Source organism: Dipodomys merriami, unplaced genomic scaffold, assembly GCF_024711535.1.
Source record: "Dipodomys merriami isolate MVZ:Mamm:240054 unplaced genomic scaffold, mDipMer1.0.p SCAF_19, whole genome shotgun sequence".
NCBI lineage: Eukaryota > Metazoa > Chordata > Mammalia > Rodentia > Heteromyidae > Dipodomys > Dipodomys merriami.
In genome coordinates this window covers 26,628,621-26,767,411 of record NW_027203270.1, presented here as the reverse complement: position 1 = coordinate 26,767,411, position 138,791 = coordinate 26,628,621, and the positions used below count along the sequence as shown (strand labels likewise).

At 50.0% G+C, this 138,791-nt stretch overlaps 4 protein-coding genes across 10 annotated transcripts; 2 read left to right on the top strand and 2 right to left on the bottom strand.

The window, feature by feature from the left end:
- Nucleotides 1-43,811: 43,811 nt before the first annotated feature.
- Nucleotides 43,812-46,082, top strand: Eif1 (eukaryotic translation initiation factor 1). The gene is made up of 4 exons (XM_070028059.1): nucleotides 43,812-44,018; nucleotides 44,769-44,932; nucleotides 45,047-45,148; nucleotides 45,342-46,082. The coding sequence occupies exons 1-4, from the start codon at nucleotides 43,988-43,990 to the stop codon at nucleotides 45,384-45,386; spliced, it is 342 nt and encodes a 113-aa protein (XP_069884160.1). The 5' UTR covers nucleotides 43,812-43,987; the 3' UTR covers nucleotides 45,387-46,082.
- Nucleotides 46,083-62,973: 16,891 nt separating this feature from the next.
- Nucleotides 62,974-63,407, top strand: Gast (gastrin). The gene is made up of 2 exons (XM_070026812.1): nucleotides 62,974-63,184; nucleotides 63,304-63,407. Exons 1-2 carry the CDS (start codon nucleotides 62,974-62,976, stop codon nucleotides 63,405-63,407), a joined length of 315 nt encoding a protein of 104 aa, XP_069882913.1.
- Nucleotides 63,408-66,850: 3,443 nt separating this feature from the next.
- On the bottom strand, nucleotides 66,851-75,642 carry Hap1 (huntingtin associated protein 1). 2 transcript variants are annotated; one of them, XM_070028058.1, is made up of 12 exons: nucleotides 75,182-75,642; nucleotides 74,101-74,177; nucleotides 73,668-73,784; nucleotides 73,354-73,559; nucleotides 73,060-73,159; nucleotides 72,916-72,982; nucleotides 71,387-71,517; nucleotides 70,933-71,007; nucleotides 70,278-70,433; nucleotides 70,051-70,142; nucleotides 68,951-69,330; nucleotides 66,851-68,562 (listed from the first exon to the last, which is right to left on the bottom strand). In XM_070028058.1, exons 1-12 carry the CDS (start codon nucleotides 75,636-75,638, stop codon nucleotides 68,393-68,395), a joined length of 2,028 nt encoding a protein of 675 aa, XP_069884159.1. In that variant the 5' UTR covers nucleotides 75,639-75,642; the 3' UTR covers nucleotides 66,851-68,392. The 2 variants fall into 2 exon arrangements, with proteins under 2 accessions (XP_069884159.1, XP_069884158.1); XM_070028057.1 differs by lacking the exons at nucleotides 66,851-68,562; nucleotides 70,933-71,007 and having other exon boundaries at nucleotides 68,797-69,330.
- A 20,540-nt stretch (nucleotides 75,643-96,182) lies between these two features.
- Nucleotides 96,183-126,147, bottom strand: Jup (junction plakoglobin). Of its 6 annotated transcripts, none has more exons than XM_070028052.1 (15): nucleotides 125,994-126,147; nucleotides 113,351-113,566; nucleotides 110,787-111,046; nucleotides 109,472-109,710; nucleotides 108,461-108,662; nucleotides 106,789-106,933; nucleotides 106,597-106,700; nucleotides 105,249-105,587; nucleotides 103,139-103,294; nucleotides 102,929-103,048; nucleotides 100,515-100,665; nucleotides 100,299-100,420; nucleotides 98,685-98,724; nucleotides 98,382-98,546; nucleotides 96,183-96,971 (listed from the first exon to the last, which is right to left on the bottom strand). In XM_070028052.1, the coding sequence occupies exons 2-14, from the start codon at nucleotides 113,556-113,558 to the stop codon at nucleotides 98,395-98,397; spliced, it is 2,238 nt and encodes a 745-aa protein (XP_069884153.1). In that variant the 5' UTR covers nucleotides 113,559-113,566; nucleotides 125,994-126,147; the 3' UTR covers nucleotides 96,183-96,971; nucleotides 98,382-98,394. The 6 variants fall into 6 exon arrangements, with proteins under 6 accessions (XP_069884153.1, XP_069884152.1, XP_069884155.1 ...); XM_070028051.1 differs by having other exon boundaries at nucleotides 126,015-126,147; XM_070028054.1 differs by having other exon boundaries at nucleotides 113,351-113,563; nucleotides 126,015-126,147.
- Nucleotides 126,148-138,791: the final 12,644 nt, after the last annotated feature.

Below are 138,791 nucleotides of genomic sequence, written 5' to 3'. Positions count from 1 at the left end.
AGAACTGGGAACCAAAGCGAACCCAGGCTCAGGGAGTCATGGGGAAATCTAGAGATTTCCCACAGAGCACAAATTCCATCAGACCACTTCTGCCCTCTGCTCTTCCTCCCTCTGCCCCCTTACACACACACACACACACACACACACACACACACACACACACACACACACACACACACACACACACACACACACACACACCTTTGTCCTGCAGTCTGGCTGAGGAGATCCTGGGACCTCCAGGGGTTCAGGCTCCATCCCACATCCAGCCCCCATCCTCACAGCCTCCTAGGGTCCCCTCCTGCCCAGTCTGCCTTTGCCTCTCCCCTCTGGCCACAGATGCTCACGGAGTTGTTAATTCGGTCAGTGGTTTGTACCTGTGCATTAGCGCTGTGAGTCCTCCAGGGCACTCATGTCCAGGCTCCCCTAAAAGGAGCAGTCTCTCCCCGTTGGATTGGACCCTTCCTCACCATAGCAAATGGGCCCCCCTTAGACTGGGAGCTCCCTTAGCATGAGGACTGCTTCTGCTTCTCCCCCTGTGCTAGCTTTGGGGTGCTCTGGGCATGGCATGCCTTCTCCTTCAGCTAACCCAGCCTGCAGGAAGTGGGGTATCCTGGCTCCTTCTGGAGCTGGGTGGGCTGACCACCCAGCCCACCATGCTATGAAACCACCACCGAACCAGGGCAGAGAGGACCAAGGGATCGCCCAGAGGACCTAGGAGGAGGGCTAGGGGGAAATCTGAGGAAGTGAACCAGCAAGTGGGGTGGGGGAGTCAGGGAAAGGGGAGTCAGGAGGTGAAGGAGGGGGAGCATGAGAGAGAGAGCAAGGGATGAGCAGGTGAGGAGGAGTGATAATGAGGGGTAATGAGGCAGGAGGACCAGAGGAGAATCAGCAATAACGGTCCATCCTTTTTCTTTCTTCTTCTTCTTCTTTTTTTTTTTTTTTGGTGCCAGTCTTAAGTCCTTGAACTCAGAACTTGAGAACTGTCCCTGTATTTATTCTATTTATTTTTGCTCAAGGCTGGTGCTCTACCACTCTAGCCACAGCTCTACTTCTGGCTTGGGCTGCCTTCAAACCTCAGATGTCAGCCTCCTAAGCAGTTTAGGATTACAGGCATGAGCCACCAGTGCCTGGCTTGTCCATCTTTTTAGAAGACAGAACAAGAGGCATTGGTGGGAGGATTCTTCTGCAGGAACTGGGCTCTGTGGGAGCATTGTGCGCCATACTTCCTCCTCTACCCCAGCTCTGTCCCTCCATCTTTGGAGCCATGCCTTCCCAGCCAGTCAGAAACTGGCTCCCTTGCACAAAACTCCCCTGCTGTCCCTGTTGCCTCTGCCTCAGAGCGCTAGGACCCAGGGAGCCTGATCAGCAGCATGCCAAGCCCATGGATGTCTTCTTTAACTAGGATGCTGCCACAGGCCTGACCTTCACAAACCCAAGGTCAGACCTCACTCTAGTTAATGACCACCACCACCCTAAGTTATGAAAAGAGCTCTGAACCCCAAGTCCAAGAACATGGATGCTTCAGGGCCATAGCCAAATTACTACCCTTAGCCTTGGCCCTCTTACCCCGCAAAATGAGAGCACTAGGCTTGCATGATTAACTCTACGTGAGGATTTAACGAAGGAACATGGAAATGTATGATGAAGCTCCCCTCAATGAGGGGGAACCTTCTACACCTGTGAATCCCAAGTATGTCCCTATCCTCATCCCCTGGGAGTGCACATCTTAAAAGGCAAAAGGGACTTGGCAGACACATTCTGGTGCAATCGCAAGGTTCTTAAGAGGAAGAAAACAAAGGGCTGGGAGTTGCAGCTCATGCCTGTAACCCAGAAGCAAGACATTAGGCAAATCTAGCTACTCTGGAGGCAGAGACAGGAAAATCTCAGAAGCTAGCCCAGACAGAAGCACAAGACCTTATCTAAATAACGAACTGAAAGCAAAAGCATTAGGGTCATGGCTCAGGTGGTAGCACCTTTGCCTGGCCAGTGGGAAGGATCCTGAGTTCAATCCCCAGGACTATATCTGAAGTAAGGAGGCTGAGCCTAAATAATTTCTTGCAGCCATCCTGGTGCTTAGGCAGGAGACAGGGTCCTGTCCACCCCATCTCCAAGGCCTAGAGGTGAGAAGCCATTCACTGAATGCAGGTACCTAGCTCAAGGTGAGCTAGGAAAAATGCAGAGGTTATCTTGTTTTCCTGGTAGGGGAGGGTGACACCCCCACCCCTACCCCCCTCAGGTGATGGACATATCTGGATCCCTGAAGACAGGGGTGGGCAGTTGGCTGATAGGTTGCTGGACCTATCAGTCTAACGTGTGGGATTAGGAATTTCCTGTGACCCTGCCAGCTGTCCGGCCCCTATTTAGGCCTGGACCAGCATAGGTGCCTGGACACCATGCCACAGGTGTCTCTGTGATCGTGTCCTGTGTCCTGGCTCCCGGCTCGTCTCCAGTCATCATGCCATCCCAATTCAGCTCTCCATCGGAACTGAATTGGTTTGTTGGTGTTCTTTTTGTTCTTCCTTTCCTCTCTGGCCTGTTTTCTAGCTGTGTTAAGTGTATTTGTGGGCCTTTGTTACAGTGGGCAGCCTGCAGACTGCTAGTGCTGTAATAAAAACTCCAAGATTCCATCCTTCAAAATGTGGCTTCTCTGATCATTTACCTTACAACACACCAATAAAAAAAATAAGAAGAGGGAGCTGGGAAGGTGGCTCAGTGGTAGAGCGCTTGCCTTGCATGCCTGAGGCCCTGGTTCGATTCCTCAGCACCACATAAGCAAAAAGAAAAAAGCCGGAAGTGGCGCTGTGGCTCAAGTGGTAGAGCGCTAGCCTTGAGCTGAAGAGCTGAGGGACAGCGCCCAGGCCCAGAGTTCAGGCCCCATGACCGGACCCCAAAAAGAATAATTAAATAAGAAGAGCTTGGGCTTGTGGCTTAGTGGTAGAGCGCTTGCCTCACATGCATGAAGCCCTGGGTTTGATTCCTCAGCACCACATATACAGTAAAGGCCAGAAGTGGTGCTGTGCCTCAAGTGGTAGAGTGCTAGCCTTGAGCATAAAAAAGCTCAAGGACAGTGCACAGGCCCTGAGTTCAAGCCCCAGGACTGACAAAAAGAAATAGGAAGGAGATCTAGTCAGGTGATGTGACCACAGGAGCAGAGGTCATAGTAGTTTGGGCCTTACCTCAAGGCCTGCAGCAGCCTTTGGATACTGCAGAAAGCAGAGAACAGATTCTCTCTAGAGCCCCCAGAAGCAACTCCACCCTACCAACACCTTGATTGAGGCCCTTGGAAGATACAATTCAGATATGTGACTTCCAGAACTGTATTGAATAACTAAACGCCCATCCAGCTTTAAACCCCAAAGTTTGTGGTTGTGACAGCACTGAGTAGGAAACAAATACCACACACCTAGCCCATTCTACTCCTAGACTGGCTAGATGCTAGCCAGTCTTATTTGTGTTAAAATATACCGAGTGGCAGATCTGCTCTTCTTCTAAGAGTGTGTTCCTTAGCAACCAAAAGAGAGCTTTCCATTCATATGTAGACCCACCAGGAAGTCTAACTCAGTGCTGTGTGCACAGTCAGTGTCCCATCGGTGCCTGTTCTAAGAGCTGGATGACGTTGGGCTTCCTTCAGCACTCATTCATTGCATTCATGGGCCGAGTCCCAGGGCTGAGTGCTTAGAATGCAGAACTGAGTCATCCCAGCCCTGCCCTTAATGAGAGCAGTGAGCTCGAGACAGACAGACGCAAGCTTCATCCCCAGCACAATGGGATTGTGTGGGTCATGAGGAATGTGTGTACAGCACCTGGGGAGGAGCAAGGGAAGAGAACCCATTCAGATCCAGCTGCCAAGAACAGTTTCTGAGGGAGGGACAACAAAGCTGGGTTTCAAAGCCAGGGCAGGGCTTGGTCAGACTGGGAAGACCAGGCAGGCAGGGGTCCAGGTAGAGGTGAGGACATGCCTGGTGCGTGTGGAGCACACGGGAAAGCTGCAGCTGGCTTGGCACCTGTAGAATCATTAAAGAGTACTTCTTTGAGGAATAGATCTTGAGCACCTACTATGTGCTGGACACCAAACCTGATCTGAGAACACCACAGATACAACAGACATTATCACTGCTCTTAGGAAGCAGTTGAACCATTGGGTAATCAACCACCCTGAGAATTAGGCGTCTCCAAGGAAACACAAAGCGATCCATGAATGGTTTGAGAAACCAGGGAAGGTCTCTTCTAGCAGGAGCCGAGGGCCAAATTGAATGAAAGAGCCAGCCATGCAGGAAAAGGCATTCCAGGCCAAGGAAGCAGTAAGCACCAAGGCCCTGAGGCTGTAGCAAGGTACTGCTCTTTAGGAAAAGAGGAAGGAAGGCGTCTGTGGTTTGGGGAAGAGGCTGTAAAACATCAGGACTGAAGACAGAGGCCAGAGGCCGGTGGCTCGAGCCTGTAATCCTAGCTGCTCAGGAGACGAAGATCTGAGGATTGTGGTTTGAAGCCAGTCCCCAGTAGAAAAGTTTATGAGACTCATCTCCAATTAACTGCAAAAAGTCAGAAGTGGAGCTGTGATTCAAATGGTAGTGTGCCAGCCTTAAGCAGAAAAGTCCAAGGAAGAATGTAAATCCCTAAGTTCAAGCCCCAGTATTGACACAACAGAAAAAGGAAGTAGGTAATTTTTTTTTTTTAAGTTGGCGTCTTACTGTATTGCCCATATGCTGGCCTTGAGTTCCTGGGCCCACCAATCATCCCACATCAGCTTCTTAAGCAGCAGGGACTACAAGTACACACCACTGTACCCCGCCAGCAAATCCATTGTTTACTTTGATTGTCACTGCTAAATTTTCTTCCAGAGTAAAATGAAGGGAGGTCTGGGACTTGCTGTTAAAACATTCTAAAATCCGGGCACTGGTGGCTCACACCTGTGATCCTAGCTACTCAGCAAGCTGAGATGTGAGGATCATGGTTGAAAGCCAGCCCTGGCAGGAAAGTCTGTGAGACTCTTCCCCACTACCACTGGGGGGAGGGGGGGTTGGAACTCTGGGCTTGGGCACTGTCCCTCAGCTCTTCAGCTCAAGGTGAGCACTCTACCACTTAAGCCACAGCACCACTTCCAGTTTTCTAGTGGTTTATTGGCGATAAGAGTCTCACGGACTTTCGTTCCCCGGGCTAGCTTTGAACCACAATCCTCAGATCTCAGCCTCCTAAGTAGCTAGGATTACAGGCGTGAGCCACAGGTGCCTGGCCCATGAGATTCTTATCTCCAATTAACCACTGGAAAACTGGAAATGGCGCTGTGGCTCAAGTGGTAGAGAGCTTGCCTTGAGCTGAAGAGCACAGAGACAGCGCCCAGGCCCAGAGTTCAAGCCCCAAGACCAACAAAAAAAAAAAAAATTCTAAATCCCCACCATAAAAGATGGATTGGAGGGCTGGGAAGGTGGCTCAGTGGTAGAGCGCTTGCCTTGCATGCCTGAGGCCCTGGGTTCAATTCCTGAGCACCACATAAAAAAAAAAGAAAAAAGCCGGAAGTGGCGCTGTGGCTCAAGTGGTAGAGCACTAGCCTTGAGCTGAAGAGCTGAGGGACAGCGCCCAGGCCCAGAGTTCAGGCCCCACGACCCGACCCAAAACAAAAAAAAGATGGATTGGAGAGGCAGAGACAGAAAGAGCAAACCAGAAGGACAGCAGGTTTAGACCATCCTCAAAAGATGGCAGGTGCGTGAGGGTTTGTTTTTCCTCTTCTCTCTACTTTCTGTTTGAAATTTTCCACAGTAAAAACATGTGCCTGAAAAGTCTTACAGAGACAGGCGTGATGCCATGCTTTGTCATCTCCCAGCACTGAGGAGGTTGAGGCAGTGGGTCACAAGTTCAAGAAGGAAGGGAGAAGGCGGTAAGGGGAGGGCAAATGGGCAGGAGAGAAAGAGAAAAGAAAAAAAGGGAGGGTGGGGAGGGGAGTCAAGTCCTATAGATTGGGATATATGCGATTGGGCATATATCCAAGGAAAAGTAAATCAACATAAGAAAGAGACCACCACTTTCGTATTTAGGGCAATGCTATTCACAGTAGCCAAGTTCTGGAACCAGCCTATGTGCCCAACAACCAATGAGTCGATAAAGAGAATGTCAAGCTGAGCCGGGCACCAGTGGCTCACACCTGTAATCCTAGCTACTCAGGAGGCTGAGATCTGAGGATCGCGGTTCAAAACCAGCCTGGGCAGGAAAGTTGGGGAGACTACTATCTCCAATAAACCACTCAGAAAACTGGAAGTGGCACTGTGGCTCAAGTGGTAGAGTGCTTGCCTTGAGCTAAAGAGCTGAGGGACAGCGCCCAAGCCCAGAGTTCAAGCCCTACAACCAACAAAGAGAATGTCAGACTGGAGGTGTGGCTCAGCAGTAGATCACCTGCCTAGCAATGCAATGCCCTGAGTTTAAACTCCAAATAAATAAAGTCTAAATTGTTTCTTTAATTTTTGTTCAAATGTGATACCATGGAGATCTACTCAGCCATAAAAAAAAATGTGAAAATGCATCCTACATCATGAGAAAGGATGGAAACGGGAGAGCATCCTGTGAAAAAGCCAGTCAAGCTCATAGAGACAAATATCACACACCTTTACTTGTATGCCAAACTTAGACTAAATTTTAAAAACTAGTAATAATATGATATGATTGTAAAAGAGGGCTGTTTGGAAGGGAAACCAGCGGGTGGAATAGATGGCAGGAGATGAATTTTGTAGAAATTATATATGTGTACACATATATGTGTGTACATGTATCCTTTTCTCCCACATGTATATATGTATGTACATGCATACACACATATATACAAAATAGAATAATGAAATCCATCAAAAATTGTTTAACAGAGGCAGAGAATGTGGCTTAGTGGTAGAGTGTTTGCCTAACATGTATGAAGCCCTGAGTTCAATTCCTTAGTACCACATAAACCGAAAAAACCAGAAGTGGTGCTATGGCTCAAGTGGCAGAGTACTAGCCTTGAGCAAAAAGCAGCTTAGGGACAGTGCCCCAGGCCCTGAGTTCAAGCCCCAGGATTGGCACTAAAAATAAAAGTGTTTAACAGAAGTGGGGAGAAGGGAGAAGGGTTAAAAAAGAGTAATAGATAGCCAGGCGCCGGTGGTCCACACCTGATATCTTAGCTATTCAGGAGGCTGAGATCTGAGGATCACCGTTCAAAGCCAGCTTGGGGAAAAAAGTCTGTGAGACTCTTATCTTCAATAAACCACTAGAAAACCGGAAGTGGAGCTGTGGCTCAAGCAGTAGAGCACTCGCCTTGAGCTGAAGAGGGCAGAGACAGCGCCCAAGCCCAGAGTTCAAGCCCCACTACCGACCAAAAAATAAAAGAGTAATAGAGATTAGAGTTCATTTGATCAAACTATCTTACATATGAGTTGTAAATATCACAATGAAACTCATTTGTACAATGTTTATGCTAATAATAATAATTAAAAAAACAGAACCAGATGCTGGTAGTTTATGCTTGCAATCCTACTTTCCCAGGAGTCTGAAATCTGAGGATCAGGGATAAAAGCCATCCCAGGCCGGAAAGCCCATGACATTTTTTTTTTTTTTTTTGTCGGTTGTGGGGCCTGAACTCTGGGCCTGGGCACTGTCCCTCAGCTCTTCAGCTCAAGGCTAGCACTCTACCACTTGAGCCACAGCGCCACTTCTGGCTTTTTTCTGCTTATGTGGTGCTGAGGAATCAAACCCAGGGCCTCATTCATGCAAGGCAAGCACTCTAGCACTGAGCCACCTTCCCAGCCCTGCCCATGACATTCTTAACTCTAATCATCAAAAAGCCAGAAGTGGAGCTGTGGCTCAAAGTGGTAAATAGCTAGCGCCTTGAGCAAAAGAGCTCAGGGACAGTGCCCAGGACCTGAGTTCAAGCCTCATGACCGAGCAGGAGGAGCAAATGTCCACTCGCACTAACCTCCTCAAACTTTCACTAACCACTGAAGCCTGGCTGCTATCGCTATTGCTATTCTCCATTATTTATGTTTGCTGATGGCTGAAAAGGCCTTTCTCTTGCCTCCATTTCCATTCTTTTTGTTCCAGGATTTAAAATCAGGGCCTTGTGCTCTTGCTCAGCTGTTGTTGTTTTATACTTATGGCTGGCTCTCTGCCATTGAGCCATGCCTCCCGTCCAGCTTTTAAGCTGGTTTCTTTATAGATAAGAGCCTTCTGGGCTTCTCTGCCCAAGCTGGCTTCAAACCAGGACCCTCAGACCTCAGCCTCTTTAGTAGCTGGCTCCCCTTTGCCTGATTTTTTTCTTTTTCTTTGTTTTTTACCATGGGGTTTTTCTTGGCGCTGAGAATAGGTTTTTTCCTTGGTGCTATTTGGTTTCCTGACTTCACTTATGGGACTTTTCCATGGGTTGCATCCCCTCTGGTTGTGTTACATCTTTCTTTCCTGTCCAGCCTCCTGAAAGGGACCCCCTTGGCTGGGAACATGAACCAGAGCAGCTGGGAGGGAGGGAAGGAGCTGAAGTGACAGCCTGGGAGGGAGGTTGGAGGGTCCGTTCAGGACTGGGCGGCCAGCAGGGAAGGGGGAGAGGCAGTACTGTGACTGTACTCTCTGGACTGAGTAGGCTGATGGCTACTGATGCCAGCCAGGTAGGAGACAGCGAAGCCAGAAGGAGTTCAGAGCACACAGACAGTGCACCTTTCCCAGCACATTACCCAGCATCATCGCAGCCGGGTTAGCATGGGGAAGGGGCCCTGCCACCGCCTCCTCTATCTCCAGAATTGGAACTTCCAAAAGAGCAACTCAACAACTATAGAATAAAAGGATGGAAACTGGCCGGACAGGTGTCTGAGGAAGGAGGAGGAAGGGAGAGGAGCCCCGCCACGCTTCACAAGGTCAGAAGCCACCACATATGCTTCTACTGGGTCCAGGCCCCATCTACCTCCTGACAATGAGCAGGCAGCCAGCTAGAGCCCAGGCAGCCGGTCCCAACTCTGTGACCATGGCTCCCTCTGCTGGCCACCCTGGGTCCTGCACCCCTGTGCACCAGCTGGGGCTGGTGGAGGGATGCAGGGGTGCTGGGTGCTTCTCCTTCAACTGTGCTCTTCAAGCCCCTTCTTCTCCAAGGACTTGGCTCTGCTCATCCTTCTCAGCTCCTCCTTATCCCTGTGACCACACACACACACACACACACACACACACACACACACACACACACACACACACAGCACTAGGCCAACCTGGGCCATCTTGTCCCATTCTCCTGCCTCTGGGCCTGAAACTGGCTGTGCATGAAGTCATGCCTCCCCCATGTGAATCCTCCCTGAATCTGAGGGCTCCTGGGGCAGGACTCTCCTCCTCCACATAGGGACCACCCTCTACCTACCATGAAATCCTCAGGAAGAGCAGCTGATGCAGGAAGCACCCACACAAGAGGTATGGCACCCCCACCCCCTGGGGACCAGATACAAACCAGCAACAGAGGTATCTACATGCACACTTCTGCATGTGCCCTGGTTGCAAATCCATGTCCAGGTGGGTCCCGCACCTGTATGTGAAGAACAGAGAGTGGTGGCATCCAACTCGGGGTGTGTTAACCACCAGAGATGAGCTGGGCAAATTCTTTACCTAGCCTGAGGAATGAGCAGGAGGAAGCCTAGGTTCTCAACCACCAGAGGGCAGCACAGAGCTGCTTTAGGCGGCATACACAGAGGTAAGGGCCTTTGTTTCCCATGAGCCTTCAGTTCCCGGAAGAAAAGCCAGGGGAAAGGCAAGTCCAAATCTAGGCCAACAATGATCCCATGGACTGAGGGGTCTAAAACTGAGTAATGGACTCACAGATTGTCTTATACCTTTATTCTTACATCCTACACATATTTTGTCAATGTTGCTTGACTCTGTCCCATATTTGCCTTTTAAAAATAAAGCATGGTGGCTCATACTTGTGGTCCCAGCTACTTGGGAAATAGAAGGTCCATTCAAGGCCAGCAAGACCCTATTTCCAAAGTAGCCAGTTGTGGTGGTGCACACTCATTGTCCCAGATACTCAGATGGCAAAAGTAGGAGGGGCTGGAGTCCAAGGGCAAAAGTGTGAGGCCCCAACAAACAAAAGCAAAATGAGCCCTCTCCCAGGGTATAACCCCTGTTTTCACTGTATTTGATGTTGGTATAATTTGTGGAGGGGAAGGGAAAAAAACAAATTGTTTAAGTAGGGATACAGGTGGACCCCTTGCAACAATGAGATGTACAAGACATTATGTGGAAAAGTGAACTTTACAACTTTGGCAGGTAGTGGGGGTTGGGCGGGGGGAGATGGGAGGGCAGGGATAGTAAGGGGAAACGGAGGAGGCAACAATGCTTGATAAGAAATGTACTCATTACCTTGCTCATGTAATTGTAACCCCTCTGTACGGTATTTTCACAATAAAAAAACTTATTAATATTTTTAAAAGTCTATGATAAAAAAAAAAGCAAAAAAGACTAAGGGGATGTAATTCAAGTGTTAGAGTGCTCACCCCACAGAGCATAGTTTCTGAGTTCAATCCCCAGTGCTGCCAGAAAGATAGAGAGGCCCTGAGGCCAACACCCAGTCTCACCAAAGGGAGGCAGAGAGATGGAAGGAGGGAGGAAGGCAAAAGGAGGCATCGTGGAGGGCTGAGTGAGCACTTTGGGAGAACTCCAGAGAGGCCTGCTAGAAGGACATGATGATACACACCTGTAATCCCAGCGCTGGGAAGGCTAGGAGACAGGAGAAGCATCCATTTGAGACCAGCCCAACCTACAGAGTGAGACTTTGTGTCAGACAAAAATAGGCTAGCATGGCCTGAGAGGCAAGACATCTGGGGAGGGAGTCTACAGAGGGTCCCCTGCACACCGGAGTCACAGGCAGGACACCTGGCACCCATAAAGGCTGGTGGTACACAAGGGCCGGGCCCCCAGACACACACAACACACTGGATGAACGGAGATGGCTAAGAGGCAGACAGGAACGGAGCATGGAAAGGCAGCAGAACCAACCTGTGAGAAGCCCTAAACCCCAGGCTAAGGAGAGCAGCTTTGGGCCTAAAGATCATGTGTCAGGACAGGACAGGATGAAGCCACTGGCAGATATGAGCCACATAGACCCAGAATCTTCAGAAATGGTGCACTGCCTTCAGCTCCTAACCCCGGAACAGAGCCAGTCTACAAAGTCACTCACGGAGCTTGGCACCAGCGGCTCACGCCTATAATCCTAGCTACTCAGGAGACTGAGGATCTCAATTCAAAGACAGCTGGGCCAGGAAACTCCATGAGGCTCTTACAAATGACCAAAAAGCCCAAAGTGGAACTCTGGTTCAAGTGAGTAGAATGCCAGCCTCGAGTTAAAAAAAAAAGGGGCATGGGGCTAGGAAGGTGGCTCAGTGGTAGAGTGCTTGTCTTGCATGCATGAGGCCCTGGGTTCGATTACTGTACACCACATAAGCAGAAAAAGCCGGAAGTGGCACTGTGGCTCAAGTGGTAGAGTGCACGCCTTGAGCTGAAGAGCTGAGGGACAGTGCCCAGGCCCAGCATTCAGGCCCCATGACTGGCAAAAAAAAAAAAAAAAAAAAAAAGCTAAGATACAGAGCTCAGGGCCTGAGTTCAAGCCCCAGTACCAGCACACACACACCAAAAATGTCACCCTGGTTCAGACAAATCTTCCCACGGGTACACCCATGTCTTTCCTCAACCAAGCAGAAGTAAGTGATGGAGGGCCAGAGCACACCGCACCAAAAATCTAGGTGCCTAGATAGGGCAGCTGGCTCAGGCCCAGCAAAAAAAAATAGTCACAGAGAGAGAGAGAGACAGAGACAGAGACAGAGAGACAGAGAGAGACAGACAGACAGAGACAGAGACAGAGACAGAGAGACAGAGAGAGACAGAGAGAGAGAGAGAGAGAGAGAGAGAGAGAGAAAGAGAGAGAGAGGAGGAGGAGGAGGAGGAGGAGAAGAAGGAGGAGGAAGTAGGGATTGGGATATCCGGCAGCCTAACCCTGGGAACATGCAGAGGAGTGCACAGGTGCAGGCTCCCAGGCTAGGACCCATTCCTGAAGGAGGAGGGGTGGGCCCCAAAGGCCCACACATTCCAGCTGCTGCCACTCCCAGCCTGATCTCACCGTTCTCATAGGTTCCAGACTGCTCTGGGCCTGCAGCTGTCAGGGCTAGTTCCCAGAATCCTTCAGGGTTCAGAAACTCAACACAGGGCCCACAGTCCAAATATGCAGCAAGCCTGCCTGCCCTACAGACACAAGCCCCAGGGTGCATGCGCATGCTCACACCCCAGCCTGGACCTCAGGATTGCCTGTGTGCTCAGGGTGCTCACGCACGCACAGCTCAGCATTTCCCTCCCTGCCAGAGGTACCACCACGATAGAGTGACGGCAGCTGAAGTCCCTGGTAACCGGCACAGTTGTTGTGACATTCTGGGTCACCACCACAGTGCCAGCCCTAGGGCTCAGCCAAAGGAAAGGTGAAGAGGGGATGCTGGAAGGAGGAACTCGGGGGACCAGGAGCTGCACCTTCACTGCCCCCCCTTCCTACCCAGGCTCAGAGGGACAGCCTGTAATCTAGCGCAGCGCTAGACACCAGTGTCCCCACGTCCCGAGGCCTCTCCTCCCATTGTCCCACTGTCGCCATTCCTGACCTCCTGCGCAGGACAGAATTCCCACGCCCACCCTGGGCCCTGGGCCAGCGCGCCATCGTTTCCCACCAAGGCCTGGGAAGTACTAGCTGTAGCCCTAGCCACCCTGGGCCCTCCCTGGGCCCCACAGAGTTCCCAGAAAACAGCCCGGCCCTGTCTGCATAAGGACATGACATGACACAGAAGCACCCAGCCCTAGATCCCATGGGCTGTGCCCAAAACTGCTGAGGCTCTGGAAGAGAGATCAGGGCTGCAGGAGGGAATGCCCATGGCTGAGGGCAGGGAGATTGCAGTGCAAGCGCCCACAGAAGCCCTCAAGGAAACGCTGGGAGATCAACAGGGTCCCCCAAAATCCACACTTGAAGTTCGCCCACTCAGGAGCCCAGCCTGAGCACAGAGGGTGTGAGGGAGCTGCGGAGGAGCAGTTTGGTGGGAGAAGGGGGACACAGCCCCGCACATGCCAGGTGCTTCTTCGAAGATTGCGTTCGATCCGATCATATAAAATAATGTCTATCCAACTGAACTCCAGGAGATGGAAACAAGAGGGGGTTTTTTTCTTCCCTTTGTTGCTGTTTTCTTTTCTTTTTGTCTTGTTTGTTCCTTTCTCTGCCTTTGGGAGCGTAAGGAGGGGCACCGAAATGGAGGGACAAAGGGTGAACAAATGCAACAATGGTACTCACTGGACACTGCAGGGAACATGAACTATACAACTTGTGGGTGAGGACAGGAGGGGGAAACTGGAAGAGAGCAGCAGGGAAGGGGTGACATTGTCCTCAAAGAAATGTACTCTTCACCTGACTTACATAACTCCTCTGTACCTCACCTTTATAATTGCAATAAAAAATTTGAAATCTTAAAACAGATTACATGGGAACTGAGTGCTGGTGGCTCATATCTGTCACCCTACCTACTCCGAAGGCTGAGATCTGAGGAACCCGGTTCCAAGTCAGCCTGGGCAGGACTTTTTTGGGTCCGGCTGTGGGGCCTGAACTCTGGGCCTGGGCGCTGTCCCTCAGCTCTTCAGCTCAAGGCTAGTGCTCTACCACTTGAGCCACAGCGCTACTTCTGACTTTTTTCTTTTTCTGCTTATGTGGTGCTGAGGAATCCAACCCAGGGCCTCATGCATGCAAGGCAAGTGCTCTACCACTGAGCCACCTTCCCAGCCCCAAGTCTGAGACTTTTAGCTCTAGTTAACCAGCAAAAAGCAGAAAGTGGCACTGTGGCTCAAGCAGTACAGTGCCAGCCTTGTGTGCAGCCACATTCTGGGCTGGCTAAGGACGTGTCTTGGTGGCAGGAGGCTGGACTAGCTCTGGCTTGGCACCATCGACTAGAATTGGCTCCCCACTAGCCATGCTGTCAGGATAAGAATAAGGGGGCTCCTGTGCCCATTTTGCAGGAGAGGAAACTGAGGTCAAGAAAGAGGAAGTCGATCATAGGGAGAATTCACCACAAATGAGTGGTAAAGATGGATGTTGGCTGATACCAATGCAGATGGCCCAGCTGGAGCATGGGGGAAGCAGGGACATCTTTTCCACACTCCAGATGTGCATGGCAGGCAGCTCCCTCCACCCCCAGACGTGGAGCTTCACATGGACGCAGGCTTCTGCTTAGAACCTCTGTCCCAGGACTCCACTTGGCACTCAGAACTGCCAGCTTGGTTGACACAAAGGCCTGCCAGAGAGAGGGGACAAGGAAATGTCCCCCCACCTCTGCAGACCCCACCCCCCTGGCTCTCAGACCCCTGCCTTCTGCCATCAGTATTTTCTTGAACAAGGCCAAGGGCCCTCACCAACTCGGGGAAAGGATGGGATGTGAACAGGGGCTAAGGGTGGTCACCCCCATTTTCTGGGTCACTGTGGGAGCTGGGGGGGGAGAGGAGGGGGTCCAGCAAGGCTTTCTCCTTCTGCATCTCCAACCTGCCTCCCACCCAGCAAGGACATGCAAGGCAAGCAGTTCCCACACCCAGTTTCAGCAGCTGTCAGCCGCGTCTTCCTCCCTCCCCAGGCCCTGAGCCGCCTCAGCCAGGCCGGCAGGCGGGCGGGGAGCCTGGGCAGCGCCCCACACACCTGGCTCAGCCAAGCCCAGACGCTTGCTCGCTTGGGAGGAATGCAGACCGCCGCCCAGGCTGGCCCTGGGAAAGCTGCCACCCCACCACCCCCCACTCTTGCCTGCCAGCCTGCCAGGGTGCTGACTCAGCCCGGGTGGGCCCCAGAAGCTGCAGCTTCAGCAAGAAGAATCTCCACTGCACCCTCCCCGCCTGCCCATCTACAGCCTACTGGGGCCAGGGCCTGGGGAAAGGGACTGAGAAGCTGGCAGACCCTACAGACCCCAGGACCCTGATGCAGGGATGTCCTGGTGTGTGTGTGTGTGTGTGTGTGTGTGTGTGTGTGTGTGTGTGTGTGTGTGTGTGTGTGTGTGTGTGTGTGTGTGTGTGTGTGTGTGTGTGTGTGTGCCATCTCCTTCTCTATCATAGAGGGTCATAACAGCTGGGAATCAAGCAGAACACATACCTCGCTTGCTCTAGACCACAAAATAATAATAACCACAGTATTCCACTCCAGAAGATACTATCCATATCAGTAGGACAGGAATTCCCCTCCCTGTGTGGCAGAAGAGGAAACTGAGCCTGAGAGAGAGGAAGTGAAAGGCTGGAAATTTTGATGAATGCCTGGTACAAAACCATCCTTGACCAACGGGTCCCACATGCCAGTGCCCACCGTGCAGGGCTGAGTTGTTTGGGAAGATGGGTCTCGACCAGGAAGCATTTGACTGGCTGCAGCAAGCTACCATCAGGCCATCCCCAGACCAGGTCCCTTGGGGGAAGAGGCCACCACCAGCTCAGGGACAGTGGAGCTCCCTCCTTAGACCCTGCCTGAGATCCATTTGTGAGGTCTCTCTTTCTCCCACCCACCGGGGACAACGCGCTGGTGGCTCCCCCTTGGGCCAGGTGCTTCCTGAAGGCCAGGGCCATGGTTCTGCCCCCGTTAAGGACATCCCAAAGACAGAGACTCTGACAGCCTGTCTCCGTCACTCTACAACTCTGAGCAAGTCCTGGCTCATGGAAACAACAGACCAGGCAAAGCCAGAACCACTGTCCTTCCTTACCCGTGTCTCCTCAGCCAGCCTCCAACATGGTGCTAGTATAGCCAAGAACAAGCCCTGGGAGTCAGGAAGCAAAGGCCTGCAACGGGGGCGGTTTTGTGTTTCTCCCCCTCGCAGCCCCATACTAGGGAGATCTCCACCCTTCTCTACCCTCTACTTCTCTACTGAAGTTTGACTCCAGACCCACTCACCCTAGGCCTGATTCTTCCAGGGCCCTATCAAGGGCAGGAAGCAGCGACTGAGGCCACCTCCCTGTCTATCTAAGCTTCTGGAGAGCTAGGATGGGAGAGGAAGGGTCTCCAAGAGGGTCCAGGGCCCTGGGCACCACTGCCTCACACTCACACACACACACACACACACACACACACACACACACACACACACACACACACACACCATCCAGGTTTCACCCTCTCCCCCCCCCCCAGCCCAGCAAGGTGCAGGCCCCAGGCCGTGGGGTGCGGTATGTTGGCAGGACAAACAGTCTCCAGTATTGGGTGTTGTTCGCTGGTTACCAAGGCCAGAGGGTGAGGGCCCAGCTCCCAGGCTCCCTGGCTCCCTGCCATGTTTGGGCCCCTGGCAAAATGTGTGGGTGGGGAGAGAAGGTGGAGGATTTGGGGTGTGGACTATACTTCCCGCTCCCAGGGCCCCAGGGCGGGCAGGGCCAGCCAGGACTCGCAGCGTCTAGGGCTGACTCAGACTTGCTCCTGACCTACCTTTCTGCTGGCTTGGGAAAGACAGTGGGGCCAGGTGGAACCCTGGGAGCAAGAGTGAGATCCCCTGCTGCTTAAGATGGGGGTGGGGAACCCAGTGGAGAAGCTGGAGAGGCTGGGGCCCAATAAGTTCCCCCATTATCATGCGGATGGACCATTGTGCAGGACTGACTTGGTGCCTCTCAGGGACTCAGTTTCCCCATTGTGGAAGTATCAAGAGCTGGCCCGGGTTGACCCTGAGGGGGCTCTTCCCTTGCTCTGCTCTGTTCTACCATGGGCCCATCGAGCTTCAGGTAAGGTCCGTGTTAAGAGTAAATTAGACTTTGCCAGAAAACCACGTGGACATCCAGGTACAAAGAACAAAGGAAAGGTTTACTGCCAGCAAAGGGACCTGCAAGACCCCTTCTCACAAGAGAGACGTGCTGGCTATTGTCTCAGGTGACCTTTATAATCCTCAAGGTTTTAGGAATCTTGCTGCCTGATGTGGTTATAGTTGCCCCAAAGGAGAGCCCTCTCAGGTGACCCATACAACCTGTGAGGTGTAGGGGATCTGCTGCCTTCTATGGTGGTAGCTATCCCAAAGGAAAGCTCTCTCAGGGAAAGGGGGTAGGGGCTGATCATGTACTGCCTTTACTGAATGGGCCAAGTGTTGCCTAGGGAAACAGTGTGCTAAGTTATGAGAGACGAGTCTTTTGGGCTAACAGTCAGGCTCATCCTGTCCAGCCTTGGAAGCCCACTGCCCAGCCTGAGCTCTGAGTGAGATGCCCACTGAGTGCAGGGTTCTGGGGCTGCCAGGCAGAGCCACGGGGGGGGGGGGCCTCCAGCAGCACTGGCCCTGAGGCCAGAGGCTCCCCTAACTGCCCTCACAGAGCTGGTGTCTCGGGCCACCAGGCCCTGTCAAAGCCCCAGCCTTGCTGACAAAGGCCAGCCACTACTTATTCCATGGTTCCTGAGCCCCAAGGGTTGCTAGTGATGAGCTGGAGGCTGGAGGTGGGGGTGTCAGGATGGACTAGGGTCCAACCCCAGGGAGCACTCCCCCGCCCCCCCTAGTGCAGGAAGTTAGCAGCCAGCTGACCGCACACAGCCGCCCCACCCTGATAGGGAGAGCTGGGACAGCTGTGGCTGGAAAGAGGGGAAGAGAAGGAGGGGACTTGTGGGCTGAGGGGCTGGGAATGAGGGGTCACTGCAAGGGGGAAGGTAAGCGAAAGAGATCTTCCCTCCCCCCACAGGTGTGTCCCTGGACCCCCACCCCCAGGAATGGCCAAGATCTACCCCTGAGCTCTGTGGGTAAGCATATGAGCTAATGCCAGTCCGATCCAGACCTGCCCCTCCAAAGCCTCGTGTTGGCAAAATAAGAAAGAAGGAAGCCTGCCAGGGCATGTGTGCCAGGGGTGGAGAGAGCTGGGCACAGCACAGGGCTGGCTGGGGGCCTGGGCTCCGGTGATGGAACAGAGGCTCGTGGACAGGGGCAACCCCAGGCCAGAGGAAGACCAGCAGGCAGCCACCAAATGCTTCCAGGGCCCGACTCCCCGACGGGGTATGGGCTGTGGGAAGGGGCCTGTGCCCAGCTGCAGGAAATGAAGTCCCTTCCTGGGCAGTTGGCATGGAATCCAGAGCACTGGGCGACCATTTACACTCAGAGAGCTGGAACTCATACCTAGCTACTCAGGAGGCTGAGATCTGAGGATTCAAAGCCAGCCTGGGCAAGAAAGTCTATGAGACTCTTATCTCCAATTAACTACCAAAACACCAGAAGTGCAGCTGTGGCAGAGAAGAAGAGAGGGAGATGGAGAGGGAGGGAGAGAAAGAGAAAAAGAACTCAACTTGCAGGAGAAGCCCAATGTCCAAAGTACAGAATCAATCCCAAAGCAACACCCTGTGCTGGCCAAACAAATGCAGCGTACACGGTAGACCAGCCTCAGAGTCAGGACGGTACAGGGGATATTTTAACCCAGCTTTCAGAAAGGGTAAACTGAGGCCAAAAGGAGCGACACATTGGCAGCTTGTTAAAACCAAGTTGTTCTGAGATCAGGCCTCCAACTCGCCCATGCTCTCCCCAGCACCCCAGCCAGAGGGAGCCCTGGGACAGAGACCTGGAAAACCATCCCCCCCCCTCCGCCAGCCCTGCCTCTTCCCCCACCCCCAACCCCACCCCCCCAGCTCATCCTGAGCAGACCCCAGCTGGTTGAAGAGACCTGCCTGGGCCTGGGCTAGCCAACCTCCCAGCAGCCTCTGCCCACACTTCTGGGTCCCAAGGTGTCTATCCATACACGCCAACTTGTCTGACCTCATAGCTGTCAGGATTGTTTTCCCACTTACAGAGAAAGGAAACTGAGGCCAGAAAACGAGCCATTAGACAGTCTCTGGAGATCTCTAGATGGCAAAGGGGGCTGTGTGCCTGTCCCTGGGGCAGTGAGCAGCCTCTGACTTGCAGGGTAGGGAAGTTCAGGGCCGAGGCAGGCACTAACAGGAAAGCCCAAAGCAGCCAGGATCTGCCTCCCCAAGATTAACTAGGGGGACCCCTAGGGAACCCAAGCAACCTCACCAGCAAGAGGAGGTATGGCCCAGGCTAGGCAGAGCAAGGCAAGGAGCCCCGGCACCAGCACAGGGAAGAGCCGCCTGCTAAGGACCCGGATGTCAGGATCCCCCACTCCATAGCCCTTGAACCCAACCCCATCTCTCTCCCTCTCGTGACTTCGGCTAGTCCAGCCTTGGATCACAAGGGAGGTATTTCCATCCTAACCTTCCAGAATCTGGGAGGTACACACCCCTCTAGGTGGCTGGGAACCCCAGGAGTGTTGAGGATTCTATGTGTTTTGCTCCTAGTCTGAGCCTGGTTCCCTGGAAGGGGACACAGGAATGGACAAGCCGGGCCTGCCTTTGGGGATCCACAATGCAGCAGGAGAGCAGAGCAAACACACAGCCCAGCCCCTAACTGTATAGCCTGCCAAATAACACAAAAGGCGAGCAGCCTCCCAGAGCCCCCCTTGACCTCCCTTGTGTCCCCCAAAGGTGATTTCTACTTCTAATAGCATAATCCGTGCCTCTTGCTTTTGCACTTGACATCACCAGACTGGGGGCTGGGAAGGTGACTCAGTGGTAGAGTGCTTGCCTTGCATGCATGAGGCCCTGGGTTCGATTCCTTAGTACCACATAAGCAGAAAAAGCCAGAAGTGGCTCTGTGGCTCAAGTGGTAGAGTGCTCACCTTGAGCTGAAGAGCTAAGGGACAGCGCCCAGGCCCAGAGTTCAGGCCCCACGACTGACAAAAAAAAAAAAAAAAAGGCATCACCAGACTGGCATAATGGTTGTTGAGTCATAAAGAAACAAGCCTGGTGGTTCTGACTGGGAGAAGTCTGAATATACACCTGGCAGACAGTAAGTGCCTAATTAGTGGTGGAGCCACGGGGACACAGGGATCCTTGAATCCATTCCCCAGTGTCTCCTGCAGTGGCTAGGATGCCATCTTCCCAACCTTGACCCCTGCTGTCTGTGCTCTGTGCTCCGGGTCACAGGTCAAGGTCACTGGGTCATGGGTCAGAGTCAGTGGCCTTGGCTGCTGCCTCCCTAGTCCTCAGGCCCAGTCCTTTTCAGTTCCCCCTGCTAGGAAGCCGCTTTCTTTTTTATCTTCCCAGGTTCACTTGTAATCATTTGAAATGTGTATATATATATATGTATATACTCAAATTAACTGCTCACCAGTGGCTCACACCTGTAATCCTAGCTACTCAAGAGGTTGAGATCTGAGGATTAGGGCTCGAGGCCAGCCCAGGCCGAAAAGCCCATGAGACTCTTTTTTGTTGTTGTTGTTGTTGTTCCGGTCGCGGGGCCTGAACTCTGGGCCTGGGCGCTGTCCCTCAGCTCTTCAGCTCAAGGCTAGCACTCTGCCATGTGAGCCACAGCGCCACTTCTGGCTTTTTGCTGGCTAATTGGAAATAAGAGTCTCATGGGGGCTGGGAAGGTGGCTCAGTGGTAGAGCTACCACTGAGACTCTTATTTCCAATTAGCCAGCAGAAAGCCAGAAGTGGGCGCTGTGGCTCAAGTGGTAGAGTCTGAGTCTTGAGCAAATAAGCTAAAAGACAGCACCCAGGCCGTGAGTTCAAGTCCCAGTACTGGCACCCACTCACAAAAAAATTCAAATTGGTCGAAGTGTTAAATTACATAAAATTAAAGGCACCCATTTTAAGCATAGAGTTCATGAGCTTTGAGCTTCCTTCTGTCCACCCTGCCTACCCACACCGGACTTGCAATGTGTCAGGTCCTTGGAAGGCCCCAGACAGCTCTGCCCGCATCATGAAGTCTGAGGCCCCTGCTGAAGTGGGAAGTTAGCCAGGACCCCAGGGGCAGGACAGGCAGTAAGGGATGGGAGGTATAGGTTGGGAGCACTCTGTGAGTCCAGCAGAGCTGAGCCTACAATCCTGGTCACTGGCTCCCAAGTGTACTGGTTCCCTGCCTGTCCCCAGCCCGTTTGTGTCCCACGGGCTGTTGTGTGTACCTGCTCCTCCCCTGGCCACTCCACCGCAGTGTCTGTGTCCCCTGATCACGGGCCAGAGAGAGACCCAGGCCCCACCCACCACTGCAAAGCCAGCACCTCAGCATGGAGGCTGACAAACTCTGTGCTAAGCTGGTGTCGTCTTCCATGCTGGACTGGGGGCTCCTGTTGGGTTGTGTGTCCACTTCAGGGTCCAGCTCCCTCAGTTCTTTTTTTTTTATTATTTGTGTTTTGTTTGTTTGTTTTTGAGATGGAGGTCTTCCCATTTTGCCCAAGCTGGGCTCAAACTCTTGGGCTCAAGCAACCCTCCCGGCTAAGATTCTCAAGTGCTAGGACTGTAAGTAAAATTGCCTCCGAATCCAGCAATAGGTAGCTCTGGTTGAATGTCAAAAGAACAATGTGTTTGTCATGTGAAAATGAAAATACAAAATAATTCAAATTTCACTGTCCAGAAATAAGGCTTTATTGAACCAGAGCCACACCCTTCACCCCTGGGTTAGCTCATACTGGAAAGGCCAAATAGTAGGCCTTAGAGCCGGCAAAGCCTAGAAGTTACCACCTGACCCTTCAATTTGCCTGTAAGGCCTCTTAAGTAGAGGTTAACCACTCATTGTACAATTGAGCAAAGTAAGTGGGGGGACCCACAGCCCTCCTCTCCCAAGCCCAGGTCCCAGGTGACGGGGTGGGGGTGAAGGAATAGCCTCCCTTAGGGAAGCAAGTAAAACTGGCCAGCCTCACCTAGTAGAGTAGAGCAGCAGTGCCCCCTGCTGGTGGACGGGGCTGGCTGGAATGTGCTCAACTCCAATTCCTGTTGTCTTCTGCCACCTGGTGCTCATTATGGACGGTGTCGTTTGCAGCCCAGAAATAAAATTCACCTGGGATGGGAGACCACACCAAAGGGTGTTATTGCCAGGTACTAAGGAGAGACCAAAGCTCCAAGTATTCTAGACAGAGTTTAAAACCTCCAAACTTAGTGTCCACTAAGACTCTTTCACGTCCTTCCAGTACTGGGGCTTGAACTCAGAGCCTAAAGCACTATACCAATACCTGAAAAAAAAAATGTTAGCTAGCAAAGCAGTAGGGAGAGAGGACAACATGTTCAAAAGCCCAGAGGAAGCCAGGCTCCAACGGCTCATGCCTATAATCCTAGCTACTCAGGAAGCTGAGATCTGAGGATCGTGGTTCCAAGTCATCCCAGGCAGGAAAGTCCATGAAACTCTTACCTCCAGATAACCACTCAAAAACCGGAAGTGGAGCTGTGGCTCAAAGAAGTAGAGCCCTAATTTTGAGTACAAAAGTTCAGGAGCAGTGCTCAGGCCTTGAGTTCAAATTCCACGCCTGACCAACCCTTTCCTGATTGGCTCCTCTCAGTCAGCATCCTGCCTCATGAAATGTGCCACCAAGAACTCGGGAAGCCAGCTGCTCTTCCTCCATGAGTGTCAGCTTCTCTATCCATAAGAGGATAGAACCAGAGATGTGACCCCAGATCTCCTGACACATAGGGCCACCTTCACCTCCCCAAGCAGGACACCCTCCTCTTCATCATGGCATCCCAATTCTGTGTGTCCATGTGTGTGCGTGCACAGGCATGCATGCATGTGTGTGATGTGCATGCATACACATGCATGTGTGTTGCAAGGGATAGAATCCATGGCCTTCTCCATGCTAGGCAAGTGCTTTACCACTGAGCCACATTCCCTGACTTAACAGGTTCAGAGACCCCATGCAGTCCTTGACACCTGCACTATTGACCCGCCTTGTACTCTGCTGCCAGCCCTTTCTCTGTCCCCTCTTTCCTTTCTCTGACCATTCCTGCATGCTGGAAGATGCCTACCAGCTGCCTTTTTGTAAACGGCCTTGAGACAGGGCTCTGCAGTCCTAGGTACAGCCACTGAATCCCAGAAATGGAGGAAATGTGGCTAGACCTCAGATTCCCCCATCATTGTCTTGGGGAAGAGCAGGTGGGGGCATGGGTCTCACCTCTGTGACAGGCCCTTCCCTGGTACACAGACATTTGCGGGGTGGGGGGGAGAGGGAGGAGAGGTGGGGGGAGCAGCAGGGGGCCACATTGTAGACACAGGACCCAAACCTGCCCTTGGAGCCAGCACCTCAACCCTAAGCTCCCTCCCAGAGACAGGACCCTAATGCACAACACCTTGTTGGGGAAGTGGTTTGCCATTATGTTTGGGGGAAGGCTGGGGTGCAGATGACATTTGTCCCCAAACCTGGTCTGTGCTGTCACCGTGTGGCCACTTCAGGAAGTGCACCATTCAGTCAGCTATGGCCTTGAAATTCTGATGCCCTGGAATTGAGCAAAACAGGTTTACTGGGCTGGGACTGAGGGTAGTGGGGGGAGGGAGGGGAGTTGAAGCACAGTCTGTGCCCCAAAAGAGATAACAGCTGGACAAGCTGGTCACGAAATGACACAATCCAGAATTGAACTCGGAGCCAGGTACCCTGAGAACACAAGGTCAAAAGATGGACAGAGCAAATCCTGGATGGGGAATCAGTAAGGCTCCCGGCAAGCAAAAGCTGAAACTGGGCCTTACAGGATAGGAAAAAAATATCTACGTAGCCAAGAAAAATAATAATAATAAGAGCCAGGGGTGATGATGCACACCTCTGCGGGCAAAGAAATTTACCAGCTCAAAGCCAATGTTGGCTTGGACACATAAGTTTGTTAGCACAGTAAGAAACTCAGAACAAGCTTGGGTACCGGTGGCTCACACCTGTGATCCTAGCTATTCAGGAAGCTGAGATCTGAGGACCGTGGTTCAAAGCCAGCCCTGGACTCATATCTCCAATAAACTACTAATGAAAAAGACAGCAGTGGCTCTGTGGCTCAAGTGGTAGAAAGCTAGTCTTAAGTAAAAAGGAGCTCAAGAACAGTGCCCAGGCCCTGAGTTCAAGCCCCACCACCAGCCAAAAGAAAAAAGAGCCAGGCACTGATGGCTCACGCCTGTAATCCTAGCTACTCAGAAGGCTGAAATCTGAGGGTCATGGTTCAAAGCCAGCCTGGACAGGAAAGTCATGAGACTCTTATCCCCAATTAACCAGAACACTGGAAGTGGCACTGTGGCTCAAGTGGTAGAGTGTTAGCCCTCAGCTAAAGACCTGAAGGACAGCGCCCAGGCCCAGAGTTAAAGCCCCAGGGCAGAAAGGAAGAAAGGAAGAAAGGAAGGAAGGAAGGAAGGAAGGAAGGAAGGAAGGAAGGAAGGAAGGAAGGAAGGAAGGAAGGAAGGAAGGAAGAAAGGAAGAAAGAAAGAAAGAAAGAAAGAAAGAGAGAAGGAAAGGGGAGGGAAGGAAGAAAGGAAGGAAGGAAGGAAGGAAGGAAGGAAGGAAGGAAGGAAGGAAGGAAGGAAGGAAGGAAGGAAGGGAGGGAGGGAGGGAGGAAGGGAGGGACAGAGGAAGGGAGGGACAGAGGAAGGGAGGGGAGGAAGGGAGGGGAGGAAGGGAGGAAGAAAAGAAAAGAAAAAAGAGCCGGGCGCTGGTGGCTCACGCCTGTAATCCTAGCTACTCAGGAGGCTGAGATCTGAGGATCGCGGTTCAAAGCCAGCCCGGGCAGGAGAGACCCTGAGACTCCTATCTCCAATAAACCACCAGAAAATCGGAAGTGGCGCTGTAGCTCAAGTGGTAGAGCGCTCGCCTTGAGCTGAAGAGCTGAGGGACAGCGCCCAGGCCCAGAGTTCAAGCCCCACGACCGACAAAAAAAAAAAAAAAAAAGAAAAAAAAAAGAAAAAAGAAACTACTAGTAATGATTTTTAGGGGTGACAGTGTGACATGTGGCTATATTAACAAGCATTTCTTATCTGCCAGTCACATATTGAAATATGTATGGATTCAGTGACAGACTGACTGCTTGGGACTTGTTTGACAAGGCATGGGAGAATTGAGGAGGTAGCAGGCCCGTCCCTGAGCCCTTTGTACTCAAGGCTGGCACTCTACCACTTTGAGGCACAACTCCACTTCCAGTTTTTGTGTGGTTAATTGGAGATAAAAGTCTCATGGGGACCCTTCTGCCCCAGTTGGTTTTGAACCACAATCCTTAGATCTCAGCCAGCCTCTTGAGAAGCTGGGATTACAGGTGGGAGCCACAAGCGCCCAGGTTATTAGTAGTTTCTTCCTACAATCAAACACCTAAACTGAATTTCTAACTCTGTCAAAGACAACAATTCTGGGTTTTGTCTTTATTCGGGATCTGAAATAAAGTCTATGCAAACCTCTTTGGCGTCATGAACCTGACTTTTTTTTTTTTTTTTTTTTTTTTGGTCGTGGGGCTTGAACTCTGGGCCTGAGCACTGTCCAGCTCTTCAGCTCAAGGCAAGGGCTCTACCACTTGAGCCACTGCACCACTTCCTGTTTTCTGGTCCTTAATTGGAGATAAGAGTCTCATGGACATTCCTGCCCCGGCTGGCTTTGAAGCGCGATCATCCGATCTCAGCCTCCTGAGAACTTGACATCTTTCAATCTTCAGGAGCTGACTTCCTTCATTGCTTTTCCTTCCTCCTTAGCATTCTCTTAGAGAAACCAGTCAAACTCTCTACTGTTTCCGAAGTCTGGAGCCTGCATTTGATACTCTTTTTTTCCTGAGCTCCTGATCCCCCATCCTACCCATAAATTGCTAGTGTCACCTGAAGGTTTTGTCAGATCCAGAATCTCCTCCTTTTGCTCCCTCTTGCTTGGAAGATTCAGATGTGGAGATAGAGGACCAATTTTTTTCTCTCAGGGACATCAGTCATTGCTGACAAAGCCTAGCTCCACTGATTCTTCAGATTGCAGAATGGTGATATTCTAGATTATGTCATCCCTTCATCATTTATTATCTGTGTTTAAATAATTTGCTAGGGGCGGGGTGGGGAACACTGAACGGAGACAGGCCCCCATGCCCTGGGTTCCTGTGGAAGCAAATCAAACTCCACTTCAGTAAATGATGTAAAGCAATCCGAAGCCACCAACTTCTTCTCCCTGGGGACTTTCTACTGGAGAAATCCAAGCATTCCCTCGGTCTGCTTCTTCATTCACTCCACAAAGGCTTTTCTCTCAAGCTCCTGCAGCAGAGCCTAGACCACTAGCTGGGAACTGCTTGACTCAGGAATGACTCATAGTCTACCCAGATACACCGTAACACCTGAGCCATGTTCCCAGTCCTTTGGCTTTTTCTTTTTCCAGATAGGGACTCTCACTTTTGCCCCAGCTGACTTCAAACAGGGATCCTACTGTCTCTACTCCCTGAGTATCTAGGATTACAGGTATGTTCCACCCAGCCTGGCCACACTACAACATTCTAATGTACAGTTTAATCTCTTAACAGTTGGAATGCTTCTATATAGAAAAATCACACCCCTCCCTCCCTGCACTTTAGGCATGTGATAGCTAGGAAGGAGTAACTGAGATAGAATGACCACCCCTGAATGTGACAGTACCAAGGTAGAGTGGATAAGACTGTAGATGCAGTACATACGACTGCTCGAATGCAAAGGGAAAAGGAGACACCAGCCAGGTGCTTCCTCTCTTTCTCTCTCTCTCTCTCTCTGCTCCCTGGCTGTCAGTAGATGAGCTGCTCTGCTTGACCACATCCTTCTGGCCAAGGCTATGTGCCAAAATAAGTCTTTCCTTTCTTCAGGTGTTTATAACTGCCCAGACATTTCACTAACACATACCATTAGACTTTTACAATAGCTCAGAGTTCTGAGCAAATCTAATTTACAGGTTCCTGTACTCCTGTTTTGTTTGAGAATCTGATTCTCTTTTTTTATTTTAAGTAGTTGTGCAAACGGACTTCAATTCCACGAGTCAGATTGTAACTGTAATGCATCTTTTTTGTTGTTGGTGGCGGTCATGGGGCTTGAAATCAAGACCTCGGTACTGTCCCTGAGCTCTTTTTGCTCAAGGCTAGTACTCTACTACTTTTAGCCACAGCTCCAATTCTGGGTTTCTAGTAGTTAATTGGAAATAAGAGTCTCATGGACTTTTCTGCCTGGGCTGGTTTTGAACCATGCTCCTCAGATCTCAGCTTCCTGAGCAGCTAGGATTATAGACGAGAGCCACCGGCGCCTAGCAGTAATATATCTTAATCAATGTCTCCTTCCACGGCTCTCCTTTATCTTTCCCAATTCCATGTTAGTAGGGGGGCTTGAACTCAAGGTCTGGGTGCTATCCCTTAGCTTATTCATTCAAGGCTAGCACTCTACCACTTCAGCCACACCTCCTCTGCCTGCTTTTTGCTTGTTTAAATTGGAGGATAGAAGTATTACACATAGACTTTCCCGGCTGGGTTAGCTTGTCACTATGATTCTCAGATCTCACCTCCTGAGTAGCCAGGATTACAGACATGAGCTACCAGTACCCAGCAAGGATCTGATTCTTAGAGGAAGTTGGTGTTGACAAGGTTCAGATGTGAAAGGTAAGAGATGAAAGAAGTGGGGGGGAGGGGGGAGGCTGGGAAGGGAGGTGAAGGGTAAACAAAGGAGAAGGCTGCAATGCTTGGTAAGAAATGTATGCATTATCCTGCCCATGTAATTGTAACCCCTCTGTACAGTATGTTCTCAAATAAAATAAAATAAAATTAAAAAAAAAAGAGATGAAAGAAGGCAGTAAGTTCAAATAATATTTATATTTATTAGCCTGGGACAAAGATTCCTCCAAAGAGGCCATTTTGTTATTTTAGTTTTTGTTTTTTTTTTTTGGGGGGGGGTGGGGTGGGGATTGGTACTGTACTCGTTGGAAGACCTTATCTATTAATCAACAAAAGTCTCTTGACCAAGCAATGGTGGCTCATGCCTGTAGTCCTAGCTACTCAGGAGGCTGAGAGCTGAGTATGGTGGTTTGAAGCCAGCCTGGGCCCCACCTGACCAATTCTGAGATAGCACAACTTTGACTACCACCAAGATTGTGTCATGATTTTACACACCTCTCTCCCTTTGCCCAAATTCCCCCTCTACTTAAACTTTTTTGTTGGTGGTGGTGGTTATGAGGCTTGAACTCTGGGCCTGGGTGCTGTCCCTGAGCTCTTCAGCAAAAGGCTAGTGCTCTACCATTTGAGCCACAGCACCACTTCCAGTTTTCTGATGGTTAATTGGAGATAAGAGTCTCATGGACTCTCCTGCCTGGGCGAGCTGTGAACCACAATCCTCAGATCTCAGCCTCCAGAGTAACAAGGATTACAGGGGTAAGCCACTGGCACCCAGCTTCTATTTAAACTTATTAAAAGTCATGTTTGTTCACTGAAGATGGGCTGAAATGTATTCCATGACTGGAGGCCAGTCTGGGCAGAAAAATTCACTGTACTCCATCTTCAAAATAACCAGTAAAAGGCAGAATTGGAAGCATAGCTCCAGAGGTAGAGCACCAGCCTAGCAATCCCATCTACCACCAAAAAGAAAAAAAAATAATAATTATTGCCTAGGGGGTAACTTCAACTCATGCTACAAGATGTTTATACATTGGTCTTGTCCCTCTAGAACAAGTATTTAGAAACCAACTCCTCGAAGGACATTGGCAGCTCATGCCTGAGCTAGCTATTCAAGAGGCTGAGTTCTGAGGATTCCAGTTCAAAGCCAGCCCTGGGCAGGAAGTTCTATGAGACTCTTATCTCCACGTAACAACCAAAAATCTAGAAGTGGAGCTGTGGCTCAAGTGGTAGAGTGAAATGGGCTTGGGATAGGGCCCAGTTCTTGGCACATAATCTGTAAAATAGTAACAATAAATACTTGATCCAGCCAGTTACTCAAAAAGCAAGGAGCAATGAAGTGAAAGGAACATCTTTTGTTATTGAGAACAAGCCCTTCAGGCCACACCCAACTTTATGTTAATGAGGTCACTTTTAGAAAGTCCTGAATGGGAGGTGCTGGTTGCCAGGGGAACCAAACAAATGATTTGAGAGTTGGATCTTTCATCCCCACTTTCTGAGCTCTGGGAGCCCAGAAAGGTTGAAGATGAAGCTTAATCACCAGTGACCAGTGACCAGCGATTTAATCAAGCATGCCTACAGGAGGGCTGGGATGGGGCTCAGTGGTAAAGCGCTTGCCAAGCATGCATGGTAGGTTCTGTTCATCCCCAATATGGCAAGAAGAAAAACTGAAGGATAATGAGCTAGGGAGATAATGCACTCTGAGTAAACACAGAAGCTCCCCAGAACCTCCGAAGCTTGCCATAATGTGTCTCTCCCATTCAGCTATCCCTCAAATTATATCCTTTTAGAAGAAACTAGAAATCTACTAAGCAAATGAGTCTCACTGCGTTCTTCCAGCCACTTGGGCAAATGATCAAACCCAGAGAGAGGGCTGTGAGGACTTCTAATTTGTAGCCAGTTGGCCAGAAATATGGAAGGCCTGTATTTACAATTGGCATGGGGAAAAAATGGTGGTCTTCTAGGCCTGAACCCTTAACCTGAGGAGTCTGAAGCTAAATATGAGCAGACGGTGATTAGGATTCAATATAGATCATGCAGCTGGTATCCAAACTGTTGGAAAATTGATTTAGGGTGTGGGGTGGGGGAAATTTTGATGTCAGAGTAAATTATTAACAGAGAAAACACTTTGGTTTGGGGTGGGTAAGGGGAGAAGGTGATACCTGACCATTATTTTAAACTAAAATAAGATGATGTGAAAAGATTTGTTTTTTAATCTGGGTTCAGGCAGGACCATTGCTCAATTTTGAAATGAAAGGTAAGACTAGTGACCCCACCACTCTGGTATGTGCTTCAGTGGCAATAAACCTGGCTGGGAAGAGGGTTGGCTTTAGCAGAGTGAGTCAGGAACTTCATCTTCTTGGTCCAAGCTGGGACACAGTTTGGAGATGGTGGTGAATATGCAGAATGCACTTAGAGAGAAAAGCTCCCTTCCACCTGATCCTCCCCCACCCCCACCCCCAGCCAGCTTCTGTGAAGGCATGACTGCCACATGACCATCCTGGAGCTAGCTGGCTTCTAAACTGGGAGTGAGGAACAATCAGCTACAAGGACTCTGTGTTTGCTATAGAGTCAAAGTGTTTGGAAGGAGAGAGGGTGGAGGAAGAAGCAGGAGGTAGGGACTGAGGCAAAGGGAGCTCATCTGTGCTCTGACTGTGGGATGGCCAGGGGACTGTCCAGTCTAGATCTTAAGCAAGACCAGTCAATAAAAGTCATAAAAAACAATGTTTGGGGGTTTGGGGAGTTTTGTTATTTTTCTTTGTCAGTTAGTTCTTTTCTTTTCTTTTTTTTTTTGGGTCCGGTCGTGGGGCCTGAACTCGGGGCCTGGGCTCTGTCCCTCAGCTCTTCAGCTCAAGGCTAGCGCTCTACCACTTGAGCCACAGCACCACTTCCGGCTTTTTTCTTTTTGCTTATGTGGTGCTGAGGAATCGAACCCAGGGCCTCAGGCATGCAAGGCAAGCGCTCCACCACTGAGCCACCTTCCCAGCCCTTTTCTTTTCTTTGTTGTTGTTTTATTTTGTTTTGCAATGCTGCACTTTAAAACCAGGGCCTCGGAGGCTGGGGAGGTGGCTCAAGTGGTAGAGCGCTAGCCTTGAGCTGAAGAGCTGAGGGACAGCACCCAGGCCCAGAGTTCAGGCCCCATGACCGGACCCAAAAAAATAAAATAAAATAAAACCAGGGCCTTGGGCTAGGAGTGTGGCTTAGTGGTAGAGTGCTTGCCTAGCATGCATGAAGCCCTGAGTTTGATTCCTCCATACCACATAAACAGAAAGTGGTGCTATAGATCAAGTAGTAGAGTGCTTGCCTTGAGCAAAAAGAAGCTCAGAGGATAGCACCCAGGCTCTGAATTCAATCCCCAAGACTGTGCAAGCTAGGTAGGCAGGTGGGATTTTTTTGTTTGTTTTGTTTTTCTTTTCTTTTCTTTTCTTTTTTTTGGGGGGGGTTCCAGTGGTGGGGCCTGAACTCTGGGCCTGGGCGCTGTCCCTCAGCTCTTCAGCTCAAGGCTAGCGCTCTACCACTTGAGCCACAATGCCACTTCCAGCTTTTTTTCTTTTTGCTTATGTGGTGCTGAGGAATCGAACCCAGGGCCTCAGGCATGCAAGGCAAGCGCTCCACCACTGAGCCACCTTCCCAGCCCTTGTTTTGTTTTTCTAGGCAGGTGTTTTACCATTGAGTTACATTCCCCAGCCCACAAATGTAACATCTAATTTCCTACTAACCACTTTTTTTTTTTTTTTTTGTCAGTCCTGGGGCTTGAACTCTGGACCTGGGCACTGTCCCTGAGCTATTCAGCTCAAGGTGAGAGCTCTGCCACTTTAAGCCAGAGCACCACTTCTGCTTTTCTGGTGGTTAATTGGAGATAAGAGTCTCACAGGGTCTGGGAAGGTGGCTCAGAGGTAGAGTGCTTGCCCCTCATGCATGAGGCTTTGGGTTCAATTCCTCAGCACCACATAAACAGAAAATGCCAGAAGTGGCACTGTGTCTCAAGTGGTAAAGTGCCAGCCTTGAGCTGAAGAGCTGAGCAACAGCACTCAGAGATCAAGCCCCACGACAGATTTAAAAAAAAAGTCTCACAGACTTTCTTGCCCAGACTGGCTCTGAACTGTGATCCTCAGATCTAAGCTAGGATTACAGGCATGAGGCACCAGTAACCAGCTCCATGTTTTTTTTAAGAAAAATGAAATGGCCAGGAGCTAGTGGCTCACATCTATAATCCTAACTACTCTGAAGGCTGAGATCTGAGGATCACGGTTCAAAGCCAGCCCAGGCAGGAACATCCCTGAAACTCTTATCTCCAAAAGTTGTGTTATGAAAGTGGTAGAGCACTAGCCTTGAGTGCAAAAGCTCAGGGACCTCAACCAGGCCCTGAGTTTAAGCCCTACAACTGACAAAAAATAAAAGTAAAATGAAATGTGTGAAATGAACTGTAGTAATATCTTTTCCTTAACTCAATATATCCAAATTAATATTTTTCAATAAGTAATAAATATACACCATTGAGATACTTTCTGGCTGGGAATGTGGCTTAGTGGTAGAGTGCTTGCCTAGCATACATGAAGCCTTGGATTCAATTCCTCAGTACCACATAAATAGAAAAAGCAAGAAGTAGCACTGTGGCTTAAGTGATAAAGTGCTAGCCTTGAACAAAAGAAGCTCAGGGACAGTCATCAGGCCCTGAGTTCAAACCCCAAGACTGGCAAAAATAAAATTAAAATTAAAATTATATATATATATATATATATGGGGGGGGGGGCTGTAGGTGGCTCAGTGGTAGAGTGCTTGCCTTGCATGCAGGAGGCCCTGGGTTCGATTCCTCAGCACCACATAAGCAGAAAAAGCTGGAAGTGGAACTGTGGATCAAGTGGTAGAGCGCTAGCCTTGAGCTGAAGAGCTGAGAGACAGTGCCCAGGCCCAGAGTTCAGGCCCCACCACCAACAAAAATAAATAAATAAATGTGTGTGTGTGTGTGTGTGTGTGTGTGTGTGTGTGTGTGTGTGTGTGTGTGTGTGTGTGTGTGTGTGTGTGTGTGTATGTGTATCAGGCAAAGGGAAGGAACTGAATCAACTCTCTGTTACTGTTGTGTAAACACAGTGCCCTTTACTAAAAAGGACAGCAGATGCTTCCCTAAAAAGAATCCTCTTTTAGCCATGCCCTAGTGGCTCAAGCCTGTAATCCCAGCTACTCAGAAGAAGGCTGAGATCTAAGGATCATGATTGCAACTCAGCCCGGGCAGGAAAATCTGTGAGACTCCTAACTCCATTAAACCAGCAAAAACCTAGAAGTAGAGCTATGGTTCTATGGTAGATCATCACTTTTGATTAAAAAAAAAAAAAACACCAAGCAAGAATATGAAGCCCTGGGGCTGGGAAGGGTGGCTCAGTGGTAGAGTGCTTGCCTTGCATGCATGAGGCCCTGGGTTCGATTCCTCAGCACCACATAAGCAGAAAAAGCTAGAAGTGGTGCTATGGCTCAAGTGGTAGAGCGCTAGCCTTGAGCTGAAGAGCTGAGGGACAGTGCCCAGGCCTAGAGTTCAGGCACCATGACTGGCAAAAAAAAAAAAAAAAGAATATGAAGCCCTGCGTTCAAGCCCACCACTACTGATACCAAAAACAATAGCTATTATTATCATTATTATTATTATAGTGGGGCCAGAGGCATTTTGGTCTCAGTGCCAGGCAGAATGCTGAGCCCATTTCTATTCAACGCGGCTGGTTCTCTTCCTTCCACCTGAAGGGTCTATCCACCCACAGCTGGGAGATTCCTCCTCCTCATCAGAATGCAGAATACAGGATCTTTCTATGCCCAGGGGCCTGGCACCTCTTCTCTGATCCTTATAGTAACATCTGAGCCTGTGCTACCCAATCTGTGAGCTTCCTGAGTCCAGATGGCCAGCCTAGCCCTCCTCCAATACCACAAGCCCCCACACAACCCAGGCTGCACTTTACGCCCACCCTTGCTCAGAACAATTGAACCTGTAGTTCAGCCACTCCAGTGACCCAGGGAAGAAGAGAAACCAGAGGCTCTGGCCTTTGTCTCTTTCTAAATGAGGCTTCTCCTTCACTCCCATCCCTGCCCCACTTCACCCCCACCATCTGATCCATAGGCTGGGAGAGGAGGACAAGGAGGCGTGGGTCCCAGGAGGGGGCAGGCAGCTGTCCTGGCAGCAAAGCAGGCACTGAGCTGAGTGCTCCAGTGAGGGGGTGGAAGTGAGCCTTGCACCAGGGCAGAGAAAGTAACAACAGGAGGTCTGGAGCGGAGGAGAAAGTAGGGGCAAAATATGACTGATATGCATGCACACATCCAGGGTACAGCATGATGAGAGGTTTCTTTGTTTTTTTTGTTTTTTCTGGTTTTTTGTCAGTCTTGGGACCTGAACTCTGGGCCTGAGCACTGTCCCTGAGCTCTTCAGCTCAAGGCTAGCACTCTACCATTTGAGCCACAGCGCCATTTCCAGCTTTTTCTGCTTATGTGATGCTGAGGAATCAAACCCCAGGCCTCATATATGCAAGGCAAACACTCTGCCACTGAACCACCTTCCCACTCCTGTTTTTTTGTTTGTTTGTTTGTTTGTTTGTTACTAGTCCTTGGCTTGCACTCAGGGCCTGAGTACTGTCCTTGAGCTTCTTTTGCTCAAGGCTAGTAGCACTCTACCACTTGAGCCACAGTGCCACTTCCTGCCTCTTCTGCTTATGTGGTACCCAGGGCTTCATGCATGCTAGGCAAGCACTCTACCACTAAGCCACATTCCCAGCCTGAGGATTTTTGTTGTTGCTGTTGGTTTTACTTTTTTTTTTTTCCACATGCCAAACCTGGGGCTTGAACTCAGGGCCTAGATGCTGTCCCTGAGCCTCTTGTGCACAAAGTTAGCACTCTACCTCTTGAGCCACAGCTCTATTTCTGGCTATTTTGGTGATTAATTAGAGCTTAAAAGTCTCACAGACTTTCCTGCCCAGGCTGGCTTTGAACCTCAACGATCCTCAGATGTCAGTTGGGCTGAGTAGCTAGGATTACAGGCGTGAGCCACCAGGACCCAGACATCACTCCAAGTGTTTCAATGAACGCCGGGATAAAGAGGGAAATTGTGTCTAACACCCCCTAAGGTTCCCTCTGTCCCTTTCTGGTAGCTGTTGGAAGCGGTGGTACACTGCCTGTAGATTCCCTGGGGATGTGCTCAACTGTCAGTAACCCTGCAGGTCTTCCAGATCTGGGTCAGCGCTGTCGTGAGCCCAGGTTCCCCCTCCCTTTCTAAGTAGTAAGAATAGCAGCATTCATTCCCAGGAACCTTCTAGGAGGGGGCTGGGAAGGGAACTATTCCAGTCATTTACATATGTGGGTGGTTAAGTCTCAAATAAGGAATGCAAGAAACAGAGCAATAATTGCATTTTCTTTCAATCCAGTGGCATTCTTACCAATTAACAACAGCCCCAAGGGCTGCTATGAAATCCAATCACAGTTATGACAGTCTCTAGAAGCCCCCCCCCCCCCCCCCCCCCCCCCCCCGCCTGCTCCACACACACACCCACGCACCTCTCCCTCCAGTCTCAAGAAGCTTTCTCAGTCACCTGGTTTTTGTAGCATATCAGCTCAGGGAGGTCCCAAAGACAAGATTATCCATCTGCCCTGGTTACCATGGAGACACTTATTTCCCTAGAGGATGCCATCCCTTCCTGGTGGGAGATTCTGCTGCTTTCCATGTCACATTAGGAGCCCTGGGGAATGTTCCACCCAGTTATGCCCTTGCCCCCAAGAGATCACCAAGGAGAGGTACCAACTTCTCCCCTCCCCCCCAACCTGCCCCACCCCGGCGCCCCACCCAATTTCTATTTGGGGAGAGGGAGGGTCTTCTCCTGTTCTCATGCTCTCTCGCTCTCTCTCCTCTGGAAACTTAGCAGAGTTCATTTAGTAAATTTCATAAGTTTTTATCTAGTATTTTTGGGGGGGAGGAAGTCAGTCGTGGGTCTTGAGCTCTGGGCCTGGGCACTGTCCCTCAGCTCTTCAGCTCAAGGCTAGTACTCTACCACTTGGGCCCACAGCACATTTCCACTTTTCTGGTGGTTAATTGGAGATGAGTCTCAAAGACTTTCCTGTCCAGGCTGGCTTTGAAGCACGATCCTCAGATCTCGTCTCCTGAGTAGCTAGCATGAGCCACTGGCACCTAGCTCATATAATTTTTTACCCAATGTACATATTCTTCCCTTTTTAAAGCCCCTCAATGGTCTGAGTGAGGAGGCACCACCATCCCTTCGCATAGAGGAGAAAACAAAGGCTGGTGGGGCTGTATCTCCGAGGCAGGAGGAGGAGGCAGAGTCAGTGCTCAGACTCTCTAAGTGCCCTTGCCCTTGGCTGCCCAGCTGATGGCACAACAAGCAATGCAGTCGTGAAGAAGCCAGCACTGACAGGGGATATTGGGTCACTTGTGGACCAGTCAGTCCTGGCGTGTGATGACACCACCATCTCCTAAATCTGGACAAGCTCTGACTCTGGGAGGCAGGATTTAGAGAGACCCTTCATGGAAACACTGCCAACCTCCACTCATGGCGCTTCAGACTTCACACATGGGGAAAACTCAGCCAGTCCTCCTTCTAGTGGGGGTAGAATTCAAGTCCTGGGGTGCGTACCATGATTCACACTTGTTATCTCAGCCTCTCAGGAAGCTGAGATCTGATAATCATGGTTCAAAGCCATACCAAACAGGAAAGTCCATGAGATTCTTTTGTTTTTATTTTGCCAGCTATGGGGCTTGAACTCAGGGCCTGGGTGCTGTCCCTGAGCTCTTTGTGCACAAGGCTAGTGTTCTGCTTTGAGCCATAGCACCTTTTGTGTTAATTGGAGATAAGAGTCCCATATACTTTCTTGCCCAGGCTGGCTTTGAACCACAATTCTCAGATTTTCAACCTCCTGATTAGCTAGGATTACTGTTGTCAGCCACCAGAGCCTGGCATCTGTGAGGCACTTACCTCCAGTAAACTACCAAAACACTAGAAGTGGAGCTGTGGCTCAAGTGGTATAGCACCAACCTTGAGCAGAAAAGCTAAGGGACAATACCAAGGTTCTGAGTTCAAGCCCTAGTACTAGCACGCGCACACAAACACACACACACACACACACACACACACACACACACACACACACACACACACACACACACACACACACACACACACACAGGAATGCTTATAGACATCTCAGTGATATATAGGAAAAAGAAACAAAGGCAAAGTTTTGGAGATATCCACAGTTCCGGGGCTCCCTAGTCTGGCCCTTTGTCCTTTGATCATGATTGGCCCATTAACTCAAGAAGTTTGATTATGAAGGAGGAGCAGTTTCAGTCATTCTTCTTAAGATGTCCACAAATGAGGCTCGTTGTTGCTAGGATCCGAGGTAAGCAAGAGAGAATGACTCAGACAAAAGGCTAGACAGAAATACAAGATGGAGTCAGTTAGGCCGCAGATTTAGGGCAATGCCTAGAAACTTCTAGGCACTGCTCAGAGCTCTGGAACAGAACATGGTAAAAAGCTGTCAGTTGACAATCTGTTGATTGTGATTTAGACAAATGCAGACTGAAGGCAGAGACGACAAATGTTTCGCTGACTTTTAGTTACCCATCAGCCATCTGCAAGCCCCAATAAAGAGTCGGTGCTTTTTAGCCAAAGCAGTCTCGGCATCCCAGGCCCCCTGTCCTCTCACCTACAGCCCAGCAGATGCAAAGTGTGTGTGTTTGTGGCACTGTTTACAAAGTGCTGAGGGCAGACCTGGCCGCATGCACCAGACACACATGCCAGCTCTGGCTGGCCAAGTGCCCACAGGAGGAGCTGGGCAAAGGGCTTAGCATGGGCCGCCGTCACTGCTCTGCACCAATGTGGTCAACTCAGAGGGTGACAGAGGTCACAGTCGGGAGGCAGGGATACCTCATTTCTAGACACTCAGCCCGACATGTCCATCAACTCTCTTGCATCTAGAGTACAGCAGACAAGCCTGGGCCTGTTCTTTAAGCAAACAGTCCAGCAGGAGAGACAAGGTAGAGAAAAGGCAGGAGCAGATGGGAGTGAATAATCACACAGCATCTCACACAGTAAGGGTACTTGCTTTAATGCTCCCCTTTTACCGTCTGGAAACTTCTAGCCATGTTTTCACTTTAATACTGTGTCTGGACAATTATGTAGCTATTCCAGCAGACAGCTGAGCAACAGACAGGCTGATAAATACTAAAATGAGTGATGTGTGGACATAAAGACTCAAATCAAGCTTCTCAGCAAAACGATAATCCCAGCTGAACCTGGGAGTTTGAGTGGGCAGGGCCAAATCAGAAGGGGAGGAAACTTTATTGTAAGCAAGAGCAAGTAAAAACCACCCAAGGACCAGAAAATTTGGGGTGATTTTAGATCTGGAGTATAAAGAATGTAAGGGAAAACAACCACTGATTGGTGGCTCAGGCCTGTAATCCTAGCTACTCAGGAGGCTGAGATCTGAGGATTAAAGTCTGAAACTAGCCCAGGCAAGAAAGTCCCTGAGACTATCTCAATTAAACATTAAAAGCCAGAAGTGGTGCCAGGTACGGGTGGCTCATACCTGTAATCCTAACTATTCAGAAGGCTGAGATTTGAGGATAGTGGTTCAAAGCCAGCCCAGGCAGGAAAGTCCATGAGACTCTTACCTCTACTTAACCACCAGAAAACTAGAAGTGGAGGTGAGGGTTAAAGTGGTAGATTGTTAGCCTGGAGCAAAAAGAGCTCAGGGCAGCACCCAGGCCTTGAGTTCAAGCCCCACAACTACCAATTTTTATTTTTATTTTTGCCAACCTTGGGGCTCGAACTCTGGGCCTGGGCATGTTCCTGAGCTTCTTTTCCTCAAGGCTAGCACTCTACAACTTGAGCCACAGCACCACTTCCAGTATTTTCTGTGTATGTGGTACTGAGGAACTGAACCCAGGGCTTCATGCATCCTAGACAAGCACACTAACCACTAGGCCACATTCCCAGCCCCACACCAAATTTTGTTTTTGTTTTTGTTTTTGTTTTTTGTAGGTTGAGGATCTTGAACTCTGGGCCTGGGCACTGTCCCTCAGTTCTTCAGCTCAAGGCGAGTGCTCTACAACTTGAGCCAAAGTGCCACTTCCAGTTTTCTGAGTGGTTTATTGGAGATAAGAGTCACAGACTCTCCTGCCCAGGCTGGCTTTGAAGTGTGATCCTCAGATCTCAGCCTCCTGAGTATCTAGAATTATAGGCAGAAGCCACCAGCACCTGGCTACCAAAATTTTTTAAAGCCAGAAATGGGGAGGCTGGGAAGGTGGCTCAGTGGTAGAGTGCTTGCCTTGCATGCATGAGGCCCTAGGTTCAATTCCTCAGCACCATATAAACAGAAAAAGCCAGAAGTGGCTCTGTGGCTTAAGGGGTAGAATGCTAGCCTTGAGCTGAAGAGCTGAGGGACAGTGCCCAGGCCCAGAGTTCAGGCCCCATGATAGACAAAAATAAAAGCCAGATAGCACTGTGACTCACGCAGCAAAACTCCAGCCTTGAATGAAAAAGCTGAGGGAGAACACGAGGCCCTGAGTTCAAGCCCCGGTACCCATATACCAAAAAAGTGTAGGGATATGTTATGTAACACTCAAAAGGAAACTAGGACCATCAATAGCCAAGAAAATTCTGAAAAACAAAACAGAGGAAGTCATTCTATTGGACATCAAAACTTTCCAGGGATGAACAGACAAGAACAGAACCTATACACATATGCAAACATGACTTGTAAAGACTTGGAAGACATAAGGAGTGCATGAGGAAAAGATACATTTTATTCACTAAATGATGCTGAGACAATTGACTGTCCATAGAAGGGGGAAAAAATTAGACCCTGTTCTCATACATCACATGAACACAAAATTCCAGGTAGCTTTTTCCCCTAAACCCTTTCCAACAGGGCCACATCTCTGAGTGCAGAAGTTCCCAGCTTGCAAGTTGGGGCCTTTAAGGGCTGGGAAGGTGGCTCAGTGGTAGAGCGCTTGCCTTGCATGCATAAGGCCCTGGGTTCGATTCCTCAGCACCACATAAGCAGAAAAAAAAGCCGGAAGTGGCATTGTGGCTCAAGTGGTAGAGCGCTAGCCTTGAGCTGAAGAGCTGAGGGACAGGGCTCAGGACCAGAGTTCAGGCCCCACGACCGGACCAAAAAAAAACAAAAAAGTTGGGGCCTTTAACTTTTCAAACTGAAATGAATATGTGACTGAGATGACATCCCTTATAGCCATGGCTCCCTTTCCTGATGTCAAAGAAGCCAAATTATTCATCTAAAGATTGTTTAGAGAACCGGTGCACTGGTGGCTCACACCTATAATCCTAGTTATTCAGGAGGCTGAGATCTGAGGATCATAGTTCAAAGGAAAGTCTGTGTTTTTTTTCTTTTCTTCTTTCTTTTCTCTCTTTTTCTTTCTTTCATTTTGACAGTCCTGGGGCTTGAACTCAGGGCCTTGGCACTGTCCCTGAGCTTCTTTTTGCTCAGGGCTAGCACTCTACCACTTGAGCCACAGGGCCACTTAAGGCTTTTTCTGTTTATGTGGTACTGAGGAATCAAACCCAGGGCTTCATGCAGGCTAGCAAGCACTCTACCACTAAGCCACATTCTCAACCCCATAAGACTCTTTTTTTTTTTTTTTTTTTTTGTCGGTCATGGGGCTTGAACTCTGGGCCTGGGCGCTGTCCCTCAGCTCTTCAGCTCAAGGCGAGCGCTCTACCACTTGAGCTACAGTGCCACTTCCGGTTTTCTGGTGGTTATTGGAGATAGGAGTCTCACAGTCTTTCCTGCCCGGGCTGTCTTTGAACTGTGATCCTCAGATCTCAGCCTCCTGAGTAGCTAGGATTACAGGCGTGAGCCACCAGCACCCGGCTCAACCCCATAAGACTCTTATCTCCAATTAATCACCAGAAAGTCAGACGTGGTGCTGTGGCTCAAAGTGGTAGAGCACTAGCCTTAAGCACAAAAGCTCAGGGATAACACCCCAGCCCTGATTTCAAGCCCCAGGACCAACCAGAAAAAAAAAAAAAAGAAAAGAAAAGAAAAAATTCTTTAGAGCCAGTGCTATGGCTCACACCTATAATGCCGCGGACCGGGTTCTGTTGGGACGACGGAGGATACCTAGGGGAGGAACCTGGAATAGGATGGGGAGATGGCAAACAGACAACTCACACACATTAGGAGTGGATGCTGAGTGCTGAGTGCGATTTAATGCAGAGGATAACAAACTTTTATAACAGAAGTCTCCATGAGAAAGGGCAAAAGGTTACACAATCTTGCTGCATGGCTTCTTTCTTGGGTGGTCACCAGCTGGGCACCTGATAGGCATTTGTCTCCGGCTTATCTCTAAGGAATACAATGGGTTTGGGTTTCGATGTTTGTCACCAATTAACCATTACCTATTTTTATAGAGGCCTTAACTTTCCCATAAGATCTTTCCTGTCTCTTCTTTAATAGTAAACTTTAAGGAGACCTAGCAATTCTCTTAGTAAATAGCAGGAAATTCTCTCTCCTAAATAATTATTTCAGCAATTGCCATACATTCTTTCTGTTTTAGCTGAGCCTACTGCTTCTTGTAAGTCCCTTACAAACAATTCCTTCTGCTGAAGTGACTTTGTGAAACCCCCAATACTTTTATATTTACTTATAACTTGTCTACTAGCCTCCATAAGAGGGGTTTCAGGTTAGCACTTAACTCTGGTGAGTTAGTCATATTTTTTAAGACACTCATCAGATATTGGAGTCGTCAACACTCTTAAGAAAGAGCTTTGAATAAGGGAACGTTGACAATGAGCAAGTACAAAGAGCAGTAGAAACAGTAAAAGATCAATAGGCAGTCTTATGAGGGAAAGAAAGACAGAAACACATCTTTCCCAGGGGTTTTTCCAGCCTTTTCCCAGGAGTAGGCCTCTTAGAAGCCCTATTCTCCGAGGTAGACTTCGGTGAAGTCCCAAAACTTGGAGATAGGTTTCTGTAAAGCCCCATTCTCTGAGGTAGACTTCAGTGAAGTCCCAAAACTCAGAGATAGGTCTGGAAGCCCCTATCATGGTCTGATAGATGGTTTCCCATGCTAAGCAGACTCTACTGGGGTCGGCGTGGCACTATAATCCTAACTATTTTGGAGGCTTAGGGTGTGAAGACTTGGGTTTGAGGCCAGTCAGGGCAGAAAGGTTTGAGAAATCCTGTCTAAAAGTTAAGGGCAGAAGGGCTGGGAATATGGCTTAATGGTAGAGTGCTTGCCTCGCATGCATGAAGCCCTGGGTTCACTATGGCTCAAGTGGTAGAGTGCTAGAGTGCTAGCCTTAAGCAAAAAAGAAACTTAAGGACAGTGCCCAGGCCCAGAGTTCAAGCTCTAGGACTGGAAAAAAAAAAAGTGCAACAAGATTAGAAGACTGCTGGGAGCTGGTGGTTTAAGCCTGTAATCCTAGCTACTCAAGAAGCTGAGATCTGAGGATCGCAGTTCAAAGCCAGCCAGGGCAGACTCTTATCTCCAATAAACTACTCAAAAAAAAAAAAAAAAAGTGGTGCTGTGGCCAAGAGCTAGAGTGCTAGCCTGGATCACAAGAAGACACAGGATGGGTGCTCAGGCCCTGAGTTCATGCCCCAGTACCAGCATAAATAAACAAACCAACCTGCTAGGTGCTGATGGTTCACACCTGTAATTATAGCTCTTCAGGAGATTGAGATCTGAGGATCAAGTTTCAAATGAGTTTGAACCTTTAAAAAAAAAAAACAAAAACCTCAAGGACAGCACCCAACATGAGTTTAAGCTCCAGAACCATCACCCAAAAAGGGGAGCATTCCTTAGTTCAAATCTCAGTACCGCAAAAAAAAAAAAAAAAAAAAAAAAAAAAGTTTAATACATTATCAAAACAGTCATGTACACCCAGTTTTTCCCCCCTCAGGTCTACCTCTGCTTCAGTGTTTTCCTTCCTACCCTCTAAGTGCAGGCTGGGGTGTGACCTCTTCAGAAACTTCACTGACTACCCCATCTGAAGGAGCCTGGCAGTCACTCTGTAATATCTGCTTATCTGCTTCTAAAAACCTCTCACAATCTCTCCTTATCTTCACGGTTTCATTTTTTTGTTTTGTTTTGGTTGTTTTTGCCCATACTTAAGGCCCATACTCAGGGCCTCACATTTACTTGGCTTACTTGTTCACAGCACTCTACCACTTGAGTTATGCCGCCAGTCAAAGACTTTTCTGCCTGGGCTGGCCTTGAATCTCAATCCTCCAGGTCTTAGCCTACTGAGTTACTAGGATTATAGGCATGAGCCACCAGTGCCAGACTCCTTATTTTTTTTTCTCTCTCTCTTCCACTAGCCTTCATCCCCAGAAGGGCAGTAACCTTAACTGTCAAGGGTAGAAATTGACAGTCCAAAGAGTTGGTTCTCATTTTTTTTTTTTTGGTCAAGATTGCACAGTGGGTGGTTGTTGTTTTCATAGTGCAATCTATCAACAATATTTTAAAATTTAAGATACACACCTGACTTTCCATGCACACTTAAAGATGTCCTAGCACAGTAGGGGCTAGGGTTCACCCCCCCATCCCACTGCACCCCATTACATCACACTTGCTTTCCTAAAACCCCTATCTCTTGCCATCATTCAAACCAGCAACTTTTATTTCAATAAACAAACTGCTAAATGAACTTAGTATACTTGCCTAGGGTGAGGCCCTGGGTTCAATTCCCCAGCACTCCAAAAAAAAAAAAAAAAAGCATAAATAAGCTGAGAAAGCAAGAAAGGTGGACTGTTTATTTGGTAAACATTTTCCCCCTAAGTTCTCGGGAAGGCTGAATTCCACACAAATCCTGTAACACAAAGGGCCACCTTTAGTACCTGAATTCTGGGAGGGGCTCCCCTAACTAGTCTCCCCTGAACTCATACGAATGACCTGGCACATTCCTTGGATGGGTTAATCTAATCTAACGAGAATGTTTAGGTTAAGTTAATCCATTTCCAGACTACCAGAAATGATTAACCCAACTATAAGGTTAAAGTTTTGGTTATTTTATGTTGGTTGAAGAGACGCCCTAAACCATTCATTCTGTGTAGACGGGTGGATTTTTCGTCTGTGGAAGGATAGGCATCTAAATCCCCTTCCCTGAAGAATGCCAACCGAACCCCACGAAAGGAACAAAACAAAACAAAAACCCTCATCAATCAGGTAGGACTGCAACAAGAGTCAACAGGGAGGACCACACCAGAGAACACAATGCGCAAGCGCGCCCCAAACCTCCACAGTGTCTCGAGACTTCGTCTCCCCCTCCCCCCCGCACTGCGCAGGCGCCTAAATGGATTAAGCGCTCCCTCCCCCTCCCTTCCCTCAGGGAGTCGGAAGAGTACGCATGCGCCGCCCTGCGTCCCTGTCCGCGGACCAATAGGAAGCGACGGCGCCCTGGGCGCTCGGGAGCACGACGCCGTAGGCGGGGCCGGGACGTGAGGGCAGCGCGCTGGCGTCACAGGGGCGGCTATATAAGTGAACACAGGCGCCGCCCCTCGGCCCCAGTCACTGAGCCGCCGCCGAGGACTCAGCTGCCTCCCCCTTGAGCCCCCTCGCTTCCCGACGCTCCGTCCCCCCCGCCCGCCTTCTCCCGCAGCCGCCTTCCGCAGGCCGTTTCCACCGAGGAAAAGGAATCGTATCGTATGTCCGCTATCCAGAACCTCCACTCTTTCGGTGAGCCAGGGCAAGGTCGCGAGCCCGGACGGGCCGGCGGGGCGTTTCGGGCCTGGAGATTTGTGTGTGGTGGGGGGGGGGGGCAGACAGTCGTCAGCTCGGGCTGGGGAGAGGTGTCCGGGTTCAGGAGGTGGGGGGGAGGGGTTCGAGCTGCGGGGCCCCGGGGACGGCGGCGGAGGGCGACCGGAAGAAGCGGGCGGGAGGTCAGCCCCGGGGCGGGCCCGCAGCGCGGGTGGCGCATTTTCTAAATGGCTCCCGGCCTTCGTCGGGCCACACCCGCCCCCCCCCCTCCGCCGCCCCGACGTCACATCCGGTGCGTCACCGCCGTTAGCCAGGAGGGGGAGGCGGTGCCAAGCCCAAGGGACGAATGCGTTCGCCAATGAGGGCTGGGAGGCTTGGCCACGCCTTGGGCGAGAGGGTTCCGGCAGGTTGCATCAGCCGATTGGGGCGCTGCCCTTCCAGCCCGGGCTCTCTGACACGTGATCGGCGGCTGCGGAGGGGCGGAGGGAGGACGGGCGGGCCGAGGGCGGAAGACGCTGGCTTTCTCTCCAGGCCTGGGGAATCCGGCCGTCCCAGACAGACCTGTTCGAGTACAGTAACAAAAGAACCAGTCCGTCCTGACCACCCTCACACCCCTCTCCTAAGCCCCTGACGACTTAGGGTCGCGCCGAAAAGATGCAGTGTGGAGTTTTTGCCCCTGATCACGACAGCACAGCTCTGAGCAAACCTTTTTAACGTTTCTCTTCTCAGACCCCTTTGCTGATGCAAGTAAGGGTGATGACCTGCTTCCTGCTGGCACTGAGGATTATATCCATATAAGAATTCAACAGAGAAACGGCAGGAAGACCCTTACTACTGTCCAAGGGATCGCTGATGATTACGATAAAAAGAAACTAGTGAAGGCGTTTAAGAAGGTAAGCCTAACACGACATCGCAGTGTCCACCAGGGGGCGCACACCCAAAGTGATTATTAGGTGCATTTATGCTGCTGTTGATCCTAACATGATTTTCCTACCCTGCGCTTACAGAAATTTGCCTGCAATGGTACTGTAATTGAGCATCCAGAATATGGAGAAGTAATTCAGCTACAGGGTGACCAGCGCAAGAACATATGCCAGTTCCTGGTAGAGGTGAGTTCAAGCCTGTCCTTGGGTTTTTTTTATGAGGTTTAGATTTCAGGGGCTGTTCCAGAGAGCAGTTGACTTGCGTGTTCTCCGTTGAGCTATAGTGCTTACAGGAATTGGCCTGTGTGCTCAAATTGTTGAAGAGGAGACTTTTACCTCTTGTTCTCTACTTAAAACTTTGCCCTTTTTCTCTTTGCAGATTGGACTGGCTAAGGACGATCAGCTGAAGGTTCATGGGTTTTAAGTGCTTGTGGCTCACTGAAGCTTAAGTGAGGATTTCCTTGCAATGAGTAGAATGTCCCTTCTGTCCCTTGTCACAAGTTTAAAAACCTCACAGCTTGTATAATGTAACCATTTGGGGTCCGCTTTTAACTTGGACTAGTGTAACTCCTTCATGCAATAAACTGAAAAGAGCCATGCTGTCTAGTCTTGAAGTCCCTCATTTAAACCGAGGTCAAGCAGTAGGCGCCTGGCAGTGTCCAGCCTGCAACAAAGCAATAATGTGAAGTTTCAGTTAAGCCCAGAGCCCCAGGATCACAGGTGGCTATGTCTGGCCAGAAGCTCCCTCTGCAGCTTACCCTGCCCTAAGAGAATGTCACTATTTGAACCACCCATGGTACTTCAGAGAAAATGGGGTAAGGCAGCAAGCAACAGCAGCTGTGCCACTAGGGGGAGCCTTGAGTTGGCCAGACATAGCCTAAGGGGGGGGGTGTCCAAAAAAAGAAAGGATATGAGACCAGCCTAATAACAGTTAAACTTTTGACAAGGGAACAAACATCAGACTGGAGTCATCTGTCATATAGCTAGCTGTAGAGTTTGCAACTTAAGTAACAGCTACCCAGTGCCATGTGAAGTAACGGACTGGTTTTTGGTTTTCTCCCAGTTTTAATGTTATGTAATGTATTTAAACCCTTATTTAAATAAAACTTGTTTTCAGAAATACCTGATTTGCAGATTCTACTTCATATATATACATACGTATAGTCAAGCAAATGTATATGAAGGAACCTCAAATGGTCAGTAAAGGATGTGTCTACAAGTTCAAACATTTGGCCTTTCGTGAACTTATCCCCTCTGGGTGGTAGTTCTGCAAGCATATGAGCCGGTTGTGTTGTCCCCATTAATCCATGTGATGAAGGACTTGCTCAGCAGCCTGAGGAGGGATAGTGGTCCTTGGCTGTCATTTATCAGCAACTGTGGAACTTCGTTTTACAAGATGTTAGAGTAAGGCTTGAGCACATCTAAATCTTTGCTTAAGGGCTGTATTAAAGGGAGCCTTAATCTTAAGATCTATAACCTCCCAGGTAGTCAAAAGTATATTAGACAGTAAGTGGGTTGGAAGGTACTTTGCGGAGCTTCAAGGTTGAGGGGCCACTCCAGATGGAAGATATATCATGATCTTATCCCTTGAAAACAGAATATTTTCCCTGCATATAAATCTAGTTAGTACATTTTATTTCTTGCCAGTGTGGTGAGGGTAAAGGTCAGTATCAAAGGAGGCAGCAGGGGCCTATGTTGGTGTGAGGGTTGCCTTGGACCAACCTCTAGGCAGGTACTATACCAGCAAGATTCTGCAAAAGAAGAGGCTCCAAGGAAGAAGAGCACTGTTGAGAATATTTGCTCCTTACAAAATTTGAACAAGTAGTTCACTGGTTGAACCATGTTCCTAACCCAATATGGCCATCAGCAACTTGAGGTCTCCCTAGTTTTTTGCGTAGACTGGCCTTCAACTAAAATCCTCATCTCTAGCTCCTGGAGTAGCTGGCTCATTAAAGGGATTCTTAGCTAAGCTACAGAAAACCACCACTTGGGCTCTGCAGTAGGGTGGTGAGAAGGCCTATTCTGAGCTAAGCTAGCAACATCAGATGCCTATGAGAGCTGTTAGTCAAAAGTTGAGAACACCTGACCCAGTGGAAATTAAGGATTGATAGCTGTCAGGACCTAGGACTTCATGTGTACTGTGCTTTCCAGAACATAGGAGTCCATTTTAGAAGTGACTTTAGAAAATGACAGTGCATGTGGCTCATGCCTGAAATCCTAACTATTCAGAAGCGCAGACAGGAAAGTCCATGAGACCCACCTCCAATAAACTCGGAAAAAGCCAAAATTGGTACTGTGGCTTAAGTGGTAGAGTGCTAGCCTTGAGCAAAAGGAGCTCAAGGACGGTGCCCAGGACCAAGAAAAAAAAATGGCTTGGTGTGGAGGGTACTGTGCTGGATGGAACAGGTCCACTGGGAAGCCTACATCTGGATAGGGCAGAAAAGGCCTGGCCATGGAGCCACTGAGCTCATGGATAAGAAAATCTTACTACTCCCATCCTTAGCCTGGAGAGCCAAAAAGGGAGGTGCTAGGGGAAACGGTGCTACTGGCAGAGGAAAAGATAGGGCAGCTGAGGAGGAGGAGCCTTAAGAGCTCTTCTGGGTGAGCAGAGGGACAGTATCTTAGTACAAGCCAGGCCTGCACTGAGCTGACTCAATCACGACTCAGTTGCCATAAACCACATTCTCTCTTTGGTAGATCAGATTCAGGGAGGTGATGTGACTTACAGGAGGAAGAGGCTGAGCTTAGAACAGATGTGTTAATTTGCAAGTGAGTGTATGCAACATTCAGTTACCCAGCCATCCTCCAGGTCCCCAGCCATCCTGGGCTCCAATACCTGCCCCGTACAATAAGGACAATCCAGTTTTTTGTTTTTTGGTTTTTTTTGTTGTTGTTGTTGGTCATGGGGCCTGAACTCTGGGCCTGGGCACTGTCGCTCAGCTCTTCAGCTCAAGGCTAGCACTCTACCACTTGAGCCACAGCACCACTTCCGGCTTTTTCTGCTTATGTGGTGCTGAGGAATCAAACCCAGGGCCTCATGCATGCTAGGCAAGCACTCTACCACTGAGCCACCTTCCCAGCCTCATCCTCCTTTCTTTCTTTTTTTTTTTTTGGCTGGCCATGGGACTTGAACGCTGGGCCTGGGCACTGTCCCTCAACTCTTTAGTTCAAGGCTAGTGCTCTACCACTTGAGCTGCAGCAACACTTCCTGGTTTTCTAGTGGTTTATTAGAGACAAGAGTCTCATTGACTTTCTTGGCCAGGCTGGCTTTGAGCCATGATCCTCAGAACTCAGCCTCCTGAGTAGCTAGGATTATAGGCTTGAGCCACTGGCACCTGGCTTCTTTCCTTTTTGAGCCAGTACTGGGGCTTGAACTCAGGTCCTTATACTCTCATTTGGCTTTTGTGATCAAGGCTGGCACTTGACTTCTAGAGCTAGAGCTCTTGCTTCAAACACTTGATTCTCAGATCTCAGCTTCCTGAGCAGCTTACAAGCGTGAGCTACCACCAACCACAAGTTTTGGCTTTTTGAGGGGACCTCTGCTATATAACTCATGCTAACCTTGAACTTAGTACATAATCCAAGCTGGCTGCAAACTTGATCCTCCTTCCTAAGCGCTGGAATTAAAAGCATACACCACCACATCCATCTCAACACTTCCTAAAACTGCTGTTATGAGAACAAGAGAAATTAGCTAAATGCACTGGGATGCACAAAAATGGCAAAACTTCAAATTGTTGTACACACTAATTGGACACCATACTAGAATCTTGGTTTACCTGGCATTGGTGCCAGACATTGGTGCCCCCTTGTGGCAGTAGTGAAAAGCATAGTTTCCTGTTGGCAAGTTTACTTTTTTTTTTTTGTCATAGGGCTTGAACTCTGGGTTTGGGCACAGTCCCTGCGTTCTTCAGCTCAAGGCGAGCCCTCCACCGCTTGAGCCACAGCATCACTTGCGGTTTTCTAGTGGTTTATTGGAGATAAGAGTCTCACGGACTTTCCTGCCCGGGCTGGTTTTGAACCTTGATCCTCAGATCTCAACCTCCTGAGTAGCTAGGATTACAGGCATGAGCCACGAGCACCTGGCACAAGTTTACTCTTAACAAGCATTTTCAGGGGCTGGGAAGGTGGCTCAGTGGTAGAGCACTTGCCTTGCATGCATGAGGCCCTGGGTTCGATTCCTCAGCACCACATCAGCAAAAAGAAAAAAGCCGGAAGTGGCACTGTGGCTCAAGTGGTAGAGCGCTAGCCTTGAGCTGAAGAGCTGAGGGACAGTGCCCAGGCCCAGAGTTCAGGCCCCATGACCGGAACTAAAAAAACAAACAAACAAACAAAACCAAGTATTTTCAGTTTTATTTACTAAGCAACCCCAAGTTCTTGGGCTCAAGTGATCTTCTTGCTTCAGTGAGTTGCTAGAACTACAGGTATACACCACCAAGCCCACCTTGATCAGTTTTCACTTCAAGAGATACAGAGTTACTTCAAAATTAGCACATAATATAAAGCTTTAACAATTTCTCCTTTGTGTTCTTGCTACTGCTTTAGATAATCATAAACACATGTTCTTAGTGATCTCATCAGACATCAAGGTTCTAGGCCCACTCAGAATAGTTTAGCTGCACTGGGTATTAGCCAAACCACTTTAAGTCCCCTGGTTTTTCAGTGGCTTACAAGAATATCTGAGGGGCTGGGAAGGTGGCTCAGTGGTAGAGCACTTGCCTTGCATGCATGAGGCCCTGGGTTCGATTCCTCAGCACCACATAAGCAGAAAAAGCTGGAAGTGGTGCTGTGGCTCAAGTGGTAGAGCACTAACCTTGAGCTGAAGAGCTCAGGGACAGTGCCCCGGCCCAGAGTTCAGGCACCATGACAAGCCAAAAAAAAAAAAAAAAGACTATTTGAGAGCAGGGCACCAGTGGCTAATCCTAGTTTGGAGGCCGATGATCTCAAAACCAACCCAAGTACTCTTCCTCCAATTAACCACCAAACAGCCAGAAATGTAGCTGTAGCTCAAAGTGGTAGATCACTACCCTTGAGTACAAAAGCTCAGGGACAGCACCCAGGCCCTGAGTTAAAGTCCCAGGAATGGAACAAAAAAAAGTCTGAGAACTCAGAAATTTCACCCCCAAACTAAAAAGAACCCCCCACAAAGAATGAATAAATATTTAATGCTATAGGTAACATTGGTTAGTATAACAAGTACAAATAGCTGTAAGTACAAAAGTTTTATTTTTGTCAGTTGTGGGTCTTGAACTCTGGGCCTGAGCACTGTCCCTCAGCTCTTCAGCTCAAGTCTCAAGTCTAGCACTCTACCACTTGAGCTACAGTGCCACTTCTGGTTTTCTGGTGGTTTATTGGAGATAAGAGTTTCACAGACTTGGGGCTGGGAAGGTGGCTCAGTGGTAGAGCGCTTGCCTTGCATTCCTGAGGCCATGGGTTCGATTCCTCAGCACCACATAAGCAAAAAGAAAAAAGCCAGAAGTGGCGCTGTGGCTCAAGTGGTAGAGCGCTAGCCTTGAGCTGAAGAGCTGAGGGACAGCACCCAGGCCGAGAGTTCAGGCCCCACGACTGGACCCAAAAAAAAAAAAAGAGTTTCACAGACTTTCCTGCCCGGGCTGGCTTTGAACTGCGATCCTCAGATCTCAGCCTCCTGAGTAGCTAGGATTACAGGCGTGAGCCACCGGCGCCCTGCAGTATAAAAGTTTTAGACTTCAGCCTTTTCTTGGGTGGAGGGGGAGGGTAGGCCTGGGCACTGTCCCTGAGCCTCTATACTCAAGGCTAGCGCTCTACCATTTGTGCCACAGTGCCACTTCTGGTTTTTGAATGGTTAATTGGAGATAAGAGTCTCACAGGAACTTTCCTGCCCAGGCTGGCTTCAAACTGCAATCTTCACATCTCAGCCTTCTGAGGATTACCCAGCATCATTGTTGTCTTATGTTTTTGGTTTTTGTCAGTTGTGGGTCTTGAACTTTAGGCCTGGCGCTGTCCCTGAGCTCTTCAGCTCAAGGCTAGTGCTCTATTACTTGAGCCACAGCACCACTTCCAGTTTTCTGGTGGTTAATTGGAGATAAGAGTCTCATGGACTTTCCTGCCCAGGCTGGCTTTGAACTGTGATCGTCAGATCTCAGCCTGGCCCAGCTTTTTCTGAATAGTTTATTGAAGGTAAGAGTCTCACAGACTTTTCTACATGGGCTGGCTTTGAACCTCAATCCTCAGATCTCAGCCTCCTGAGTAGCTAGGATTATAGGCATGAGCCACTGGTACCCAGCTGAGAAAATATTTTTAACAAAATTTTTTGCAAAAATTATAAACATCTTTTAGAAAAATGTATGCTTATTTGGCCTGTGAATTCATTTTATTCATTTGGAATGAGGCATGGCATGGTAGAGCTTTGCAGCTAACAGTAGCTAAGCTAAAAGATCAGCCAGGTGCTAGTGGCTCACGCCTATAATCCTAGCTACTAAGGAGGCTGAGATCTGCCAGCCAGCCAGGCAAGTCTGTGAGGCTCTTACCTCCAATTAACCACCAGAAAACCGGGTGTGAAACTGCAGCTCAAATAGAGCACTAGCCTTCAGCAAAAGAGCTCAGGGACAGAGCCTGGGCACCAAGTTCAAGCCCCAAAAGAAAAAGATCAGGAACTCCAGATATGTAGCTCAGCAGTAGAATGCTTGCTTACATTCATGAGGTTCTGAGTTTGATTCCCAGCACCACAAAAAAAAAAAGAAAGAAAGAAAGAAAGAAAGAAAGAAAGAAAGAAAGAAAGAAAGAAAGAAAGAAAGAAAGAACGAAAGAAAAAAAAGAAAGAAAGAAAAAAAGAAAGGAAGGAAGGAAGGAAGGAAAGAAGGAAAGAAGGGAGGAGGAAGGGAGGAGGGAGGGAGCAAAGGAGCCAGGGAGGAAAGGGAAGAAAGGAAGGAAAAGAACTGGGATTATAGCTCAAGTGGAAAAATGCTTGCCCAGCATGCTGTAGGCCCTGGGCTCCATCCCTAGAACCCCTGCCCCTACAGCTGTGGCTTGTCATTCAGAAGCTTGGGAGTGGAGTACAGGAACTGTAACCAGCATCAGCCAAATTCTACAGCGTGGCCTGGAGACCACACTTGGGGAAACTGCTTTGGCTAATGGGGAGCTATTGAAGATCCTGGAACAGGAGTGGAGGAAGAATCGGAGCTCAACTTGAGGAGAAGGAATCAGGGATGTTACACTTAAGGTGATTTGGATAAAGGGTAGCCCAGGATCAGAACTTAGGTATCAGTATTGGAAAAACTAAGCCGTGAAATCTACCTATAATGTACATGTGTTTGTGTGTGTGTGTGGTGTGTGGTATGTGGTATGTGGTATGTGTGTGTGTGCATGCACACGCATGCCATTACTGGAACTTCAACTCAGCCCTCTCCTTTGACTTTTGTGCTCAAGGCTAGAGCTCTACCACTTGAGCCACAGCTCCCCTTCTGGCTTCTTAGTGGTTCATTGGAGATGAGACATGGATTTTCACAGATTTTCCTGCTAGGTTGGCTTTGAACCATGATCCTCAGATTTCAGTCTCCTGAGTAGCTGAGGTTACAAGTGTGAATCCCCAGCCAGCACTGTCTGTACTTGTGCATTTTAGGGAAAATTATCTATAGCTTTTACTAGATTCCTCAGAGAGGCCAAAGATTTTCTATCCAGTGGTTTACCAAGTTCCTAGACAAACACAACTTTCCCAGGTGTATCATTATAAGCAGAAACAGCTCCTTCAGTACCTATTGTTAACACTTATAAATATTTTTAAACCTCTCCATTAAAGCAGAATGTGTGTTGGTCAGGAATACATGCAGAAGACCAGGGGCCCGTGTGCTAGCTACCACCCAACCACAGCAACATGCATTGTTACCCAGTTTAAATTGTCTTTAATCGCCATCCTTTATGGTTAATTTATACCTACAATGGATGGTTGCTTAAGTACAGGAAGCACGGAGCACAGAGGTTGAAAAAGAAGATTTTAATGCCAAGCATAAACATGAAAGTCTCCTGGTGTGTCAAATCATTGATTCTTAATCCGTTATCTGTGAAATCACAGGAAACGTGCACAAAGAGAGGCTAGGTGCCTAGAGATGTCAGCTGACGTCAGTGCCGTGATCTGTAAAAACCTGCACAATAGCATCTGGTAATTTGCAGAATTTCAATCCCCACCCAGCCCTACTACATCAATATTCAGTCTATCAACTTTCACTTAATAAAGTTTGAGACACAGCTATTTGGACCATACAACTGGCAGACCTCCTGTTGCAATCTGCAAATGGGTTTCTTGAAAAAAAAAAGGGGGGGAGGGGCTGGGAATGCGGCTTAGTGGTAGAGTGCTTGCCTAGCATGCATGAAGCCCTGGGTTGGATTCCTCAGTACTACATACACAGAAAAAGCCAGAAGTGGTGCTGTGGCTCAAGTGGTAGAGCACTTGCCTTAAGCAGAGAGGCTCAAGGACAGTGTTAGTCCCTGAATTCAAGCCCCAGGACCAGCAAAAAAAAAAAAAAAATTATTAAAAAAGTATTTAGAGGGTCGGGAAGGTGGCTCAGTGGTAGAGCGCTTGCCTTGCAGGCCGTAGGCCCTGGGTTCGATTCCTCAGCACCACATAAACAAAAAGAAAAAAGCCGGAAGTGGCGCTGTGGCTCAAGTGGTAAAGCACTAGCCTTGAGCTGAAGAGCTGAGGGACAGTGCCCAGGCCCAGAGTTCAGGCCCCACAACCGGACCCCCCCCCCAAAAAAAAAAAGTATTTAGACATGGTAATACACACCTGTAGACCCAGCTACTCAAAGGAGGCTAAGGCAGATTGCTTAGGCCCGGAGTTTGGGGCCTGCCTGGGAGACAGTGGGACCTCACACTCTTTCTTTGTTTTGTGTTGTTTGTTGCCAGTATTGGGTCTTGAACTTAGGGTCTTGTTCTCTTGCTCAGCTTTTTTGCTGAGACTCTGCCACCTGAGGCATACCTCCAGTCTAGCATTTTGCTGGTTAATTGGAGATGGAGTCTGTGGATTTTTCTGATCACTCTGTTTTCAAACTGTGATACTCAGGTGTCAGCCTCCTGAGTAGCTAGGATTATAAGCATGAGCCATCAGTGCCCGTTATTTAGGTTTGTTTTTTGGTTTGGTTGGTTTGGTTTTAGCTTGGGGTTTTTTTGTTTTGTTTTGTTTTGCCAGTCCCCAGGCTTGAACTCGCCGCCTGGGCACTGTCCCTCGTGCATGCAAGGCAAGCATTCTACCACTAAGCCACATTCCCAGACCCTTTTGGGTTGTTTTGTATTGGTTCTAGAGCTTGAACTCAGAGCCTGGGAGCTGTCAGTGAGATTCTTGGCTCAAGGCTGTTGCTCTACCACTTGAGCCACAGCTCCACTTTCAGCTTTTTGTTGGTTACTTGGAGATGAGTCTCACAAACACTAGGCATCTGTGGCTCAAGCCTATAATCCCAGCTACTAAGGAGCCTGAGATCTGAGGATCGTGGTTCAAAGCCAGCCGTGGCAGGACAGTCCTTGAGACGCTTATCTCTAATAAACCACCCAGAAAACCAGAAGTAGCAGCGCTGTCTCAAGTGGTAGAGCGCTCACCTTGAGCTGAAGAGCTGAGGGACAGCGCCTAGGCCCAGAGTTCAAGCCCCACAACCAAAAAAAAAAAAAAAAAAAGTCTCACAGACTTTCCTGCTCAGGCTGGCTTCGAACCACAATCCTCAGGTCTCACTCAGCCTTCTGAACTCCCTGCATTTTAGTCACCATGATTGCGGGAAGAGGAAGTGAGAGGTGGCTTCCACAGAAGAGAATTTAAGGTCTGTAAGTAAAGGGCGGCAGCTTGTCTGCTGGTCTGTCCACCATTTGTGACACCGGAAGTGCCTATCCCACCATCTCTCTGTCATCAGCAAGGGAGCCAGGTCCCCGAGAACAACAATGTATCCCCAGAGCCAGCACAGTGCCTCTTAGAAACTTTTGGGGACTAGATCAATGAATGAGTGCGCGAATGAATGAATCAGTGAAGACATAGGGTCTTCTGAGCCAGCAGAAGGGTCTGAGATGAAGGGTCATAGAAGAGTTGATCAAGCTGGGTGCCTATGGCTCACGTCTGTAATCTTCACTACTCAGGTGGCTGAGAGCTAAGGATCACAGTTCTCACAGCCAGCCCAGGCAGGAACCCCCATGAGACTCTTGTCTCCAATTAACCACTAAAAAGCCGGAGATGGCGCTATGGCTGAAGTGGAAGAGGTCTAGCTTTGAGCACAATTGCTCAGCAACAGCACCTAGGCCTTGAGTTTAAACCCCAGCACTGAAAAAAGGAAAAAAAAAAAAAGAGGAGCTGATCTTGAATGTGGGGGACAGACCCCCAGTGACAAGGAAAGGAGAAAAGGACAGAAGATGTAGCAGAAGACAGCATTCATAGCAAGGGGCTGGGGATGGGGTGCTGATGTCACCTGACCTTGGGAGGAGAAATTATTCACCAAGGTTGCCAGGCAACCAGCCAGCTGCAGAATATTAATTTGCTGTTGAATTCACTGGCTACTTTCGGGAAATTGCACTCTGTGTGTGTGTGTGTGTGTGTGTGTGTGTGTGTGTGTGTGTGTGTGTGTGTGTGTGTGTGTGTGTGTGTGTGTGTGTGTGTGTGTGTGTGTGTGTGTGTGTGTGTGTGTTTTACCAGGAGGGAGTTCAACTGAGAAAGAGGTTGATGGTGACCTCAACCAGAGACCAAGATGTGCTGGCAGGATCTGAGTAGGACAGGAGCAGTCATCTAGATGTATAACCCGACATAGGTGAATGGCCCACACAGGGGCTGGGGCTGGGGAGGGAGGATGACTCCCAGAGTAAGGACCCACACAGGGTGGCAGAGAGGGGAGCCTAGCTGGACCTGGGCTTCTGGAGAGAGGGTGGGACCCGAACCATGGGCCAGGAGAGGTTCTGCAGACCTACAGAGTCCAAGAAGACCCATAGGAGGTGAGGAGCACAGTTCAGCTCAGTGACCTCCCTGCCTGTGGGGAACTAACCCTGGCCCAGCTTGCTTCACTCGTCACTGAAATTCACCTGAGTAGAGACGCGACCCACACAGGTGTTTTAGACTTGTTTTCCACTTACAACCAGAATTTTAAATTACCAAACAAAATCTCTACCAATAAATTCAATAAATTATTGTTATTTTTGTTTGTTTTTTGCCGGTTGTAGGGCCTGAACTCTGGGCCTGGGCTCTGTCCCTCAGCTCTGCAGCTCAAGGCTAGCACTCTACCACTTGAGCCACAGCGCCACTTGCGGCTTTTTCTGCATATGTGGTGCTGAGGAATCGAACCCATGGCCTCATGCATGCAAGGCAAGCACTCTACCACTGAGCCACCTTCCCAGCCCTCTACCAATAAATTATTGTAAATATTCAAACACACAAGGGGAGTGTGGCTGCATGCTCCTATAATCCCAGCACTCAGGAAGCTGAGGCTAGAAAGGCACAAGCTGAGGCTGAGCTACATTGGGAGATGCTGCTTAAGGGAGAAAAAAATCAGAAGGTGGAAAGAATTTAAATGTGAACACTCAAATACTCTCCTAGATCCTGTCATCTTTTATATGTTCTTATTCTTTTTCTTCTTCTTGTTGGTCATGGGGCTTGAACTCAGGGTTTGGGCACGGTGCCTGAGCTCTTTAGCTCGAGGATAGCTCTCTACTATTTTGAGCCACAGTGCCATTTCCAGTTTTCTGGTGGTTAATTGGAGATAAGATCTCATAAACTGTGCTGGGAAGATGGCTCAGTGGGAGAGTACTTGCCTTGCATGCATTAGGCTCTGGGTTCGATTCCTCAGCACCACATAAACAGAAAAAGCCTGAAGTGGCGCTGTGGCTCAAGTGGTAGAGTGCTAGCCTTGAGCTGAAGAGCAGAGGAATAGCGCACAAGCCCAGAGTTCAGGCCCCATGACCGACCAAAACAAAACAAAACAAAAAGCAAAAAAGATATTAAAAACATCACAAGCAGTTTTGAGGAGCCAGGCACAGATGGCTCACACCTGTAATCCAAGCTACTCACTCAGGAATCTGAGATCTGAGCATTGCAGTTCAAAGCCAACCTGGGGCAGGAAAGCGCATGAGATTCTTATTTTCAATTAATCACCAAAAAGCCAGAAGTAGAGCTGTGGCTCAAATTGTAGAGTACCAGCCTTGAGGGAAAACGTTAAGGGATAGCACACAGGCCCTGCATTCAAGATCTAGCACAACACCCATGCGCGCGCGCGCACACACACACACACACACACACACACACACACACACACACACACACAAACACACAGAATCAAGTCTTGAACTCTGGGACAACCTGCACTCTATAAAGAGCCTATAATTTCCAGTTGCCACAGCAACACCCACATCTCCATCCCCCAGGACAGAGCAAAGCCACTCGGCCCTTCTCCCAACCCCTTCCCTCCCCCACTCCCCCCCCCCCCCCGCCCCAAAGTCCTTCCATCCATGAGACTCTGTGAATCAATTAATCACTGCCAAGGCCTGTGCTGGTTTTTGTCATTTTCATTTATTCCCTCTGCTGAGTCATTGTGTCCTGCTCTGGATGAGAGTGGTTATTCACCAGAACATTTGGCTGCTGGTTGCCATGGATACCTCACAGCCTGCATCCTCCATCACCTGTTAATTCTCAGCAAGGCTAGCTGAGAGCGTGGGTACCACTGCCCTTACTGAAGACCCAAGGGGCCTCAAAACTCCCCCCAGACAAGAAGGGGGAGGCTAATGATACATGAACAAGAACAAAATGCCTAGCTCCAACCATGGAAAAATCAAAAACAGCCCTGTGCTCATTACATCTGTCCAAACCATGCCAAAGCAGCAATTTATCAACCAAGTCAACAATTGGGGGGGGGAGGATTGGGGGGGAGGGAAGGGGAGGAAGTATGGGAAAGGACGGGAAGGGGAAACAAAGGAGGAGGCTACAATGCTTGATAAGAAATGTACTCATTATCTTGCCCATGTAATTGTAACCCCTCTGTACAGTATTTTCATAATAAAAAAAATTGTACCATTTTGCTTTCTGGTATGTGTTTGAAAAATGTTTTAGTCTATTGGCTAGCCTTTTGCTGTTGTCATTGTTGTCAGTCATGGGTCTTGAGCTCAGGGCCTGGGGGCTGTCTCTGAGCTTTTTTTTTTTTTTTTTTTGGGTCCGGTCATGGGGCCTGAACTCTGGGCCTGGGCGCTGTCCCTCAGCTCTTCAGCTCAAGGCTAGCGCTTCTACCACTTGAGCCACAGCGCCACTTCTGGCTTTTTTCTTTTTGCCTATGTGGTGCTAAGGAATCGAACCCAGGGCCTCATGCATGCAAGGCAAGCGCTCTACCACTGAGCCACCTTCCCAGCCCCTCTCTGAGCTTTTTTGCTCAAAGCTAGCACTCTGCACCACAGTGCACTTCCAGTTTAGTAACAATTAGAGATAAGGGTCTCATGGACTTTCCTCTCCAGGCTGGCTTTGAACTGCAATCCTCAGATCTCAGCTTCCTGGGTAGCTAACAGCATTTTAAGGTTTTTCTCTTTTTTGGGGGGTAGGATTTGAACTCAGGGCCTCGTGCTTGCTGGACAAGTGCTCTACCATTTGAGTCACACCTTTAGCTTAGATATATTTTTACTGTGCAAAGTTATAGATGTTTTATGTAAGAATTATCTTCCCTTGAAATCTAAATTTTTTTGGGGGGGGTCCGGTTGTGGGGCCTGAACTCTGGGCCTGGGTGCTGTCCCTCAGCTCTTCAGCTCAAGGCTAGCACTCTACCACTTGAGCCACAGTGCCACTTCCGGCTTTTTTTTTCTGCTTATGTGGTGCTGAGGAATCGAACCCAGGGCCTCATGCATGCGAGGCAAACACTCTACCACTGAGCCAACTTCCCAGCCCGAAATCAAAATTTTTTATTTGTTTGTTTTTGTAGGTAGTAGGGCTTAAACTTGAGCCTGGGTACAGTCCCTTAGTTTTCTAGCTTAAGGCTAGCAATCAGTGGTCCTTCTTTCCTTCCTTCTCTCCTTCCCTCCTTCCCTCCTTCCCTCCTTTCTATCTTTCTTTCTTTTTTGTCAGTAAGTGGGCCTGAACTGTGGGCCTGGGCGCTGTCCCTCAGCTCTTCAGCTCAAGACTAGCACTCTACTACTTCAGCCACAGCACCACTTCAGGCTTTTTCTGCTTATGTGGTGCTAAGGAATTGAACCCAGGGCCTCATGCATGCAAAGCAAGTACTCTACCACTGAGCCACTTGACTAGCCCCTTCCTTCCTTCCTTCCTTCCTTCCTTCCTTCCTTCCTTCCTTCCTTCCTTCCTTCCTTCCTTTCCTTCCTTCTTTTCTTTCTCTCTTTCTCTCTCTCTCTTTCTCTCTCTCTCTTTCTTTCTTTCTTTGTCAATCCTGGGGTATAAATTCAGGGCCTGGGCACTGACCATCCCTGGTTTTTTGCTCAAGGCTATCATTCGACCATTTGAGCCACAGCACCACTTTTAGCTTTTTCTGTTTATTTGGTATTGAGGAATCAAACCTAGGGCTTCATGAATGCTAGGCAAGCACTCTATCACTAAGCCACATTCCTAGACCCTGCCTGCTTTCTTCCTTCCTTTTTATGTTGGTTATAGGGCTTGAACTCTGGGCCGGGCACTGTCCCTGAGCTCTTCAACTCAAGGCTAGTGCCCTATTACTTGAACCACAGCACCACTTCCAGCTTTGTGGTGGTTAATTGGAGATAAGAGTCTCATGGACTTTCCTGCCCAGGCTGGCTTTGAACCGTGATCCTCAGATCTCAGCCTCTTGAGTAGCTAGGATTACAGGCATCAGCCACTGGTGCCCAGCTATCCTTCTAGTCTTCTTACCTACCTTTCTTTCATTCTTCCTTCCTTCTTTCCTTTTTTTTTCCTTCCTACATTCCTTCCTTTCTTCTTTCCTTCCTTTCTTCCTTCTGTCCTTCCTTCCTACCTTCCTTCCAGCCTGCCTGCCTGCCTCCCTTTTTCCCTCCCTCCCTCCATCCCTTCCTTCCTTGATCCACAGTGCTACTTTCCACCTTTTTGGTGGTTAATTGGAGATTCTCATGGACTTTCCTGCCCATGATCCCCATGATCCTCAGATCTCAGCCTCCGGAGTAATTAGGATTACAGGCCCAGCATGAGCAGCACTGAAATGCACTGGCTCTGGGTAGAGGGAATGCCGGGCAGGGAGGTCGGACAGCAGGTCCCAGGAGATGGAAGGAGGAGCTGCAGGCCCATCCAGTTCTCAGCACAGAGGGCACATGGGGAAGGGAGAGCTGAAGGTTGCCCATGATAAGCCTGGGTGAAGGGGTTCAGAGTCAACCAGGACATGCATCTCTGGGCAGAAAGGGCAGGGCATCAGCCTATGGCCCATCGCTCCTGATAACTATCACACATCCTGTTTGCAGAGCCTGCTGGAAGGGGACAGGAATCAATATGTCACCCCACAGTCACACCCTGCCTGCCCACCAAACATCAGCATAGGGGATGTCCCGAAGGTCATTTAGTTCATCTCTCCCAGCTGCCCCCACCGGGGGATCCTAGTCCAAAGGACAAGGGCTAGGGAGGGACACAGTGGGTCTGACATGGGGGTGGGGGAGGGGGGAGGGCGCGGCATGGCTATGTGACAAGGGTGACAGGTTGGATCTGTACCCCACACCCAGTTTTGAGCCTGGCCTCACGTGGGAGGAGCACTTGGGAGGGACCACAAGAGCTCCATAAAGGTGGGTGGAGACCAAGCAGAGAGGGAGCTGACCCAGCTACCGTGCTACCACCTCTCCACCACCTCCCAGCTCTGCAGGTGAGAAGCCAAGACCGGAGGGAGTACAGGGACCAGCCATCAGGGTACCAGATTTTGGTGTCTTAAGAACTTGGATTCTCTCTCTCTCTCTCTCTCTCTCTCTCTCTCTCTCTCTCTCTCTCTCTCTCTCTCTCTCTCTCTCTCTCTCTCTCTCTCTCCTCTCCTCTCCTCTCCTCTCCTCTCCTCTCTCTTTTGTGTCAGTACCGGGGCTTGAACCTGAGGGCACTGTCCCTGAGCTTTTATGCTCAAGGCTGGCAATCTGCCGCTTGAACCACTGCTCCACCTCCAACTTTTTGGTGGTTAATTGGAGGTAAGAGTCTCATCAGCCAGGTGCTGGTGGCTCACACCCGTAATCTTAGCTATTCAAGAGGCTGAGATCTGAGGATCACAGTTCAAAGCCAGCCCAGGCAAGAAAATCCATGAGACTCTTATCTCCAATTAATCACCAGAAAACTAGAAGTGGTGCTGTGGCTCAAAGTGGTTGAGCACCAGCCCTGAGGGGGGAAAAAAATAAAGCTCAGGGTCAGAGCCCAGGCCCCAAGTTCCAGGCCCATGACAGAGAAAAAAAAAAAAAAAAGACTCATAGACTTTCTGTCTGGCCTGGCTTGGAACTACAATCCTTAGATCTCAGTCTCCTACTCAGCTAGGATGACAGGTGTGAACCACCAGTACCCAGTTAGAATCCTTCTCTTGCGCCACGGTGAAACTCGGTCTTGGTTTGAGGGCCAACCTGACATTCCCTGCTCTTACCTTCCACCTGCCCTTCTGCTTCAGGCAGGTTCCCTCCCTCATCTTCTCCTTCCACTCCTCCCAGGGATATGAGGGCCCTTCTATCACTCAGATGAGAAAGAAGAGACAATTAAAATCTGTTTTGTACAATATGGCACCACTCGCCACATAGGAGCCTGAAATATGGCTGAAATGTGGATTTCTCTTTAAATCCTTCAAAGGATTCATCTAAGCTTAATCATATTAAAATATATTGTTTTTTTTGTTTTGGGGTTTTTGTTTTGTCAGTCATAGGGCTTGAACTCTGGGCCTGCGCACTGTCCCTCAGCTCTTCAGCTCAAAGATAGTGCTCTACCACTTGAGCCACAGACCCACTTCCAGTTTTCTGGTGGTTAATGTAGGTAAGAGTCTTGCAGACTTTCCTGCCCAGGCTGGCTTTAAACCATGATCCTCAGATCTCATCCTCCTGAGTAGCTAAGATTACAGGTGTGTGCCACCGACACCAACACCTGCTGCTTAATTCTTTTAATTTTGTTTTGGATTTAAGACAGGATCTTGCTCAGTAGCACCAGTTCACCTTGAACTCCATAATCCTCTGATTCTACCTCCTAAATTCTGGGATTACAGGCATGAGCCACCATACCCAGATAAAGGAAAGTTGGTTGGTTTTCTTTCTTTTTCTTTTTTAAATCGTACTCCCAATAGAGCCAATCCAAGGACAAGGCTAAAAAAACTCAGAAACATTGGACCCAAAAAACGGATGGGGGACTTGGTGGTAGAGTGCTTGCCTTGCATGCATGAGGCCCTGGGTTTGATTCCTCAGCACCACATAAGCAAAAAAGCTGGAAGTGGTGCTGTGGCTCAAGTGGTAGAACTCTAGCCTTGAGCTGAAGAGTTGAGGGACAGTGCCCAGGCCCAGCGTTCAGGCCCCACGACCGGACCCCCAAAAAAAAAAAAAAGAAAAGAAAAGAAATAGAGGGTTAGTCTTGAATAAAAAACAAACAGCTAAAAATAAAACATCTGCCAAGCACTGGTGGCTCACACCTGTAATCCTAGCTACTCAGGAGGGCTGCGATCTGATAGTAGTTCGAAGTCAGCCCAGGCAGAAAAGTCTGTTACTCTTATCTCCAATTAACCACCTAAAAACCAGAAGTGGAGCTATGGCTCAAAGTGGTAGAGCACTAGTCTTGAGTAAAAAAAAGCTCAGAGACAGGGCCTAAGTTTAAGCCCCACAATTGACAGAAATAATATCTACAAAGCCACTAATGTGGCCTCAGATCTCACAGAGCAGTCTAGAAACTTCTATTCAGTCGTTGTCATTGGGTAGGGAAGACAGAAGGGCAAGGGTTTTCCTGGGGTGTCACGATGAAGGGGAACCGGCAGGAACTCACACAGGAAGGCAGGGGCCAGGAACCACAACCCATCTGGTCCCAGGCCCTTGCCTTCTGGTCCAGGCCCCTGGCTGCCTCTGTGTGGCTCACCTGGAAGCCTGGCCCCTTTCTCTCCCCACTTGTAGACAAGATGCTCCGACCTGCTGTATACTCGCTGATGTTCATGCTGGCTTTGGCCACCTGCGCCCAAGCCTCCTGGAAGCCCTTGTCCCATCTTCAAGAGTCACCTTCAGATCCAGCGGCCAGCAGGGGTCTGGAGCCACACTGGCCAGACCAGGTGGGCCCGGCCTCTCACTACCGAAGACAGCTGGGGCCCCAGGTCCTGCCATACCTCATAGCAGGTAGGAACTGCTTACCCACACCCTGATTGCCTTGTACAGCCAGGTTTGTCCAAGACCCCTTCCATACGGGCCCGTGCTTTAGTTCCTTCCCCAAATTTCGCCTCCTATCGTCTCCTCAGACCTGTCCAAGAAGCAAGGGCCGTGGATGCAGGAAGAAGAAGCAGCCTATGGATGGATGGACTTTGGTCGTCGTAGTGCTGAGGAAAGGGACCCACATCCCTAGAACCAAACTGCAGAGCCCAGCCACCTCCCACCCCTCCTTAATCCTCTCCTGTGCAAATAAAACAATAAACTAGCTTCCAACCGACCATCAGTTTGTGCTACGTGCCCTGTGCAGGGAGGGGAGCTGAGCGCCCCCTGGAGGCAGGGACCAGAATGAATTATTTTCCAAGTCTCCAGAGAGCAGCAACAAACAAGAATCTACTTAGGTGGGCAGGGGAATAGGTGGGGTTGGAACTGTCTGCATCCAGAGAAAGCTTTTTAAATGATAAATCAAAAAGCTGGCCAACGCGCTGGGAAGGTGGCTCAGTGGTAGAGCGCTTGCCTTGCATGCTCGAGGCCCTGGGTTCGATTCCTCAGCACCACATAAGCAAAAAGAAAAAACCCAGAAGTGGCACTGTGGCTCAAGTGGTAGAGCGCTAGCCTTGAGCTGAAGAGCTGAGGGACAGTGCCCAAGCCCAGAGTTCAGGCGCCATGACCGGACCCGGAAAAAAAAAAAAAAGACTTAAAAAAAAATCTGGCCAACAACAGCTCACACCTGTAGTCTTAGCGACTCAGGAGGCTGAGATCTGAGATTCAAGGTTCAAAATCAGCCCAGGTAGAAAAGTCCATGAGATTCTTATCTTCAATTAACAATGAAAAAAGCCAGAAGTAGAGCTGTGGTTCAAGTGGTAGGGCACTAGCTTTAAGCACATAAAAGCTCAGAGAGAGCACTTAGGCCCTGAGTTTAAGCCCAAAATAAAAATAAATAGGCAGGCATTGGTGGCTTACACCTGTAATCCTAGCTACTCAGGAGGCTGAGATCTAAGGCTTGTGGTTTGAAGCCAGCTCTGGCAGGCAAGGCCATGAAACTCCTTTTTTTTTTTTTTTTTTGGCCAGTCCTGGTGCTTGAACTCAGGGCCTGGGCACTGTCCTTGAGCCTCTCTGTGCTCAAGACTAGCACTCTACCACTTGAGCCACAGTGCCACTTCTGGTTTTTTCTGTTTATGTGGTACTGAGAATTGAATCCAGGGCTTCATGCATGTTAGACAAGCACTCTACCACTAAGCCACATTCCAAGGCAGGCCATGAGACTTTTATCTCCAATTAACCACCAGAAAACCAGAAGTGGTACTCTGGCTCAAAGTGGAAGAGCACTAGCCTTGAGCAAAAGAGCTCAGGGTCAGAGCCCAGGCCCTGAGTTCAAATCCCATTAAGAAGAAGAAGAAGAAGAAAGAAGAAGAAGAAGAAGAAGAAGAAGGAGGAGGAGGAGGAGGAGGAGGAGGAGGAGGAGGAGGAGGAGGAGGAGGAGGAGGAGGAGGAGGAGGAGGAGGAGGAGGAGGAGGAGGAGGAGGAGGAGGAGGAGGAGGAGGAGGAAGAAGAAGAAGAAGAAGAAGAAGAAGAAGAAGAAGAAGAAGAAGAAGAAGAAGAAGAAGAAGAAGAAGCAGCAGCAGCAGCAGCAGCAGCAGCAGCAGCAGCAGCAGCAGCAGCAGCCAGGCACCAGTGGCTCATGCCTGTAATCCTAGCTACTCAGGAGGGTGAAATCTGAGGATCATGGTTCAAAGCTAGCCCAGGCAGGAAAGTCTGTGAGACTCTTATTTCCAATTAACCACCAGAAAACCAGAAGTGGTGCCATGGCTCAAGTACGCATCTTGAGCTGAAGAGTTCAGGGACAGAGCCCAGGCCTAGAGTTCAAGCCTCACGACTGACCAATAAATAAATAAAACCTTTCCTCCTTTAAGTTCATGTCTGACATTACAACACATCGACAAAGCACTGACACACTGGGCCACAGTGAACCCCACCTGGAGCCCTAGCCACTTGAGTGGCACAAGGAGTGGCGTGAGAGACTGCCAGTGTCCTCCAGATCCTGGTATTCATCACTTGGAACATGCTGGCCGTGTCCCATGGCAGCATGTCCCCTAATGAGGGCTTCTCCTCAGTCTTCCCATGGCCAATGACAGTGTTGATAGCCCAGGTTCAGCCCCAGCCTGTGATGACGATCTGGAGAAAGCACGCCCCACCTCTCTTACTCTTTGGTGAGATGAAATGGGGTCGACATCCATGTGCATCCAGCCCTAACATGTACAGAACTTATTGGGGATCATGATGATGGGCAGGTGCTAAGTCTAGAGGAGAACCTAAGACTGTATTTCTTCTGCTGCTGCTTTGCCTCTTCTTCTTGTATTGAGATTTGAACTCAACGCATTATGTTTGCTAGGCAGATGTTCTAGTACTTGAGCCATGTACTTGCCCTGAGATTTTGCATTTCTGATTCCCAGATGACAATGAAACTAGCCCACAGACCATATTTTATGTTGTGACAAGAATTCCCAGAGGTTTCCAAGGCACTGAGTCTGGGTTCCCTAAAACTCCCTTCTCATTAGCTTCCTGTTCCTTCTCCACTCCCACTAACTCCTGGGACTGTCTTCCGTATAGACTAATGGTTCTGTCACTCTGTCTCTCTCTCTCTCTCCAGTACAAGGGCTTGAACTTAGAGACCTATCCTTTAGCTGTTTCACTCAAGGCTGGTGGTCTATCACTTGAACCATGCGACCACTTCTGATTTTTTTGTTAGCTGTGGGTCTTGAACTCAGGGCCTGGCACTGTCCCTGAGCTTTTTTTTCTCAAGGCTAGCACTCTACCATTTTGAATCACAGTGCCACTCCTAGTTTTCTGGTGGTTAATTGGAGGTAAGAGTCTCATAGACTTTCCTGCCTGGGGTGGCTTCATACTGTGATTCTCAGATCTCAGCCTCATGAGTTACTAGATTACAGGCATGAGCCACTGGTGGCCTGGCATCACTTCTGACTTTTTGCTGGTTAATTAGAAATAAGAATCTCATGGATGGGGTTGGAGGCATGGCTTAGTTGGTAGAGTGCCAGCCAATGAGCAAGAGCATCTGGTACCTAGTTCAAGTCCTGATCTCAGATTAAAAAAAACAAGTCACAGAATTTTTTTCCACCAGGCTAGCTTTGAATCACCATCCTAAGATCTCTGCTTCCTGAATAGCTAGGATTACAGGCACAAGCCATTTGCAACCAGCACCCCTGGTTCTCAAACCCTGTTATAGGTCTGCTTCTGCCTATAAGACTGTGTGGCTATCTCTCTCTTTCCCAGGACACAGGGACAGAGTTCCCAGGATGACAGAATCATGGAAGAGAGTACACTGCATGTACTTTAAGGACTCGAGTTCAACACCTGCACCATGACTATCTGTTAGATCCTTGGGAATGTCCCTGAACCTACCTGGGCCTCAGTGTCACCATCTGGAAAATGTTTATCACACCTACCCATCACCCCACAGGAGTGGATGGTATGGTATTTGTATGTCAGAGAAGTGCTTAGCAGTGTCCATCTCTCTCCACAATTTTATCTTTGCATCATGTGAGTATACGCACTCACATATACACATACACCCATGTGTACACACACACACACCGCTCAAGAAACATGGCTGGAGGCCGATGCGTAGCACACAGGTCCTTTATTTCCTGCACCAGCACGTACACAGGCTGAGAAGCCACAAGACTGAGAAGCAGTGTGAGGAGTGTGGCAGGCACTCAAGGGGACCTAAGCCCCAAACAACAGCTTCTTATGAGCAAAGAAGTAGGCAAAGGAGACACATCTAGAACAACGAAACAAGGGGCACTGAGGAAGAAGAGCGAGAGGAAGGCATCATCAGGCCTTGGGTGAGGAACATGGACACTCACAAGCCATAGGTCTAGGCAGAGACACACCACTGGGAAGAGGGACCCCACACCCACCCACCCACCCACAAACACACTTCTGATAACACATGTTTAACAGGGACTTGAAAAGATGAGGAAGGGGGAGAAGGCCAGGTCTTTAGGAGTCCACAAGGACTTGGGGACCATCTTGCACTTGGGGATCAAGTGTAAGTTGTTAAGAGGATCCTCCAAACAAACTGCCTACCCTTGAGACCTGGTACCCGGTGCAGGCCCTCACAGCCACGCAGGCGCTGGGTATGATAGCCAGCAGCCCTCCCCCTGGGTTGCTCCCATCCCCAGGGGTTACCAGGTGGCTCAGCAGCCACAGCTTTTACACGGGCTGCAGCACAAGGGTCAGGGCTGCTTCAGCCTGTCCCAGAAGAGGGTCGAGGCTGGAGCCCTCTGACTGGGGCCTAGATTCACCAGGACAGAGGGCGGGCTGGTGCCAAGGGGTCCTGTTTCAGAGGAGAGGAAGGAGGGTCTGGGGTGGGTGGGACTTGGCCAGGCAGCAGAAGGAGGGGCCTCAAGCTGTCTGTGGGGCCTCTGCAGGCTGCTGGGAAACAGCAAAGCCTGGACGAGAAGGGGGTGGATGTGAACTGTGGCCCTGGTGATCACAGGCCTGGCCCAGGCAGCGAGCAGGGTCTGGCCAGCTGCATCAGAAGGAGATAGAAAGCTACCACCAGGGATAGTGGCACAGGTGAATGACCGTCAAGCCACAGACATCGGGATTCAGTGTACCACCTGCACAACTGTGGACAGTGACCCAGCAGAGGTCAGAGGTCAATGCCATTCCATGCACTGGCACCAAAGGGCCATCCTAGTGAGAGCAAGCCCAATAGAAGGGAGGCTGCCGGAACTGGAGCTGGAGGAATGGCCAGGCAGTAGGCTCTGTATATAAGCGAAGCCAGCTCAGATTGTCAATAGCAGGGAACTGGCTCAGGACAACTCCTAGCTGTGTTTCCTTAGACAAGTCACTTGAGCATTCTGATCCTCAATTTCCTTACGATCTACCCAGGAGAATTTGAGGATTGAAGTGGCTAACACACAGGTAAAGGGTCCAATCCATCACTGGGTCATCTTGGATTTCCCCAAGCAAGCTGCAGACACAGAACCCAGGAGGCCTGTGTACAACAGACCCAGCTCCCCAGACCTGGGCTTTCTAGCTGGGGAGACCCTGACCCATCCCACCACCCTTCAGGAGACCCTGGCCCACCTCCACACTCACCCAGGGGACTGGTCCGACTGGGCCCTTGCTGGCGGAGGCCTTCGTCCCAAAGGCCTAGGTAGCCCCAGAAAGCCCCTCTTCCTCCCAGGCCTTGGGAGGGGGGTTGGCCCTCTCCTCCTCCAGCCTCGGGAAGTCCTGGGTCAGCACCCTGGGCTGCTGCTCCTTGATCCCGCCCCCCATGTTTGTTTTGGCCTGGGTCTGCCACTGCTGCAGGTTTGGGGAGCCTTGGGGGGGGATAGGGGAGGTGGAGGTGAAAGGTAGGGGGAGGAGGCGACCAGAGACAGAAGTTGAGGTGTAGCAGGGGGGATGGGGGGGTGGATCAGGTCCCAATCCTGACCCGCTAGCCCAGCCCCCAGGAGAAAAGTGGATGGAGATCTGGACTTGTAAGCCAATTCCACATAAGTGAGCATGGGGGCCACAGTTCCTACCAAGGGGGGACCTGAGGGACCTATGCAAATAGTATGCAAAGTCCATGCAAATAAGCACGCTGGGTGGGGCTGGGCTGGGGTAAGTGAGCGGCTCGGTGGGGCTCACCTACCCTCACCTCTCATCGGCTGGACGATCTGCAGCTTGTCCGGCTGGACGGAGGGAGGCCCCCACGGGAGCACTCACCTTTCTGGGCCACCTTCTGCTGCTGCTGCCGCTTGCAATGGGCATCCTGCCAGTTGGCCAGTTGCTGGAGGACATATTTCATGTCCAGATGCGAAGGGCCTAGGCCACTGGCCTCCAGGGCGGAGGTCACCACATTCATCCGAGTGGCCTCATCCACCTCCGGCTCCAACTCCTCCCAGGCCTCCGTGTCCTCAGACATCAGCTCTGACTCTTCTGCCAGCCCTTCCTCAGATGGCTCCCTCTCTTCTCTGGCCTCCAGCTCCTCCTCAGGCACCAGCTCCTCTGCAGGATCCATATCCGGTGGCAGCTTAAACCCCTGTTCAGCCCTGAACTCCTCCGGCTCCTGCTTTTGCTCCTCCCTATAGCGAAGGTTGCTGCATCTGGGCAGGAAGACAGTGACGCCTTTCCAGACCCTGCTGGGGGCTCCTAGCACCCTACTCCACTCCCCAGGGATTGTATTTCCACCGCTAGTTGCCATAGAAACAATCCATTCAGGGAAGTCCTGGGGAGCTCAATGGATTTGCCTGAGGATACACAGCCAGTAACGGGACCAGGCTAGGACAGAGTCCCAGATGCTCCCAGCTCCTAGGCCACCAGCTTCTCTTGGGTAGAAGGGCAATATTTGAAGGAAAGGGAGCAGGCCTTTCCCAGAACAACTCTCAGTTCAATGGGCCTAGAGAAGGAAGGCTTCCTGGGTTGTAGGACCATAGAAACAGCAGCTGAAAGGTGAGCCCCTGGCCAGCTAACCCCAGGTGTAAAGTCTGCCCCCACGGGGCATCCCTTCATTCCTTAACAGAGACCAGGACCTTCAGCCATACTCAGGCAAAGGAAGAAACCACAAAGTCCCTGGGGCCCAGTCTGGCCAAGAAGTGATGGGTCCAAGGCTTGTCAAGAACAGAAGGGGCCGGGGGGGGGGGGGGGGTAGGAGGGAGGCAGCAAGCAAGCAAGGCAGTGCCAGTGCGGGGAGCCAGGAGGGGCACCAGGAAAAGCACACAAGGGCACTGTGTAAGGACAGTCCCCTCCCCAGCTACCCACTGCCAACTGACCAGGGTGAGTATGATTAGGCCAGGTTTGGGGATGAGAAGTCCCCAGCAACACACCTGTCCATAAAATATGCCGGGTCTGAGATGATCTTCCTTAGAGAGGTTCTGAGCTCCTCCGCCAGAGTTTCCGGGAAACTTGGAAGTACCTCCTATGGTAAGCGGGAAGAGGGGGGGAGGGGACAGTGACCAAAGATCTCTCTAACACCCCCCATCTCTCATGGAAAGGGATGGGGACAGAAATCAGCCCACAGGGCTGAGACAGGTTACCCAAGGAAGGTCCTCACCAGGGGTACACTGTACGCATAATGGGTGACAGAGCCAGAGGGTGCCCGGGGGTGCTGGCGCAGGTGCTTTGCCTCCTCCTGGCGCTCACGCATCATGCCCCCGCAGTCTGGGTACTTCTCCCGTGGGTCTGGCATCTGGGAGCCCGCCCGAAGGTTCTGTGGGGATCCAGATACATCCAGTACATCCAGTTTGCCCTTGTCATGTGTATGTGTGTTGGTGCCCATACTGGGGCCTGGGCCCTGTCCCTTAGCTATTTTGCTCAAGGCTGGTGCTCTGTCCACTTGAGTCACACCTCGGCTGCTGGCTTTTTTGGTGATTAAGTGGAGATAAGAGTCTCACAGACTTTTCCTGCCTAGGCTGGCTTCAAAGTATGATCCTCAGATCTCAGCCCTGCTGAGTAGCGAGGGTTACAGGCATGAGCCACCAGTCTATATTCCATCCACCTTTGGCCTCAGGCCCAGGCTGTAGACCCCGTATGTGGCATGCAGGGTGATCCCAGACGGATGCCTGGGACCTGCCTTCCACTCCTGGGACCTCAGCTAAGCTGTGGGTTGTGCAGAACGGAACAACACCCAGCTTCTGCCTGGAAGCTGCTGGTCTCTCAGGGGTCAGGCAGCTGTCCAGGTTTCTCGCTCAGGGCCAGGGGCCTCTTACCTCGGCCTGGAGCTGCACGTGGATTCCCTTCTCAGAGGCCAGCTGCTGCTGCAGCTTCTCAGTCTCAGCCCCGTACTGGAAGGATCCAGAACCCATAAGCCCTTTCCATGGTCTTCCTGCTATGCCACAGCTTCTTCACTCCCAGCACCCCCTCTTCCCCCAATCCAGCCCTATTCCCACACATCTTTGGCAGCTCTTAAAGTCAGAGGTCACATAGAACAAGGGCCAATAAGGAGGGGAGCCAGGACGTCTGGCTCCTGGGTGAGTCTGGGATTCAGTCTGGGGTCCCCTCTGTGGTACAGTGAACAGGGAGGGGGTGTGGCTCTCTAGTATCCCTGCCAACTCTAGTGCATGCACAGAGAGGGGTCTGGTGGATCCCAGAGCTCCAAAGGGCACTTCAAAGAGAAGAAGGCTGAGCCCGGGGAGGGGGGTCCTACACCACCGCTCCGCTCACCGACTGGCAGCGCTGCTGCAGCTTTGCGATCTGGGCCTGCAGCTGGGTGATCTCCTTCTGCTGCCGCTCGTAGTTCTCCAGCCGGAGCACCAGCACCTCGGACAGCTCGGCCATCTGCTGGCTGGCCTCGGCTACAGAGAGGGGATGCGGTCAGCTCAGGCCCCCGACATATTTGTCTGCCCCTATCCGTTCAACTCCCATGGAGGGCCAGGGGGGCCCTGACCCAAGTCTTTTTTTAAAAAGTGCTTACTGCCACTGAGCAGGTCTCTGGCATATATGACTAAAAAGGCCTGGTCCCAGCCCACAGTGAGCTCCAGCCTAGTGAGCAGCCAGCTGGGGGAAAAAACTCAACAGTTCCATATGGTATAAGCTCCGGTGGAACCAATGTCAAGGGCATGTAGTGAAGTTAGGGGGAAGGTCTCAGCTGTGGCACACAAACAAACCCAGACTTGTTGGGTCTGGGAAGGATAATCCAGTAAGCGAAGACCACAGGGTGAGGGAGGTTCCACCAGACAAAAGAAGTCACAAGCCCAAGCAAGGTATGGAACAGCCAAGGGGCAATCCCTGGGCACTGGGAGGGTGAAGCCAAGACAGTGGTCAGGACCCGAACTGCAAAGGCCAATGGGGATTTTAGGCCTAGAAGGGCCTAGAAGGGCAGGAGTAAAGTCAAGGAGACCCTGGACAGAGGAGTCCTGTGCTAGGGGCAGCAGGAATGCGGAGGGAACTCTTGGGCCATTACTAGTTGGTAGGAGCCACAGGACTTAGGGACTGGTTCTACTCCAGTCACCTAGGGAGATGTAGAACCAGGGGAAAGGAAGGTCAGGCTTGAGGTGGAGACAGCCTGGGCTCAGCTGTTGTGTCTCTGAGTGTGCATTTCAGCAGCTAGACTTCAGCTGGGCCAGTCACGGGGCCTCACACATCATAAGCACAGTGCCCAGATGCTACTGACCACAGCCTCCACCCAATGCATGACTCTGAACTGCCCAGCCATGGCTTTCTCTGTGTGTGTGTGTTTGTGTGTGTGTGTGTGTGTGTGTGTGTGTGTGTATGTATGTATGTATGTGTGTGTGTGTGTGTGTGTGTACTGGGGCTTGAACTCAGGGCTTCATTCTCTCACTTGGCTTTTTTTTTTCCACTCAAGGATGGTGCTCTACCACTTGAGCCACACCCCTACTTCTAGCTTTGCTGGTTAATTGGAAATGACAGTCTCATGGACTTTCCTGCCTGGGCTAGCTTCCAACGGGGATCTTCAGATCTCAGCCTGCTGAGTAGCTGGGATTCCAGCGCTTGGCTACTGCCCTTCTCTTTGCATAAAGCTCTTCCTCAGCCGTCGCCACTTGATCCTCATAAACCTTGGGGAGCTCAGTGGGCTGGGATTATTCATTCCCACACTAAAGATGAGGCCTCAGAGAGGCCGAGGAATGTGTCTAAGCTTGCACAGGGTGGGAAGCCCCAGGACCAGGAACTGAACCCAGGTTCTCGGAGACTCCTCGGGGCAGCCCCCTACCCCGAGTTACAACAGCACGTACAAAACTGCTCCACACATTCCAGAATGAGCATCTGCTCCTCGTCCTCCAGGGTGTCGAGATGTGAAGCCTAAAGGGAGGGAGAGAGGAAGGGGCAGGGCCATCACCATTCCTCGCCCTCGGGCTCACCCTCCTCCCGGTCCTCACCTCCTCTCTCAGCTGGTCATTCTCCTCCTCCAGCAGCCTCAGCTTGCGCTGCAGCACCTCCAGCTGCGGACAGTGGTGCAGCGACTCCTCCTGAGGAGCCCTGGGAAGGGAGCAATAGGAGTCAGGGTTTCTGGTTGCCAGAGCACTTTTAGGACTTCCCCGCCCCGGTGGAAGGGGGAGCTCTCAGGGCGTCCTGGCAACCGCGATCACAGGCACACTGCTTGGATTCTGTCTGCAAACAAGTAAACTGAGTCTCAGAAAGGAACCACCCAGGTGCAAAGTTGAGACACGCACGGTTTGGAGACATCATAGGGATGGTCACAGGGCCGATCTTCCTCTCTTCCGAATTCCTCCTCCTCCTCTTCCTCCTCTTCTTCCTCCTCCTCCTCTTCCTCCTCCTCTTCTTCCTCCTCTTCCTCATCTTCATCCTCATCATCTGAGTCCGAGTACAGCTGAAGGAGGTCATCTCGCAAGTTCACCTGGTGTCTGAGGTGTAAAATCTGTCAGGAGCGAGGAGGAAGTGAACAGGAGTGCACCGGCACAGGAGCAGATTCTAGAAGGAGGAGAGGGCAAGGCTGTCCCCTTCCCCTCCCCCTCCCCCCAGCTACCTCCTCCCTGGCCGAGCCCAGCATGGCTTCCAGTTTGCTGTTCTCCTCCATCAAGACGCTGTTCTGTTTCACCAGAGACTGGCCGATGCGAGCCGCCGTACTCAGATCCCGCTCTTTCTGCAGGGAGAGTACATCCACAAGGGACACTTTCCCAGGCTAGCTGGAGATGCTAGGAGGTACCCCAGGGGGTCAGCACGAAGCTAAGCCACCATTAGAACCTCACCCACTTCCCTCATCACATTCTCCAGATGCTAGACTAGATCCACATTAAACCCATTATGGGTTTCATGCCTCAGTTTCCCCTTCTAGAATAAGAGTGCATCAGCCCATATTGGCCCTGAGAAGTACCTGCCTTTTAGAAGAAAAGGACCCGAATTAAAACAGGGACTGAGTAAGGCCGGCCGGGTGCCCAACCTGAGCAGGCAATACACACCTCCTCCAGCAAATAGAGCATCACTTTGATGTCATCTTGGGTGATCTTCTTGGTGGGAGGTGGGTTGGGACATAGAGCTGTAGGAGGAAAAGGCCAAGAGGTCAGGAAGAAGAGCTGGTGCTGCCCTCTGCCCATGGCTGGGGTGGGGAGATGGAGCCCTCTTCCCAGCTCCCAACATCATCCCCCTTAGCCCATTTTGCTCCCAGGACACACTGCACGGGGCTCTTCCCCCCCACCCCCACCCCTGCCCCCCCCCGGGGAGGAGCCTGGAGGGAGTGGGGGGAGAGGATGCAGTGTGGGGATCACAGTCTACCAGGCCCAGGCACTGGGCTCTCAGGATGCCTGGTACCTAGGGGAAAAGCTAGCCGCGGGCCAACTCATCATCCTTCCTTTAACCCAGCGGGCAGGTGAGCCCAGCTCCCTAACAGAACAGACACTCCCCCTACACCTGTTGCTTGTGATGCAGCAGAGGGGCAAAGGAGGGGGTGGCCCGTGCCTAGATCCAATTCAAACATCGCTCCCACCCACCCCGCAACTCGGAAGAGGCTGGAAGAAGAGGGGGGACCCCCCTTCCCCCGAAGCCAGAGGCCCCGCCCCCTGCCCCTCCCCTCCGAGGGCCAGACCTAGACACCACCCCCGCCCCCGCCTCCCGCCGCTCGGGAGTGATCGAAGCCCCGCGCGCGCGCGCGCCCACCTCTCCGAGTCGAGCCCCGCGGACCAGCGCAGGCTCAGAGCGCGCCGGGCAGCGCCCTCGGCGGGGCCCCCGCCCCTCGGCGGGCACTGCGGTAGCCGGGGAGGGGGAGGCACGGAGCGTGCGCAGATCCGCCGCAGCAACAGGCGGGCGAAGCGGGGCGGGCGGCGCGCGGGCTCGGGACCTGACGCACCGGGGCGCCAAGCGGGAGGAGGAGGAGGAGACGGAGGAGAAGTGGGTGTAGGGGGGGCGGGGCCCAGACAGGCACCGCAGGAGCCGTCTGGGGGTTAGGAAGGGGGGGCGGTGTTGAAATCAAGCTCCAGAAGGGGCGGGGCCCCCTCCCCTCCCCGCCTCTCTGACCCGCTCCGTGGTGCCGGAGCCTCAGTTTACCTTCCTGTAGCTCTCTAATGAAGGCGGCGCGCTCGGGGCCGGTGACCCCCGGCCGCCGGCCGATGTAGGCGGCTGGCGTCTTCCAGATGTCCGCCGCCTTTCCAGTCCCCAGGCCAGTGGCCCGGGGACCGTAAGGCCCCTGGAAGACGAAGCGTGTCCACGGCGCTTCCGAGTGGTCGAGCACCGACCGGCCCGAGGAGCGCGGGGCTCCCGTCTTGGATCCAGCCTGAGAGGCCGGGCGGGCTCCGGACTGCGCTCCCGGGGATGCTCGGGACCCGGCGGCCCGCGGTCCGGCCCCGGGTGCCTGCGCCGGGGCGGGCTCGGGCTCGGCCGAGGGCTCCGGCGCAGGACTGGCCGCAGTCGGGGGTGTCGGGGTGGCGGCGGCTGGGTCCCCGGGCCCAGGTCCGGACCCGGGCCCGTCCCCCGCGCAGCCCGACACCTGCTCCTTCGGGCGCATCTTCCCTCCGCAGTCCGCTGCCGCAGCCGGGCTTTTATAGCCCGTGCGGGGAGCGTGCGCCCCCGGGCCGTACCATGTGTGCGGAGGGGGGTGGCCGAGGAGCAACCGGTGGCGCCCGAAACTCCGGATCGCGGGTGAGCAGCCGCTCGGGGCCGGGGCGCGGGGAGGAAGGCGCAGCAGGCGGGAACGGAGAGGGCCGGGCGCGTCCGCTGGGTTGGTACACTGGGATTGGGGCCTGCGAGATCCCCCCTCCCCTTCCCAGCTCCAGAAAATGGATCTGTCCCCCCCAAACCCCAGGCTTCCCCAGGACTAGGAGACAGAGTGGGGGGGGGGGGACTCGAGGGTCCTCAGTGTTCCGGGCGCCTGGCTCCCGCCGCCCTGGCCTTCCACGGCCTTCCCTAGAGGGTCGCACCCCCAAGGTGGCCCCTGGGGTCATGGGGGTCAGGGGTGACCTGTGATTTAAGGGCGGTACGTCGTGCGTGTCCGCTCCGATCGACGCTAACTCTCCCGATCGTCCCCCCCCCCACATGTTGCTCAGCTGGGCGCGTTCACGCACACACCCGTCCCCCGCGTCCACATCCCATCCCCACCCCACCCCATGTGCCTTCCACGTCCTTCTTCCACCTTAACCTCCAACCCTCATTCTCCTAGCCCACCCCCGCCGCCCCCCCTGGCCATCCTGGCCGACACACCTGTTCTTTCCCGGGCAAGGGCCACTTGAATATCTGGGGGATGACAACTCCTAGACGCTCCCCCACCTCCACCCCCCCACTCCCACCCCCCAGAGCACCCGGAGCCTGTGGCCTGGCACTGATCAGCTCTAGATATCTGTCTTCAAAACCAGACTTGCAACCCCTTCAGCGCCAGGACCGTTTTCCTCTCAGCTCAACACAAAACCAGATGTGTGTGTGTGTGTGTGTGTGTGTGTGTGAGAGAGAGAGAGAGAGAGAGAGAGAGAGAGAGAGAGAGAGAGAGAGAGAGAGAGAGAGAGAGAGAGAGAGAGAGAGGAAGGGAGAGAGGGAGTGGGAGAGAGAGAGAGGGAAAGGGAGAGACCGGGAGAGAAGGAGGGAGGAAAGGAGGGAGGGGGAGAGGAAAGGAGGGAGGGGAGAGGAAAGGAGGGAGGGGGGGAGGAAAGGAGGAAGGGGAGGGAGAGGGAAAGGGGGAGGGAGAGGGAGTTGTCATACTGATTCTTTTCTAGCCTTCCATGGGTGTTGGTACCTCCATTTCCTTCTTCCTCAATATCTGATCAGTCCTCAATTTCGTGTGTGTGTGTGTGTGTGTGTGTGTGTGTATGCATGCTGGTAGTGGGGCTTGAATCCAAGGCCTGGGTGCTGTCCCTTAGCTTTTTTCACTCAGGGCTGGAGCTCTACCACTTGAGCTACAGTTCCACTTCTGGATTCACTAATTAATTAATTAATTTGTAGCTAATTGGAGATAAGAGTCTGCTGGACTCTCACACCCGCCCAGGCTGGCTTTAAGCTGCAATCCTCAGATCTCAGCCTCCTGAGTGGTCAGGATTCCAGGTATGAGCCACCTGCTTCTGGCTCCAATTTACCTTTTCAGTGCTTTCCCAGTGCTCGCCTGCTGCTCAGCTCTTCTGCTGCTTTTCAAGGAACAAATTTCTCAGGTGTGATGATCACCCTCCCACAACCTCCCACAGCCCACCACCCTGCCGCCCTGCCCACCCTCACCCAGAATCCTTGTGAATTAATACTGCCCTTGTCCATCCTTCTCAAACATACATTGATCTAAGCTAAGGATTCCAGTGCTCCCCCAACCCCAGTTACAAACCCTGAGTCTAACTCAGAACAGGACAGCAGACAGCAGTAACTAGTGCCCTTGGAAACAGGTTTCCATGTCACAGCCTGGAACAAAAGAACTCAAGAAGAGCCAGGTGCTGAGGGCTCATGGCCTATAAGCCTAGCTACACTCAGGAAGCAGAGATCTGATGATCTCCATTCAAAGCCAGCCTGGGAGATAAGACTTGTATCTCCAATAAACTACTCAGAAAAATCTGTCAGTCAGTAGGCATTGGTATCAGAGTGCTTCCTTCTAACTCAGTTCCTTCAGTCTTCAGTCTTTACTTACTAAGTGCCCACTGTGTATGCCAGACACTATGCCAGAGCTGGGCTAGAGCAGGAAACAAGAAAAATAGCCAAATAATAAAGAAATCAGATCCTGTTGAACCTGAAGCTGGCCCAACCCCTGTACACTTATTTCCCTTTCTCTACTCTTGTCCCATCCAGACCCCAGAGGCTTTTTCTTTTCCCTCCTTCCCTCCCTCCTTCCCTTCCTTCTTTCTTTCCTTCCTCCCTTCCTTCCTTTTTCTTTCTCATTCCTACTCTCCCTCCCCTCCATACATCCTTCCCTCCTCCCTCTTTACTATCCTGCCTTCTTCCCCTCCTTCCTTCCCTCCTTTCTTCCTTCCTTCTTCTCCCTCCCCCCTCCCGCTTTTTTTTTTGATAAGTTCCCCCCCTGTGTCAATGTACCTATCTCAGCCTCCCAAATACTGGGACAGGTATGTACCACTATACTTGACTTACCCAAGATACTTTTGCCAAGCTGTTGAGGATGGCTCAGGCCAGTCATTGGAGAACAGATGTGAGGTGTAAGATACACCTCACCTTTTATTATGGTGAGAATCTTTAGCAATCTTAAGATTTGTTGGCTTCTCGTCTTCTTTAATCTCAGTTCTTCTCATCTCCTAATTATCTTCCAATCTCTTATTTACCAGCGATCAAGACAGGTGTTTGAAACACACCAATGGACAGTCAGATCAAGATCTCTGTCCTCTTGAGGCAGATATGCCAAGGTAATCCACAAGCAATAAGAAAAGCAGAAAAGCACAGAGTGCTTTGGCTGTGACAAGTATATGCAGAACAGAGAAAGGTACGGGACTGGGAAGCCCAGATTGAAATAGTCTGGTCATGAAAGATCTCACTGAGGAGGTATTTCTTGCTGGAACATGAGGGAGCAAAAGCAGATGTCCGTAAAAAGAGAGTGAGAAGTAATGGCAAAGGCAAAGACCTGAGGCCACCGAAGGAGTCCAGGTGACTGGGGTGGAATGGGAAAAAAGGTATTGTAAGCCAGGATAGGAAGGTGGCAGCAGGGCCTGGTGTGTAGCACCTTACTTCAGTCAAGGAAAGGCTTAAGGTGATGGAATCTAGCTTTCTAAGTTTCAACAGGAAGGTTCTGACTATTCTAAAAGTGGAGGATGATGGACAAAGGTAGAAGTAGGGTGGTCGTGACAGTATGCCACAACCACCAATGTATGCACAGCTGTCCCTCGGTATCTGCAAGGGACTGGTTCTAGGTCCCACCACAGATATTGAAAGCCCCAGTTGCTCAATTCCCTTATTTAAAAGGGTATAGTAGCCAGGTACCAATGGCTCGTGCCTATAAACTTAGCTAGTCAGGAGGCTGAGATCTAAGGATCACAGTTCAAAGTCAACCTGGGCAGAAAAGTCCATGACACTCTTCTCTCCAATTAACCACCCCCCAAAAGCCAGAAGTGGAGCTGTGGCTCAAGTACAGAGTGCCAGCCTTGACAAAAAAAAGCTGAGGAATAGCACTCAGGGCCTGAGTTCAAGTCCTGGTACGGGCACTAAATAAATAAATTATATAAAATAAATATAAAATGAAGACAGAAAAGGTATTGTATTTGCAACCAAGTTCACCACATCCTCTTTGTATACTTCATGATTTATACTACTTTTTTTAATTTTTTTTTTAAATTTTGACAGTTGTGGGGCTTGAACTCTGGGTCTGGGTTCTTTTTGCTCAACACTAGCACTCTACCACTTGAGCCACAGTGCCACTTCTGGCTTTTTCTGAGAAGTTTGTTGGAGATAAGCATCTTACAGACTTTTCCTGCTGGGGGTGGTTTCAAACTGCAACCCTCAGATCTCAACCTCCTGAGTAGCTATGATTACAGGTATAAGCCACTGACACATGTCTATACCACTTAATATAACATAAATACTCCACAAATTATGGTTGCATTGCATTGTTTATTGAATAAATACAAAGAAAAAAGTCTAATACTTAGTACAGACAAAATATTTTCCTAATATTTTCCATTCACAGTTGGTTGAATCAGTGAATGAAAATGGATACAGAGGGTCTACGGTACATGATTTTGCATTGGCCTCCCCTCTGCATACATTTTTTTTATCCTGGGGCTTGAACTCAGGGCCTGGGCACTATCCCTGAGCCTCTTTGTGCTCAAGGCAATTGTTCTGCCACTTGAGCCAACTTCCAGCTTTTTTTTTTTAGTAGTTTACTGGAGATAAGAGTCTCACGGAAGCCAGGTGCTGGTGGCTCACACCTGTAATCCTAGCTACTCAGGAGGCTGAGATCTGAGGATCGCAGTTCAAAGCCAGCCGGGGCAGAAGAGACCGTGAGACTCCTATCTCCAATAAATCACTAGAAAACTGGAAATGGCGCTGTAGCTCAAGTGGTAGAGCGCTCGCCTTGAGCTGAAGAGCTGAGGGACAGCGCCCAGGCCCAGAGTTCAAGCCCCACAACCAAAAAAAAAAAAAAAAAAAAGAGTCTCACGGAGATTTTTCTGCCCCAGTTGGTTTCAAACCGTGGTCTTCAGATCTCAGCCTCCTGAGTATCTAGGATCGCAGGCATGAGCCATCGGTGCCCAGCTTCTGCATACATTTTAGACATTTTGTATTATGTTCTGTCTTCCATCTTTGCCGGTGTCTCTAACTGATTAGAAACCTTGTTATTTTCAGAATAAGGTAAAAACATTCAATGAAATGCTTGGGTCTAAAAAAACCAAACCAACCAACCAAACAACAACAAAAAAAACACATTTGACCAGTTTTGACAAATGCTGGCGGCTCATGCCTGCCACCAATGGAAGACGCTGACTCTGGTGCTGTGTGCCCGTCATTCAAGCTGGAGCAGGAAGTGAAAAATAGGAGGATCATGGTTCAGGGGCACACCGATGATGTAGGAGGTCTCGTGCCAAAAATAACTAGAACAAAAAAATGGCTGGTATAGTGGCTCTGTAGTATAGCACCTGCCTCGCAAATGCTAGTCCCTGGATACAAATTTAAAAAAAAAAAAAAAAAAAAAAAACTTGATGGAGGAAATGAAATGGAGAAATGAAGTTGGTAAATCTTGCAGCCTCCCTCCCACATTAGAGTCAGGGTCCCAGCATCCAGCAACTCCAAATTAAACCACCAGAGGGCAGTAGCATCCTATATTAAGCCAACCCAGCTCCTGCATTCACCAGAGACAGAGATTGGAAAAACCTGAGACCTGGCTGTTCTCCTGCCTCTCTATGGCCCAGCACTGTCAGGAGATCTGTAATCCAGGTCTCCTGACTTCTGAGTCCTATCTTCTATCCCTTTCTTTTTCTCCTACCACTGAGGCAAGAAGAGAGGTCCAGAGCAGAAACTCTCTCTCCTGGTGTGTTTCCTCTGACCCCTCCTGAACAAGAGAGGGGACAGAGACCTGAAAGCTGTGAATTCAGGAAGACCTCTCCATGATCACCCAGAATCATAACCATCCAGAATCATAAACTTGGGTCACAGTCCTTCTGATGCTCAGCTTTGGGCATCGTACAACTGGCTCTGGCCTATGGCTGGACCTGGGGAAAAAGTCACCTGGGTGTCTACTCTATAGTTGGCCCCTGAGGGCCAAGCCTGGAACCTGAGCAGAGTCACCCACTAGGGTTCCTCCTGTATGATCAATAGAGTGCCTGGCCTGAGCTGGGCGGATTTCCTCCTCCCTGAGCCTCTCCTTCACTGCTGCCTGGTAGGGCCTGAGGTCCCACTGATGGGGGCCAGGAAGGATGTGAAGGTGGGACACAGCTCAGAGTTCAGGCACTAGAGGATGGGATGGGGTAGGGCCTAAGCACAATGATCAGGTCCCAGGCAGAGTAATTATTTTCCTTTGCTCAGAACCCCTGCCTGCCCTTCCCTAGTCCTCTGGGACCATGGTCTCCCACAGGTTCAGCACCTTCATCCTGCTCTGAGCCCTGAGGTCCATCTTTTTTGTTTTTTGGTGTTTTTGTTTTCTTTTATTGTTTTGTCGGTCATGGGGCTTGAACTCTGGGCCTGGGCACTGTCCCTCAGCTCTTCAGCTCAAGGCTAGCGCTCCACCACTTGAGCCACAGCGTCACTTCCGGTTTTCTGGTGGTTTATTGGAGATAAGAGTCTCACAGAGTTTCCTGCTCGGGCTGGCTTTGAACCATGATCCTCAGCTCTCAGCCTCCTGAGTAGCTAGGATTACTTCCCACTCCAGAACTCCCCTTGTTCTCTCCCTCCTGACGTCCTCTCCTGCCTCTCACCACCCACAGGCCAAGATGCTGCTAGCTGCAAGATGATCTACTTCTCTAACAATGAGGGCAGTGTTTGTTTTGTTCACTTTTGTCTCCTTTAGACTCTCATTAGGCACCCAATAAATATTTAGTGGATGAACACATGGAGTCTCTGGGTGTGGGTGCGTGGGGGGGGGTGCCAGGTGGTAATCACCCTGATAGTAATCCCCAAAGGCCTCAGAGAGGACTGACTTGCCAGTCAGCCTGCGAACCTAAGGCACTCATGCTCCAGGGTCCTTGCACAGGTGACTTAGCTAAAGGCGGTGCTATGGACCAAGTGAGCCACAGACCCTCAGTTCTTCATGGCCGCCCCTGCTCCTCCGCAGGGACTGGGCAGAGCAGAGGCCTGAGGGCAGCCCGGTACAGAGCTATAACCTGCAGATTGGCAGGCCCTGCGGGGTTCTGTTGGAAGAAGCTGGGATTGGGGGGTGAGGAAGCATATTGATCGGCCGTGTCTGGACAGGTGCTCTGAGAAGTCTTGCCCCTGCCATCCAGCCTCTCCGAGCTTCCTTGAGACCCACAGAGAGCACGAAGACCCCCTCACTACCTCACCTGTGTCCCAGGTCCACACTCCAGCTGATGCTTGGACCCCTGTCTGGACACTGAGGCCTATCAGGAACACTTTGTGTGGTGGTGGCAAAGACAGAAGGAGAAGCACACATTTGCTGAGTTCCAGTAGGTGCCTTTTTTTTTTTTTTGGTATATGCTGATATTTCAGCATTATTGGAACGAAAAACTACTATTTTATCCAGGTGTGTTAGTGTATGCCTGTAGTCCCTAGCTACTAGGGAGATGAGGCAGGAGGATCTCTCGAACTCAGAAGTGTCAGGTCAGTCTGAGCAAGTGAGGATAGAATTATATATATAATTTTACAGATGAGAAGCTGAGGACCAGAGACATTCAATAATTCATCCAAGACAATCCAGCTAGAAAGACTAGCAGAGGCTGGATGAAAAAGCTCGGTGTGTCTGTGAGTCACTATGTAGCCTTTTTTCCATTTGGCTCCTCAGGCAAGGGAGAGGTAGAAGGCTTGGGATTTGGATTTGTACATGGCTGGGGCTATCTATGCTTGCCGGACTTCCTTCCATATAACAGTAGTTACAGATACCCAGTGAAAGATGAATGTGTACAGAAGATGTGGTATGCATCTTCTAAAGTCTTTTTTTTTTTTTTTGGTCGGTCATGGGGCTTGAACTCTGGGCTTGGGCCCTGTCCCTGTGCTCTTCAGCTCAAGGCGAGCATTTTACCACTTGAGCCACAGCGCCACTTCCGGTTTTCTAGTGGTTTATTGGAGATAAGAGTCTCATGACTCTCCTGCCCAAACTGGCTTTGAACTGTGATCCTCAGATCTCAGCCTCCTGAATGCCAAGGATTACAGGTGTGAGCCACCAGCACCCAGCTTCCATGAGACTCTTATCTCCAATTAACCACCAGAAAACCAAAGTAGCACTGTGGCTCAAGTGGTAGAGCTCGAGCCTTAAGCTGAAGAGCTGAGGGATAATGCCCAGTCCCAGAGTTCAAGCCCCACCACCGAAAAAAAAAAAAGTAATCTTTACCTGTCTTATATAACTGTAACCCCTCTGTACATCACCTTTACAATAACAATAAAGCAGTAAAAAATCTTATTTAGCTGTGGCTGTGTGGTTTTCTTCCTAGGTCTTCTATACTGTTCCAATGATCTTCCAACCTGTTTCTGTGTCAGGACCCGGCTGCCTTGTTCCATGGCTCTGTAGTACTATTTGAAGGCTGGTGATGTGATATCTCCTCTTTTCACACAGAATAATTTTAGCAATTTGGGGGATCTCATGCCCCTCTCTATGAAGTTTTGGATTGTTTTTTTCATATTCTGTGAGGAATATTATTGGGAATTTGATGGCATGAGCCACTAGTGTCTGGCAAGCTGCTGGGTTTTGAATGTTTTTATATTCTGCTACTTTTCTGAAGACATTCATCAGTTCTAGAAGGATTTCTTGGTGGAGGCTGTAGGGTGTGTTAAATATCGGATATCATCAGCAAATGGGTGTAATTTGACATCTCTATTTGAATCCCTTTTAATTCCTTCTCCTGCCTTATTGCTCTAATTATGAATTCTTTTTTTCTATGTCTTTTATTTTTTTATTGTGAAAATACTGTACAGAGGGGTTACAATTACATGAGCAAGATAATGAGTACATTTCTTATCAAGCATTGTAGCCTCCTCCTTTGTTTACCCTTCCCATCCTCCCCCTGCCCCCAATTATGAATTCTTGTACCAAGGAGAGTGGACAGCATTGTCCTCTTCTTGACTTTAGGGGAAGTGATTTCAGATTTTCTCCCCATTTAAAATGAATGAGGTTTGGTATAAGCATGTCATTATACTTTATTAAATCCAGGTATGTTCCTTCTGTTCCTAGTTTTTTTCTGAGGATGTTGAATTTTGAATAAAGCTTTTTCTGCATTGATTGAAATGATCATGTGATTTTTCTGTTCTTGTGTTGATTTACACATTCTGAGCCATACTTTTTTTTTCTTTTTCTTTTCCTTTTTTTTTTTGGTTGGTTTGGGGGCTTGAACTCTGGGCCTGGGTGCTGTCCCTCAGCTCTTTTTTTTTTTTTTTTTTCAGTCATGGGGCTTGAACTCTGGGCCTGGGCACTGTCCCTCAGCTCTTCAACTCAAGGCGAGCGCTCTATCACTTGAGCTACAGCGCCACTTCCAGTTTTCTGGTGATTTATTGGAGATAGGAGTCTCATGGTCTCTCCTGCCCGGGCAGGCTTTGAACCGAGATCCTCAGATCTCAGCCTCCTGAGTAGCTAGGATTACAGGCGTGGGCCACCAGCGCCGGGCTTGTCCCTCAGCTCTTCAGCTCAAAGCTAGCACTCTACCACTTGAGCCATGCTGCTACTTCCGGTTTTCTGACTGGTTTATTGGAGATAAGAGTCTCATGGACTTTCGTGCCAGGTCTGGCTTTGAAATTCAAATTTCAGCTAGGATTACAGGCATGAGCCACCGATGCCCAGCTTCTGAACCACTCTTACATCCCAGAAATGAAGCCAAATGTATCACTGCATATGATCTTTGTGTTAAATTCCGCTTGCAAGGATTTTATTGCGAATTTTTGCATCAATATTCATTGAGATTAGCCTCTTTTTATTGTTGTTATCTCAGTATAGTTTTAAAATAAATGTAATACTTGCTTTATAGAATGAGTTCAGTAGTGTTTCTTTCCTTTCTATTTCAGGGAAGAGTTTGAGGAGTGTTGGTATTTAAAAGGACTGGTAGAATTTGTCCATATATCCATCTAGTCCTGGGCTTTTCTCTGTTGGGAGATTCTATTATTACTTTAATCTCATTGCTTATTATAGATCTGTTTAAGTGGCTTATAATCTCTGGTGGGTCAAGTACATGTCATTTTCTTCTAGAGTGTTTTTTGTTGTTGTTGTTTTTTGGTCAGTCATGGGGCTTGAACTCTGGGCCTGGGCATTGTCCTGCAGCTCTTCAGCTTAAAGCTAGAGCTCTGCCACTTGAAGCACAGCACCACTTCCGGTTTTCTGGTGGTTTATTGTAGATAAGAGTCTCATAGACTTTCCTGCCTGGGCTGGATTTGAACTGCAATCCTCAGATCTCAGCCTCCTGAGAAGCTAGGATTACAGGCATGAGTCACCAATGCCCAGCATAGAGCATTTGTTGTTGTTGTTGTTGTTGCTTTTTTGGTCAGTTGTGGGGCTTGAACTCGGGGCCTGGGTACTGTCCCTAAGCTCCTTTGCTCAAGGCTAACATTCTACCACTTTGAGCCATAGTGTCACTTCTGTTTTTTTCCTGGTACTTACTTGGAGAGAAGAGTCTCACAGACTTTCTTGTCCAGACTGGCCTCAAACCATGATCTTCATATCTCACCCTTCTGAGTAGCTAGGATTACAGGTATGAGCCACCAGTGCTTAGCTTCATGGATACTTTTTTTTTTTTGGGTCTGGTCGTGGGGCCTGAACTCTTGGCCTGGGCGCTGTTCCTCAGCTCTTCAGCTCAAGGCTAGCACTCTACCACTTGAGCCATAGCGCACTTCTGGCTTTTTTCTTTTTGCTTATGTGGTGCTGAGGAATCGAACCCAGGGCCTCGAGCATGCAAGGCAAGCACTCTACCACTGAGCCACTTTCCCAGCCCTGGCTTCATGGATACTTACATATTACTTTTAATCTCCATTTTATTAATCTTTACTTTTTTTCTCTATTACTTTTGAGCTTGATTTGTTTCTGTTGTTGTGTTTTTAAAAAAAGAAGTTTGAAGGCTGGGAAGGTGGCTCAGTGGTAGAGTGTATGAGGCCATGGGTTCGATCTCTCAGCACCATATAAACAGAAAAAAAAATGGAAGTGGCGCTGTGGCTCAAGTGGTAGAGCACTAGTCTTTAGCTGAAGAGCTGAGGGACAGCGCCCAGGCCCAGAGTTCAAGCCCTACACACCAAAAAAAAAAAAAGAAGAAGAAGAAGAAGAAGAAGAAGAAGAAGAAGAAGAAATTTGAGTTGCATTTATTTACAAAGCTATTTATCTATATGTAAGGACTCATGGCTACAAATTTTCCTCCCATCTGTCTTCACTGTGTCCCAGAGATTCTGGTAGGATGACTTTTTATTTTTATTTGATTCCAAGAACTTTTTGACTTCTCCCTTTATCAGTGACCCACATGTCATTCAACAATGTGCTGTTGTACATTATCCATCTTTGAGTACTTCCTGTGGCATCTTTTGTTGGCGAACGCTAGTTCCATTATGATCTGATAGGCTACATGGAGTTATTTCAATTTTCTTGCATTTGCTCAGATTTGCTGTGTGTCCTAGGATATCATCAGCTTTGGAGAAATTTCCATGGGCTGCTGAAAAAAATGTGTATTGTGCAGCTAGAGTGGGTAAAATACACTCTGTAGTTTCTGTTAAGTCCATTTGGTTTATAGTTTCATTCAATTCTAAGATTTCTTGGGCTCAGCAGCAAAGCACTTACCTAGCAAGTATTAAGGTCCTGGGTTTGATCCCCAGTACCAAAAAAAGAGAAAACATAATTCTAAGGTTGATTTGTTGATTTTTTTTTTTTTTTTGTCGATCATGAGGCCTGAACTCTGGGCCTGGGCGCTATCCCTCAGCTCTTTAGCTCAAGGCTAGCACTGTACCACTTGAGCCACAGCACTACTTCCGGCTTTTTCTGCTTATGTGGTTCTAAAGAATGGAACCCAGGGGCTGGGAAGGTGGCTCAGTGGTAGAGTGCTTGCCTTGCATGCATGAGGCCCTGGGTTCGATTCCTCAGCACCACATAAGCAGAAAAAGCTAGAAGTGGTGCTATGGCTCAAGTGGTAGAGCGCTAGCCTTGAGCTGAAGAGCTGAGGGACAGTGCCCAGGCCCAGAGTTCAGGCCCATGACCGGACCCCAAAAAAAAAAAAAAAAAAGAATGGAACCCAGAGCCTCATGCCTGCAAGGCAAGCACTCTAACACTGAGCCACCTTCCCAGCCCCTTGTTGATTTTTTTGTTTGATGACCTAGCTTCTGATCAGAGTGGGGTATTGAAGTTCTCACTGTTACTGTTCTGGTTTCTACCATAATCCCTAGACTATAGAAGGATCTGCATTACAATCCCTGGACTACAGGAGGTCCCTGGGATACCTTTTGGATAACATTCTCTGTTTGTAGTGGTCTCAGCTTGATGGAAAGCTGGGATTCATGCAGATTTAGCTACACACACACACTCCTCCTGAGTACCCTGCATTTAGCAGGGACCCAGAAACGTACCTGTACCTTAGGCCTAATATCAGCTGTCATGGTGATGAGAAAGGAAGCCAAGGGGCACCAAGGATGCCCACAGAGCATGGTGGGGCCATGAGCATGTTCAGAAGGTCTCTCCAGTGGGTGTGTCATCCAATCGTGCCTGGGCGCTCATCTCCCACTCGACAACGGGCAAAGCAGCAGAATCTTGGTAAGATTGTAGAGTCTTCCTTGGTAAGCTTGCTGTCAACCTCAGTGTCTCATCTGTAAGATAGGGAGGATGAACCTTGGGTCCTGCTTAGCAGAGATTTCATGGACATTAGGTAGGATACAGGCAGCAGAGTAAGTAAGCTGTGCTGGGCAAGGGTTATGTCAACCCTCAAAGCTGGAACCAGATGTTTTGGGGACAGTCAAGGGAACAGATGTGGAGAACAAAGAACCCCAGGACAGGGCAACACAGAGCCATAGAACCTAGATCCTGGAGCCCCTTCTCATCCTTGGGCTCTGAGGCTGGGCATCTGGCAAGAGCTGCTGGGAGCAGACACTGTCCCTGACCTCCATTATTCCAGGTCCCTAAGGACAAATGGGAGATGGGCATAATGGAAAGAATAGGGTCCATCTATCTGGACTCAAATCCCAGCCTACCACATGCAGCTTCTTAACATTGACTGTGTCCTTCTGGGATATGTTGGCCCAAGCCTGAACTGGCGTGGCGTCATAGACATGTCAGAACAGCCGCAAGCAAGATTCTCACCAGAACTTGCAGGCTTGAGAAGGGAAGGCGGGTGGTTTTTACAGCAGGGTGGGGTGGCTTCCAGCTGAGCCCTAGGACTTAGGCCGTGTGGAGCACCACGTAGGAGTCCAGGCATTCCAGCCATTCCAGGCAGGAGAGTCACCCGGTGTCATAAGCTGAGGAAGAGACAGTCTTCTGTCACAGGTTAGCCAGGGTTATACCTGGTCCCCAGAGGTCTGACCAGTGACGTTATCCAGGCCCTTTTCCCCTAGGACCTTCCTCTTTGGACCTTTGCCTGAATCCTGGGGTGGCAGGCAGCTTGGTTGGTATAGAGGTTCACAAACTTGGAAACAACCCTTATGCCAGAAAATTCTTCAGATTTCTGACGCAGTCTTCAGCTTTGTAATTCTCCCCCTTTGTCTCAGTCCCAGCTCCTTCTCTGGCTCAGCCCCGGGAGGATGATACCTCACTTTTTTGATATGGGGGGACATCTGACAGGCCTGGGGTCAAACACCCTCATCTGATGATGTCTCCCCTTCTGCTCTCACCCCACACTCCCGACCACTCAGAAGTAACCAGTGGAACTACTACAAAACAATGGGGTCTCACAGACCCCATTGTTTTCTGCCTGGGTTGGCCTCAAACCAGATCCTTCAGACTCCTGAGTAGCTAAGATGATAGATGCAAACTATTAGCATCTGGCTCATATAAACGTTTTTGTTTTCTTCTCAGAGCTGAGAACCAAATTTAGGGCCTCGCACAATGCTCTTCCAATGAACTAAATCCCCAACCCCTCCTATAAACTTTTTTTAAAGAGATGGATAATAGACCTACTTTTTTTTTTTTTTCCAGTCTTGGGGCTTGAACTCAGGGCCTGGGCACTGTCCCTGAGCTTCTTTGGCTCAAGGTTATGCTTTACCACTTGAGCCACAATACCACTTCTGGCTTTTTCTGTGTATATGGTTCTGAGGAATCGAACCCAGGGCTTTATGCATTGGAGGAAAGCACTCTACCACTAAGCCACATTCCCAGCCTTAGACCTACTTTTATGTGTAAGTTTTGAATTTGTATTGTTTCATCTCATGTCTAAAACTATTTTTTTTACAAATAGTATTGGAATGTTTTGTTCACATTGTTTTAGCATGCTCCAGTGACTTTAAGATTAATTAAAAGTTCTAAACTCAAATGGACCCCAAGATAGGGACACAAGTCCCTATCTTTTTCTTTCTTGCTATTGTTTCTAACGTACTTATAAGGTACCATGTGATTTTTTGTTGTTGTTTATACAACAACAAAGGTATAACCCTTGTTTTCACTGTATTTGATGTCGGTATAATTTGAGGAGGGGAAGGGGAAAAAACAAAATGTTTAAATAGGGATACAGGTTGACCCATTGTAACAATGAGATGTACAAGACACTATGTTGAAAAACAAACTTTACAATTTAGCTGGGGTTGGGGGAGGAGTGCAGTTGTAGAGGTGGGAGGGAAGAGATGGTAGGGGAAAAACAAAGGAGGAAGCAACAATGCTTTTAAAGAAATAGACTCATCACGTTGCTCATACCTCTACAGTATTTTCACAATAAAAAAAACTTATTAAAAAAAGAACAGAAAAATAAATAAATAAAAATTCTAAACTAAAAAAAAAAAAAAGATAAAATGACTGTTTAAAGCCTCCTAAGCTGGGTGGGATGACATATACCTGAAATCCCAGCTACTTGGGAGGCTGAGACAGGAGTGTGTGGCTTGAGCCCAAGAATGAAGTCCAGCCAGATCAATCTATCCATGTCCTTTCTCTTAAAAGAGAGAAAGAGAGCCAGCCAGGGCAGGAAAGTCCATGAAACTTTTTTTTTTTTTTTTTTTGGCCAGTCCTGGGGCTTGAACTCAGGGCTTGGGCTCTGTCCCTGAATGTCTTTTGCTTAAGGCTAGCACTCTACCACTTGAGCCATAGCACCACTTCCAGCTTTTTCTGTTTATGTGGAACTGAGGAATTGAACACAGGGCTTCATGCATGCTAGGCAAGCATTCTACCACTAAGCCACACTCCCAGCCCCCATGAAACTTTTATCTCCAATTAACCACTCAAAAAGCCAGAAGTAGAGCTGTGGCTCAAGTGGTAGCACGTTAGCCATGAGCAGATAAAGCTTAGGGACAGAGCCAGGCCCTGAGTTCAAATCCTAGGACTAGCACCAAAAGAAGAAGAAAAAAAAAAGGGAAGAAGAGGAGAGGAGGAGGAGGAGGAGAAAGAGGAGGAGGAGGAGGAGGAGGAGGAGGAGGAGGAGGAGGAGGAGGAGGAGGAGGAGGAGGAGGAGGAGGAGGAGGAGGAGGAGGAGGAGGAGGAGGAGGAGGAGGAGGAAGTGGAGCTGTGGCTCAAGTGGTAGAGTGCTAACGAGAGAAAAACAAAACTCAGGGACAGTGTGCCCAGGCCCTGACATTGAGCCCTAGGTCCAGCACACACACACACACACACACACACACACACACACACACACACACACACACACACACACACACGTGCACGTGCGCACAGATAATATTAGCATCTGAATCTCTGGATACAATGAAGTAGATTGTTCTGCCCACTGTGGAGCCTAAATAGAATAAAAGGCAGAAAGAAAAATAATTCCCTTTTCTCTTGTTGATTGACCTGGGACACTTCATGTCTTCTTTCTCCAGACTAGCATGTACGCCATTGATCCTCTCAGTTCTTGGCCCTCAAAGGACTTGGACTAAACTAATCACTGACTTCTCTATTTCTGGCTAGCAAATGGCAAACCACAAGCTTCTCAGCTCCCATCATTTCCTCATACTGAGGGAGCCATTGCTCATGCCTATAATCCCAGCATTTTGGAGGATCTCAAGTTCCAGGTTAGCCTGGGCTACCTAATGGATTTTTGTCTCAAAGAAAAACAAAACAGGCCGAGCACCAGTGGCTCACACCTGTGAATCCTACCTGCTTAGAAGGCTGAGCTATGAGGATTATGGTTCAAAGCCAGTCCAGGCAGGAAAGTCGATAAAATTCTTATCTCCAAGTAACTATCAAAAAGATAGAAGTGAGCCAAGTGCTGGTGGCTCACACCTGTAATCCTAGCTCCTCAGGAGGCTGAGATTGAGAATCAAGATTCAAAGCCAGCCCAGGCAGAAAAGTCCATGAGACTCCTAACCTGCAATTAACCACCAGAAAACTAGAAGTAGAGCAGCTGTGTTTCAGTGGTAGAGCACTATCCTTGAGCAAAAGAGCTCAGGGACATGCCTGGGCCCCAAATTCAAACCCCACAACCGAAAAAAAAAAAAAAAAGCCTGAAGTAGAGCTATGGCTCAAGTGGTAGAGTTCCAACCTTGAGGGAAATAACTACAGGATACAGGACAGCACCCAGGCCTTAAGTTCAAGCCCCAGTACTGGGGAAAAACAAACAAGAAAAGAAACAAAACAAGCAAAGAAAAAGGAAAACTTATTTCTCACATATACATAATATAATGTGTACAAACATTTACATGTATATACATATACTATAGAGTGTATATGCACACATATATTACCTATACATATTTATTACACACCTATGTATCATATTGTGTTATTCTGGGAACACAAATGCTCTGGTCATGTTTGTTTGTTTTTTAGAGCTCTGTTGTATTAGCAATTTACCAGGAACCTGAGCATCAACTGAATTTATCAAATTTGTCATACATGCTCTGCGTAAAGCAGAATTTCATATTCTATATAGAAGTGTAGATGTTTTTCAGTTAGAGGATTTAGGATTCCATCTATTTCCCATCTACTATAGCTTGTTGTTTGTTTTATTTTTGTTGTTTTGTTTTTTTGTCAATTGTGGGGTTTGAACTCTGGGCATGGATGCTGTCCCTTCTCAGCTCTTCAGCTCAATGCTAGCACTCTACTACTTAAGCCACAGCACCACTTCCGGTTTTCTGGTGGTTTATTGGAGATAAGAGTCTCACAGACTTTCCTGCTCGGGCTGGCTTTAAACCATAATCCTCAGAGCTCAGCCTCCTAAGTAACTAGGATTACACCGACACCCAGCTTGTTTATTATTTCAAACCAAGTTTTTGTGTTTTGTCTTGTTTTTTTTGCCAGTCATGGGGCCTGAACTCTGGGTCTGGGCGTTGTCCCATAGCTCTTCAGCTCAAGATGAGCACTCGACCACTTGAGCCACAGCGCCACTTCTGGCTTTTTCTGCTTATTGGTGCTGAGGAATTGAACCCAGAGCCTCAGGCATGCAAGGCAAGCACTCTACCACGGAGCCACTTCCCAGCCCCAAACCAAGTTGTGTACTTCTTTGGCTAAGGCTTCCCCCAGCAAGTCTCCCGACATGGTCCACACCTGGGTGTCCCCTTCCTGGTTCTGCAGAAGCCCTGGCACTCAGCCCCTCCACTGCCTCCCTGGCCAGCCACCACCAAGGAAGCACAACAGGTCTGGGGCAGACAGAGCAGCCACCCACCCAATGTCTTCATCATTTCCACTCTTCCTTATCACCAGAACCCCAACTGTCACCCATGGGTACTGTATGCAGCTAGACTATTCTCTACTTCCCAGCTTCCTGTGCACTACTAGTAGTTTGCGTGACATAGTTCCAGTGAAGAGCCAGGTATGTCTTTGGAGTGGAAGACTTTCCTGGAACCAAAGAAGCAGAACCTCTCTGTGAGACATATGTTTTGAGCTTTTCCTTTCTTCCTGCCCAGAATCCCTGCATTTTCCCATTTCATTCTCACATTAGGCTCCAGCAGGAATTATTTCCCTTGATCACGTGTGCATGCAGGGTAGGGATCAAACCCAGGGCCTTGCACATGCCAGAACAGGCTCTGCCACTGAATGTGTCTTTTCTTTTTCTTTTTTTTTTTTTTTGTTAGTCATGGGGCTTGAACTCAGACCCTGGGCCCTGTCTCTGAGCTCTTTTGCTCAAGGCTAGAACTCTACCACTTGAGCCACAGTGCCTCTTCCAGGTTTCTGGTGGTTGGAGAGAAGCTCACAGACTTTCCTGCCCCAGGCTGTCTTTGAACCAAGATCTTCAGATCTCAGTCTCCTGAGTAGCTAGGATTACAGGCATGAGCCACCAGAATCTGGTGATTCTGTCCCTTTTATAGATGAGCAAACTGGGGCTCAGAAACACAAGCTGACTTGTTCATGATTGAAGGGCTCACATATCTCCTCATGAAAAATCAAAGTGTGGTTCACAATATTGAGATGTTTGGCTTAAAGTTCCTTTTTGATGAGTTGGAGGTATAGCTCGCATGGTAGAATAGCTAAAATTCCCTTTTTGGCCAGAGTGCTAGCTAGCAAGTTCAGAGCTGCATGTAAAAGCTCAATAGGGGCAAGGATTAATTAACTTTCAACACAGGTGCATTGCTTGTTAGAAAAAGCTTAAAGAGGGGCTGGGAAGTTGGCTCAGTGGTAGAGCGCTTGCCTTGCATGCCTGAGGCTCTGGGTTCGATTCCTCAGCACCACATAAGCAAAAAAAAGAAAAAAGCCGGAAGTGGCGCTGTGGCTTAAGTGGTAGGGCACTAGCCTTGAGCTGAAGAGCTGAGGGACAGTGCTCAGGCCCAGAGTTCAGGCCCCACAACCGGACCAAATAAAAAAAAGCTTAAAGATTAGAATCCTATCAGGTACTGACAGGTGGCTCCCACCTGTAATCCCAGATACTCAGGTGGCTGAGATCTGGGTTTCAGGATTTGAAGATAGCCAGGGCAAAAATTCCATGAGACTCTGACCAACCAAAAAACCAGAAGGGAAGCTGTGGCTCGAGTAGTCGAGAAGGTCAGCCTTGAGAAGAAAGGCTAAGCAAGAGTCTGAGGCCCAGAGGTCAAACTCCAGTATTGGCGTGCACGCACGCACGCGAGTGCGCGCGCGCGTACACACACACACACACACACACACACACACACACACACAATCCTTTTCCTTTGTGCTAGTCCCAGGGCTTGAATTCAGTACTTAGGTGCTGTCTCTGAGATTTTTTTCCCCTTCAAAGTTAGCACTCTACCACCTAAGTCACAGCTCTACTTCTTTTGTTGTTGTTTTTGGTATTTACTTGGAGATAACAATCTCAGAGTTTCCTGCCCTGCTGACTTCCAACCTTGAGTTATTTAGTGGAGGTAAGTCTCCCCAACTTTCGCTGGTTTCCCACAGTGATCCTCATACCTCAGCCTCTTGAGTAGCTAGACTTGCAGGCAAGAGACACCGATGCTGGGCTTAGAATCTTTTCTTGCAAGCTCCCTTCTATCCTCTTTTGGAAGGGTTGGAGTGGTTAGTGTATGTTTTTCTCTCTAGAACTCCCCCCACGAAGTTGGACAGCCAAGACAATAGAAGCAGGCTGTTCTGGTTCCTGCCTGGGTTTGGCCACCAAGGAGCACTGGTAGGAAGGAATGAGGTCACAGTCTGCCCTTCTCAGAGAGCCCCCACCCCCTTCCTGCCTCGGGCTTCACTGAGGCCACTATAATTAACCCAGAGTACTGTCCTCTTGTCTTACTGTTTACCACACTCCCCACATGTTTGTAAATTGTCCCTTTACCAAATTCTCCTCCAATTACACAATTTGAGTGTGTCCTGCCAAGGCCCCAAAGATGATGTGCAGATAAAGTGATGTGATCTGTGAACAATTCTCTCTCTTTCTCTGTCTCCCAGATCCCATCAGCAGTTCCTGCCCAGATGGCTCTACCACCTTCTAATCCTGTTCCCTGCCTCTGTCCCCAGCCCTGCATCATCCTCCCTGCCTGTACTCCAGCCCTGGAACCCCTTCCCACTGCTGACCCTCCACCAAGGAGGTCTACACTCCAGAAAGCAGGTGTGTGAGCGCAGAGCCAGTGGCTCACACCTGTAATCCTAGTTACTCAGGAGGCTGAGATTTAAGGATGGTAGCTCAAAGCCAGCCCAGGCAGGAAAGTCTCAAAAAATAAAGTTAATCTCCAGTTGACCAGCAAAAAGCTGGAAGGGTGCTGTGGCTCAAGAAATGAGAGATACCCTGGAGTGAAAAAGTTAAGGGACATCAATCAGGCCCTGAATTCAAGCTTCAGTACCCCTTCTAAAAAGCAGCTTTGCAGGTACGGATGAGCACAAGAAGGACTGGGAGGCAAGAAACGGTGCTCGATGGAGAACCTTTTTTTCCCACTGGGAACCATTTGGATTACATCATCCGTAGGCCACACAAAGTGATCAATACAGGCAGATGGGGCGCAGGCAGCTCTGACGAGAAACATGCGTGTGTGTCCTGTCATGTGCCAAATGATTTCATGGGCCTTATCCAGTGTGACCAACCCGTGGAGGGTGCTAGCCTTGCCCAGAAGCAGCAGCAGGACACACAGAGAGGAGGGACATACAGGGGATGTGCCCACTGCAGACCAACAAGAGGTCAGAATGCCAAGCAGGAGGATTAAGTTCGACTAATGGCCATCATTTGCATATTATGGCTGGCAGAGCAGACTGAGAGGCAGAGAGACCAGGATGGAGCAGATCAGATGGAGAGAACGAAAGGCCTGCTGCTGCCCTGTAGGGCCCACTCACTCCAGTCACCTCTTCTTCCATCTGAGCTTCTGCCTTACCGGTGCAGAGTATAGGATTCAATCAACCTCAGTGCCTCAGCTTCTGCCTTTCCCCCAAGTCCCCTCTTCCTGTCTTCCCCACACAAGAGGCAGCCATCAGCATGCGCAGGGTGCAGCCCAGGGAAGGCCCCAGGTCACTTGGGGAAATCCACCCCCACCCCTCTTCCCTCCCATACCACACTCTTTAATGGCTTCTGTCAGATGTGTGTATGTTATTTTTATTTCCTTGCTTTGGTCTATACAAAAACAAACAAACAAACAAAACCACCCCAAAACATAAAGCGATAATAAAACTCCACGGGGGTCCCCGCCCCGCCCCCATCTCCATGTGCAAGGGGCGGTGCCGGGGTCTGAAATAGGAAGGAGAAGAGAAAGCCCCTCACCACGCACCAGAGGGGTCAGCAAGAGCACTTCTGTGGGTCAGCTGGGGCAGTGGGGGCAAGGGTGGGAGGAAGCTGTTCCCCGTGCTCCCCCAGGCAGGGCCCAAGTCAACTGAGCATCCTAGAGAAAGGAAGTGCATCCTGGAGAGCAGGTACTCGCTCTCCAGCCTGTTCCTTCCTGGGAAAGGCTCCTGAATTTCTCCAGGAAAACTTTGGACATTACAACTTTCATCCTTGAACCTGCACCCTGGAGACCGTAAGGGGCTCAGGGTAGTTGGTTGATGGGGTTTAGCGAGAGACATCAGATCTGAAGAAGGACCTGGGGGCCCAGGGTGGCTGGAGATAGACTGGAGGGGGGGACGGGGCACAAGTGGGCGGCTGAGTATAAAGCTTTAGTGGCTAGGGCCATGGGAGCAGGGAGGGGGTGTTGAGACCTGGACCTATGGCCCAGGACAGAAAAGCAGGGGCAGAACACCATCCCAAGAAACCCTGCGGAGGACCCCTGGAGGCATGGGCCTCAGCATAAAGTTGCAGCCTGGTCTCCCTGGCTCAGGCACTTTTCTGTCTTGTCCCATCGCCTGCGTGAGAACCTCTCAGGTGAGGAGCCACACCTGTGGGAGAGAGAGAGAGCAGACACAGATCAGGAGCTCAGCAGACAAGATCACCTAGAATTAGCTCAGGCTATTCCCATGACACCCCCACACTACCCCAAAAAGGCTGGTGTCCTTCCCTAAAAAGGATCCAGGAGGGGGCTGGGAATGTGGCTTAGTGGTAGAGTGCTTGCCTAGTATGCATGAAGCCCTGGGTTCAATTCATTTAGTGCTTGTTCTGAGGCTTGAACTCAGGGCCTAGCTCCTGCCCCTGAGCTTTTGCGTTCAAAGGTAGAGCTCTACCATTTGAGCCTCAGCTCCACTTCTGGTGTGTGTGTGTGTGTGTGTGTGTGTGTGTGTGTGTGTGTGTGTGTGTGTGTGTGTGTGTGTGTGTGTGTGTGTGTGTGTGTGTGTGTGTGTGTGTGTGTGTGTGTGTGTGTGTGTGTGTGTGTGTGTGTGTGTGTGTGTGTGTGTGTGTGTGTCTGTGTGTGTGTGTGTGTGTGTGTCTGTGTCTGTGTCTGTGTCTGTGTGTGTGTCTGTGTGTGTGTGTCTGTGTGTGTGTCTGTGTGTGTGTCAGTACCACATAAACAAAACAAGCAGAAAGTGGCACTGTGGCTCAAGTGGTAGAGTGCTAGCCTTGAGCAAAAGAAGCTCAGGGACAGTGCCCAGGCCCTGAGTTCAAACTCTAGGACTGGCAAAAAAAAAAAAAAAAAGGCTCCAGGAGTTGGATATGGTGGCTCATGCCTATAATCCTAGCTACTTGGGAAGCAGCGATTGGAGGATCTCAGCTCAAGGCCATCCCAGGAATAAAAGTTTATGAGACACCCATCTCAACCAATGGCTGGGCATGGTTGGAGTCTACCTATTACCCCAACTACAGGGGAGGTACAATGGTTGAGTGCAGTGGTGTGTGCCAGTCATACTAGGAAGCATAAGTAGGAACATCGAAGCCCAGGCTGTCCTGGTATAAAGGGAGAGCTGAACCAAGGCAGAAAGAGGTCAGAGGTGTGGCTCAAATGCTAAGAGTGCCTGTGTGAGTTCAATCCTCACTACTACCAGAAAGAAAGATGAAAGGATAGGGAAAGAGAGAGAGAGGGAGAGGGAGAGAGAGAGAGAAAGGAGAGAGAGAGAGAGAGAGAATAGACAGACAGACAGGCAGACAGATAGATAGACAGATTCAGGAGCAGCATGACTTCTGTTCTGTTGTCTGCAGAGGTACAGGAATGAAGTGAGCCAGAGCACGCTTCGCTGGGGGAAGATGAACAACAAAGGGCTCCCACACTTCTTTCCCCTCACGAAAGGAGCCAGGGTTTCAGCAGAGAACTGTGCGGCCTCCCATCAGGAGAAGGCTGGCATTAAGAGAAGTGGGTTTTCTCATGCTGCAGGGAAGGGAAGGCTGGGGGCGGGGCTGGGGGCGGGGCAGTGCCGTACTGGGGCAGAGCATCTAGGCCAGCATGTGGTCTGCGGTGGGGTAGGGAGGCCTAAGGCCATCGCTGTAGGTGTCCATGGGGTAGTCGCCATCCATGTCCAAGTGCATGTCCAGTGGGTCGAGGGGCACGTCGCTTGAGTACATGGGACGGTAGGTGGCATCCATGTCTGGGGATGAGAATCAGAGCTCATCAAGAGGCCCCCAGTCACCTCCTCTACCCTTGCCCGCTAAGGGTCCAATCCCCTCCCCAAACTCTCACATCAGGATGTCTAGATGGGCGTACAGGCAAACATATAGTAGCTTACCATCTGCATAGGGTTCATTGATGGGGATCATGCTCTGGGCCTGAGAAAGGAAAGAGAGATATTGAGAGAGGTTTGAAAATGCACAATGTACAACCAAGTGTGGTAGTGCATGCCTATCATCCCAGTTCCACCAGATGTAGAGATGGGAGTATTATGGCTTGAGATCAGCCTGAGCAAAAGCTGATAACACATTATCTCAAAAAATGAGCCAGAAGTCAGGTACTGATAGCTCATACCTGTAATCCTAGCTACTCAGGAAGCTGAGATCTGAGGATCACAGTTTGAAGCCGGCCTGGGCAGGAAAGTCTGTGAGATTTTTTTGTTGTTATTGGTCATGGGATTTGAACTCTGGGCCTGGATAAGCGCTCTACCACTTGAACCACAGTGCCAATTCTGGTTTTCTGGTGGTTAATTGGAGAGAAGAGTCTCATGGACTTTCCTGCCCAGGCTGGCTTTGAACCACAATCCTCAGATCTCAGCCTCCTGAGTAGCTAGGATTTATAGGCGTGAGCCACCAGCACCCCACCTCTGGGACTTATCTCCAATTAACCACAAGAAAACCAGAAGTGGAGCTATGTCTCAAAGTGGTAGAGCACTAGCCTTGAGCAAAAAGAGCTGAAGGACAGTGTCCAGGCCCCAAGTTCAAGTACAACCACCACCACCAACAATAAAAATAGCTAAGTAAAATGATTCACAACTGTAATCCCATTTAAATAGGAAGAGGAAACTCAGGCAAAATTATGAGAAACTATCTGAAAAACAATCAGGTGAGGGCTGGGATATAGCTCGGTGGAAAATCATTGCCTAGCAAGTGCAATGTCCTGAGTTTGATCCCCAGTACCAAAAAAGAAAAGACAAAAAACAAAAAAAACAAAAAAACCAACAACCAGATGCAGCCCAGCTTATACCATACCTTTGTTTCTATCAGGAAAAGGCAACCCTGGGCTGGGAATGTGGCCTGGTGGTAGAGCTCTGCCTAGCACACATGAGGTTCTAGATTCATTACTAGCATACACACCCCACATCAAAAAAGGGGAAAACACACAAAAAGTTACCTTCTCTTTTCAAGCAAATTGCTACTTTTGAAGGACAAAAACAGATGATGGCCAAGCTACCCAGGAGGCTGAGGTTTGAAGCCAGCAAAGGGCAGGAAAGTCTGTGAGACTCTTATCTCCAATTAGCCATCAAAAAGCAGAAGTGGAGATGTAGTTCAAATGGTAGAGTGCCAGCCTTGACCAAAAAAGCTAAGGCACAGTGGCCAGGTCTTGAATTCAAGTCCCAGTACTTGTGTGCACACCTGTGCACCCACACGTGCATGCACGCACGCACGCGCACGCGCACACACACACACACGCGCGCGTGCGCGCCATAAATGAATCAATCATAAAGTAAAAATCTGTCAGGCACCACTGATTCATGGGTTCTAATCCTAGCTATTCAAGAGGCTGAGATCTGAGGATCCAGGTTTGAAGCCAGCAGAAATGTCTATAAGACTCTTTTCTCCAATAAGTTAACAAACACAACAAAAACATGAGTGTAAAGCCCTGAGCTCAAGTCTAAGTATTGGCAGTAGCAATCTGTAACGCTAAGCTGCCATTCAACCCAGATACTCACAGCCTCCCAGGCAGCTGGGTCATGCTTGAAGAGGGAGTTGGTGAGTTCCACAGACACACGCTTCCGGTAATCCGGGTTCTTGTCCTCCGAGATGCGGAACAGGACCGCAGCAGCATAGGTGGCTGATCGAGAGGAAAGGTCAGTGTTAAGTAAGTCACTGGGGGAACAAGGCCAGCCTCATCCCTTCTCCCCCTGGTCCCCAGCATGGCCCCTCACCAGTGCCTTCATTGCGGGAGTGCAGCAGCTCCATGAGAGGGGCTGAGGCCCCCTCAGCATCGATGGCATCAGCAGCCTCCTTGTCCTGGGCCAGCTCACACAGCACCCCGGCAGCCACACGCTGGATGTTCTCCACTGATGAGTACAGAAGCTGGGAGACAAACAAGCGTGGGACAGGAGGGGTGAGGCAGGTCAGGCAGGATACCATAGCTCCTCGTACCCCTGTCACGAATCTAACCCTCCTAATACCAGGAGATGTGAGAAGCCAGGGAAGCATAAAGACACAAACATCTGACCAACTATTATTCCCCACACAGACATGGCCGCCACATTTTTTTAAATCACTCTCCAATTTTTTTTTTTTTTTTTTTTTGTCGGCCGTGGGGCTTGAACTCTGGGCCTGGGCACTGTCTCTCAGCTCTTCAGCTCAAGGCGAGCGCTCTACCACTTGAGCTACAGCGCCACTTCCGGTTTTCTGGTGGTTTATTGGAGATAGGAGTCTCACGGTCTCTCCTGCCCGGGCTGGCTTTGAACCGCAATCCTCAGATCTCAGCCTCCTGAGTAGCTAGGATTACAGGCGTGAGCCACCAGCGCCCAGCCATCCAATTTTTTATATATATATATATAATTTTGACTCCTGCTTTTTTTAATCTGTTATGATAGAATGAAGCAGTTTGCTGTATATTATTTTAAAACTCATCCTGAAAAAAACAATCCAAGTACCTCCTGATAAAAACAGATGACAAGGGACTGGGAAGGTGGCTCAGTGGTAGAGTGCTTGCCTAGCATGCATGAGGCCCTGGGTTCAATTCCTCAACACCACATACACAGAAAAAGCCGGAAGTGGTACTATGGCTCAAGTGATAGTGTTAGCCGTAAGCAAAAGACACTCAGGGACAGTGCCCAGGCCCAGAGTTCAAGCCCCAAGACTGGCAAAAAATAAAATAAAATAAAAAAAGGATACCAAAAGGCCAAAGTAACACCAAGAAAACGAAAACACTCAATTGATCACCATTAAGTGTGATGGCAGTAATTCTTTACTCTGAAAATTAGTTATTAAAAGGAAACATTGTTAGCTGAGCACCAGTGGCTCACAGGAGTCATCGTAGCTGCTCAGGAAGCTGAGATCTGAGGATTGTGTTCAAAGCCAACCCAAGGAAGAAAGCCTACGTATGATACTCTTATCTCCAATTAACTGCAAAAAAAAAAAAAAAAGCAGGAAGTGGAGCTGCTCAAGTGGTAGCGTGCTAAGCCTGGAGCAATACAGCTCAAGGACAGCATCCAGGCCCTGAGTGAGCCAGGCTCAAGTGGTAGAGCGCTCGCCTTGCGCTGAAGAGCTGAGGGACAGCGCCCAGGCCCAGAGTTCAGGCTCCACGACCGACAAAAAAAAAAAAAAAAAAAAACTTTTTGAACTCCTGACTTGTACATACTTTCTGAGTTTGCCATTTAATTTTTTATGCTTTTCAGGTTGTTTTGGACACAGAGACAGTTTCAGTGTCCATGTGATTGTACCTCAAGATTGTTCTTTTGAGCCGGGCGCTGGTGGCTCACGCCTGTAATCCTAGCTACTCTGGAGGCTGAGATCTGAGGATCGCGGTTCAAAGCCAGCCCGGGCAGGAGAGACCATGAGACTCCTATCTCCAATAAAACCACCAGAAAACCGGAAGTGGCGCTGTAGCTCAAGTGGTAGAGCGCTCGCTTTGAGCTGAAGAGCTGAGGGACAACGCCCAGGCCCAGAGTTCAAGCCCCACGACCGACAAAAAAAAAAAAAAAAAAGATTGTTCTTTTGTTTTTGTTTTTTGTTTGTCAGTTGTGGGGCTGAGTTCTCAGGGCCTGAGCACTGTCTCTGAGCCTCTTTGTGCTGAAGACTAGTGCTCTACCACTTGAGCCACAGCACCACTTCTGGTTTTGAGTGATTAATTGGAGATAAGTCTCGTGGGGACTTTTTCTGCCCAGTTTGGCTTCAAACACAATCCTTAGATCTTAGCCTCCTGAGTAGCTAGGATTACAGATATGAGCTACTGGCATCTGCTTTCTTTTGTTGTTTGTTTTTTGTTTTTTGCTAGTTCTGGGGCTTGAACTCAAGGCCTGGGTGCCATCCCCGAGCTTCTTTTGCTCAAGGCTAACACTCTACTCCTTGAGCCATAGCACCACTTCCAGCTTTTTCTGAGTATTTCATAGAGATTTTTCTGCCTGAGCTGGCTTTAAACTGCAATCCTCAGATCTTAGCCTCCTGGTTAGCTAGGATTACAGGCATGAGACACCAGCGCCCAGCTTCATTCATTTTCACTTGTGATCTCCCTTGTTTCTGAGCTTGGAAAGCCATCCTGCTCATTCCTCACACAGCTTCTGGTCTTGTCCTTTGGGTGGTAGGTAGGGGAACCTCTCTTGCCCAGGATTGCCCAAGTAAGTACCTGCACAAACAGAGGGATGGTGTTGAGCCGGAAGATCTCCATGCGGTTCATGGGATCCCGGGCAAGAATGTGAAGGGCTCCGGTACAACCTTCTACTATCTCCTCCATCCTCACACCATCCTGCAGAAGAAGAGATGGAAGACATGGGTCCTTGAACAAGGGCCACAACCCCTCACCCACCACAACAACCTTCACTGATCCTTCACTCACTGTGTAGGGCTGCTGAGTGCCTGCAGCCACATGGCGCTGGGCATCCTGGTGGGCCTTGACCAGCAACTGGACAAGGCGGGGAATGACAGCTGCCTCCTGCAGTGGAGCATGGTTGGCTGGGCACAGAGCCAGATTCCGGATCAGGCCAATGGTTGCCTGGAAAGAAAAGGGGTGGAGATCAGAGGCATTCCTTGTACATCTGGAGGATCCTAGCTTACAGCTACAGGTTTTCCTCCTTCCTCATTATCTCTTCTGTCCCCACAGGCTGGAACACAGACACATTGGAAGATCTCCAGAGAATGAAACTACCCTCAGCCCATGGCGCTTCCTCCATAGGATCTGTGGGTCCCTTCACATCTAACATTAAAAGCCCCTGCTAATGCTCGATAGGAAATGTATTCATTACCTTACTCATGTAACTGTAACCCCTCTGTACACTATTTTTACAATAAAAAAACATACAAAAAAAAGAGAGGGGCCCTGCTGATGGCTGGGAAGGGGGCTCAGTGGTAGAGCGCTTGCCTCGCATGCATGAGGCCCTGGGTTCGATTCCTTAGCACCATCTAAACAGAAAAAAGCTGGAAGTGGGTGCTGTGGCAAAGAGCTGAGAGCTAGCACCCAGACCCAGAGTTCAAGCAACCAAAAGGAAAAAAAAAAAGCCCCTGCTGAAATAATACCTCATTCCAGAACATTTTAAGAACTCCCTTTGTCTCCCTCCCCACATCTCTGTTAACCCCCCCACCAATACTAGGATCTTGCTGACTTTCCTTGAGAGTTCTCCAACTCTGATTATCAGCAAGTCTTCACTATAGTGGACCCCAGAGCCTCCAGCTTGGTGATACTTGTTCTGTAACCAACCCCCAGGGCCCCACCCTAGGGCATTTGACTCACAGGAGCCACTCTGGCATCCAAGAGCCGCTCAGAGTCTGGTAAGGCAAGTTATAATCCCATTAGCTGCTCAAAATGGGGTGAGAACATGTAATAAGAAAGGGGGCAGAGGGTGAATGTCGCGTGCAGGTTATTTATCATTTGTCACTAGCTTCTGGGTCAGGATGAGAACACTGCCCCCATCTCAAACCAAGCAGCCATAAGGGAGTCATACACTGATTTCTTTTTTTTCCTCACTAGAGTTTTTCATTTGTTTTCTTGTTGTTGTTGGGTTTGGGGTGTTTTTTGTTGTTGTTGTTATTTTTGTTACAATGTTAAGGATTAGACCTAGGACTTTGCACATGCTAAGCAAGTACTCTACTACTGAGCTCTATCACTAGATCTTGGTCAATTGAGAAAGATCTCATTATGTATCTTAGGCTAGCCTCAAATCTACAATCCTCCTGCCTCTGTCTCTGGGATTACAGGCATGAGCCACAATGCCCAACTGCTAAGTTTCTTCTGTTCAACATATATAATTTATTGTACTTAACTGCAATGTTATACATTCTAAATTTCGCTGAGAAGGAAGCCCCATTCCTGACTCCCTATGGAAGGGACCAAGTATATCCCCCAATCCTCTCCTCTCTTTATTATTTTGGTAGCCCTCCCGAGTTTTATAGCAAGACAGGTGGCTATCCACCTAGCTATTTCATTTCCAAACCTCCTGGCATTTCAATGCAGTCATATCACCAGGTGTTGGGGTATAAGCCCAAAGCTACCCTTTTTGTTGTTGCTGTTGTTGTTTTGCTAGAACTCTGGGCCTTGGCACTGAGTTCTTGTTCAAGACTAGAATTCTACCACTTGAGCCACAGGTCCACTTTAGGCTTTTTGGTAGTTAATTGGAGATAAGAGTCTCATGGACTTTCCTTCCTGGGCTGGCTTTGAATCACAATTCTCAGATCGGAAGTGGGACTGTGGCTCAAGTGGCAGAGCACTGACCTTGAGCACAAAATCTTAGGGACAGTGCCCAAAGCCCTGAGTTCAAGCCCTAGGATCAGCATGCACACACATGCACACACATGCACACGAGAGTCTGAGTCTCTGGAGCAGAGACAATGTCCCACAAGAGATATACCTTTACCAGAGTTGAGCCTCCATATTTGAGATCAGTGACAACTCTGCACAGAATGCTTCTCCCCCATCCCCAACCCCCATGCGCTGGCAATAGTGCTGCTGGTACCTTGACCAGTGGCCACTGGTTAGGCTGGTTGAGTAGCTTGACAATGGCTGGGATGCCATAGTTGAGGCGCACAGAGTTCTGGGCCATCTCAGCCTCGGGATGGCGGCTGGTGAGGTGGCGGAGGGCACAGACAGCAGGCTCCGTGATGTCGTCCTTGTCACCGGCACGCAGGATGGCGTGGATGAGAGCCTCCACCCCGCTGTTCTGGGTCACCAGCGTCTTGTTCTTACTGTTGTTGCAGGTCAGGTTGGACAGTGTTCCAGTGGCACAGGTGAGGACATTGACATCGTCCACGCTCAGCTGGTTCACGAGGATCTTCAGCACGCTCTCCAGGCCCTCCTAGAGGACAGGGGACAGGGGACAGGGGAGGGGTGTGGTGTGGAGAGTGAGCGAGATGCCAGCTCCACATGCCCTGCTGAGTTAGCCCAAGGGGAGAGGCTGGCCAAAGGGCTCGGGCCTGCCTGTGTGTGCCTGGCTACATTCATTCCAAAACCAACCTGAGCAGTAAAGTCTGTGAGATTCTTTATCTTCCAGTTACCAGTGAAAAAAGGGGAAGTGGAGCTGTGGCTCAAGTGGTAGAACAACAGCGTTGAGCAAAAAAGGGAGAGCACGTAGGCCCTGAGTTCAGGCCCTAGTACCAGCACCAAAATAATAAATGAATAAAAATAAGGAAGTCTCTATTTTAGTTTATTTTACTTTTTTCCCCAGAGAGCCATATGGGCCTTTAGGGTGGGACAGGAAGACCTCAGGCTTTGTAGAGAGAGAATCCTAGGTCTGAATCCCAACTCTGAATAACTCCTGAGACCAGGAGTTATTCCTTCACTTTGGGAACCTCAGTTTCTTTCATCTCTACCTTCAGTCTGCTAGAGCGTTAAATGAGCTCATGTTCACAGGACCCAAGCAAAATGCCCCAAGATCCAGGTCCAAAACTGTCAGTCAAAAATTGTTAAAAATGTCAGCCATCTTTCTCTGCCCCTCCAGAATTCCTAACAGGGCTACAGCCTCTGGCTAAAACGATGATGATCTTTTTTTCTTTTTCTTTTTTCTTTTTTGCCAGTCCTGGAGCTTGAACTCAGAGCCTGGGCACTGTCCTTGAACCTCTCTGTGCTCAATGCTAGTGTTCTACCACTTGTGCCACAGGTACTGAGGAATTGAACCCAGGGCTTCATGCATGCTAGGCAAGCACTCCACCACTAAGCTCCATTCCCAGCCCAGATGATGATCTTTAGGATCTTTTTTCCTGCCTCAGCCACAATGGAGGAGGATTTAGGAGCCCCAAGTCCTACCCTAGTCCTCTCACCGGCTGGAGTCTGGACAAGACTGATCACAGGGCGGAACCCTCCCTCACCTGCTTGGTGGCCACATCTGAGAGGTTGCGAAGAGTCCAGAGGCAGTTCTGCACAAGGCGGGGGCTGTTGCTTGTCAGATGCTTGCCCAGGGCTTGCATCCCACCTGGTGTAGAAGACAGGGGTTTTGTCAGTCACAGAAGAACCACAGCTGGCTGCATCTGGTGGCGGGTGGAGGCCCCACCCACACTCACCAGCCTCCACAATGGCAGGCTTGTTGCTGGGACACACAGACAGCACCTTGAGCACTCGGCTGGTGGTCCAGAGCAGCTTCTCATAGCTGTAGTTACGCATGATCTGCACGAGTGCCTGCGGTCCTCCATTGGCCAGGATGATCAGCTGTGAGTGTACAACAGATAGGGAATGTGGCAAGGAAGGAGTGGGGTATGATGGAGTTGTCTTTACTGAACTTCCACTAAACCCGAGTAACTTTTTTTTTTTTTTTTTTTTTTTTTTTTTTGGGTCCAGTCGTGGGGCCTAAACTCTGGGCCTGGGCACTGTCCCTCAGCTCTTCAGCTCAAGGTTAGTGCTCTACCACTTGAGCCACAGCGCCACTTCCGGCTTTTTTCGTTTTGCTTATGTGGTGCTGAGGAATCGAACCCAGGGCCTCATGCTTGCAAGGCAAGCGCTCTACCACTGAGCCACCTTCCCAGCCCCAACCCGAGTAACTTTTGTGGTTCCTTTTTTTTAAATTATCATTACCATGATTTGAACTCAGTGCCTTGTATTTGCGTGGCTAGTGATCTACCACTTGAGCTGCACCTGCAGCCCAGTTTTGTTGTTGTTGTTTTGCTAGTTATTTTGGAGATGGAGTATCACACATATGTCTGCCTCAGTTGGCTTAGAACTATGATCTTCCAGATCTCAGCTTCCTGAGTAGCTAGGATTACAGGCACGAGCCCCCAGTGTCAGACCAGAATAGCTTTTTGTCACGCATGGTGGTACATGCCTGTAATCCCAGCACTCAGGAAGCAGAAGCAGAAGGCTCATGAGCTAAAGACCAGCCTGGGCTATACAATGAAACTGCCTCAAAGAAACACTTTAATCCCAATGATGAAAATTTTCTTCTACTTTGGGAAAAGTTGTGTGTGCAAAGATGTTTCTGACAGCATTTATAAAGGGAGGGAGAAAACTGGTAGCAATCCAAATACTGTTCTCAGCAGAAAATATTAGTGAGATGTTATCTACCATTAGAAGGGTGGTTTTGAGGACAGGATAGTAAATAAAAATAATTTTAAAAAGATGTTAAAAACATCAGAAGCTGTTTTGAGAAGCCAGGCACTGAATGCTCATGTCTGTCTATGGCTCAGGAGGTAGGACCTAGAGGATTTCAGTTCAAAGCCAGCTGAGGCAAAAGAAGTCTGAGTTAACCAGAAAAAAAGCCTTGTTGCAGGCATGGCTCAAATAGTAGAGCACTAGATGTGAGCAAGAGAGTGAAAGGCCCTCAATTCAAGTCCTGATACAGGCAAAATTAAGAAAAAATGGATATATATATATATATATATATTTTTTTTTTTTTTTTTTTTTGTCAGTCATGGGGCTTGAACTCTGGGTCTGGGTGCTGTCCCTCAGCTCTTCAGCTCAAGGCGAGTACTCTACCACTTGAGCTACAGCGCCACTTCCGGTTTTCTGGTGGTTTATTGGAGATAGGAGTCTCACGGTCTCTCCTGCCCGGGCTGGCTTTGAACCGCAATCCTCAGATCTCAGCCTCCTGAGTAGCTAGGATTATAGGCGTGAGCCACCAGCGCCCGGCTTTTTTTTCTTTTCTTATCTTCAAAGAAAGAATTCTGAATAATTCAGAACTGGGATAAAATGTGTACATAGCAGACTAGTGGTAACCTCAGGCCTTGGTGAGCGGAGACCCACCTTGCTTTCCTGGTTGCCATAAGCCAGGAGCTGCAGACAGTCAGTGGTGATGGCCAGGAACTTGGGGTTGTTCTTGTTAAGCAGGGGCACCATCTTCTGCAGTCCATCGGCCAGGCGCACCGCCATCTTAGCCCCCTCCTGGTAGAGCAGCAAGTTGTGCAGTGTGGTGATGGCGTAGAACAGGACTGATTCCACGGGGGAGCTGCAGGGTGGACAGGAGCCAGTGTGAGTCAGGTCCTGGGGCCTAGACTAACTGGAAGGGCTTTCTTTGCACTGTCCCCAGGAAGCCTGCCTGCCTTATACCCATACCGGTCCCAAGGAGAATATTCCTTTGCTAAAACAACAAAAACAAAACCCTCCCAGTCCCTTGAGCATGGCTCCACTCATACAGAACGCATCCAGCATCTCCTCTCCCACTCCTGCTTCTGAGCTCCCGCCTGGGCTAATCACATACTTGGTCCCTTGACTACGCTCCCTGCAGAGTTCACTACTATGTGGAGGGCCATGAGCTAGGGGCCCTGCCAGAGCTTTGGCCGGGGGGGGGGGGGGGGGGGGAATGAAGTCAACATCTCACTCGAAGGGAGCTCCCAGCTTGGTGTGGGGAGAGAGCTAGGAGAAATGTCACCATTCATACAGGACCAGGAAAGACAAAGGTCACAAGAGACCTCACATAGGCTTTTCTCTCTGCCTGGAATACTTTTCCCTTCATCTACCAAAGCCCAATTCCACTCAGCCATCAACCCAGAGCTATCAACCCCTTTTCACTCATTAGAGCAATTCAACCTTTAGGCTCTGCTGCCACAGCCTACAATACACACACTCTGATAATTAGGCTTCTGTTTAGCTGCCTGCCTCCCTAGCTAGGCTGTGAGCAGCCGAGCAGCAGGATGGGTGTGGCCCTGCAGCCAGCCCATGGCAAGTGTTTAATGTGTTTATGGAAGCCCAGGAAGAATGTGAGAACCCACATAAAGGGAGCCTGGGCTGGCTGCTGCAGTGAGTAGGGGTGAGTACCTGAGCATGCGGACCAGGGCAGGGATGCCTCCAGACTTGAAGATGGCGAGCAGTCCCTCGCGGTGGTGGGAGAGGTTGTGTAGGATGCTGGTGGTACAGCGAGCCGTGTCCAGGTCGCTGGTGTTCTGCATGGTGCGCACCACGGCCGCCACCAGCTGGGGTGAGCCCATCAGCGCCCGCCGCGATGCCTCCTTCTTTGATAACTGGTTCACAATCATGGCTGCCTTGGTCACCACCACCTGGAGGATGGGGAGGTAAGCAGATGGATGAGGCCCTGCTGCCACTAAGAGAAGGGAGAGAGAGACTATCCTGCTACAAAGCCAAGACAGAGCTGGGAGCTGGTGGCTCACACCCATCATCCTGGCTACTCAGGAAACTGACATCTAAGGATCCCAGTTCAAAGCCAGCTCAGGCAGAAGAATCCGTAAGACTGTTTTTGTTTTTGTTTTTGTTTTTTTTCCAGTTGTGAGGTTTGAACTCTGACTGGGCACTGTCCCTCAGCTCAAGGCTAGCACTTTATCATTTTCAGCCACAGCACCACTTCCAGTTTTTGAGTGGTTAATTAGAGATGAGAGTCTTATGGGGATTTTTCTGCCCAGGCTGGCTTCGAACAGTGATCCTCAGATCTCAGCCTCCTGAGTAGCTAAGATTATACGTGTGAGCCACCAGTGCCAGCAACTGTTTAGTTTTGGTTTTTTTTTTCGGTTGGTCATGGGGCTTGAACTCGTGGGTCTGAGCTCTGTTCTTGAGCTTGTATTTTGCTCAATACTAGTTCTTTATCACTTTGAGCCACAGCTCCACTTCCCTGTAAGACTCTTACCTCCAGTTAATCAAAAAATAAAATAGCTGGGCTGGGAAGGTGGCTCAGTAGTAGAATGCTTGCCTATCATGCATGAGGCCCTGGGTCCGATTCCTCAGCACCACATAAACAGAAAAAGCCAGAAGTGGCACTGTGGCTTAAGTGGTAGAGCGCTAGCCTTGAGCTGAAGAGCTCAGGGACAGCACTCAGGCCCAGAGTTCAAAATCCACTACTGACAAAAAATAAAATAAAACAAATAAAATAAAAAAGCCAGAAGTGGAGGTGTTGCTCAAGTAGTAGAGCACCAGTGTTGAACAAAAAAGCCAAGAGACCTTGAGTTTAAGCCCCAGGATACACACACACACACACACACACACACACACACACACACACACAGAGCCCAGGCAAGCCAAGTCAGATGCCTCATGCTCATGAGGTCTCTGGGTCATAAACCTCATCCCCTGAGGGTCATGCTCCTCTCCACCCTGCCCCCACCCCACCAGGCCTCTCACTGACCGGATCCTCATCATTGAGCAGTTTGGTGAGCTCGGGCAAGGCCCGGGTCGCTAGTTCAGCATCATCCTGGTAGTTGATAAGATGTACAATGGCTGACTTGAGCAGCTGGGACGGCTCAGCCAGTCGCTGCAGATTGGTGGCCTGTCCGTCAATCTGGGTGGCCAGCAGCAGCGAGCTGTCCTCACTTGTCACACCAGGGCACATGGCCTCCCGCACCCGCTTGGCTCTGGCTGTTGTGGACATCTGGTACTCCAGGTCACCTGGGGGCCAATAAAACAGGGACTGAGCTGAAGGAGGATGCAGGGGGAACTCAGAGAGCAGGGCAGGCTACACAGACAGGCCTGGGGGCTGCCTCATACCTGGATCAAAGCCCCAAACCACAGTTCTGTATATACCCTGGGATCTGGGAAGGGGAGGGCCATAAGATCGTTGTCTCCACTACGATAAAATGGAGCCTACCTGTTCTGTCAGCACAAAGAATGTCTTCTGACAATAAAATAAGATCATAGCTGTGACTTGCTCTGAAAAAGGCACAGGTGCCTCACACCTATCACTGCAAGAATGTTAGTAATAATTATTATTAATAAGAATAGCTAGCCAGGTGCAGGTGACTCATGCCTGTAACCCCTATAGGTACTCAGGAGGCTGAGATCCAGAAGATCGTGGTTCAAAGTCAGCCCAGAGAAGTCCACAAGACCCTATCTTCAAAATAACTAGCAAAAAAAAAGCAGAACTGGAAGCATAGCTCAAATGGTAGAAATCCAATCTAGTAAGCCCAAGACCCTGAGTTCAAATCCCAGTGATGCCTAATAAATAATGCTAATACTTTTTGAGTACTTATGATGTGCCTAGCAATGAATTAAGTGCTTTTCTTTTCTCATTTAATCTTACCACAACCCCTCAAGGCAAGTACATTATTATACCCATTGTACAGATAGAAAAGCAGAGGTCAGGGGCTGGGAAGATGGCTCAGTGGTAGAGCGATTGCCTTGCATGCCTGAGGCCCTGGGTTCGATTCCTCAGCACCACATAAGCAAAAAGAAAAAAGCTGGGCCGGGCGCTGGTGGCTCACGCCTGTAATCCTAGCTACTCAGGAGGCTGAGATCTGAGGATCGCGGTTCAAAGCCAGCCCGGGCAGGAGAAACCGTGAGACTCCTATCTCCAATAAACCACCAGAAAACCGGAAGTGGCGCTGTAGCTCAAGTGGTAGAGCGCTCGCCTTGAGCTGAAGAGCTGAGGGACAGCTCCCAGGCCCAGAGTTCAAGCCCCACGACCGACAAAAAAAAAAAGAAAAAAGCCGGAGTGGCGCTGTGGCTCAAGTGGTAGAGCGCTAGCCTTGAGCTGAAGAGCTGAGGGACAGCGCCCAGGCCCAGAGTTCAGGCCCCACGACCGGACCCAAACAAACAAACAAACAAACAAACAAGCAGAGGTCATAAGGCCAACAGATGAACTCAGGAGCCCAGAGCTTTCTTCTCTTCTCTGTTAACCATCAGGAAAGAAGTAGGATTTGCAATCCTGAGATCTCATTGCTCTAATTATACTCTCACCATCCTCTAAAGTAGCAACCCTCCCACTGCACAGACAGGTAGATAGAGGCCCACAGAGCTTCCCAGGCTCACACAGCATATCGGAGTCAGGACCATGAGTTTCAGAAAGTAGGGGCTGGGTCTTCACTAGAGACTCCAGGTTCTGACCCCTGGGTCAGCCGGGAGGCCTCACATATAGGCTTCCCAATATCCTGTTCTGATGTCTCCAGGGAGAGGGAGGCAGAAGGTCACCCTCTAATTATCTAGGAAGGAGACAGCTACTTGGCTTTCTCATCTACATGCTAGACTTTAGCTCGCAGTAGAGTGCCCAGTCCTACTAAGACGAGCTTCTGCCTAGGGCCAGGGAGGAGACCCAGGATACCAAGACAGAGCTCTGTAGAGCCCTGGCCAGCCACAGTCCACCCTGCGTGTCCCCCACGTCCCATAGCTCATCCAGCTGGAATGCCTGGGGCCCTGGAGGCAGAGATGGATGACAGTCCTGGGACCCAGGTACCCCTTGTAAGGTGCCCCTTCCCATAAAATGAAGCCCAGAACTGACTCAGCCACTCCACGCCCTGCTCTTAGCCTGTCTGTCTGTCAGCATGTGCTAGCCCAGTTTAGGCTGGCCCCATTCCATGAGACTGGGGCTCCCTGTCTCTCCCACCAGACATGAGGCTCCATAAGCAAAAGAGATGTTTTCCTAGAGTCTCTTGATGACAGGAGCGAAATCCTCCATCATACTCCTACATTCTCAGAAGGAGGGTATTAGGACTGGTAGCAAGAACCATGTCTTCCTGCAAGCAAATGGTGTCTGCATCCCTCCCAGATGGGGCTCCCTGAAGTAGCTATGCCTCCTCCCTCAGACTGGGCTGGTGTCTGTGAGCGTGAGCTGTGCCTTCTCCCTTAGACTACTTGGGTCCCTAAGAAAAGAAACAGTGCTTCTGTCCCCAAACTCCTAAAATTCTCTTCCCTTTGCCTTGCCCCCTCCAGGACCCAGCTGGGTTTTCCTCCCCCTGTTAAAGCTCAAAGGGTCCTGACCTTGGTTTTGGGGTGCCCCCTGAGTATAGGTGGTGGTCTTCTTGAGAGTGTACTGCCGCCCACAGGCCTCATCCTCCTCCATGACGCCCTTGCTGCTGACTGAGGGCACGCAGGTGTTGGCCCCTGAGTGGATGCCGGAGTCGTAGGTGTACGTCTGCTGCCACTCCGTCACCTTAATGGGCTGTTCGATCAGGTTCATCACCTCCATGGTGGCTGCTGGGGACACAAACAGGCAGGACATTAGTTGGTAGAGGGACATCCCAACACAGGGCCCCCCCCCCCGGAGCTCAGGCCCAGCCTTTCCCAAGGGCCTCAGCGGGGTCACAGAGGACAAGGAGGCCCAGGAAGGGACAGCCTGGGAGCAGAAGGGCTGCAGGAGGGCAGGACGCCCCAGAGCCCTCAGCCTGTAACTGACTTCCAGCCCAGAGTGTGGCGCCAGGTGTAGAGGGCCAGGTGTCCTCATGCAGCACCTGGCTCGCTCACCTGGTGTTTAAGACTCAATACTTCCAGGGCAAGAGAAGGCCCTCAGGGATCTCCAGTAGCTTCTGGGGCCCCACAGAACCACCCTCACCCGGCTGGGGCTCCCTGGGAAAGGCTGCGGAGGTGAGGCAGCGAGGCCACAGCACCCAGCCATTGGCTGGGAGACTGGGTGGGACAGGGAAGCGGTCAGACAGGTTTCTCTGGGCGCCCCAGGGCGCCTTCTGAGTTCCTGGATCTCACTTTCCATAGGCTGGGCAGGCTCAGGGCCTGGGTTTCTCTTTCTCCCAGCTCCCCTGCGCCTCCAAGCCTTCCCGACATTCTCAGTGGCCTCATTTTCAATCTCAGTGGCTTACTCCCAGGCCAGTTCACGTCTGCTGTGCCTTAGCATCCTATCTGGAATTCTGGGTCCCTCAAGGGTGGTTGTGAGAACTGTGCTGGCAGGGAACTCAACATGGTGTGGGTACATCGTAGGTATTCAATGTTAGAGGCCACATCGGCTCACCTCCCCAGGGGAACCCAGGCTAGGGGGTATGGAGTGTGACAGGCCTCTGGGGATGTCACTATTATTCAGGACACCCTTACACACACACTAGCCTTCTCTGCATCTTTGGGCACCTGTAGATTAGTTCATGAGCATCTGGTCCCTTCTTTGAACTGACGGGGGTGGGGAGAGCTGGGGTCAGGGCGTCAAGGCAAGCTGAGAGGCCTAAGGCATGTGACAACTCTCACAAATATATCACCTTAAACCAGGCACCAGCGGTACCTCACATCTGTGACCCTAGCTACTCAGGAGGCTGAGGTCTGAGGATTGTGGTTCAAAGCCAGCCCAGGCAGAAAAGTCTGTAGGACTCGTATTTCTAAGTAACCAGCAGAAGATCCGAAGTAGAGGTGTTGCTCAAGTGGTAGAGCACCAGCCTTGAGCAGACAAGGCCAAGCAAGAGAGCGAGGCCTGGAGTTCACACACACACACACACACACACACACACACACACACACACACAAAATGTGTCATCCTCACAAGCGGGCTTCCAAGCACAGTTCCTGTCTCTCCATTTATAAATGTGGGACTGAGGTTAGAAGCGCCAGAAACAGGCACAGGCATGCGTGGTGGGGAGGTCAGTATCCCAGTGGGATGAGCCTCAAGAGAGGAAGCTGAGCCAGGCTGTTCCACCCATAAAAGGGAAAGGCACTGGGCATCTCAAATCACTTATCGTGATATAATGGAGGAGCCGTGAGGATGAGGTACTTGGCTCCACCCAGGAACAAAGAGACCAGTCACAGAGGAGTGACAGCCCTAGTGGCCACCCTCAAGAAACATGAAGGGAGCTCTGTGTGTGTGTGTGTGTGTGTGTGTGTGTGTGTGTGTGTGTGTGTGTGTGTGTGTGTGTGTGTGTGTGTGTGTGTGTGTGTGTGTGTGTGTGTGTGTGTGTGTGTGTGTGTGTGTGTGTGTGTGGTGGTACACTCCTGTATACCCAGCTACTCTGGAGGATAAGGCATGATTGCAAGTTTGACACTGGCTTGGATCTCATAAAGAGACCTCATTTAAAAACAACAACCAGCCTGACCAACAATTCTCCAGGTCTCACTACCTTTTATGGCTGCACACAGCCCCTCCCTTGCTGTAAACACACCTGGAACAGGCAGAGGCAGGAGCCAGACCAGCTCTCAGCTGTCTTCTTTCCTCCCCTCCTGCCACCACGAGTGACTCAGAGTTTCGGGCTGATAAACAGAATCAGGCCCAGGACACCAGGAGGCAGGCTCAGTGCCACCAGGTGTGCACAGCTACTGCCCGGCATTTACCAAGTGAGGCACCCCCCTCACTCCCACCCCACCTTCGCCAGGCCAAGGGCAGGAAACCAGGGAGCTTGGAGAAGGCAGACTCAGGAAAATCCTGCTGGGCATTCCTCCCAATCCTCACCTCTGTGCCCCAAAGGTAGGACGCAAGAGAGAACTGGGGACTTTGGAAGGATCCAGGGCCACAGAAGCTGCTAGGGCCTGGGTCGGGGGAGGACTGGACCCCCAAACACTTGAGAAGGAGGTAAAGAAGCAGAGTCTCTCTCTCTCTCTCTCTCTCTCTCTATCTCACACACACACACACACACACACACACACACACACACACACACACACACACACACACACACAATGCCACTCTGCTATACAGAAAGCTAAGCCAACATCTGATGCTGAGCCTTGGTCAGCTGGGCTCTGAATGAGCTGGACATCTCCAGCTCTGGTCAATCAAACACCCCAGCCTGAGCAGAAAAAGTGTCCCCTTCATAGAAACAGCCACCCAACCCTAGGACCAAGCCTGATGAGAAGGTGCTCACCCACAGCACAGGGGCCAGCCTTGTGGGAAAGGACCACCATGATCAGTATTAGCAGAATGACAGGAACTTCCTCCTCCCAAGCCCCACACCACCCCAGCTGCCCCAGCCTGGAGCCAAGGGAAGTTGATGGCTGGGCAGCTGCCCAGGCAAGGCAGAGGTCAAAGGATATCAGGGGGCAGGCGTCTAGTTGCCTTTAATAATCCATGAATCTCAACCTTGGCAGGAGAAGTTGACATAATTATTCTGTTTCTTTCTCCTTTTTCTATTTACTTACTTACTTTTTTTTTTGCCGGTCGTGGGGCCTGAACTCTGGGCCTAAACGCTGTCCTTCAGCTCTTCAGCTCAAGGCTAGCACCCTATCACTTAAACCACAGCACCACTTCTGGCTTTTTCTGCTTATGTGGTGCTGAGGAATTGAACCCAGGGCCTCATGCATGCAAGGCAGGTACTCTACCACTGAGCCACCTTCCCAGCCCAATTACTTACTTATTTGTGTATTTATTTTTGCCAGTACTGGAGCTTGAACTCAGGGCCTGGGTACTATCTTAGGTTTTTTTGTTTGTGGCTGGTGCTCTACCACTTGAGCCACAATTCCACCCTGGCTTTTTGATGGTTAATTGGAGATAAGAGTCTCACAGAAGCTGGTGGCTCATACCTGTAATCCTAACTACTCAGGAGGGTAAGATCTAAAGATGACAGTTTGAAGTCAGCCCAGGCAAAAAAGTCTGTGAGACTCCAGAGATGGAGTTGTGGCTCAAGGGATACAGCACTAGCCTTGAGCACAAAATCTAAGGGTCAGTGCTCAGGCCTAGAGTTCAAGCTCTAGGACCCTGTCTTGAAATAAAGCCTCATAGACTTTCCTGCCCAGACTGGCTTTGAATCTCGATCCTCAGATCTCAGTGTTTAGGATTACAGGCCTGTGCTACTGGCACCCACCTTTATTGGGAGGTAGGAAGTACTGGGGTTTGAGCTAGGAGTCTTGAACTGGCTAGGCAAACATTCTTCCTACCCTCCATTCCTAAGCAGGGAAACTGAGCTTCCACCTTAAGGAAATGGTGTAGTCCTGCTCAAATCCAGATTGGTCCCACCCTAGGAACAACATTTAGCCCACCAGTCAATACTCAGTAGTTGGGGTATAGGGCTTGCCTAGCAACCCATCTCAGAACAAAGATAGGTAAGTAGGTAGATAGATAGATACATAGGTAGATAGATAGATAGATAGATAGATAGATAGATAGATAGATAGATAGATAGATAGATAGATAGATAGATAGATAGATAGATAGGTTAGCAAGGGAAGAGGGGTCTGATGTGATAGGGTGCCCACAGGTAGAGAAAGAAAATCAGGCTAGGTGGGTGCCAGTGGTTTATCCTTGTAACCCTAGCTACTCAGTAGGCTGAGATTTGAGGATCATGGTTTGAAGCCAGCCCAGGCAAGAAAGTTATGAGACTCTTACCTCCTACAAATTACTCAGGAAAAAGCCAAAGGTGGTGCTGCGGCTCGAGTGGCAGAGCATAACCTTGTGCAAAAGAAGCTCAGGGGCAGCAGCCCAGCCCGTGTTCAAAACCCAGGCCCAGCAAACAAAATAGAACACCAGGCTACACGTCAATTCTCTCAGGGTTGCATCTCATCTCTGCCTGGAGGCTCTTTGAGCAATTTCTTTCCCGGCTCTGGGCCTTATCTGGTGATTTCAAAGGAATACCTGATATCTCAGATTTTCGGACTAAGAGACCCAGGACCCAAAGACAGAGAAGGCAGAGTGAGGTCAGAGTTGGAAAGCAGTTCAGAGAGGAGATAAACATTAGAACTCTTCCAAAATAAAAATAAAAATGCTGGGTGCTGGTGGCTCAGGTCTGTAATCCTAGCTACTCAGGAGCTTGAAATCCATGAGACTACCACCAGAAGCGAAGGTAGAACACTAGCCTTGAGGGAAAGAGCTCAGGGACAGCGTCCAGGCCTTGAGTTCAAGCCCCACAACAGACAAAAAAAAAAAAAAGGAATCATGGGAATAACTATACTGGAGGTGACAGGGAAACTAGAAGTCCCACCACAGGCGGGACTGACAACCAGCCCCACCTTGCTCCCTACTACTTGTCAGGAGAACCTGGGAAATTCTCTCACAAGAGTCCAAAGTACAGGTTTGGCTATTCCCAGGGTGGAGGGGGGCCACACCCAGTTTGGTGTCATTGCTCTCCACCCTGGACCAGGAGCCAGACCTTCCACAATGTCCCTGGACAGAGCCAAGGTGGAAGCAAGACAGACAGCATTGGGGGGGGAGGGGGGAGGAAGGGGGCCCAAGGGAGACAGCAGAGGCGAGGGCGGGTTTCTGAGTTGAATGGAGAACTTTTGTTTAATAACACACTCTATTGTTGCAGCAGGGGGAGGAAGAAGCCTGGGTGCTTGGGTGAAGGGGGAGTGGGGGGAAGGGCAAGCCCAAGGACAGGAAAGAGAAGACAGGGTGTGTGAGGAGCCCTTCCTCTGCCCCGTAGTGACTAGGTAAGACTCTGTGAGCAATGAGGCTGCCAAGGATGGACCCTTGCCCTTCCTGATCCCCCCTCCCCCAATATACAGCCCACTGCCATGCTGGTGCTGGGAACCTTCAACACAAGGGTATCTTGCAGAGTATGGCTCAACCCTGACTTCAAAAATAACCCCACTTAGCTGAGGAGGCACCAGTGATTCGCACCTGTAATCACAGCTACTCACAGCTACTCGGGAGGCTGAGATCTGAGGATCGCGGTTTGAAGCCAGCCCAGGCAGGAAAGTCCGTGGGATTCTTTTCTCCAATTAACCAGAAAAAAAACGTGGAGAGCTGTAGCTCAAGTGGTACAGCACCAGCCTTGGGGAAGCCGAGCGGGACATAAAAGGATAGTGGCCAGGCCCTGAGTTCAAGCCCTAGTACTAGAAAAATACATAAATAACCCCACCAAAGCAACATCGGTTTCCCACCTCAGCCAGTACTAGGGACAGTCAGCTACAAGAGGGACAATCAATAATAGGTACAGTTAGGCTGCCAAGTACCATTAAGTGTCAGTCTCTAACAGACTGTCCTGAGTCCAGGATCAGAAATGATTCATTTGGGGACTGCACAGGCAGAACTGGGCTGGGCCCCCAGGCCAGAGGCTAGTTAGTACCTTTTACAGCCTCAGATCCATAGGCTCAGACAGTAACAAGGAGCAGGGGACAGGGCATTTTGAAGTGGGAGAGGGGCTCCATCCAGTAGTACCCTCTCTGGCTGTGTGCTTTAGCTTCCTTTTCCTCATCTGTATAATGGGAGAGCACCAAGCTCGTAGTGAACAGGATTGCAAATGGAAGCTAGCTGCAGATAAGAAATGCCTCTCAAGCATCCTCAGATTAGACACACAGAGTCTCCCAGGATGCACCAGCCAGCCCACTGTCTTGAGATCCCCTAAGTTAAGAGATAGGGAGCCAGTTTCCTCCTAGGCCTAGGCAGGAGCTCCTGGGAGAGGTGAATGGAGCATGACAAGAGAGAATCATGTCCACTCCTAGGTAGGCAGAGGGGGTTTTGCCCACCTCCACCTTGCACACTTTTGTCCTATAGCCAGAGGCGGTGGACCAAGAAGGTCAGGGCATTCCCCCATAGCAGAGGCCAGCTCTGTGGGGTCACCAGCCCCAGCTGAGCTGGCACAGTATCCCAGGCACATACAAACAGACTATCTAGCATAGACCTGGACAGACAGACAGACACACACACACCCAGCTAGTCTTGACACTTTCCCAGAGGGTCTCCCCCTTTAGGCTGGTGCTGCTCCAGAACAGAGACACACATACACCCCTCACCCACCACAGCAAGATGTTTCTCCATCAGCAGAATGATCAACTCCCAGAGAGAAGAGACCGGCGAGGGAGCCCTGCCTGGCCAGGCTGGCCAAGCTGGTGGGGATGGAAGACAGAGAAGTTTCCGGAGGAACACCCTCACTTCCAGTCTGGAGGAGAGCCCGGGCTGCTGCTGAGGATGAGCTGGGGACTGGAAAGGGGGACTCAGGCCAGCGACCCAGCTGCTGTTTGTTCTCCTCCTGGGCTGCTTCCCAAAGCAAACAGATCAGGGTGGGAAAATGAAGAGGATTTGGAGGAAGAAGGAAATGCTGGGTTCAAGGCACAAGACCTTGGGAACCTCAGGGCTCCCCTGGAAAGGACTCCAGCTGGAGCAGCCTCTGAGTTGGAGACCCTCCTGCGGCAGATGAGCCCCAAACCGGAACTCCTGGGAATGGAAAAACACCCCAGCCACATCAGAAGCAACAGCAATCAGCTGACTATGCACTGGAACTTAATACACAAGAACCCTCCACACACACAGCTTCCAGCCTCCATCGGGAGCAGCCTGATCTCCAGTGACAGTAGCTGAAATCAGGCACCCAGGGCTCACATCTGTAATCCTAGCTACTCAAGAGGCTGAGATCCAGGTTCAAATCTGGAAAGTTTGTGAGACTCTTATCTACAATTAATCTCCCTAAAAAAGCCAGAAGTGATGCTGTCACTCAAGTGGTAGAACTGACAGGCTTGAGAGGAAAAAAAAAACAAAAAACAAAACTAAGAGTACAAAGCCCTGGGTTCAAGCCCCAGTACTGGCATAAATAATCATTCTATGGTGAAGGCTAGAAGGATGTCTCTGTGACCAGTGCTTGCCTAGCATGCTGGAGGCCTTGGGTTCCATTCCCAGCACTGGGAAAAACAAACAATCGCTCACTGTGTTGTACGGGGAATATGATTGTCCAGAGGGAAGCGGGCAAAAGAACAGGACCGGAAGGAAGGAAAGAGAGGAGTAATAATGGTTGTCGCTTCACAAAGTTAGGATTAAAAATGATGTTTTTGCTTTGGTCTCCAATTTTTCTAAACTTCTCAAAATTTTCCCACAATGACCAGACAGGACTTTTTCTATTAAGGAAGGAGGCAGTTACTCCCAAGGAGGCAACGGCTGACTGCTCAGCCTCTACCCCAATCCTACCCTCTCCCTGCTACCACTTAGAGAGATGAAAATCTTTCTCCATCATGGGAAAAGATAGAGGAAGCTAAGATCCCCACCCTAAGGCCTCAAAGGCTAAGTGCTTTCTCCTTAGACCTGACCCAGGAAGATTCTGGAAAATGGGTTAGTCCATGTTCCCAGACCTCTGCCAGATTCAACTATGTTCCAGGAGATCTCAGGATGTCACCAGCAGAAAATGTAACCCAGGTGACCTGTTTCAGTTCCATTGCTTTTTGTCTCCACAGGGTCACTGGGCCAGCCTGCTCACGTGTCTGTCCCTCTCACAGTCTTGTGATTCTTCTCCAAAAAAAAAAAAAACAACACAGGGACTCTTACATCAGACTCCCACACCAGCCAAGGAACCCTCCCTCCTGGCCCACCTAAGAAGCCATCATGATCTTCTACCTCTCTTCTCATCTTCAAGTCAAAATTGAGCTTCTTATCCCAGTGCTGGTGGCTCACATCTGCAATCCTAGATACTCAGGAGGCTGAGATCTGAGGATGATAGTGCAAAGCTAGCCCAGGCAGAAAAGTCCATGAGACTCTTTTTTTTTTTTTTTTTTGTATTTGTAAGAACAGGACATTTATTAGGATATGAAGGACATAGGGAGGGGAATAGTTTGATAACAATGAGTGAATATCCCTTGAATACTTAAGAATTTTTTTAATTTTACGCCTTAACATTCAACTGGAGCCATGAGACTCTTACCTCCAATTATTAACCTCTAGTAGAGTGCCAGCCTTGAACATAAAAGCTAAAGGACAGTGCCCAGGCCCTGAGGTCAAACCCTAGAACCAATACACACACACACACACACACACACACACACACACACACACACACACACACACACACACACACACACACACACACACACACACACACAGCCTCTCCTTGCCTCTAGAAGAAAGTTTTCTTCTATAAAGGCTATCAGACCTACTTGCTCTAGAGTCCTTAGGTCATCAGCTTATGATACCCTGCAGTCAGCTGAACTACAGTCATTCTCTCTCTCATCCTCTTCTCTCTCATGCCAAGGCCCTTAGCTGACTCTAGAATCAATCATCAGTATGCTGGGGTCCCCACTTGCCCTCAAGGAATGTAAGCCCACTTGAGAGAGGCTCAGTACTCTGTCCACCTGCACCAACACATATGCAGAACCCATTCCCAGACCCTAGTTCCAGAGATGCCCAGCTGACAGAAGTACCTGGACCAGCAGATCTGAGGGAACAATGTGACATCAGTTTCTTCCACTAAGGTCCAAGACTGCGACAGCACCCAAGACCCCTCCCCATCACCAGCAAGACCCTCCCACTGCAGCCTCTAGGTTTCCCAGCCTCTAGCCAGTATCATCTAAGAGAATCTGGCAGAGCTCACTGGCACCATCCAGCAGGAAACGCACCCAAGCCTAAATCTGACTCTCATTTCTTTCCACTCCCCAGGGAGCGGTGCCCCTTCCTTCATCCTGGCAGAGCCTTACGCCCTATGCAGATGTCCCATGCAGGCAACTCCCACTTCCTACTCTGGGATAAGCCCAGAAAGCAGACTCTGCCTAGCCATCAGCCTGGGCAGCACAGCTTCGACCTCTGATCTTCTTCCCTTCTACCTCCCTAATTACTACCCAGGGTCTGGCCTTAGGGAGCTCCCCCTTGATGAGCCCCTGAGGAAGTTTCAGAGCACTGGTAGCTAGGACCCGTGAGTCATCCCCACCCGACAAACCTGTCCCCGCCTTCACCACCCACGTACATCTTGATGGGCCCAATTGAATTCTCTTTTCCCTGCTTGAACAGAGATTCTCAAGAAGGAGCAGGAGCCTACTCCCTTCCTGGGGGTCTGGGTGGTAAAGCTCAGTAGAAGAGCACTTGCTTAGCACCACAAAGACCCTAATGCCAGTTTGACTTCTGCTTAAAGCCATTTAACGCCCCTCTGTTGTAAATCCTTCATCTGTAGGATGGTATTAACAGTACCTGTTTTTAGGGATAGATTAAGTGAGAACAGTAATGAAAGGGTTTGGTATTTGTAGTTTTTTGGTGTGTTTTTTCTCTCTCTCTCTCTCTCTTGATTTTAGTTACCACTGAACAAGACCCTACTGGGTAGGTAGGTTATATAATTCCTGCTTTGCTAAAGAGGTTACTGAGGCTCCAAGTGGGGAGGTTGACTGGACCAAGGCTATACCAGTAATGAGACACCGAGCTGAACTCAATCCAGGCCAGTACTAGCCTGCTAGACCATCTCTCCAGATAAAGCACTTGTCTGTGGACAAGTCAATTGTACTACCTCCTGCTAAAGTAACTCCTAAAGGGGACAGACTGCCCTCTCTCGTGCAACACTCCATGAGCCTCCCCCCTCCCCTCCCCCAGAACTGTAAAGGCTGCCAGCTCTAGCCTGGCCTTCTGAAACCCCCACATGGCATTCTCCAAGCACAGCCCTGGCAGCCCAAACAGCAGCTCCAGAGGGAATAGGGTGGAGCTGGGTGCAGGCGAGTGTAAGTGTGAGTGTGTGAGAGTGTGTGAGAGTGTGTGTGTGTGTGTGTGTAGGTGCCTGTCACCCAAGCTGGGACTTGATCTGGCAAGAAATGACTAATCGGATCCTGCCTTCTTTTCCCCCTCCCTCCAGCCCAGTCAGAAGCCAGTTTTCACCCAGCACCTCCTAGCCATACTTCCTCAGTATTATCTTTTCATCAGAGCCACAAACCAGATTAGCTAAACTAATTATTTAGCTAACATAATTGTAATGCCTTCCCCTCCTCCACCTTGGCACAGAGAAGAGGGAAAATAGGTTGTTTGGGCCTAAACTCTATGCCCCTGTAAGCTTCCCAGAGGTGGACCTGTGAACTTTCCCACCCACCACCCAGCTGAGCCTGATCACCACTTAGGATACCTGGAAATGGATGGGTCTGCTCCCACCCCTTTCATCAATAACCAAACAAGGAGAAAGCAGGGCTTTCCTAAGTGGGTTTCAAGCAGCACTGGTCCCCTCACCCCTGTCCCCCCCACCCTACTGTCCCACTGTCCCCAGGACTTAGGGAGAATCCATCTCTTACATTCCTGCTCTGTGTCCCAAGGAATCTGGGCTCCAAATCCCTGCAAAAAGACCACACTTCATTTTAAAAACAAAAACAATGTAGCAAGCCTAGTCAAAAATCTTCAATTCAGTCCAGGGGATGGGCTCACAGCAAGGGGGAAAACCAAAGTTGCTCTGCCTACGTGTGCCTGGCCTGGTCCTCCAGAAAGCCTTCCGCCCGCCCAGCTTGTCTCACCAAACGTTCAGAAAGGGGACTGCAATATAAGTAAATAAATGAATACATAATTAAAAATTTTAAATCATAATTTTTTAAAAAAGCAAGTGGGTAGAGTTAGCTTTGTTGTTTCAATGCCAGCCAGCTAAGTAATGTGGGGGATGGGGTGGGTGGAGACAAGGGGGATGGGGGGCAAGAGACAGTCTCTCTCCTCTCTCTCTCTCTCTCTCTCTCTCTCTCTCTCTCTCTCTCTCTCTCTCACACACACACACACACACACACACACACACACACACACACATCCACTCCTCAGTTTGGCCCACCCCCCATTCCTGGGGAAAGGGCAGAGCTTGGGAGAGAAAGCCACTTAGGCAAAGCTTCAACCGAGGGGGTGTGGTGGTCCCCAGAGGCAGGAAGAGAAGGAAGAAGCTGCTTCCTTTCTCCCTACCACCCCCCTCTCCCCACCTTGGGCCCTAGGGGCCCAGCAAACAGGATGAAGCTGGGGAGGGGTGGGGGGAACAGGGTCAGGGCGCAGGCCCTGGCTCACAGTCAGCCAGCCTGGGGCTAGCTGGGAGAAGGGAGTTTGCCTCCTAATAGGACCCTAAACCTGGAGGCAGCTCAGGGCAGGAGCTGAGGAGACAGAAAATCCCCCCTCCCCCAAAGCTGCGGTGGCCACTTCCAACGGAAAAGTTTGTTTGGGTGATTTGTTCAATAATAAGAGGTTAGAGAAAAGGGATATCAACACTCTAGAAGCCACAGCTACTGGGAACTGGACGAGGTGACCCTGAATTCTACCCACCTACGTACAGACACCCCCCCCCAACCCCACCCCAGCAGATCCCAGGCCAAAGCCACGAAAGCCAGACACCACTGGGGCACTAAGTCAGACCTGGCACCAACACCTCTTCCCCCATCAGGTTACACCCTATCCCACTGGAGGGGGGACGGGCGAGGAGGTACCGCACCCACGAAGCTCCTGGAGCTGGAGGGCAAGGCCTCGGTCCTCCTCCGGGAGGACAGACGGCGCTCACCTGCTCAGCAGGTGGGGTCCGTGGCGCTGGGAAAGAGATGTGAGCATGGTGCCCCCTCCACCCCAGGATTGGGCAAGCTGGGTGCAGACAATAGGGCCCCACCCAGGCCCTGGGGGAGAAGGGAGGGGAGGGAAAGCCAGGATGACGCGTTGGGGTGGGGTGAGGGTGGCCCCGAAGAGAAACGGCGGCAAGTAAGTTTCCCCGCACGGTAAATTCCTGACGGCGGTGTGAGCTCCGGGACGCAGGCGGAGCCGGTCAAAGTCTGTCACGTCGTCGCCCAGAGTCGGGGACGCGGCGTCCAGCAAGCTCTCCGGGGAGGGGGGTGGCGGCGGGCAGGTACCTGCGCCCATCTCTCCCTCCCCGCCCTCCTCAGATCTGGGGTTCGTGGAACCCCGAGGCGCGCTCCGCCCGCCCCGGGAGCCGCGCGCCCCTGGGGTCGCCGCGCCCGGGACCCCAGCGCGCCCCCTGCCGCCGGTGTGGCGTGGCGCGCCGGGTCACCCGCCCTCACCTGCCCGGACACGGCTGGGACCGGCCTCTCCGATCCGCTGGCTTCTCCCTTCTAAAGCTTTCCCTAGTGATACCTGTCTCCCGATCGTCCGCACCTACGTGTAGAGCCTGGCCTGGCCGGGTCGGTATCGGGCCGGGTGGGAGAGCCGGCGCTGGCAGCGGACTGAGCTCGGCGCGCGCGGGCCGCGGCTGCTCCGGACTCTGGCCAAGACAGCAACTCAGTAACCGAACAAAAGGAGAAGGGACCTGACAGCCAAGCCACACCTCTCAACCCCACCCCCCCGCCCCGTTAAGCTCCGCCTCCTAGGGAGACGCCCACCCGCTGGTGCCAGGTCATTGGCTGTGTCTTCTGACTGTCTCGTCGGGGGTGGAGCCTCGCTGCCAGTCCTCTAACACCGCCACTTCTGTTTATGAGCTTGCCATTGGCCCCAGGGACTGCCAGTCGATGCTAGGGGATGGACTCTAACTTGAGGTCCCATGCATTCTTCATCTATTGGCAGATAGAAAGTTACTACCTCTTGATTGGACGAGGGACTGTCAGTAAGACTAAGGAAAGAACCAATGGAAGGGATGGGGTGTGTCTTGCCCCACCCTGGCTCTGAGCAGGTAGGGCTTATTGCTCTCCCCCATCTCCTCTACCTGTCCAACAGGTGAGTCAGGGGGCGCCGTGGGAAAGGGCTGACGCCTTCACTGGCCAGCCAACTCAGCGTCAGGCGTGAAGCTTTGGGCTTATTCATCTGTGTCCCAAAGTAGTAATAGCATATTTGTAAAGCATTTCATAAGCTTTGTGCAGGGTTGGTGTGTGTGTGCGTGTGCGTGCGTGTGTGTGTGTGTGTGTGTGTGTGTGTGTGTGTGTGTGTGTGTGTGTGTGTCCTGAGGCTTGAACTAAAGGCCTGGGCACTGTCCCTGAGCTTTTTTACTCAAAGCTATTGCTCTACCACTTGAACTACAGCTCCACTTCTGGTTGGTTTTGTTTTGTGTGTGGTTTTGTTCGTAGTTTGTTGGAGATAAGGGTCTCAAGGACTTTGCTGCCCTGGCTGGCTTCAAACCGTGGTCTTCAGATGTCAGCCCTTTGAGTAGCTAGGATTACAGGCATGAGCCACCGGAGCCCAGCAAAAAAAAAAAAAAAAAAAAAGAATAAGCTATTTTTTTCCTTTTATTTTTTTCCATGAAAAGTTAAGCTTTTTGAAAGTACCTGAATAGCTATGGAATGTTAGAATTGAAATCAACAGCATGGGTTTAAGTTCACAGTTCTGAAAAGCTTTAGGAGGAAAATTTTAGCTTCATTTGAAAGATTAAAAACACTGAGGTTCAAAGAGGTCACAAAGCTAGAAACTGGCACACTCCAAGTTCAAAGACCTTTATTCTAAATTTTGAGTCCCAACAAATCCTATGTTCCTCCAGGGAGAATTTGAACATCAAATGTCAAAGCAAGCTGGCTGCTTGGTGGCTCGTGCCTGTATGGCTAGCTACTCAACAGGCTGAGATCTGAGGGTCACTGTTCAAAGCCAGGCCAGGCAGGAACCCCTGTGAGACTCTTATTTCCAATTACTACAAAAAGCCAGAAGTGGAGGTGTGACTTAAGTGGTAGAGTGCTAGTCTTGAGCTGAAAATTCAACTGAAAGCTAGAGGCCTTGAATTCAAGCCCCAATACTAGTGCACACACAAATGCACTCCCCCTACACACACACACACACACACACACACACACACACACACACACACACACACACACACACACATGTCAAAGCAGTGACAAAGTATAAAAGTTAAACAACAATCCAGGGAGAGACAGGAGGACAGTGGTTTGGTCCAAGGATTAATGTTGGTGTAAAGAAGCTTTGGTGGGTTTGAGGGGGAAAAAATCAGTCAGCAGATCTCCAGGAAACGGAACACTAGCACACCAGAAATGGGACAGTAAGCTCCTCCCTGGAGAAAGAGCCTGGGTTAGATATCAGAAAGCTCCCAGGAGGCAGCTCAGAAGACCTTCTGTAGTTGATCAAATGAGTGATGCTGGAGCTACACAGTATACCAAGGATATAGACATTCACTTATTCAGCACAGGACAAGTATTGAGCACTAACTGTATGCTAGGCTCAGATTTAGGCCTGGTGACATTAGAACTAAAAACAATCCAGCCTTCAGGGAAAGCTTACAGAGGGATGAGTATAAACAGCCAGAGGAGGGGGGGGGATATTGGGGGAGGAGAGTGGTTGTTTAGAAAAAGATACCCTCCCCAAAAGAGACTTTTTTCTTTGTCAGTCCTAAGTCTTGAACTCAGGGTCTGTCCCTGAGTTCTTTTACCCAAGGCTAGCACTCTACCACTTTGAGCCACAACGCCACTTCCAGTTTTCTGGTGGCTAATTGGAGATAAGAGTCTCAAGGACTTTCCTATCCGAGCCGGCTTTGAACCATGATCCTCAGATCTCAGCCTCTTGAGTAGCTAGGATTACAGGCATGAGCCACCAGTACCTGGCTTGATTTTTTTTTTCTAGTGCTAGTACTGGGGCTTGAACTCAGGGCCTGGGCACTAACCCTTAGCCTTTTTTTCACTCAAGGCTGTGATTCTACCACTTAAGCCACAGCTCCATTTCCAGCTATTTGGTAGTTAATTGGAGATGAGTCTCATGGACTTTCCTTCTCAAGGATGGTTTCGAATGAACATGTCCAGCTGTCTAGATCCCTTTTTTAAATTGCCTTTTTATGAATGTCTATACCTGGAAGAACTTCCAGTTAGTGTCTGTTGATCTGTCACTGTTGTAATGCCATAGAAAAGCCTCTGAGTGATTAAAAGTACCAAGGGGCCATCTCTTAAAACCCCATGAGAGAACAAAACAAAACAAAATCATGAGGCTGATAAGAAGTGTGTGTGTGTGTGTGTGTGTGTGTGTGTGTGTGTGTATTGTCTATAGTTCCAATCTTAGCCTGTCTTTGATGAAGAGGACCCCCAGCTTCACCCAGCTGTGTTATGTTCATTTAAAGAACAGAAACAGGATATCCGGGCACCCATGGCTCACCCCTGTAATCCTAGCTACTCAGAAGACTGAGATCTGAGGATCTCAGTTCAAAGCCAGCCCGGGCAGGAAAGTCTGTGAGACTCTTATCTCCAATAAATTACTAGAAAGCCGGAAGTGGTGCTGTGGCTCAAGTGATAGAGCACTCACCTTGATATTAAGAGCGCAGAGACAGTACCCAAGCCCAGAATTCAAGCCCCACAGCCAACTCCCTGCCTGCCCCCCCCCTTGCAAAAAAAAAAAAAAAAGAAAGGACAGAAACAGAGCACCAGAGGCCTTGAGGAGGATAAGAGGAAGAGGTGGCCTGGCTGTTTTAGACATTGTCTTATGCATGCACATCTTCTCTCTGCAAAGGGCCTCTCCTGCCAAGAGCCCCTTCTTGGATTCCTCATGGGCACTTACTTCTCTCCTTGGGGTGGGCTGGGATGGGCTACAGTCTAGACTCTGAGTGAACCATATAGGAGTTTTTGGTCATCCAGAGACTTAGCTTCCACTGAGGTGCAGACAAGAGGCAGAAATGAGGTTTACATGAGGGAATATGAATTGAAGCTAGACATCAGAAGGAACTGACCACAAGGGCCTTTGCTATAGTGGAGGCTGGAGATTATCCCTTTTTTGGAGATTTGTTAAACAGAGAAATCCTTGCCTTTAAAGGCTTGGAGCAAGAGATTGGGTTAGATGGCCCCATGGCCTTTGCCTTCAAGTTCAAGGGAGATGAGGGAAACTGGTCACAGCACCTCCTCCCCCTGAGTGGCTGATTATAACACGCGCTACCATGCTGGGCTAGAAAGGCTGTTTTCAGGTTCCTTTCTGTACCCTCAGATCCGATGACTCTTGGATGCCTGGCTGGTACACAGTAGGGTTTAGGAAACAAAAAAAAAAAATCCCTCAATCTAGGGGGAGTGGCAGCTCTACTGCTGTTACTGTCTCCATCAGATCCTAGTTTGTGAGCTTAGCTTTGGGGCTAGTTTGCTGTGATGTTAAGACAAGCAGGGTGCATTCTAGTGCAGTGATACCCCACTCCCTTTCTTTTCTTTCTTTATTTTATTTTATTTGTGCCAGTCCTGAAGCTTGAACTCAGGGTCTAGGCGCTGTCCCTGAGCTTTTGTGCTCAAAGCCAGCATTCTACCACTAGCGGCACAGCTCCATTTTTGTTTGTTTGTTTGTTTTTTGTCAGTTGTGGGGCTTGAACTCTGGGCCTGGGCGCTGTCCCTCAGCTCTTCAGCTCAAGGCTAGCGCTCTACCACTTGAGCCACAGCACCACTTCCAGCTCCATTTTTTGTTTTTGTTTTTGTAGTTTATTGGAGATAGTGGTTCCACAGACTTTCCTGCCCGGGCTGGCTTTGAACCACAATCCTCAGATCTCAACATCCTGGGTAGCAAGAACTACAGGTGTGAGCCACCAACGCCTGGCTCCCTTCCTATCTCTATAGGTCTCTGCAGTCAGCCAGATCCTCCCTGCCTGTTTGCTGAAGTCAGGAGAAAAAAAGCCAAGCCAGGCTGGGGTTGGAAAGTTATGAGTCTAGGTAGAGGTAGGGTGGAAAGGAGGGAAGTGTGTGGGAAGGGGAGGAGGAGGAACTTGGCAAAAGCAGCCCAGCCTGGGATGATGAGCTCTTCCGGCCCGCCTGAACTGTGGGCCGGTCATTTCCCTACATGGAGGGTGGTAAACAGGTGGGTAGGGCAGAGGTCAGGTAAGGAGAAAGATACCCATGTAAGCAAAGGGAAGTGGCCCTGGCATTCTGGCCTATGGGATGATAACTACATTCAGGATGTTGATATCTCCCTGGCCCCACTCAGAAGACCTTCTGGATGGGACAGCTTGGAAACAAAGCAAGTTCAGCCATTATTACTTTCTCTACCTGGGAACATGGACAAGGGTACAATCCTAGAAAGCTCTTTTGAGGGCTGGGGATGTAGCTTAGTGGTAGAGTGCTTGCCTAGCATACATGAAGCCCTGGGGTTGATTCCTCAGCATCACATAAACAGAACAAATCTGGAAGTGGGCACTGTGGCTCAAGTGGTAGAGTGCTAGCCTTGAGCAAAAGAAGCTCAGGGACAGTGCCCAGGCCCTATGTTCAAACACCAGGACTGGCAAAAAAATAAAATAAAATAAAAGACAGTTTTTCCTCACATCCCCATTTCTGACCCTCTTGGGATTGTGACCCTATAGGGCCAAGGGGAGCAGCCTATACCAAATTTTTATTGTCCACTGACCCTATGTCCTGAAGACGTGACAAAGGAACAAGGGAAGGAGCGACATTGTCTGAAAAGAAATGTCCTCTTTACCTGATGTATGTAACTGTAACCCCTCTGTACATCACCTTTACAATAACAATAATGAAAAGAAACAAAAAGAAGCGATAGCAGTTATGGCGAGCAGCGGGGTGGGGGTCAGGGTTGGGGGGTGTGAACACAACCTGGAAAGAGGCACACTGGTTCATCTACATGCATGTGCTGGGGGCACTGTGAAGTGTGGGCAGCAGCCAGAAGTGGGGAAGGGCCTCAGGCCAGGGCCAGGGGACAATTCGTTCTCTTAGGAGGCTGCCATGTTCTCTTGGCCTTTTGGGTCATTGTAGGGCAAGCAGGAGACAGGTCATCTTGTCTGACAGTTTGGAAGTCAGATAGATCTATAGCATGTATGTCTCCAGGGGTCCTCTGTCCCTGCCACTGGGACTTGGACTTGGCTCAGAATGACCCCTTCAGAGCTGGAGAAGCGGATACCTGCTCCAGGAGCTTCAGGAAGCCCTGGGACAGGCTGCTGGAGGGAGCCCCACATTGTACCACGCGGAGCTGGAAATCGCCTGGAGAGAGGAGGGAGAAGGTGGAGGCCCCCTCTGGCCTTTTCTTTTTCTTTCTTTCTTTTTTTTAATCCAAAGGAGGAGTCTTGAGGTCAGAGGCTGCCTGCAGCCCATCTGTGGGTGTGGGCCGGGCCAGGGAGGGCTCTTCATTACAGAGGTGATTTCAGTACAGACACCTCTCCACCTCCACCACCAGGCGCGTGGGTGGACGGAATGTCAAAAGGAAAACAGGGAGACAAGAGAACAGAGATAGGACCGGCCAGAAATAGTACAGACCCAGGAGGAGATGCCAGTGTTGGGGGAGGGAGAGCCAGAAGGGGTCAGAGAATAGGGGGAGGCTGTGCCCCTTTACCTCCCCCTCCCCCAAGGCCCCCCACCTTCCCAACTGCAATCTTAAGACTTCAGGAACTCAACCAGATGAGCTCCTGGCATCAGTGTGCTGAGCTGGGTCTCACCAACTCCGCCAGCACCCCCACCCCACCCCACTTTCTTAGTAACGATGGAGGGACCAGTGAGACCCCCACTTCCTGAGTCACTCCACCCACACACAGGTTGACCGCATAGTTGGAGCCCCAACGGTCCAGCCAGCCTGCCTGGCCCTCCCTCCAAAAGCCCAAGAAATACTTGTCCTACAAAGAGGTTCTTGTGGCTCATGCCTGTGATCCTAGCTACCCAGGAGGCTGAGATCTGAGGAGCTCAGTTTAAAGTCAGACCAGGCAGGAAAGAATTTGAGATTCTTAGCTTTAATTTAAACTAGCAGAAAATCAAAAGTGGCGCTGTGGCTCAATGTGGTAGAGTGCTAGCCTTGAGTAAAAGAGCTCAGGACAGCACCCAGGCCCAGAGTTCAAACCCCATGACCACCACCAATAACAACAAAAAAGAGGTTCTTCCCATACCTCGGAGGGATTGTATGTGATCTAACACATGAGCAGAAGCCATGCTTTCTCTCCCTCCTATGGAGAATTCTTGGGGAAAAGGAAGAACCAGGCACTGCTGGCTCACTCCTGTAATCCTAGCTACTTAGGGGGCTGAGATCTGAGGATCGTGGTTCAAACCCAGCCTGGAGAGGAAAGTCCGTGAGATTCGAATTAGCCACCAGAAAACTGGAAGTGGTGCTGTGGCTCAAAATGATAGTGTATTAGCCTTGAGTGAAAAAGCTCAGGGACAGCGCCCAAGCCCTGAGTTCAAGCCCATGACCAACCAAAAAAAAAAAAAAAAAGGGAGGAAGAGGAAGAAGAATTGCCTCTGTGGATCCCCTTCTGTCTTGCACAGTGGGGAAACTGAGGCTGGAGATGGAACTTCAGGAGACCCTTGGGATTAGAGAGCAGGGTTGGATGGCAATGGATGGCTGTCGGTGGCCCGCCCACTCTCTTCCTCTGTGATCTAAACCAGTCATTTAGTGCAAGAGCCTTCCTTGCCCTGCCCTCTCCCCCTCCTGGGTCTCCTTTGACCCTGACTGACTTCATTTACGAGGAACTAGGACAGGGCTTGGAGGCTCTGGCCTGGCCCAGCCTCCCTTTCTCCCGGCCCGCCAACCCTCCCCCCACCGGAATTCAAGAGCTGAGATCCTCGAATATTTCATCAGCACTTCAGCCTCCAGTTGAAGCACAGTGGCCAACTTAGAGCTCATGGATAATTTATGGCCCCAAAGAGAACCTGGAAGGAGTGTGGGGGAGGGGCCGGCCAGACTGTTGATAAGAGCGTTGGAGGGGAGCCATCTGGACCCCAGTTGTGTGTGCGGGAGGGGGTGGCAGGAGTTCCAACACCAGGGATGTTTCTTTTTCTTTTCCTTTTTGAGGATATCAGTATAGTAAAAAGTATTTTTAAAAAATCAAGCAAAACAGGATCCCGGAAATAACTGTGCTAAAGGTTAAAGTCCTAGGACAAGAATTTTTCTGACTGAGCCCTATGCCTGTTTCTATGACTGAGTTATGTAGCCCCATTCGGAGATAACAAACAAAAAATGTAATGAGAGGTATCTGTTTATGGCAGGGAGGCCCTCAAACGACTCCACCTGTATCTGCCAGGGCCAGAGAGAAAGGCCAGACTTTCCAATTTACATGGGTTGAGTCCCCACACCTTCCCGGCCTCCTCCTCCAGGAAGGCCACAGGGATTTTAGGCAAGAGAAAAGAAGATATTAAGCTTGGCACCCTCTTACTTCACTCCAAGAACATAATACCATCACAGATGACAGAAAAAGTAACCCACAATGAAAAATATCAGATTATTTTGGCCTTTTCTTTGCTTGTGACCTATCTTAGCGAGTTCTTCTGAAGAGTCAAAAGATGAAGTATAAACTGGACATGGTGGCACATGTCTATAATCCTAGCTACTCAGGAGGCTGAGATCTGAGGACCACGGTTCAAAGCCAGCCCAGCCAGGAAAGTCTGTGAGATTCTTATCTTCAATAAACCACCAGATAACCGGAAGTGGTGCTGTGGCTCAAGTGGTAGAGCACTTGTCTTGAGCTGAAGAGCTAAGGGACAGCGCCCAGGCCCAGAGTTCAACCCGCACGGCCGACAGACAAAAAAAAAGAAAGAAAAAAGCCAACCAAGGCAGAAAGGTCCATGAGACTGTTATCTCCAATTAACTAGCAAGAAGCCTTGAAGTGGAGCTGTGGCTCAAGTGGCAGAGCACCAACCGTAAGTGAAGAAGCTAAGGGACAGCACTCAATCCTTGAATTCAAGCCCTAGTAACAATATGTGCGCACGCACACACACACACACACACACACACACACACACACACACACACACACAAAGTATGTACAGATGGGGGAAGGGTAAACAAGCACATCCTTCTCCTTACCTCAGTTTCTCTACCTGAGTCATAGGCAAGAGGGGTGCTCCCATCCCAAGGGCTGTTTAGGGGGGACAGAAGAGATGCTATCCAGGTACCCCGGCGCCAGCTGAGGCCCAGGCAGGTGGTGATTATGGGATGATGTGTCCACAGGTCAAGCCTAGGGTTCAGACTTGGGCTGGTTCCAGTGGTCCACCCTGGCCCCCAGCACACTCCCCTCTAACTAATCCCAGTCACCTTGGAATTAAATCAGCCTAACTCAGAATGAACCCCAGCCCTCAGAGGCCAAACTCAGACTCTTGGGGCCTCAGTTTCCCCAGACATGAACTTTGGGCCATCTTCAGGGCTGACGTTAGAGGTTGCCACAGAAGGCCCTGGGGAAGGCCTCGAGGTGGGAAAACTGGAGGCTTGGGCCCTGTGACTGTCAGGATTGTCCTCAGTCACAACCTTCTGACATGGGGAAGGGGGCCTCTGATTGTTCCCAGGGAAAATTCTGTTCTTCCAGACAGGAAGCATGAGGGTAAGACTACAAGAATTATTTTCAAAGCTGAGGTCATTTCTCCCACTAGACTTCACTGATAGTGTTGGGATCCAGGAGGACCTGTTTCCAAACCCTGACCTTCACACCCAGGAAGTTGAGATCCTAAATGACCTCCCAGCCCCCCCCCTAACATTTTAGGCTCAAGTCCCATATTGCTGTCAACAGGTAAACAAAGTAACTCCTTCTTCCTTCCTTCCTTCTTTCCTTACTTCCTTCCCCTTTCTCTTTCTCTCTTCCTTCCTTCCTCCCTCCCTTCCTTCCTTTCTTTCTTTCTTTCCATTTTCTTCCATCCTCTCCCCTTCTCTCTTTTTTCTTTTTTCTTTTTGTTGGTAGTGGGTCTTGAACTTGGGGCTTGGATACTGTCTCTGAGCTTTTTTCACTCAAGGCTAGTGCTCTACTACTTTGAACCACAGTGCCACTTCCAGTTTTCTAGTGGTGAACTGGAGATAAGTGTCTCACAAACTTTCCTGCCTGGGCTGGCTTTGAACCTGGGCTGGCTTTGAACCACAATCCTCATATCTCAGCCTCCAGAGTAGCAAAGATTACATTGAGCCACTGGTGTCCAGCCCCGCTTCTCTCATTTTTTTTTTTTTTTGGGTCCAGTCATGGGGCCTGAACTCTGGGCCTGGGCGCTGTCCCTCAGCTCTTAAGCTCAAGGCTAGCGCTTTACCACTTGAGCCACAGCGCCACTTCCGGCTTTTTTCTTTTTGCTTATGTGGTGCTGAGGAATCGAACTCAGGGCCTCAGGCATGCAAGGCAAGTGCTCTACCACTGAGCCACCTTCCCAGCCTCTACTTCTCTCATTTTTTAAAGTCCCTGTCAGCTATACACAGTTGGTGGCTTTATCCTCACACTCTACAGCCTTTACCTCTCTCTCTCTCTTCCCCTGGCCCAGCTGACAGCCTAAAGGGACAACACCAGCCACCAGCGACCCAGAACATTCTCTCTCTTCTCTGAGCAGCACTGATTTAGGGAGAAGAGGTCCAGACCCAGGTCAATCACTAACCACCTCAAGGAAGCTTAAACAAGCTGTTTATTAATCTCCAATTTAGATCTGTATACACACACACACACACACACACACACACCTGGAATTGGGAAGAAATGATGTCCTTGGTTCAAGACAGTTTTGAGGATTGTAAGCAATTTTTTTTTTGTCATGGGACTTGAACCCTGGGCTTGGGCGCTGTCCCTGCATTCTTCAGTTCAAGGCAAGCGCTCTACCGCTTGAGCCACAGTACCACTTCTGGTTTCTAGTGGTTTATTGGAGATAAGAGTCTCATGGACTTTCCTGCCTGAGCTGGCTTTGAGCTGAGATCCTCAGATCTCAGCCTCCTGAGTAGCTAGGATTACAAGGGTGAGCCACTGACGCCCGGCTGTAAACAATTTTTTTCAGGGGCCTGGCACATAGTAGCTACCTAGTACACTGTAACAGCTTTGCTTTCCTTAGGATGGAGTTTTTCTGTGTCAGTGCTACCTCAGTGCCTACGTCTCCAACTTTGGTCCTAGGGTGTGAGGTGGGTATCTCACCACCCTTTTGCCTTCTACAGTACTCATCATACTATGAATTCTTGATCTGGGGAGGTTTTGGGAGAGGGGGTATTGGGGGATAGGGTAAAGAGGTGGTAGAGGGAAGGGCAGGTGTTTGGGTGGGGTTGGAAGAATGGGCTGCAGGGCCCACGCGGAGACTGGCGGGGACTCTGTCTCACCGGTTTGGGGAGCTGGCTGGCTGGGCAATGGGGAGAGGCTGACATGGGGGATAGATGGGAGGGGCCAGTGGCTCCCTGGGAAAAGAGAGCTGAGTAATATACATGGATGGCGGACTAAAGGCCTGGATGGGGTACCTAGGAAGGGGCCAGCCTTCTGCTCCCAGGAGACACCCATAACACACACACACACACACACACACACACACACACACTCTTTCAGATGCACACTTAGACATGCATATCAACACACTGTAACCCCTCAGGGCTCTGGAACCTTCTCACTTTACTCTTAATTCCCAGCTCATATATCCAACGTAAGTATCAATTTATATAACATCTTTTGTCCACTGCCTGTCTTTCCATTAGAACATAAGCTCTTGAAGGACAGGGGGCTAGCTTGCTTTGTTCATGACTGTATGTCTAAGCTGGGCATGGTGGCTGGCTCCTACAATTACAGCTGCTCAGGAGGTAGAGATCAGGAAGATCAGAATTCAAGGCCAGCCCAAGGGAAAAAATTAGTAAGACCCCATCTCAATCAATAAGCCAGGTATAGTGGACCATTATGGGGAGCCATAAGCAGAAGGATCCTGCTCCAAGGCCAAATCCTTGGGCAATGCCCGGCACTGTTGGCTCACGCCTATAATCCTAGCTACTCAGGAGACTGAGATCTGAGGATTCAGGTTTGAAGCCAGGGCAGAAAAGTATATGAGATTCTTATCTTCAATTAAGTACCAAGTAAGCCAGAAGTGGAGCTGTGGTTCATGGGGTAAGGTGCTAGTCCACAAGCAAAAAACTCAGGGACAGCACCCAGGCTCTGAGTTCAAGCCCTAGGACTGGCATAAACAAACAAAAATCAACAACAAAATCCATGCTCATGTTCAAAGACCACTGGATCACAAGCTCAGTCACCCTCCAGGCTCCACAGACATCCTCAGGCCTGTGTGTGCAGGCACACATTCATGCCAGACCAGCACATCCAGACCCACTCCAGCCCGCAGACCTTTGTGCTCTGGCCTACAGGCACTTCTAGACCCACACCCAGCTGTGCAGATTCCAAAGCCCATGGCTCACAGCAGCGTACGTCTGCAAAGACAAGCTCAAGCACATCTCTATCCCTGTTCCAGCCCTGGAGGGCAACCCCTCCCAGAAGCAGGGGCCCCGGCCTGCAAGATGCTGACAACGTGACAGGTAGGATGGGGTGAAGTGGGCAGGGCTCCCCAGTCATCTGGGAGCTGTCTATCACGGAGACCCACCTACACTAGGAAGGAGGGAAGAGGAGAGGGAAGAAGGCTGTCACCAAGCCCCTAGCCTGGATCCAGCCCTCATCAGACACTCTTGCCTCTCTGCCTTCATCTAAGGCCTAGGGGAAGGGCTGAGGCTGGTAGTCCTCCAGAATTGAAGTGGGTGGGGCCTAAGCCAGGTCATCTGGCACATGGGAGGGGGGCAGGGAGGAGTGGGCAGAGGTGTGGCAGTGAGAAAGTCTCCCAGTGCCTACTCCACCCTCCAGTAGGAAGCTGCCTCTGCCACCCTGCTCCCTGGGAGTCCAACAAGATGCAGAACAGGACAGTCACCTGTTCTTGGCCTGAGTTCCTCCTGGGAGGTCCTCTTTACCTCACCTCCCTGTTGTAGAATGGCCGTGGAGGTGGGGCACAGGGCTGGGTGGAAGCTATTAGGGCACTGTCCTTACCTCCACATTTCCGGACTCCTGTTTCCTGGAGCTGATGAAAGATGATGGGGTCAGGGGGGTTCTGGTTGTGGAATTCTCCCCTTCCTCCACCACTAAGAAGTCCCAAGTCATCAAACCATATCCCTAAACTCTCCTCTCCTAAGCTCATATGCACTCTGGAATGGGAAATGGGCAGAGGCCAGAGCAGGGCATGCTAGCTCTAACTCTAGGGAAATGCCAGGGAAGTAAAAAGCACAGGCACCAAGGGGAATGAGGAAATTAGGAAAACACAGGCCATCCCCTCATAGAAATCTAAACCCATCTTCCCACAGCTCCAGGAAACT

Coding starts and splice junctions, on each gene's coding strand:
- Eif1 (XM_070028059.1), top strand. CDS start 43,988: ATGTCCGCTATCCAGAACCTCCACTCTTTCG. Junction 44,933..45,046: donor TAGTGAAGGCGTTTAAGAAG/GTAAGCCTAACA, acceptor CTGCGCTTACAG/AAATTTGCCTGCAATGGTAC. Junction 45,149..45,341: donor TATGCCAGTTCCTGGTAGAG/GTGAGTTCAAGC, acceptor TTCTCTTTGCAG/ATTGGACTGGCTAAGGACGA.
- Gast (XM_070026812.1), top strand. CDS start 62,974: ATGCTCCGACCTGCTGTATACTCGCTGATGTTCATGCTGGCTTTGGCC. Junction 63,185..63,303: donor CCTGCCATACCTCATAGCAG/GTAGGAACTGCT, acceptor TCGTCTCCTCAG/ACCTGTCCAAGAAGCAAGGG.
- Hap1 (XM_070028058.1), bottom strand. CDS start 75,638: ATGCGCCCGAAGGAGCAGGTGTCGGGCTGCGCGGGGGACGGGCCCGGG. Junction 74,178..75,181: donor CATTAGAGAGCTACAGGAAG/GTAAACTGAGGC, acceptor TTCCTCCTACAG/CTCTATGTCCCAACCCACCT. Junction 70,434..70,932: donor ACGTGCAGCTCCAGGCCGAG/GTAAGAGGCCCC, acceptor GGATCCCCACAG/AACCTTCGGGCGGGCTCCCA.
- Jup (XM_070028052.1), bottom strand. CDS start 113,558: ATGGAGGTGATGAACCTGATCGAACAGCCCATTAAGGTGACGGAGTGG. Junction 106,701..106,788: donor GCCTGCCATTGTGGAGGCTG/GTGAGTGTGGGT, acceptor CTTCTACACCAG/GTGGGATGCAAGCCCTGGGC. Junction 98,547..98,684: donor CAATGAACCCTATGCAGATG/GTAAGCTACTAT, acceptor TCTCATCCCCAG/ACATGGATGCCACCTACCGT.